General features: G+C 40.8%; 1 protein-coding gene across 3 annotated transcripts; it reads left to right on the forward strand.

The window, feature by feature from the left end:
* The first annotated feature begins 11702 nt into the window (after positions 1–11702).
* On the forward strand, positions 11703–108523 carry LIFR (LIF receptor subunit alpha). 3 transcript variants are annotated; one of them, XM_069880080.1, is made up of 21 exons: positions 11703–11914; positions 59542–59654; positions 75177–75326; positions 75990–76110; positions 78109–78260; positions 80141–80304; positions 81078–81252; positions 81524–81793; positions 83895–84024; positions 85837–86000; positions 87448–87593; positions 90368–90533; positions 90681–90751; positions 91177–91390; positions 94258–94437; positions 96039–96140; positions 97754–97921; positions 98587–98748; positions 99773–99866; positions 100374–100452; positions 101111–108523. In XM_069880080.1, exons 3-21 carry the CDS (start codon positions 75245–75247, stop codon positions 101747–101749), a joined length of 3279 nt encoding a protein of 1092 aa, XP_069736181.1. In that variant the 5' UTR covers positions 11703–11914; positions 59542–59654; positions 75177–75244; the 3' UTR covers positions 101750–108523. The 3 variants fall into 3 exon arrangements, with proteins under 3 accessions (XP_069736181.1, XP_069736180.1, XP_069736182.1); XM_069880079.1 differs by lacking the exon at positions 11703–11914 and adding an exon at positions 50803–50894; XM_069880081.1 differs by lacking the exons at positions 11703–11914; positions 59542–59654 and adding an exon at positions 50877–50894.
* The last annotated feature ends 1720 nt before the right edge of the window (positions 108524–110243 follow it).

Below are 110243 nucleotides of genomic sequence, written 5' to 3' on the forward strand. Positions count from 1 at the left end.
GGTCCTGATACTTCCTGCAGTTCTTAATGAGACATGGTTCTGTGACCTTGTTGAAGGTTTTCTTAAGCTGCTGACAAGGCTGCACATAGATTTCATGCATTTTATTTCAATAAGAGTATTCAAGAGAAAAAAAAGTCTTTGTTGACAGAACACTGGAATGTAGGAACAACATGACAGGATGAAAAGACATGCACTGACCTTAAAATGTTAATAGCTTGCTTGTGAAACTATGCCCCTGACATGTCCCACTGTGCAACCTTAATACCTTTTAATTTTATGTCCCTTACCAGATGTTGAGGAACACATCATGTGTGTGCATTTTATGCAGAACATAAGGAATTGCAAAGTTTTTTACAAGATATTCTGCATACCTTGCTTTTGAGTGGGCACTTTTTTCCTACATTTTCTGGGGAATTCCAGAAGTACAATTTCAAAATTGTTTCAATCACAAAACAAAGTTGGAAGAAACCTGCAAGTGTTTTCCAGGGAGCAGAATTCTCTGAAATTTGTCCTTTATCTGAGAACCTCAAGCCCTTGAATTTCAAGAGTTTTCTGGCAAGGGCATGACAATGTACTTAAACTGATTTCAGTAAGACATGGAAAAGCTGAAGGAGGCAACATATCTGTGCATGTCAGCATTCCCATGAGAGGGTGTATGGGAAGAAAGTACTTGCAGCAGTAATGCCTGACTGCCCTCAAGGCAAGATTTCTAAGCCTGTCATAGTAACTAATGTGTAGACTCTAGATATGACGTTTCTGCTACTCAGACATCCTACTCTTCCCTGTCTTCACACAAAAGTTTGCAATGCTTTTCTATCTTTTAATAGTATCACGAGGAATCATCTGTTCCTCATGGGTGGGGGAAAGGCTGTGGACACAGTGTACTTGGAGTTTAGCAAAGACTTTGAGACTGTTTCTCACAGTATTCTGCTGGACATGCATACCCTCTCCTGGGTTAAAAACTGTTTGGATGGCCAGGCCCAAAGTATTAAATGGAGTTAAATCCAGTTGGAGGCTGATCACAAGTGGTGTCCCCAGGGCTCAGTGCTGGGTCCAGTTCTGTGCAATGTCTTTATCAATGACCTGGATGAAGGGATTGAATGTACCCTCAGTAAGTCTGTGGATGACTCTAAACTGGGAGGAAGTGTCAACCCGCTTGGGGATAGGGAGGCTCTGCAAAGGGATCTGAACAGGCTGAGGCCAATGAGGTGAGGTTTAACAAGGCCAAGAGCAGAGTCCTGCACTTGGGACACAACAACCCAATGCAGCACTACAGGCTTGGAGAAGAGTGGCTAGGAAGCTGTCTGGCAGAGAAGGACCTGGGGGTGTTGGTTGACAGCCGACTGAACATGAGCCAGCAGTGGCCCAAGTGGCCAAGAAGGCCAATGGCATCTTGGCTTGTATCAGAAACGGCGTGACCAGCAGGTCCAGGGAGGTTATTCTCCCTCTGTACTCAGCACTGGTGAGACTGCTCCTTGAATCCTGTATTCAGTTCTGAGTCCCTCACTACAAGAAAGACATTGAGGTCCTGGAGCGTGTCCAGAGAAGAGTGATGAAGCTGGTGAAGGGGCTGGAGAACAAGTCTTATCGGGAGCAGCTGACGGAACTTGGGTTGTTTAGCCTGGAGAAAAGGAGGCTGAGGGGAGACCTTGTCACTGCCTGCAGCTACATGAAAAGAGGCTGTAGACAGGTCGGTGTTGGTCTCTTCTCCCAAGTGACAGGCAATAGGACGAAGGAAACAGCTTCAAGGTGCACCGGGGAGATCCAGATTAGACATCAGGAAAAAATTCTTCACCAAAAGGGCTAGCAAGCACTGAAACAGGCTGCTCATGGAAGTGGTTGAGTCACCATCCCTGGAGGTATTTAAAAAACATGTAGATTAAGCAGTGGACAGGTAAGGTTGGGCCTGATGATCTCAAAGGTCTTTTCCAACCAAGTGATTCTATGATTCCTTTTGAGTAAATGCTTCACAACATGCCAGTTCAGGGTCTTGGGAAAATGTTAAGGAGTATTGACTTTTATCTCTCCCAAGCAGTAGTAAACTGTTTTGAATGGGCAATAGCAGGTTTTAAAGGCAAAACCTGCCATTTATGTAAACTGATGAAACTTCTGCCACAGTTCAGGATGAAGCCAGCCAGAATCTTAACCTAAAAGAGGAGAAAGCCTTGGACAATATTTGCTCATCTTGCCTGACCCTGACTATGGGAGTGCACTGCAGGCTCCACCTTAGGACTTCACCCCAGGCTGTGAAGTGTCCAGGCATGTTCTTGGTTTTCTCATGGACCTGACATAAAGCAGCTCTATCAAGAAAGTTAAAACAAAGTGAGAGGCCAGAATGGATATACTACTGTTTCAGTTGCACTTCTTTCTGGTTTAGTTTATTTTAATAGGAAAAATATGACATTATAGTAGTGTCCAGGACTTTTGCACCAGATGGAAACTGTGTCCAGCATGCACAACAGACTACGCAAGTTGTCTCTGCATTGCTCTTTCCATGAAATCAAGACAAACTTGTGCCCTGTCTTACATAAATTTCTTCAGAGCAGAGGCAGAGTCCCTTCAGCTCTCTCTAGGCTTTGGAAAATTCATGCAGGAGCAGTACGCACTGTATTTATAGTACTGTCCTTGATCCTCAGGTGAGTCTCAGCTGAAGTACAAGTCCGTCATTAAGAAAAGGCAGTAAATAGGATATTGAGAGCAAACTTCCATGGTTTTCCCTCTCCAGGCCTTTGTACATATGGCTCTTTTTGGTAGGAGCAGAGTTTTAGAGGTCATGTTGTTCTAGCCCTTTGAACCTCAAATGTTCTATACATCCTTTGAAAGGTACTGTTCTTCATTACACACAGCTTCCAACCTATTTCCACAAGCACATTTGGTGTTCTCTGAGTCTCAGTAAATACGACCTATCTGAACCTTTAAGATGAGTAGAAGTTTAATCTCAAATTCGCCAGTGAGCTTTTCTATTCTAAACTTGTTTCTCAGGGGATGAAGTGGAAAATGCAGCAGTTAGTTTTTGTAAGCATCTGGAATTGGTCCGAGGAATTTGGTAAAATCTCGGTGATTTGAAAATAAAGAGTACAGTGTGTTTTCTGCTTTTGATTTTTCTGCCTCTGCATTCATCTATAATTTGTGGAATCACAGTTAAGTCATGTTATGCCACTGACATTTTTATATAGTGTAATCATTCCTGATTGATGTCTGTGCCCTTTGCTAGCTGGTTTCTGTCTGCAGTACAGCACTCTCAAGGGACCATAATAAAAAGAAAAAAAAAAAAGAAGAAAAAAATGAAGAAGGGTACCAGCATGGCACTTTATTTTCATTCCTGAATGTTCAACTAAAACATATCTCCCATGGAAAATGAAGCTAAGTGAAGCCCTCAGATATGTAAATATGCCACCTTGTCATCTTTCTTAATAATTTATTCCAAAGCAACAGAAGCTTGCTCTCATCAACGAGTTTCAAGAAGCTCTGGTTGCTGGAAGGGAAGCAGTCTACATTCTAGTAAGGCATGTGCCTTACCATGAAGAGAAATAAATGCATGATTCACATGAAATCTGTTCTGTTTCTCCATTGTACCATGTGAACCTCCCTTGATCTCCTGGCAGGCTCTGGCAAGCGTGCCTCGCTGTTTCTAGTTATTTTCTGTGTGCCTGGGTGGACAGCTTGTGAAGGAGGCCTGTCCACTCATGCAGACAGAGCATTCTGCCAATTTTGTCCTATGCTGGCCTCAAATAGTGCAACAAGGAAACTGTTCTCTGGACAAACTATTGCTCATAGTGTGAATGAAAGGCAGTGTCGTGGCCTGGCACTGGAAATGCTAATTGAGGCTAGGTATCTGGAAAATGCTGAGAAGCTTCTTCCACTCTTGCCATAAGCCCGAAGCCCGAAATTTTCACTGCATTATACTTCCTGCCTGGATACCTGCATCTTTGGGATGAGGGAAACTGTAGACAATACCATCCCGGACCCAGAAGAGTTTCTTGTTTTGGAGGCATTGCTTAGAACATATGAGAATTGTTGCAGCAGTGTTTTTAGAAAAGCATTGACTCCTGTGTCATTGGCATATTGTCTCAGATAGCATTTAACCCCTAGATGGGTTTTAATCCTTACTATAGCACATCTGGCTCTGAGAGGACAAAACATTGTGCATGAAGGCTTTTTCAGTCAGATTCTACAAAATGGTGAGCTATGTACGAAGTCTTTTAAAATATACTTTTAACAAACTCATTCTGGCCAGTCAAACTGCTAGTACTAACTTAAGCCAAATACCTGCTAGATTTTTCCTGAGGGTAATCATCTCTTCAGCCTCATCTGATTTAACCTGACAAGTCACTAGCTGATGCACCTATGAATCAGGACTGTGAGCAATGATTGGAGAGGATTCACTGACAGTTTATTGTCAGTGGCTTACAAGCATTGGCTATACTCAAGAAGTTTTATAACTTATTAATACAGAAGGAGAGAGCTGAAGGTTTTCATGGAATCATAGAATCACTTGGTTGGAAAAGACCTTTTTGATCATCAAGCCCAACCTCACCTGTCCACTGCTAGACCATATCCCCAAGCTCTGTTTTTTAAACACCTCCAGGGATGATGACTCAACCACTTCCATGAGCAGCCTGTTTCAGTGCTTGCTAACCCTTTTGGTGGAGAAATTTTTCCTGATGTCTAGTCTGAACCTCCCCGGTGCACCTTGAAGCCATTTCCTTCGTCCTATTGCCTGTCACTTGGGAGAAGAGACCAACACCGACCTGTCTACAGCCTCTTTTCATGTAGCTGCAGACAGTGATAAGGTCTCCCCTCAGCCTCCTTTTCTCCAGGGTAAACAACTCCAGTTCCCTCAGCCACTCCTCACAAGACTTGTTCTCCAGCCCCTTCACCAGCTTTGTTGCTCTTCTCTGGACTCGTTCCAGAGCCTCAACATCCTTCTTGTGGTGAGGGGCCCAGAACTGAACACAGGATTCAAGGTGCAGTCTCACCAGTGCTGAGTACAGAGGGAGAATAACCTCCCTGGACCTGCTGGTCACGCCGTTTCTGATACAAGCCAAGATGCCATTGGCCTTCTTGGCCACTTGGGCCACTGCTGGCTCATGGAATTTTGGAGTTCACTATCACAGAGGATTTCTCAGCAGCTTTCTGCATGGGATTCTTATAATTTTAGTACTTCCTATCCTACTTCCTGTGCTATGATTGTGGTCCATAAAACAACCAAAAAAAGTGTATTTTAAAACCATTTGTTTCCAAGCATACCTATTGATACCCACAAGCAAGTAAAACAAAAGAAGTAAAGTAATAAATTTTCAGTAGTTCCTCCCTGTATTCCTTTTGAATCATTTGTTTACTGGAAAAAGTTGAGATGTCTCCTCATGAGCTCATTTCAAAATTATTTGTGTTTTTATTTTATTTGAATGATCTATATTTTTTACGTTTAACATTTTGGACATGTTTATCCACTTTAAGTTCTTGTTGCAACTTACAATATCTTGTATCCCTGCTCAGCTCTACTACCTGTACAATGAGTCAATATGAATTTTTTCAAAGAATTTGTTCTCTAAACTAACCCCATGAAACTTGACTATGCAGTCAACCTTTTGTGTATGCTACTGTCTATGGCGACACACAAATTCCAGGGTTATGCAAAAATTTTATGGGCAAAGTAGACACTCATATCTGAAAATCTGATCTTAAATATCTCTGTGAATTAGTTCCCATTAGTAGAAACTATGAGATCTAATTAGCCTCTTAGATTTTTTTTTGATTAATAGAATTCAAGTCTGGATGGGACCACGGTAATTATTTAATCTGATATTTAACAGAAGGCTGACTGATACATGGAGCTCTCCAAGACCAGTGGGAATTTATTTTTATTCATACTGTTAAGGAAGAAGGACAAATACTCTTCTTTGCAGTTGTAATATACTCTGTCTTTCAGATAACAAATCAACATAAAGATTTGAGAGGTGAAAATTTTTGTACATTATTTCAGGTTTAGTTTTTGGTGTCTGTGTACTTTCCCTCTCCAGTCAACACAGAAAGAGACATTGCAAGCTGGCACATCTAAGAATGATGGGCTCTATCACCTCCAGGAGTCATAGAGGGAACCTAGACAGTTAGTGGGGGACATATTTTTCTAAGTGAAAATGGTAACATATATGCCACCCTAAGTGCTAGTGTGATGTGCCATCAGCCATCCGATAACTAATGCTAAAACATCACATTTTATTTTTAATTTTTCCTAAGTATACCTTGCCCGTATAAACCCTTGCCTGGACACTTGGTAGATTAAATTGCCAGTTAGGTAAATCAGAACACTCCGCCTTGCAGTATATATTATAAGACAGTGACCCCATGGAGTTTCTAATCTTTTATGAACCTAATAGATCAATTCCTTTTTAATCTCCAGTAATAAGCCAGAATTTCCAGGCCATAAATAATTTCTGCTGAAATACAAAGAATCAGAAAACGATACAAACAATACCGCAAGAAGACCCTCAGAGGCTGTTTGGTCCCTTTCCTTTTCCTAGGGTAAGACCATCTCCTTCCTCAAGACAGAACATTCATCATTCCTAACATTCATCATTCCAGTTCTTAAAAGCCTTCAAAGATTGAGATTCCACCTTTGGATTCTGTTACCAAGCCATGCTAGAGCTTTACTATTTTTCTTAGAAGAAAACTTTCCTTAAAACTTGAGCTTCGTTGTTGCAGCTGAAATTTGAAGGCCATTTTATTGCTGCCTTTGTAGTCTTCCCCTTTCTGGGTATGGAACAGCAGTGGTTTTCTCAACAGTATATACAGGAAAAAAACTTCACTTCCCTTCCCCCACCTTGTTTCATAGAAATGCGTAGAAGTGAGACTATTTGATCTCTTTCTAGTTTTATTCCTTTTCTTAACCTTTATGTGGAGTATATGTGTTATCTGACAATCTGTCTCTGTCTCTATGTACCATTAACATAACTCCTTGTTAATTTTATACTTATGAGATGCTGAGGTATATACATAGGTGAAACCATTCTCCTAACTGAAGAATACCAAACACCGACAAAGCATGTCTAAAGATTCTTAATAAGAAAGGGGATACTCAAAATGTAATCACAAGACTAAGTACAGCATTAAAAGGCACATCTGTGGGAAATCATTCTGATGGTGGATTCAAGTTTAATATTTCCAGATTAGAAAACAGTGTCAGACTAGCTGCTGATAGGCTATTGCTCTTTCCAGATGCAGAACCTGCTGAGACAGGAAGGTGAGGAGATGGGTAGCTAAGTTTTAACTTGCAAGCAAAACACTGCCAGAACAAACAAGTTTTCTGGATCATTTGTTACCAAGGAATCAGGCATATCATTTTACTTCGGGGTGTAGTAACAATAGAAGGCTGCTGAACTAATGATCTCTATGTCATACAAAATACCACAAGCTTCAGAGATGAAACCATCCAGTGAAGATGACAGTCTAATTCAGGAGGGAAAATGCTTTACTGTAGTCAACCAGGGTGTGCTTAACACTATTTGACTTATGTTCTGGCAGCTGTGTGTGATGTAAATGGAAACCAATGCTGGCTTTTAGGAATTTAGGTCAGTGTACTTTCCAATGTGCCCCTGCAGAGTGGTATATGAGCTCCAAGTGCATACAAACATATGTATAGCTCCTCAACTCCACCATTTATCTTGTGAAAAAAAAATCTTATAGTTATTAATCTGTAAGTTCTCCCATACATTTAACCTTCCCCCTACATGCATACTGGCATGGCACAGTCTTCTAGACCAATGCCAGACAGTGTGCATATCATAGAAACACTTGGCATAAAGAGGGATGGTGCTTGGTACAATTGGAAGCATCTTAAAGTGTAACTGTATGTCAATAAGTATGGGATCTTTGTAACAATTCTGAAATAGAACTCTACATTCTTGATGCTCCATTTAAATCTGAATGTGAGCCTGAAATAAGAGTTCTGGGTGTAACTGCTAATGTGAAGTATCAGTTTGTCTAATTATTTGGAGACTCAAATCATGTTAGAAAGAACAAGACATGCTAGAAAGAACACAGAATCTAGGGTTATAAAGCTGTACACTCAAAACCAGCTCTCGAATTCTTTGAACTTTAGAGAAAGATAAACTAGTCTTTCATAGGACATTTTTTTCCTTCTGAGCCCTGATTTTCTCCTCTGTTCATGTTGCAGTATTACTTGGGGTACTTCTGTCATGGAGAGTCTGCTTCATTGTCAAGGTCATGGCTGAATACCTTCACAACCTCCTTCTTCAGGGCATGCAGCAAAAGGAGTATGCAATAGCTATGGCCAGTTGTACCATCTCTATGTCTCAGTTTTTGTCCAGAGCCTTCATCTAAATACTCATGGTTGAAAAGCTGTGTGTGAAAGCATGTGATGCATGGCTAATTGACCATGAAAAGCAATACATGAAATAGGATTAATGCACTGAAAAAAATGGTGTGATCTAAGAACAGTGTTACTAGGGCATGGACAAAAAAAGTGTTTTCTTTTACATAAGGAAATTAATTATCTTCCAATAATGTCAGTGTGACATTGAATGAAGGCCAACGAGAAGGCAGAGAGAACAGCAGCAGGTAAAGCTGCAGTACAAAAGTAGTTCAATTAAAAATATATCACATTTTATTATATTAAATTTTCATTTTTTAAATTGTATAACTACTTATGATACACACATTTTAAATATTACATGTTATGTATAAAATGTCATGCTAATAGATGATGGATTTAGGAGGAATCAGCTGCTCATACATGCTAATTCAGGAGTAACAGACTGAATTACTCAGTTAATTTTCAAGACTGTGGCTACTGAGATGGGATGTTGTCAATCCTCTGACTGTACCCATAGGCGTTTTTCACTTTGACCAGCCTCACCTGGGGCCTCCACCCACACCCTGCCCTTGGAACCAGGTGCTTCTTCTAAGCTCATATCAGGGATTTAGTCCCTGTTGGAGGTAAATTGCAGGAATACTGATCTTGGTCTTAACCACAGCCCTGCCTAGCACTGGATCCTATAGATTCTGATCTTTGAAATGACTTCCTTGCTTGTTCTCAGACCTGCATAACTGTTCCATGATCACTGAGCTGTGTCTCACATTGATTTGCTCTCATCAAATCTGATCTTGGTCCTGATTTGTGGATTTACTTCCTAGCTTAATCTCAAACCTGCTGTATCATCATGTTAACCTGGACCCTTCGTGGAAATTGACTACTATCCCTGTACCTTTCCTACTCACCTTCCTTAAGCAGTGTAGGGTCTGGCTGATGAGGCCCCTACCCTGCCATCCATTTATCACACTCAGCTCCTTTCTTTCCTTAGGGGGCAGCTGGTACGCATTGTGACTTAAATGTTAGCACGGCTCTTCTCCAAATGACTCTTCAGGCTACAGGAAAGTTCATAATCCCTGTACTGCATTTCAAATACCCTCTAAAAGTATTTATTTCAATCTGTTTTCTGCATAAAATGCTGTAAAGACTTTATTGTAGAGTATTTTAATGCTTGGTAATATATTAAAATACTCTAATACAGAGTATTTACGTATTCTTATTAGCTTATACGGACCTTAAACAAGCACATCATAATTCTTGGACTGAATATCCTGCTAGGAAATATGCAAATAGAAAATACGATTCCCAAATGGTTTTATGTAGGCTTGATATATCAGGTCAGTAGAACGAGCTTAGGTCTCTAGCACATGTTATGTTGTGCAAACTTGACATCCCAGGATTTCCATATTACTGATGGATGTAGTTGTCAGATCAGTATTTTGGTGTGAAGGTTATGTATACACAGTTAAATTAACTCATATTTATACCAAGACAGTCACAGAGAGGACCTCCTTGCTTTGATGTATGTTCTTTGTTGACAGATCTGATGTAGAGATTTGCACGTGAATGACAGCTTCCTGCAGTGAAGATTAACCTGCATAGGTCTTCATGAAGTGTGGATCATGAGTGAATGATACTAATTATGAAATTTCATTCATTTCTCCAGAAGAATTCAGCTTTAGAGGCCATTATGCCTCTGTTCAAGTTAAATGTTAAATCTATTAATGTTAAAAGATTTCCAAAGCCTCTTACAAGAAAGGGAGGATAAATAGTTGAACCAGAGGCCTAAACAAAAGAAAATCTAATTTAGCATTGTCTTAAGGAATGAATGAAAGAATAAACACAAGCTTAAGTTTTATTTGACCTCAAACAAAATCCAGGACTGCAGAAAGTTTGTAGTGTTTTAGTGTTCTTCAAAAATAAATTAATTACAGTTTATGTTATTCCTCTACCTTGTATGCTTCAAGTTTCATGGAGCTACAATTAGACTGTGGAAGGACCAGAATAAATTAATCTAGTTTGAATATATATACATCCTTTGCCCATTTTTTGCATTATTAAGGAAGTAACCAGTGCCTAAATACCCAAATGCATTGAGAAGTTGGGGCTTGCTTGTAAATTTTGCACAGATTTTTTTTTCCCAAATATAAAATTCTGTGTGTGCCTGTATATATGTAAAGTGACCCCATTCTTATAGTCAGGCTCCTTCGGCTGTAGCCTTTCCTACATGTATGATACTAAGAATTATGTTGGCAGGATGGCACAAGTTGCTTAAATGAGAAGAAGGTGATTAAACTGACAACTGTCTACGGGCAAGTGGTGGAACAAACTACTGTCTACACTTGAAAAAGACATTATGATACAGAAGCTTGACAGCATAGCTAAAAAGGGAGAGCAAAAGCTTGCCTGTTCCCTGAATAGTGTCTAACTATACTGGGAATACTCAGTTGGACTCCGAAAGCTGTGGCCTCAAGGAGCACAAAGTGATCACAAAGCAAATAAACGAGAATACGCACATTCCCACACACATAAGCAGAACAGGAAAGAATAGAGAAGAATAAACACTGTGTTCAGTTTATTTACTGGATTGTGAATGAAAGTTAGTGTCACAGTGAAGAACAACATGGCCTTTTGATTGTTTTTCAAATAGGTGAGGTAGTATTTTGATTAGGACTAGAAGAGAAGTAGTGGTTTGAGGCACAGGGCCTCAAGAGAGGAGCCTGACTTTCAGGGTGCTTGTGTCCCAGTTAAGTCTTACTTAAGCCTGAAACCTTAATTAAGTCCTTATTTTATAAGCATTACTGGAGGCATCTAAATTTAAGTATTTGGGTCTAGTAATTATCTGAAGTCATTTAGGTCAATAATAGTTTAATGGACTTCAGCAAACTTGAGGTCATGTCCTTAATGAAAGTATTCAGTTGCCATGTACACAATGAATATACAATATAAACACATTGACTGTATTTCTGCAGAGTAAACCTATATATTACACACAGCTTTTTCCTGTCTACATTAGTAAAGAGGGTTAAGTATGCCACAACTTTTTTCTTTTTTATTTCTTTCTTTTTTCTTTTTCCTTTTTTTCCTTTTATCTTTTTTTCTTTTTATCTTTTTTTCTCTTTTTCTTAAGGCAACCTGTTTCAGATGAACAATAACATTTTTGAAAGTTAACTATTACACAGTGAGTTATTAACTTTAAACAACCTTGATTCCTGAAAGCTGTGTGGTAGAGACATTTTAGGTTGGGGCAACTCCTCTTACATAAGAGAGTCTGCCAAGTTATTACCTCAGATAGTCTTTATGTTGTAGGTGAATGTTTATACAGAGATTTCTCCTCCTCACACAACAAAGGGCTACTGGAGAGCTCAGATGTCAAGCATATGGGAAAAGCAGGAATAAGGCAGTCTTACACTTGATCAAAGCAAAGAAAAACCTCTCCAAAGCGAATATAGAAGAGGAAACCAAATGCTGAATAGAAATACTGGCTCCTGAGAAGTCCTCCTAACTCCTGCTGCTTCCAGCAAAAGCAGAGATCTCTTGACACCTTGCAGAAGTTCAGAAACACCTGGCTGGCTCTCAAGGGTAAGTCTAAACTTGCCTATAAGTTCAATAGAAAAGCACTAGTGTAGGGGTTTTTCCCATCTGGCTTTTCTTTTGCCTGGAGAGTGTCCGGTCAGCATAGTTTCTGTTTCTCAGAAATTCCACCAAATGCTGATATACTTGGCTTGCAACTTAAAGTGCAAAGTTAAGTTGCTGTCCTGAAGGTCTTGGGCTCCCTTGGGTGCCTGAGGTTTCTGTGTCCTTGCAAAAAATAATAGAGAAGGCAACATAAATACACACTCCTTTATTTTTCTCTTTTGACTGCTTTGCTGCTGTGGGGACAGCATGTACTAGCTAACAAGTTCTGCCCTGAGCTATTGTTATCCTAAATTGGTACCCTTTGGTCAGACAATTAGATTGGGCAATTAGAGGGCTCTGTTGTTAGGCTACTTTTAATGTGTATTTAGATTACGGGCAGCCTAAGAAGGCTACTGTTGGTGTCTAGCTAGATCCCTGCAGAAGAGTTCAGAGCTACTTGGTCAAATTCACATTTTTTCACCCGGGCAGAAAAAAATATTAGGGTGTCTAAGGAAGGAAGGTGAGGGGTTTCTCACTAAGCTGTAGTCAGATTATTGAGGAGTAGCATCTATGAATGAATTTAGGGAAGGCTAAGGATTCTTACAGAAGAAAACTGCTTTGGCTGAAAAAAAATAAGCGTGAGCTGAAAACCTATCTTTGCTTTCCTCTCCCAATAGAGTAGGTGAGAATGCCAGTAATGGATGTCAATTGGAGACAACTAAGCCAGCATTTGCACAGAAAGGCTATTTTTCATATACTTCAATATGTGGGATCAAAGATATGGCGGTTCTGTAGATTATGTAATGGAGTGACCTCCAAGGAAAGGGAAAATTGGCTTCGATCTACACGTGGAAACATTTGTTAATCACTGGATCAGCACTCTAAACATTTCCTGTTTATAACCAGAGTGACACTTCTTTAGATGATATTGCCAGTTCAAATTTGGCATTGATGTCTTATTTTGTAAAAACAAGCTGTTATCAAATTTAGCAGAAATGGAACCGTTTCAGAAAAGTATTCTGAATGGCCTTTATTTCAGATATCTTTTCAGAAAATACTTTCTTCAGAGGTTGTGATATGTCACCTCAGACTGAAAAACTGAGGAGAATCTGGTTGAAAAACAAAAAAGCTTGGAATTGTCCTGAGTTGTCCATTGCATGAGAAAAACAAAAATGAATTATTACAAATTTCCAATTGACTGGCTCAGCTCATTTTAAATGAGCCTCTGATGGATGAGTTTCTAAAGAGAAACTATGGTTGTATTGCTCACACACCCAGAAACATCCGTTCTGATTCTTGCCGTTTGACATTCGTGCTCTTTCAGAATTGCCATGATCAACAGTTCTCTCTCTTCTTTTTTTTTTCCTCCTTTGACCTGAACCTACCCCCTTTTCCTCATTGGGAACGAAATAAAATACAGATTTTAGAATATCTGTGACCACTGCACAAGCATACTGTCAGATTTTGCATCAAGAGAAAGGAATAGAAGGAAATGGGAGGGGGTGGGGGAGGGGGCAGGGAGAATACAGCTGAAAACCAAACCTCTTAATATTCCATTTCTATCAGTTGTCTTCAACATGGCAAGGCCAGTCTTCTCAGGCTTAATGTATACTAGGAAATTGCTGCACTGGGGGGGGAAAACCATTCCTTCACACTGAATTTATCTGGCACAGAATAGCTGTGTCCATGCTGTTAGGCTCTTTTGCACTCCAAAATGAGTTGGCTGTATCCAGACAAGCAGTTGGGACTGATTCCTGGATGCATGCCTGGGAATTCAACTGCTTTAACAGTTAAACAGTGAAGGCAGTTGATTGTCAATGTGCACACAAATTTCCTGGCATTATGTAATTTACTAGTATAAACATAACCTAATTATCCCTTGGACTGTAAATACTATGGACACTATACCAAAAGAAAAAATACAATAACAGTTTAAATCATAAAATATTCTGGGTTCCAGGATCTCTGTGTGGTAATCAGAAACTTTCACCTTAACACTCTACACACATCTAGCCAGGGATGGACCTGTATGGTAGGATGTCAGGGGGGTAATGACAAGCTCTGTGTTCCCTAACATACATATGGGTCATAAAGGAAGAGGGAAAAGCCTTTTTCAGAGAAGATAGTGAAATAATGCATCCAGACTCCAAGTGTTTCCTTTGCCCGTATGTCTCAGACACCACATCAGTACACGAAAACACTGTTTCCAAACGTCAAATTCCCATACCTCTCACCCCTTGTAAAACAGGTGGGTGAGTAATTCACTTAAGACATGGTTGGTTAAAATATAGTGAATACCAGAACACTATGTCTGTTCCTACGCCTTATCTGTTCTGCTGCTTCAGCACAGACTTTGGTGGCATATAAACTGCTGATGGAAGTGAGTCTCTTGTCATATTTTGTGTGAAGCAATTGTGATTCTCAGAGTTTGGTTTGCAAGGTAAAATCTCTTTAGCAGGCTCAGCAGAAAATTATTCTTGATGCTTCAGTGTCTCGGCATTTCTAAATCAAGTCAGAAACATTTGAAGAAAATAGGCTATAGTTTAATCCAAGCAAAATCAGTTCAGTGTAAGAGAAACTTTTGTAACATTCAGCAAGTTGTATCAAAAGGGACTACAAAATAATAATCAACTGTTAAGTGTTTTTTAAATTCAGGTCTCAGGATATGGCCAGCAGTGGCACTGTAAAACTTCAGCTTTCTGTTCAAGCTGTCCTGATACATTACTCACAACAAAGCATTCAGCCTTTGCTTCTACAACATTGTCTTGTTCCATGGCAGGGCCAGGAATGTAGGAATGTGGTTCCCAGCCAAGCTGGTGGGGAGAGAATTCCCTTGACCTGAAGCATCCCAGCTCTCTCCACGTCTGCATCTTTCGTTCGGCACTTTATGCCATTTGTAGTGTGCGCATCTCCACGCTGCCCACAGCTGTTGTTCACCCTCCTGCATCTGCCACTCTCATACTCCCATCCTGGGTGGCCATGCTGTGTTTGTGCATTGTGGGCTAGCCAGGATGTGGCTACTGAAAGGCAAACACGAGGAAGGCAATAGCTTGTCTGTATGTGCATAATATCAAACCAGTCAGTGTTCACAGGCTAAGAATACCACAGTGTTTGAGCTAAGGGAAGCTCTTTGTTTGCTTTTCCTTGCATTAGTGATTGTGTCACTTCAGCCTAATAGATGGCTCTTTATTTTATGCTCTTTGAATCTGACCCATCACAAACCAATTACAAAAAGTCTATAGGTTCTTCACTCTCACTCTTCCCTGGAATGGCAGCTGAAAATAACTCCTGATGAATGAACTCTGTAGTTCCCAGAGGACCGTGATCAGTGGACTTTAAGTGTTTCCTTCTGCTTCAAACTCTTACTAAGGAGAGAAAAGTTTCAGGAGACATAGTAGTAGTAGTAGTAGTAGTAGTAGTAGTAGTCGTAGTAGTAGGGGAACAGACATTTTGCACTTTATCAGTATTCACTAGCAGGTGATTCCTGAGTGCCCCTCTGATATGCTCTGCAACTTCGGGAAGCATCATCATTCACCACCTTCTCAGGAGGTAAAGTCTCTTCTCAGGAGGATGCTCAGTGGAAACTGAGCATCATATGACAGCAAAGCAGCAGGGCTCCAGAATCTTGCTTAATACAGAGGTGGAGATTTACTTCACAATTCTCCCTTTAGTCTGAATGTACCAGTTTCTGGGAAGTTTAGGGTTAAAGAAGTAAGTGGTTTATTCTGTTGTGAACTTATCCTGTGGCTCTGGGTCCAGATGTCAAAGTCAACTGAGGCCCACCTCTCATTCTAAACCCAGTGGTAGCCTACAAAGGAATGAAACTAATCAGCAAGGATTTAAATTACAACTTTTTCCGAAGTCTGTTTATATTCTTTGCTTTAATCATATTTTCATTGGGCCAGCAAATAATAACATTATAATAACATTGTACCAGATAAGCCACTTGAAAAACAGGAAGAAACAGAAATTACAAGCACTGAACTGGCAACGAAGATGACCATTACAGATTACCCAAGCTGTGCCTCAATGTCTGCAGACGTTGCAAAGAGACAATAGGAGACAATACAAGAAGCTAGAAACTGGTTCTGGAGGAAGGGTTATTGTTCAGGGGACAAAAGATTTCAGCTCCCGAGATTTGCATTCTGTGTGCTTTATTTAAGGCAGTGTTTTCAAAGGTATTTAAGTATCTAAAGACTCAGTTTGTTATCTATGGAATTTCAGATGGGAGCTGCGGATGTAGGTGCTTTTGAGAACTTATTTTCTGAGGAAAAGGCTGAGGTTCTGAACACCTTAGAATCATAGAGTCATAGAATAACCAGGTTGGAAGAGACCCACCAGATCATCGAGTCCAACCGTTCCTATCAAACACTAAACCATTCCCCTTAGCACCTCGTCCACCTGTGCCTTAAACACCTCCAGGGAAGGTGAATTAACCACCTCCCTGGGCAGCCTCTGCCAGTGCCCAATGACCCTTTCTGTGAAAATTTTTTTCCTAATGTTCAGCCTAAATCTCCCCTGGTGGAGCTTGAGGCCGTTCCCTCTCGTCCTGTCCCCTGTCACTTGGGAGAAGAGGCCAGCACCCTCCTCTCTACAACCTCCTTTCAGGTAGTTGTAGAGAGCAATGAGGTCTCCTCTCAACCACTCCTCTCAATGCCACTGGCCTTCTTGGCCACCTGGGCACACTGCTGGCTCATGTTCAGTCGCTGTCAACCAACACCCCCAGGTCCCTCTCCTCCAGGCAGCTTTCTAGACAGACTTCTCCTAGTCTGTAGTTGCACAGGGTTGTTGTGCCCCAAGTGCAGGACCCGGCACTTGGCCTTGTTAAACCTCATGCCATTGAACTCTGCCCAGTGGTCCAGCCTGTTCAGATCCCTTTGCAGAGCCTCCCTACCCTCCAGCAGATCAACACTTCCACCCAGCCTAGTGTCATCTGCAAACTTGCTAAGGGTGCACTCGATGCCTTCATCCAGGTCATTGATAAAGACATTGAACAGGGCTGGACCCAGCACTGAGCCCTGGGGAACCCCACTTGTCACTGGCCTCCAGCTGGATTTCACACCATTTCCCACCACTCTCTGGGCCCGGCCAGCCAACCAGTTTTCCACCCAGGAGAGTGTGCGCCTGTCCAGGCCAGAGGCTGACAGTTTCTCAAGCAGAACGCTGTGAGAAACTGTGTCAAAGGCTTTACTGAAGTCCAGGAAGATCCACAGCCTTTCCCTCATCCAGCAGCCGAGTCACTTTGTCATAGCAGGCGATCATGTTATTTTGGCAGGACCTGCCTTACATGAACCCATGTTGACTGGGCCTGATCACCCAGTTCTCTTGCATGTGCTTCATGACAGCACTCAAGATCACCTGTTCCATGACTTTCCCTGGCACTGAGGTCAGACTGACAGGCCTGTAGTTCCCTGGATCCTCCCTATGACCCTTCTTGTAGATGGGCAAAGAATGGCTGGAAAGCTGCCTAGTGGAAAACAACCTGGGGTGCTGATCTACAGCCAGCTGAACATGAGCCAGCAGTGTGCCCAGGTAGCTGAGAAGGCAAATAGCATCTTGGCTTGTATCAGAAATGGTGAAGCCAGGAGTGGGGAAGTGATTGTCCGCCTGGACTTCACACTGGTGAGGCCACACCTTGAATTCTGTGTTCAGTTTTGGATTCCTCACTACAGGAAAGGCATTGAGGTCCTGAAGTGTGTCTAAAGAAGAGCTATGAAGCTGGTGAAGGGTCTGGAGCAGAAGTCTTATGAGGAGTGGCTGAGGGAACTGGGGCTGTTTAGCCTGGAGAAGAGGGAAGAACTTATCCCTCTCTTGCACCTACCTGGATGGAAGTTGTGGTGGATGGGTGTTGGAGTCTTCTCCCAAGTAACAAAACAAGAGCAAATGGCCTCAAGTTGTGCCAGGGAAGGTTTGGGTTGGATATTAGGAAGTATTACTTCACTGAAAGGGAAGCATTGGAACAGACTGCCCAGGGAAGCGGTGGAGTCACCATCCCTGGACATGTAGATGTGGTGCTTAGAAATATAGTGTAGTGATGGACTTGGCAGTGTTAGGTTCACAGTTGGACTTGGTGATCTTAAAGGTCTTTTCCAACCTCAATGATCCTGTGATTCTATGATTTATCACCATTCTGCAGCTTTAAATTCTTGTAAGAGTCTAGCTTTTTGACACTGGTTTCTCAAAAAACATTTGGCTTTAGTAAGGGATGAGACAATAAAACCCGAGGGATGCCCAAGATAGTGTATGCATTAAGTAGCTTCCTTTCCCATTCACACTGGTGGGATTATGGAGATCCTATCCTCTGCCTCAGTGTTCTGCAACCTGTTACTTAAAATCCCTAGGTCCAAAGGTAAGCTTTGACCTACATGAGACTGCTCCAACGAGTGATGGTTTGTTGCCAGCTTTTTAATTTCCCTTCCACTTTGGAAGAGCGTTGTGATACATAATTTGAATTTGCAAATTGTTCTGGCAGGAAAGCGCTGTGACAAGCAATATGTTGTGTGCTGCAGAGTTTGATTTTAGTCCAAAGAGACAGAAAAGCAGCAGGAAGGAGGCCAGGATTTTATTTAATCCTCTGTATTTATGAATCCATGTAGAATGTAGATAGATAGACCCAGAAATCTCCAGATGTTGGACAACCTGTGAATATGCTTAGTTGCTGTTTCTGAAATTCTATTGGACTTCTTCTTCTGCCATTGACTCTTGCTGGTCCAACATGTTTATTGTCTGCAAGCTGAAAGAGAAGAAAGCAAAGTTCAGGCTGAATAATGCAGATTGAAGAGATGCCTCTAGGTATCAAGAGTGTCTAAGTCCTAGCACTTTCACCTCTTTAGATATATGTGACTGCATCAAGTGGATTAATTTACAAGGTTTAGGAAAGGATATTTAGTTCACTGTAGTGCTTATAGCAGAGGAGGTGTAACTGTCTGTGCAAGGAGAATACACAGCAAACAGTGTCCACTGCAAACAACCTCTGACTCATTATAAAGTTATTAGCTAACTTATTTAACTTGAAATTTCCTCTTAGTTAGAGGGAGAACATTGGAAGTTTGGAGTTTGTACATTCTCATGCTATTTAATGGGACTTAGAAGGAGATAGACTGAAACTACCTATGGAACACAGATATCCAAGGACTGGCTGGTTTTTGTGCTAATTCAGACACTTGCTGCTGCTTTGTTCTTGTGCTTAGCCAGTCCCAACTATTAAGTCCGAGGAAAGAACTGCTGCTAGCACTTGGATCTTCTGCTGTTTACAAGCTGGCAGGATGATGGAGGGCTTGGGCCAAAGAAGGAAGCCTGATTTGTTTCTCTTCTCAGCACTGAAAAGCCCACATGATTTGAGGCACATTTCATGGTCACTTTATAATGAGAAATCTCATTTGGCAGGAAGATCAGAGGGGAATGGGTTTATGCATGAGGAGTAACATATACAGGCATGTCTGTTATCTTGGAATTTAATTGGGTGTGTGTTTCTCTGTGTACGTATACACATGTGCGTGTGTGTGTATATGCGCACACACACAAACAAGAGTATGACAATGTCTCTGCAAGGAAAAGCAGGTCAGAATTCATAGCTATCTGCAATACAGATGTCCACAGCTCAGCTAGTCGCTCTGAACTTCCTTACAGCCCTGGTGGGAAACAGACACTTAGCAGAGCACAATTCATCTTACCACCTGAAATTAATCACATTGTATAGGGCTGTTTCTTTCCATTATCTGTAAAGGAGCATAGAGCATCCTCGTGGGCTACTGAAATCCATGTTGCAGAGGTGTAACATGAAGTGAGAGGAATCCCACCTTTCCTGTCTGAGCTCTCCCATTTACATACAGTAAGTATACAATTTAGAGTTCACAGTAAACATACCATCTTATGTGTTGCTTACAACGCTTTTTGTGTGACCTGAGTGTTCATTTGCCAAAAGCCAATGAGTAAATCTGAAGCTGAGGGTTATAACAGTTTTCTCCCACAACAACCCCAGTATTTATTACAGTGGATAGTGCTTTCTGAAAACCAGTCTTTGGTCTAGAACATCTTCAGTCTTTTGAGCCTTCTTTTTCAAATTAAGTTTGCTTATTGATCTAGATTATAACATAATTGCACAGACAGTAGTGTTAGCACAATAAAGAGAGCTCTGCGGCATGCTGTGGGGCAAGGAACAGGAACATCTTAGGTCAGTATTTCTGCTAAAATTTGTTTTAGGAGGGAAATTGTGAAAGACTAGTTTGGCATACAGTTGTTACAAACTGAATGAGTTTACTTAATCAGTAAAGTAAGCAGAGTAGATACCTGTCTCCTGCATCCATGTATGGCTAGAATGTTAGAGGGAATTCTCCAGGAGTTAAATAGACTGTATAATGTAAATGTTCACATTTCAGCGCAATCTACACTTACCATAGTTTTGCATGACATAAGGTGCATCTCTGAGATGCTTAGGACAGTTCAAATTATGCAAAGAAAATATCAGATGAGGCCAGCCTGGTTATATGTCTTTTTTCTTATTCATACATGGAGACAGGGTCATACGTGAAAGACAGGGATTTCCTGAGATATAGCAAAATTCACCCTACCTAGCTTCAGATCCTCAGGTCAAAAATCTAGCCATCTTACCTCACTGTGGAGTTAGTGGAGAAAGGCACTCCCAGAGACTGATTCAGATTCAGATTTAAATTGCTCTGTGTAAGTGCCTCTCTTCACTGACTATAGAAGGATCCTAGAATAACTAAGAACTAAATGTGGGTGCTCTGGTTGAGTGGTTGAATGTCGATGCCACTCCCGTCAGTTTCTTAGCAGTCACTGCATGGCATTCACAGGGCCCACAGCAAGTCTAGGTTCAGATCTGCATTTTGTGTGACAAGGGAAGAGCATGTTTTTCCCTAGATACTCAAGCACAGATTTATCAGTCAGCAGCATGTTGCTGTGTTTGCTGATATTCTGAAGATCGCTTTCCTGTGAGTGCTGACAGAAGGGTATGTGGTGTAGATTTTCAGACTGTCCTAGCTAGAGGGAACAGCACTTAAAACCAGTTCATTAACTCCACTTGCATTCGGTACTTACACAGTGGATATTTACTGGCTGCCTTGGTTGGAATTGCAATAGCAAGCGGTTGCTAGGAAGCAGGAATGGATTAATCCTAAACAAAAAGGGAGGAAGGAGAATCAACTTTTGGAAGGGAAAAGCTTTTGTCCCTTTAAAAAGAAAAGTGTGACACGCAAATACTCTGTCCACTGAAAAAAAAGCCCATGACATCCAGCTAACCAGACCAATCCTACTGCAGATGCAAGGGAAAATTTGGATATGTAGCACTGAGAATGGGTAGATCAAACCTGCCTGATCCTAGTTTCCTGCCTCCAGATTTGATGGTGCAGTGCAAGAAAAGAAAAAAGTTGCCTTGGCTAATGTTGCGAAGAATAAATGGAGATTCGGTCACATCTAATAGACTGAGTAGTCAAACAATGGTATGTTGGCAGGAATTAATGCATTGGTCTAAGAACCACGTTTATTCCTTTTGACAAATCCTATAACCAGTTTCAATCAAAGGGTAAGGTATCCCGGTATCGCACATTCGAACTTTCACCATGTTTTCTCTGTTATTCTTGAAGACTGCGTAAGGAACATTTACAATAAATAAGTAGGTGAACTTCCTGCAAACAGTCTTTTCAAAGCAAGAATATTCTCAAGAGGTTTTGAGAGGGTCTTTTGTTGTGTTGTTGGGGGAGTTTTGTTGGTTGGTTAGTTTTTCAAAGAGGTTCTGTAGTGCTGAAGAGTAGACTGCTCCATTGGGGGCTGGAAGATATTTTAACCCTCCCTTCCACCATGGCAATGAATTAAGACAGAGGTCTAGAAACGTTTTTGGTATGTTTGTGATGGGGAACAGGATTTCACTGTGCATCAGGTGCTCTTTGCTGTTGTTGAAAATAAAAAGAAGCCTTATGCAATAGCTGGTAGAACCTGCATGGACCTATTAGAGAGAGTTCAGAGAAGGACCACTAAGGTGATTAAGGGATCAGAGCTTGTCTGCTATGAAGAAAGGCTGAGAGAGCTGAGGCTGTTCAGCCTTGAGAAGGCTCGGGGCTCTGTCTCGTCAATGTATGTATCTGAATGAAGGCCATAAAGAAGATGAAGCTGGGCTATTTCCAGAGTTGTCCAGTGACAGGACCAGAGGCAATGGGCACAAATGCAAGCACAGGAGGTTCCACCCAAACATCAGCAAACTGAGGGTGACTGAGCACGGAAACAGGTTACCCAGAGAAGTAGTGGAGCCTCCAGACTTGGAGACTTAGCCATATGGACATGGTCCTGAGCAACTGGTGACCTGCTTGAGCAGGGATGTTGGACCAGATAACCTCCAGAGGTCCCTCCCAATCTTGACCATTCTGAGGTTCTGTATCTGTGGGCCTGGAGAGCATCTATGGATTTGTGGTTGTCAAAGCTTAAGGGAAGGAAGCTGCCTTTGCATGTGTAAGAAGATGTCAGTGGCAAAGACATCACTCCCAGCTTATCCTTGGATGTGATTGTCCTTGCAGATTGTTGAGGAATTAACACACAGGGTAGCACAACACCTGCAGGAGATGAGGTCTAAGGACCAAGCCGAGTCACACGTCCTTGGGGCAATTGAACTACTTGAGAAACATCGTTTCATTGTCACTGATACTTGTTTGCACATCCATGAGCCAATTTGCTTTGGTTTCTTTCCAACTTTGGAACCTATTGCCAGCAACCTCCTTTGGGTTCAGCTGATCTCCTGTTTACATTTTATTTTAAATATAATAGACCCATAGGTTAATAAGGCAAAGGAGAAAACAAATTTAATAGCAAGGATGGATAGAAGTACATTTTCTTTCACGTGTGGGATGTTCATAACCAAGTATGTTTGGTAAACACCTGGCCTATATCCTTCTACTACTTCATGCTTGAGAGAAATCCTGTGCAAGTAGGTTGTCCCTCTTTCTCCAAAGCGGCAGCCTATGATCCAGAACACATAGCACTGAGGAGTCCCACTGGCTTTTGCAAGTGACCTTAGATCCTTTCCATTGCCTTTCCTTTTCCAAATTCATCAGATAAATAATAAGCCTCTGCCTTTTTGTTAGGAAAAACATAGTTTTCATAAAACTTTCAAGAAAGTTGACATTCTATTTGTTCACACTCAACAGGAGAAAAGAGCTCATGTGAAAATTACCAAGGGCTAAATGATTTATGGAGCATTGGTATGAGGGTGTAACAATCTTCTTCCTAACTACCAGAAGCAGAATAAATGTGGTGGAAGATTCTAGGTGTATAAGGGTGAAATAATTCTGCAAGTGTTGTACCCAAACAGACCAAGCACAACACCACTCTGCTTTCACAGCCAGTTGCTCTTAGAAGTTACAGGTTTTTTCTACTTCTCAATCATATCTACATCTCCTGTAACAACAAGATCTTTCTAGTGTGATACACATGCCATATCCCAAGTTGTATTCAAAGACCTTCCCAAGCAGTTGTGGCAAGGTTACCTAATATGGAAAGTGTGTTTCAAGAGTGGGCAGAAAAAAGAAAATGCTATGTGGTCTAGAATCCTCTGTTTTCAAACCTAATCCTGTATATAAACACATATAATGTGCCAAATTTGGTCTCTTTGTATGAACTGAGAACTGAAAAGTTGCTGTGATTTCTGTAGGCTAAATACTTCCTGTTGGTATTCTAAAGAATACGGAGGCAGTCTTAAAATAATCTACCAGCCCAAGAAGTCCTTTAAATAGCACAGGAAATATGATGAACTCTGAGTCCACCGGTGACAACACAGGAAGAGGGAAGCCTGAGATTTGATAAGACTTTGGTAAAGGGAATGACAGTGGGATAATTTATTCCTTCAGAGGTTATCACATGCTTGACCCTGGCACAGGTAGATTTTCACTAATAAAAAGGAAATTCTACTGTTACAGGGTATAGTCTCCTAAGTATGGAACTGTTTCTGTGGTGACAGATAGAAACCGCATTAACCTTGGTTTTGATGGCTTTCTGCATGTATAATAATACACTTTCAGAGAAATAAGCAGAAAGTGAAGAGTGATTTGTAGAAAAGGGATAACATGGGAATATTGTCCTGCTGTCTTGCTTAAACACACTGACAAAATACAAGTTTGCAAAACAATAATTATGGCTACTTTTAAAAGAAATTTCCCTTATAAATTCAGAGCTTCCAGGTCCAATGTGCTTCATATGCTGGACAGAAATACTCTTGCTATCAGACATCACATTTAATTATAATTTCTACTGTAGTCCTACAACTAGAACAGTATTCTGTATTGGGGGGAAACCTTATTCTTATTACTGATAGGATGTTGTTGTTAACTACCACTGCAGAGTCCAGCTCCCTACCCTTTGTCTGTTGATTTATGTGGGTGTTGCCTCACAGAATTAGATGATAATCTCATTATAGCTAATCCTGTTTTCTCCTTGTACAAAACAATCTTGTCATGTCTGGCAGACCTCCTCTTTTTTCCTACTTCACTTATCCCTTAATATTTTCAGAGATATTCTTTAGAAAGCATGGACTCTCAGAGGGAATGCTCATCCTGTTTACTGGCTATAATTCCAGCAAATTCAGCTCCCTGCCTTATCCCTTTCAGTAAATATTTTCTTTGAATCAAACAGCATACATATTACCATAACCACATCTACCTATTTACATTGTTAAGTACCAACTGTATGAAACAATAGCATACCTGACTCATTGAGAGTTTGCATAGACATGCTTCATACTTTTTGTTTTCCTTATGAAAAGTGCCAAGGCAAATGAAGACTTTATGAATATTTATATGACCTAGCCAGTGAATAAACCCATTTTCTGAGTTTGTTTTAATCTGATAATCCTATTCTGAAGTGATGACGTTCAAAAGCACTTCAGTACACTATTTAGCACAATAGATCTTGGAAGTAATGAAAGCTCATGTATTTCCTAAAGATTCCTCTTATACAATTCCAAAAGCTACAATATAGTTAGTTATACTGTAGTTTTTCATCACTAGTTGTCATAGAATTTCCACACTAAATGGGGCAAGAGTTGTAGGAGAAAGTAATGATTCAACCTGGAAAAATCAGATAACCTTATTGGGCGTGTAACAAGATATGTTCACTCAAAAATCTTACTTTCAAAATTTGAACCAAGAAGTACATAATAAGACTATATACAACCTTAACACTACATATGTCTTAGTTATATAGTACACAAGAAAACAATTTCAGCAGTTACACAAGCTGCATTTAAATTATCATCTAGTATCTCATGACTGCCTGTCAGAACTGCTGCATTGAAAAATGAGTGTTCATTCCCAGTGATTATTTTGCATTCAGCAACACCTTGAGACTTTGGTCAGGATCCACTGAACGGACAATCCCTGTCAGGAAAATTTTCAGCCTAAATAGGACAGATCACTCCATGTGACAATGCAGAATCTCACTAGGGGAGAAAGGAAAAGGTCTCAGCACAGCGTCTAACATCACAGCATCTAAATTTATGAGGACAATTAAATGACTCTGTATTAGGGCACATACTTCAGTACCATGTTGCCCTTAAGAACTTGTACAGCAGAGTCCATTGCCATGTGGCTGCCTAGCTGCTTAAAAAAATTTGTGTTTGACTTCTTGCATTTATCATATCTGAAATTTCTACCACTAGATATTAGCCCACTGCATTGGGATTCTCTCAGAAGTCAGATGGCAAGAGGTCCTTATAAATGGAAAGATTTGCTTTAAATCTCTACTACAATTTATTTCAAGAAGAAAGAGTTTAAATCCTGTTCTACTATCTCTCATTTAAACACTCTAATCACTGCTTTGTAAAGTGGATAATTTATACTGATAGATATTATAAGCTGTATAAGTTTTCCCACTTCTTGTAAAATGCTGAAATACTTCTTGGAGCAGGGACAGGAATCCAAGTGCTACAGAATAGTGTCTTAAGCATCAAGAGAAAAAAAACCCAAAGAGTTCAGTTCTATTTTTCTTGCCCAAAGACTATTTCAGTAATTCATATGGAGAGGGATAACTCCTACAGGAGAAATGGAAGAAAAGGAGATCCCAGGTCATAGCCTGGATTCTTTAACTAACAGGCTATTAAGTTATTAATGGAAACTATTTTTTTTATGAGAACAACTGATCTAGCCACCAGTGGATCCAACTAAGAAGCTGATGAGCAGAAATATGAGGTACATATACACAGAATGCCCCATCATGTGATACGAAGCATGTCTCACTAAGTGGCACCAGCATAGCGGAAAGGGATGCTGTGACCAACACAGTAAATACACATCCTCTTGTTGCATCCTCTTGGTTAGATCTAAGCAGCTCAAGTACTCCTGGCTCTGTGCATTGGTGTCCAGCTCTTAGGTCTGTCATAGGCAAAAGATGTTGGGTGTTCAACTAAAGGCTTCTACATTCTCAATGATGAGTGCTGTAATATTCACTGTCAGTGATGTTTTCAGAGATCAACAGCTGTGGAAGTATGTAAAACTGAGGCCAGACCTGATTTCCATGTTAGAATCTTTCTCTTTACAAGGACTCTTTTTCTCTACTCATCAGTTGCCCTATGGAAATGATTCTTAAACCAGAGGGGCCAGATTTGCAATCAAGTATATCCTGTGGTTGAATTAATGTATAATATTTTACAATAAGAATCCATTAGCAATGCATCTATTAAAATGGCATAGGAAGCATCCCAAGTACATACCCATTTCAGAATGTTCCTCAGTTTCACTGACTTCTTTCCTTTAAAATCTGAGAGCTTTTGTAGCACAGACTGTTAGCAAAGCATATTCCCAGGGTACTTCAGGAATGGCATTAAGGTGAAGGCTTTTTCAGACAGCTGCTTTTCTTCTTACTTTCCCTGTTGATAACACCAGTCTGTTTACCTCACGTCTCCTTACTTTTACCTGTAGAAATCTTGCAACACTCTGCATAGTAAGCCATTTGGGAGGCTACAGCCAAGGAAATGCACAAATACCCTTTTCAATTCAATTCAAGCTGTGTATAACTTTGGGGTATAGCCTCTGGACTGGGCAGGCACACACTCTCCTGGGTGGAAAACTAGTTGGATGGCTGGGCCCAGAGAGTAGTGGTAAATGGAGTTAACTCCAGCTGGAGGCCAGTGACAAGTGGAGTTCCCCAGGGCTCAGTGCTGGGTCCAGCCCTGTTCAATGTCTTTATCAATGACCTGGATGAAGGCATCGGGTGCACCCTGAGCAAGTTTGCAGATGACACTAAGCTGGGTGGAAGTGTTGATCTGCTGGAGAGTAGGGAGGCTCTGCAAAGGGATCTGAACAGGCTGGACCGCTGGGCTGAGACCAATGGCATGAGGTTTAACAAGGCCAAATGCCGGGTCCTGCACTTGGGGCACAACAACCCTGTGTAGCTACAGACTAGCGGAAGAGTGGCTGGAAAGCTGCCTGGAGGAGAGGGACCTGGGGGTGTTGGTTGACAGTGACTGAACATGAGCCAGCAGTGTGCCCAGGTGGCCAAGAAGGCCAGTGGCATCTTGGCTTGTGTCAGAAACGGCGTGACCAGTAGGTCCAGGGAGTTTGTTCTCCCTCTGTACTCGGCACTGGTGAGACCACATCTCAAATCCTGTGTTCAGTTCTGGGCCCCTCCCCACAAGAAGGATGTTGAGGCTCTGGAGTGAGTCCAGAGAAGAGCAACAAAGCTGGTGAGGGAGCTGGAGAACAAGTTTTATGAGGAGTGGCTGAGAGGGCTGGGATTGTTTAGCCTTGAGGAGAGGAGGCTGAGAGGAGACCTTATTGCTCTCTACAACTACCTGAAAGTAGGTTGTGTAGAGGAGGATGATGGCCTCTTCTCCCAAGTGTCAAGTGATGGGACAAGAGGGAATGGCCTCAAGCTCTGCCATGGGAGGTTCAGGCTTGACATCAGGAAAAAATTTTTCATGGAAAGGGTCATTAGACACTGGCAGAGGCTGCCCAGGGAGGTGGTTATGTCACCTTCCCTGGAGGTGTTTAAAAGATGCGTGGATGAGGTGATGAAGGTTTAGTGACTGATGGGAATGGTTGGACTCGATGATCCAGTGGGTCCTTTCCAACCTAGTGATTCTATGATTCTATTCTATAGTTTGGTTCAGATTACTGTGTGCTCTGAAGGAGGACATTGTAACATCTTCTGTATCCCACAGAACCATTACCAGTTTTAAGACAATGACTCAACAGAGCATTACACAATAAAGCTGTATTTTAATTCCATTCTTATATCTATCTCTGTTCAATAAAGAAACTAAATCTCCACGTGAACTAAAACTTGCTGAATCAATCCTTTACAGGTGGCCTGCTTTTTCTTCACAGGGTTTTACTGTCTTCTTCCTTGTGGCTGTGATTGTGGCATCTCAACAGCAAGAAATAATAAACCTGAGGCTGTGCCCTAGCATTACAAACAATGGAATTTGAGATTCTAAGTCACAGTTTCCTTTTAATAGTTAAATTAGACCCTGCTGACATACATAGTCAGGCAAAGATACGTAGATAACTACCCAGAGAAATGGCATTCATGCTGTTTTTACTGCAAAGGACACAGGGTTTTTTGCTTTACAGGAATTCCCACAGAATTCTAGACACGACATTGATGAGAACAGGCTGTCTCTTGCCTAAACAATTTTAATTGATTTCATTAAGAAAAAATGATCTTGGAATAACATCTGCTTTAGAAGACAGTATCCCTCATACTATGACATAATAAGTGCTGACAGAAAAGTCCACAGAACTATATCTTCTGTAAGATACTTCAAAGTCTCTGACAGCTCCATTCATTGTTGCATTTGCACTGGAATTTTCAAAGGAGTACAAAGACATAGGTGCTCAAATTCTGTGTGAGTTCAGGCCTTTGTTCTTTAGGAATCTTTGACTCTCAGACTTAGTGTTTGCAGCAAGAAATACTGTTTACTGCATGGTAATCCTTACCAGATGTAGAGGGAACATCGCTACCCAGGCCAGGAGAACTCCAAACTATAGTACAGCAAACACAGAATAATACACACCTCATGGCCTTGCTAGTAAAGTTTATGAAACCCACGCTGATTTACTCAGACAAGACAACCAACAGTTTAAAGGAAATAAACTTCGTGGTGATTGGTGCCATGGTGATGGAAAGAGACGCATCAGTCCCAGTTTGTCCTTAAGGGCTATACCAAATGAAGGGAAAGATATCCAAAACTACTTCTGCTTCTTAGGGAGGATTATCATTGTTTATTGTAGCAACAAGGGTGCTGGAAGAAGGTCAAGGAGGAGGAGATTATGTCTCTGTATATCTCCACTGACATAATATCAACCCACTGAAATTATATTCTCAACCTTCATAAGCTTTGAAAGCAAGAATAAGCAAACTGGCTGTATCTGAAACTGGTGGAACATCTAGTACATCAAGAATAAATAAATACACTCCTGGCAAAGAAATAAGTAACAATGTAAAACATTAATTCTGTGCTGATTGTGAGAAATTCTTCAAGAATCTTGCAAGGTATGGCACCAAAACAGTGGTGAATTTCCACAAGACCAAAGTAGAAAAGGAACATGTGGAGGACAATGAGAGGGATCTAATTGTCACATTGTAACAAGTAACAATGACATGAGATTAATTGTCATAGTTAAGGATACAGCTGAATGGCACAGGAAGTTTCTTAATAAAAACGTTCTTTGGCATATCCATTTATCTACAGAGGTGGTTCTCTGTAATATGGTTACATATTTTGTCTCAAGATGCAAGCCAAAGATTGGAAGCATGGGAGTTGATCATAGAGTGATAGTGTAAAAAGTGACAAGAAAAGTCAGTAGACAAGTTCCAAATAAAACACAACATCCTGGAGATATCTGAAAGACAGGCTGCAATAGTTAGCAATATAAAACAAGCTTCAGGAGATTTCATGACAGACTGAACCAAAGAAGATAATTTAGGAAAATTCAAGTATAAGGAACAAGGGATCACTGAGCAACTTATTGGAAAGGAACTGGACACAGACATGAATCGATAAGAAAGGAACTTCTAAGGTGGTTTCATGCTGAGTGTGATAAGGCAAGAAAATCCCTTTAAAGTACTGCAGAACTGTGCAGGGTTTGCAGGATTTTGTGGACCAAATGAAGCAAGAGGAAAACGCATACAATGTGGGAATATTTTATGACAGCTACAACACAGGGAGATAAGTTCTGGGCCTCTCACCACAAGAAGGATATCGAGACTCTGGAGCGAGTCCAGAGAAGAGCAACAAAGCTGGTGAGAGGGCTGGAGAACAGGCCTTACGAGGAACAGCTGAGAGAGCTGGGGTTGTTTAGCCTGGAGAAGAGGAGGCTGAGGGGAGACCTCATTGCTCTCTACAACTACCTAGAAGGAAGTTGTAGAGAGGAGGGTGCTGGCCTCTTTTCCCAAGTGACAGGGAACAGGATGAGAGGGAATGGCCTCAAGCTCCACCAGGAGAGGTTTAGGCTGAACATTAGGAAAAAAAAATTTCACTGAAAGGGTCATTGGGCACTGGAACAGGCTGCCCAAGGAGATGGTTGATTCACCTTCCCTGGAGGTGTTTAAGGGACAGGTGGACAAGGTGCTAAGGGGCATGGTTTAGTGTTTGATAGGAACGGTTGGACTCAATGATCCAGTGGGTCTTTTCCAACCTGGTGATTCTATGTTTCTATGATTCTATGAATTTGAGTGTGGTAAAGGGCAGAATGCAAGAATGCAGTTGGGTATAGAGGGAAGAAGCTCATAATTGCTTTGTTAGTATAGACGTATCACAGATAGCTGAGCTGGTTGTAGAATGTAAATTTATAGGAGATTTTAGAGATAGTTTGAAGTCTCAGCAACAAGAAAGAACAACATTTTGGAAATTTTAGAACTTAATTATTGAAACGAGAGAGATGGTGGAAAGAACTTTTTGGAATAGTGGGATAAGATAGTTTAAAGACTAGACAAACCAACTTTGTTTGACTGAGAATAGTGTTTCTCCAGCATTTTTTAAAGAGTGTTGAAATAGGGCGTCATAAGTATCATAAAATCTCTAGCTCATCACTTTATAAATTGCCATTTGTGGTATTTTATAGAACCATTCATTACACAGAAGAGATAATAGCTGAATAGCAGTGTAGTTTCTGGAAAATAAGAGTGGGAATAGACAGAAAGATTGGCTTCTTCATGTCTTCTTAAGATGTCCTCAGAGTCATAGCACAATTACAAAATTTGCTGGAGCGACTGAAATTAAATGATCATCCCCAGCCCTTCTGGTGCTGCTAAGAATCTTGGTGCCTACAGAAGAAAGGAGATATGATACAAAGGATAATTTTGAGACCTCAATGAAGTAGAAAGAAAAATGACACTTGAGACAGGTAAAGACAAAACCAACTACCAACTTTTATCTGACAAGAGGATTTTAGACAAGCTTCTCTAGCAGCTGATAACTGTAACAAAACTTCCCTAACTGAGGTGCTCCTGTACACTGGATCACAGTTTGACCCTGGCCTGGCCAATTTTGGCAGCTAAAACTGAGCAGTTGGATTCCCAGATCCCTCCCCTTCACCCCCAGGGAAAGGGGAAAGGAAGATGAGAGGAAAAAGGGAAAAAGACTTACAGGTTGGAAACTAGAGACTACAACTTTAATGAAATAACAGCAACAACAACAATAATAGAAAATAATAAAAAATATATACATATCTGACATAATGCCCCTCACCTCACCCCTTGATGTCTCCATGTCACCGCAAATACTGTAGAACAGATGCGAGGGGAAGGGTCTGTGACTAGGAGGGAGCTAGACTCAGGAACTGCATTCAGGAATGCACGGGTCTGGGGTCAGGAGCAACCAGACAGACAAGGTACTCACTGGACAGTGGCTATCACAGAAGAAAGCAAGATCCTCATGATCTCTCATTTTTAGAATAAGTATGATGTATATGGGATGGAATGCTCTGTTGGTCAGTTTTGGGTCACCTGTCCTGTCCACTTCTCCCTGCAGGTGAGGCTTTTTTCTTTTCACCGGTTCAGGGGGGGCCTTGGTTACTGTACAAGTAAGTGTAAGCATTGGCCTTTTTCCATGCCAGTGCCCTGAGTTATCACTTCTAGAGAGAAATTGTCTGAAAAACTTGCAGAAAATTACTTAATCAAGGCTTAGTTAGAGTCAGAAAACTGACTTTAATTTATCTCAAACCACAACACCCTGACAATCAGAGTATAAGACAGAACACTGCTATTACTGCCAATCTGAGGAGGTAAATGGAGTAGAAATGCGTGTTCTGTAATTTTTAAATCTGAAGACCAGAGTTTAGGATATACCAGACCATTTTGAATTACTTTGTTTTACATAGAACCGACATTTTGTCATTTACTAAAAAGACAAAGAAAGAAACTAAATAACTTCAGAAATAAAATACTGCTTAGGGATGTGTGGGTAAGATTTAATTTAATTAGGAATGATGGGAGGTCAATAAAGAACATGAATAGTGATTTAATTCCCAAAGATTCAGTGGGCAAAGTGTGTGGTTAGAATAACACGAGGCAGACCAAGAAACATCTGGGGAAAGCCCTTTTACTACCGCTTGAGGCCAAACGAAGAGAAGTGGAAACAATAAATTGAAACAGTGTTCTTGATAGGGGTGACCAGCTGCATAAAAAAAATGCCTTAACAGAAGGTGTTCAGAGCAAACTGAGGAGCCATAAGTCATTATAATCTCTAAAATCATGAAGGAGAGAAGGAAGCAAGTACATGGAAATGGAATGGACCATCAGCAGAGGCTTGTGCTTTGCAGGCATAGCCACATGCAGTAAGAGGCAGTCGTGTAACAGAGAAGTACATTGCTATTATGGTCTGCCAAATGGCAATCAAACCAGATCATAAGCCGTATAACCATTTACACTGTTCCTGAGTTTATTCATCTAGATCTCAAAATAAACAAAAGATGAACATATTTTAAGAGGTAGTATTTCAGCTTGAACAGAAGTTCGAGCATACTCATTAAGTCAAAAAAGACGTGGGGAATGTCTGGCTGCCACTGATGGCAACGCCTCTGAGGTGAAAGGGAGCCACGATGTAGGTGCTTATACTGCATACTGTACTACAGGGCTGGCTACACACAATATCGAAAGTAACAAAAACTGAAATGCACCTTGCTGCTTATTTCATAATATGCTGCAGAAACTTTGTGAGGAGCTAATCTGCCCAGAATAATCAAGCATGCTGTGGATTTCAAGGCAGGTTTAATCGTCATTATGAAAGAAAAATCTTTCCCACTAATTTTCTGGAGACTCTGTCTTTTTGCCTAAGTATTTGAAGACGCACCTACTGCTGCCTTGAAATACACCATAGTGAATAATAGTATTTCTGGTTCTTGCATTTAAAACATTATCCCTGGAGCCAAATTATGCCTCTGTAGCAAACTGTTAGAAAAGAAATTACAGTGTAGTTTTCCTAATAGGACACCACAGAATTCCTGAAATCAAGACAAAAATTTTTTTTCCTTGAAGAGTGTATTTAAGTTTTGGATGCTAATTCTTGAGGATGCTTTCCAATGTATCTAAAGCAGGTGTGCCTAACCTGTCCTTGTTCATACCAGTGCAGCAGACCATTAGTGGTTTCCAAACTCTTTATTCTGTGTGACCTCATGGAATCATGAAGAAAGCATCATCTTATGGCTTGGAAGTGGAAAGAAGGATATTTCCCTCCACTAAGTGATGGTATAACAGAAATATCTTTAGCTAACAGTTTTCTTTTAAGTTCTATCTGCAATTGAAAACAGAGATAAAAGATAATGTACACTAGTGCCTTCTGGGAAGAGTTGGTGTCAAAGAGAGAAGACAAATTATTTTGCAAATATCTTCCAGATCTGAAGGCAACAAACGTGACCATACAAGACGAACTGAATTTTAAGTTAGATCTATATTTTAAGAATACAAAAACAACTAAGGGTGAGTCACCAGAGAGGCAAATGTAACCACAAAGTTTGTGCACAGTCTATACAGTGAGCTTGACGTGGTTTCCAAAACCTTTAATTGATACTGGTTTAGGGGAACTAAACACATCCTTTAAACAAAATGCTGTATTTTTGCAAAGTTTGTGCTTTGTAAAAATGAAAAAGTTACTGGAGACGTTAACTCTTCAGTGCTGTAATCATAACAAATGTGGGACTACTGAAAAGTTTGCACACATCAACCTGGAAATGGGTGTCTGAAATACTAACCTGGCCTGCGAAGTATTAGTTGAAGAGAAGGAATATTTTTCAGTACAGTTGGTTTTATAGTTCAGAGTTTCTCTTCTGGATGGATTTCAAGATACAGCATGATGGAAGAGACACAATTTTTACTCATTTCATAAAAATTATGTGCCTAGTTTTTGCCAGACTGAGCTCTGGTGTGGCCACAGACTAGTTACCTACACTGTTATCATCAGTAAATCACTGAAATTTCTCATTGTGCAACTTTTCTCACCTACTGAGAACAAATCGTGCCTAGTTTGCTGGTACTTATCAAAACTAATGAATTCATGTTGCTGGAGAAAGATTTCTGGCTTCAGAGTCCAAGCAGCTTATCCAAAGCTCTCTGAATTCAAATGGGAGCTTTTCCATGATGAAGGTTTGAACAAAGCCTTTAGAGCTAACATGCAATCCTGATCTGTTGCTATTCTTAAAGATATATTCTATCAGTATCAATGTGACATCAATGCAAAGACTTGCATTGCCTTCTGTGAAAGCAGATAAGAAAGAAAGCCATTATAAACATTAATTATTTTCTGAGTTTCTCTGCATGAAATGAAGAAAGCAAAGAAACTATCACAATAACCTAAACTATCAAAATCTTCTAAAAATACAATTAAATTTAAGCAGGCTTTGCTTAAAATGATATGAACAGAAGATTATAACAATGACAGAAATGAAAATGAATAAGCTGTGTCATAAAAAATGTGATGCCCCTAAAATATCAGTGGAAATTCTAATCATATTCTCATCTATTTGCTTGGGCCATGAGTGCAATATATCCTCTCCTCACAACTGAAATTAAAACCTTCCAAAGATATTACTTCATAAGTGGAAGCCTGCATAAATTTTTCTCCACAACTCACCAAGACACTGTAAACCAAAACTTACGTTTCAGCATTTTTATTAGGATTATTCAGAGTATATATTATATTTTCAATGTCATAAGTACTTAAAAGTAGAAATGCATCTCTCTCGTGAATAGGCTGAAAAAGAAATAGTTACTTGAAGCATTCTACACATCTTGCTCAAGGAAACTGCATACACAAGGCAGGTAAATCTTTAAGCAGTGTTTGTGAATGGGCAATCAATGTCTCTTTCACCCATTCTATCAAAGCCAAGTCTCATTAAGCAAGTAAAAGACAGAAGGAGCCTGAATCCTTAATGCGTAATTAAGGCACTTTCCTAGACTAATGGAAATCTGGATTCTGGTTCTGCTTAAAGAGTTATTTATGTGAAATAGTAACTGGATTCAGTGCACATGCAGTCCTTGGAGCAGGGGTTAGAATTCAGATCTCCCCTTCTCTTGAGAAATACCCAAATTAACACACGTAATTCCTAAAATGTCATAGTCATCATCTCCCCTTGTTTTAATAGGAATCTGGATAGATCTGTGTCATTCATATTTTGTATTGGCTCTTGTTAGGCATCTTTTGCAATAACATTAACCTAAAGCAGTTCCTTGAATTTACAGCTCAGATAAACAGTTATGAAAGCCAAATGCTCAAGGGCAAGGTGATGTGTGACTTTGAAGTGCCCAAGAAAGAAGCAGATAGTGGAAGCCAAGCTTTCCAAAAACATGTTCAAAGCCTCTTCTAGCCTCAGGTCTGTTTATCTCAGTAGGCATGGGAAAATAGCTCACAGCATTTGGAATAGAGTAATTCCCTGCAAACTAATTCAAAACTGTGAAGCTACACTCATGTAATGTTACTACATAGAATCACAGAATCATAGAATAGTTTGGGTTGGGAGGGACCTTAAAGATTACCTAGTTCCAAACCCTGCCATGGGCAGCGACACCTCCCACTCGACCAGGCTGCCCAAAGACCTGTCCAACCTGGCCTTGAACACTTCCAGGGAGGGGGCAACCACAACTTCTCTGGACAACCTCTTCCAGAGCTTCACTACCCTCATTCCTAATGTCTAATCTACATGTTCCCCCCTCTAATTCAAAGCCATTTCCCTTCATCCTTTCACTTCATGCCCTTGTAAAAAGTTCCTCCCCAGTGTTCTTGTAGGCCCTCTCCAGGTACTGGAAGCTGCTGTAAGTTCTCTCCAGAGTCTTCTCTTCTCCAGGCTGAACGATCCCAACTCTCTCAGCCTGTCCTTGCATGGGAGGTGCTCCAGATTTCTGATCAACTTTGTGGCTCTCCTCTGGACTTGTTCCAACAGTTCCATATCCTTTTAATGTTGGGGATTCCAGAACTGGACACAATATATGTATGACCTTCTTGCTTACAAAGTACTGTCAGTTAAAAATAAGACTGATGGAAAATTATACAGATGCTGTTTACAATACAGGAGGAAATATGCTGAAATAGGTCATTATTTGGCTATTTTCTATGTAATGCAGGTCCAAAAATGTTGAAAACAGACTATTTCTCCCTCTGTATTTTGAGGAAGAAAAGGTTACCCAAGGTTTCCTATGCATTTGGCTCAAGAATTCTGCAATACGAGAACATGTGATTTGTTAGGGAAATCCTATGTGACTCTTCTACAGCAGCTAACCAAGTAAACAAGAAGTGAGCTGGAACTTTCTGTACAAGGATTTTACTGGAATCATTCGGAAGCCTTTTAATATACTCAGGCTTCCTCAGGAGGTTCTCTCAGTGTTAAATCTGTTGTTATAGGCATCATCTCTCAAACTGATGAACTTTGAATAACTTAAGATTTTGGACTTTAGAAAAGGTTTTTCACCCTTTAGGAGTTCAGGGTCATTTCATAGTGATTTCTATGTGAGTTCATAGGCTTTTACAAAGCCTACACTTCTGTCTGCTTTATAAAGGAAAGAAATAGCATAAACATAATTTAACAAACCTTTGATCATAACAATCTTTTTTGATAATATTATTGTATACTTTGAGTATCTTTATAAGGCCACAATTCATCCTTTTGCATAACTCCACAAGCTGGCATCTCTGTGTGCCATTAAATCTAAAATGTTTCAAAACTTTCTATCTTATTCTAAGCATTCATCTACGAAAACCACCAGTGTTATTCTTTTCTTGACTCCAATGAAAAGCACATGGGCATCACTGAATGATGAAAGCTCAATCAAATTATGTGTCTCAGGAGAAGTTCTTAAAAATTCACAAGCAGAAGACACTAAGAGTATGATTGTTGCTGCAAAAGTTTTAAATGACCAAATAACCTCGGCTCATTTTTACATTTTATTTTCAACCCTCATTCTGATATGGCATTTCCAGTGGTTCCTGAAGATCTGCATAGTTTCTGTAACAAATACTGACATTATTTTTTTGAAAGAAAAAATAAATTTAAATCTACAGTTCCCTGATTCTAATACAAAAGTGGTTGTATTAAGAAGTTGGTGACAGGGGTATTTAGCTATATTTGCCCCTTTTTTGTTCCCTATCTGTTTCTTCTCACTTGGTTTCCTTGTGCAGGCATTTCCACATTATTTCAGAAGGATAATCTCAACTGAGAACTCTTGGTCTGTGTTTACAGAAACAAAGATGGATGGTGGGTGCCCATCACCTTTAAAATTAGTCTCCTTGTCTTTACAGTGACTATGCCTGTTGGGCTATGCTTAGTAGCAAAAGCACAGCAATATTTTATTGGAACTACTGGGTTTACAAAGCCCTATCCATAGCTGTCAGTATACCCCCACCACCCCCTCCATTTCTGCCTTAACCACTAAAGCCTCATGATTTCCCTTAGTTTCCAATAAGAAATCGCCTGGGAAAACTATTTCTTAGCCATATACACTGACACATCTAAATTGTTTGAGTGCAGAATGAAAAAAAAAACCACAAAAAAGTACAACCCAAACATCTTCAAATCTGCATACTTATACAAGACTTATTTGTAGATGACGACTGGACACCATTTGTGCATCAAAATTTTCAGGTTGGTTACCTGCTCTTTATGCTGTAGTCGTAAACATTCAGGATAAAATCAAAACACTACTTTGGACACTGAGCAGCTGTTCAATATTCAGTAGTTATACGTTGTATCTAGGAAATGTCTAAGATGCCTATGTCATGTCATTTTGGGTAGCCTTATATGAGCCTTCCAAGCCATACTGCCTCTCTTACCCTCCTCACATCCAAGCAATTAGCAAAATGCAGGCTGTTGTAGATGATTCCCATTCGGAGAAGCAGGCAATAACAGACTCAGACCTTTTGCGATACATTCTAATTTACTTACAAAGAACCTAGTAAGGTCCCTTAGGTACAAGGGACTTTAAGAGCTGGGATCCCTTCCTTTGCTCATAATTCCCTGCTTCTTTCAGCCAGCACTCACAGGAGCTCTCATATAACTTTCTCAGGTGGTTATGGTAAGTGCTTCTGCAGTGATACCTGGGATTGCCATGCCACTTCCCCTTCCTGCTCATTTCTTTCGCTGTTGGCTATACCGACGTTCACAAATACATATCAGAAAAAGTCCTCTTTACAAATCTTTCAGGCAGGGAATTTATTTATTTATTTATTTATTTATTTATTTATTTATTTATTAAAAAAATAACAGCAGTCTCATACTTTCATTTCAGTTTTGCTATTCTGAACTGATGAGAAACTGGATAAATGTATTAGGTATGCTGGAACACTCCAAGACAGTTCTGTGACTTCACCTGGAACATAGAACACAGCCTTTTGTATGTCATTTACAAACCTTTCAGATCAGTGCCAGAAGATATGCTTTGTAGAGATTCCAAGCTCTTGTCATCAAAATCATGTCAGTAGGATCATACTCCAACAAGCACTGAAGATGCAGAAATTGCTGATACCTAAAGTAGCTCTACATGCTTTCTTTTTTCTAGGTCTGGATCTGCACATTCTTGCTTTTCACAACCATCAACACCCCAGATTTTTCTGGATCATACAAAATACACAAAAATATAAAAATATTTGCTTAAGTCTTACAAAACCAGTGTAACAGAGGTCCTATTCTGCATTACAGATTCTTCATTATCCAAGTAATTTTGGATAACCTTGTATACTATAAATTCATTCTTCTGAACTGGTCAGGCTCAAATACGAGATTCTAAAGGTGACAAAAACACAGAATGAAAAGGTAATATTTTGTGGAATATATCATTTTGACAGAGTTAATTGTTGTCTTTATGAATTTTGTAAAGATAAAGTAGTACTTTAATAAAAATAAAGCAAAAGAATAAAAAAAAAAGTAATAGCCTCAAACTAAAGAAAAGTTAGCTTTTGTAATTAAAGAAATATGTGCAGTTAAGATAGTGATTGTACACACAGTGGTCAACAACGAATACTAACGTTTTAAGGTTTTTCAGGAGTTTCCCAATGTTGTTTCTCTTCTGCCTAAGAAGAGGACTTCATGCATAAAATCCTTCCTCAAGGAAAAGTAAAATTCATTGATCTTGAAACTTGTAAAGATTATTCATTGTTGCATTAATTTCAAAAGTAAAATTGCAAAATCACATATTACGTGTTAATTACACCTGTTTGCAAGAGCAGGCATTAACACACATCTTTTAACCATCATTAATTACCTTTTAGGAAGAAAATTATGGGGGAAGAATGAGTCACAGTGGTAAAGTATCAATCTTTCTAATAGTAATGTGACTAAAATCATCTTCTTTGCTCCTTGCATTTTTTTCAAGAAAAGCTTTGTGAGGGCACAGGTCATAGGGTAGAGAGTTCAATTCTTTTCTCACTAAAACTGACAGAAAAGGTTTTCATAGACTTGATCTGCTCCTGCATACATCAAACCCAAGGGATTCATACTCACTCTGCCTAGCCAGGTTTGGTATTAAACATTCATGCCAATAAATATGGAGCTGGTTTATGTCCCTTAATAAAATTTAACAGTTACATAACTTTATCTTTCCAAACTGCCGGAAGCTAAAAATTACTAGCTAAACACAAAGATAATCTTTCCTGTCTAATCTTTAGAGTCCCATGCTTCTCATTTGTCTCCAGGACAGAGAATTCCTATGAAAGTAATTTCACTGTACAGTGCTGCTATTAGAGGAGAGGCATCTCTGGGAGAATATTTAATGGGTTTGTTCTGCAGATTGTGGTTTATTTCAAAAGGTAAAAACAGAATCACATTTAGTCAATAACTGCGGCAGTGTGAAACAAGGACTATCACTGTGGAAATTTATGTGACCCTTGAGGACATAGACGGTACCTCTCCGTAAGAAATAGCAGAAGTAGCCCTTTAACCACCTTCACAGTACTAAAAGCAAAGAGCAATAGGAGAGTGAAGGGAGAACAATCTGGAGGAAGGGGTTGGGGAGGGAACAGTGGGACACACACCTGAAAACAAAACAACCAAAACAAGTAGAGAAAGAGATAAGAACATTTGCAGAGCTTCAGCAAGATATTTTTCAATGTTTCAGGTAGCACTGTCCCCAGACTTCCTCTTCTTGAACCAAAATGCTTGTTTCTGCATTGGCCTGAGGCTGTGCTGTTGGAAGTAGACCTTTTACCAGTTGTGGGGAACCCATCCCACAGGTGAACTGGTATAAATCCTCCATGAAGCCTTTGGTATTTTCTCTCTCTTCTCGAGCCAGAGCCAGAACCAGCTGCACCATCAGGACAGACTTCATACCCATGTGCAACAAAAACAGCCAGACTGCAGTCTCTCTAACAACCACATCTTGCAAAAAAAACAATGATTTATGCAACCACTGTCATTTGTGCAGCATATAAGCTTGTCTCCTAATTCTGGAGGCTCACCGTGGAGTTGTGGGCAAGTAGTGAGGTGCCAACTTTGGTATTATTGCAGGACAATGCCGCTCTGTACTCCTAGCTCAAAACAGTATAATCAGCCTTTACTTCCTGAGAGTCACCTTTTCTCACTGCTGCTTAGCTTTGGTTGGCACATACCAATGGCTACTGTAGCTTCTGCCTCCTTCAGAAGTGGGAAGTTTGGGGGAAGTTTTTACCACTTGGACCCTAAGGAAAAGCCTGTTACTGGCACAGCTTACTTTAAACTGTTGAAGGACTGGAAACTTCAACAAGTCTTTCTGTCAGGGCTCTCTTGTGCGGGTTTCTCTGTGGGAAGACTCAGGCCATTCTGGAATAGATCAGCACAAAGAGTTTTGTTCCTCTAAAGTCCGGGAAAGTGGTAGGATTGCACAAGATGGGTCAAGGTCGCTGCCTGTAATAAGGGACAGGGTGAATCATAGTGTGACTTTCATGGGTAAATACACGTTTCTTCTCAACTTCTTCAGCAAGCCTGACAGCTCTGTGTGAAAAATACAGGGCTGAATGCACCTGAATGCATAAAAAATGCATGCCCGGGAGCAGGGACTAGAAGTTTCACTTCCCTCTCCCTAACCAGGCACTACCTATTGAACAATCACCTTCACTTCTGTTCCAGCCTTTTCTTGCTTTTATAGCTTCACTTTCGTTTTTCAAGGGACATCCATGCTTCAAAACCAGAGTGGACAGTGCCCTCTAGCCTAATTAGGTGGTCAGAGCACACTGTGGACATGGGAAACATCCTCTGGCACCCTTGTCCATCACAGCCAAGCTCTTCTCAAACAAGCCTTTAGCCACCTTTGTAGATGGAGGTGATGTTTTCACCGACATCTCTTGTTTCTCCTATGTGACTTCAGAGGGAGAAAATTCTCTGGTGGTTACATCGAAGAGAGGGTTTCAGGCCACAAATGCCCATTGGGGAGGCCTAAGGATTGTGAGTAAGTAGCAAAAGATGTAACACAAAAAAATTAATGTTAGTGCCACCATCTCCTAAGATCATGAGAGATGCCATCTAAATGTGATTTCACACAGCGCATATATTCTACATCTTAAAGGTCAAGACTTTCAGAAAGTCTCCATTGGCATCAGTCTTGCTAATTATAGGCATGAAAAGGAAGACTACATGTAAGGGATCTGGAACAAGGCATGGTGGAATTGCTGCCTGTTGGTTTATATCAAAAGAGGGAAGACAACAAAACCTCAGCTTACAAAACTGTGTAGGAAAGCAAGACTGAGAAAATAAATGAAACAACAGGAATTTCCTTTTGGCTAGAACAAGTGCCTTGTGCTCAGAGGGCTTCTGTGAACTTTTTTCTCCATTCACTAGACAGATTTGTAATTCTATATTTTAGATTTAGCAAAGAGCATGCAAAGTCTTTAATTTTTTGAGTTCTCAACTTTACTTTAAATGAAGGAGATGTTAAAATGCTGAGTGCTGTAGTGTCCATAACTTATGCATGTTCAGCTCTAGGCTGCATTTCACAGCAGCGTCATGCAGAAAACAGAGGACGTACAGGCTAAGGAGGCATTCATCACTTGTATCTTGCAACAGCCATCATGCTGAAACCAAACAACTTTACTGGGCCTTCACTGAAGTACCTCTAAAACTGGAATAAACAGCCTAATAAAGGCTTCCTGGATATATGTTCTTCTGAAAGCCAGCTAATCCTGCCAGGCGAGGTAGAGTCTGTATTCTAATGTGTACTTGAATGACTTGGTTATAGAGTTTTGTGCAGGATGAGATGCTGAGATGTGGGCTCACCAGGAGCAGGGTCCATACGATCTTTGCAGTTAGGAACTCAGCTCTGTTCTCTCAACTGTCACTACGCTGCTCCAGACAATGGACAAAAAGTAAGGTACCCGTTTTCCTCAGTTTCCTACTGTCAGCCCACCCTGGCTATTGAAAGCGAGCTTGGGTCTCTGGCCATGCCTTAAATACTCCAGTCCAGTGGCTAGGGCACATAGCTGAAGGCTGAATTCAACACCTCTCCCAGACTAAGGACAGCCCTGAGTCCAGGACTGTGGCTTGACACATGGCAGGAGTGTTCCTTCAACTTTTGCCCTTGGCTGTTTATTCCAGTCCTACAGCCCTTCATTCTTTGCCCTTGCCTGTATATTCCTGTTTACTCCTACCTTCTACCAGCCTGGCAGTGGACTGATGTTTGTGTTCAGTGTGTTTCACTGAAAGAGAACTACTGAGTTAAAAATAAATAATATTGTTTCCATCATCCGTCTTACTGTGTGGATATGTGGACACTCAGAAAGATTTATGCTAATACCATGAAGTAGAGGATCATAGAAGCTAACACAACAGATGCTCATGTTCATACTACTGACAGAAAAAGTACCTGGCAAATCCTAATCTAGGCAAATACATGTTTTTTTGTTGGACTTGATGATCCAAGAGGTCTTTTACAACCTGGTGATCCTATGATTCTATGCGTTGATTCAGCCTCTGCCTCACACACTCACAGCATCTTCAAGAACACAATTTGTAGCCTTCCTGGTGAGTTATGCTCGTAAGCAGGAAGGACAGACCAGAGTGAAGTGTTAATTTAAATTAGTTTTAGCTCAATGCTGACAAATGGGGATCTATGACAAAGGGATGGTTGCCCTCTACATCTCAGGTGACCCAAATGAGGAAGGAAGTTGTCTACACATCCAGCTTGGCAAAGATAGGAAATTAGACAAACCATGCTCAGTTGCATAATTTTCAGCATGTATGTACATTTCTGGTGCCTCCAGTGCTGTCCACACATGTTCTAAGAAGAGTTTTACAGAAAATACTTTTCTGCCTGAAGAAGCTTAATCTTACAACAATCTGGGTGTTACGACAAATCATTCCCTGGGTGGGCAACTCCTTTGGCTCTACTAGGGATGTGGAGAGGCAGATTGAGATTGATGTCAATCTGCAAACTAGTGAAAGCAAAGGTGCTTGCTACACCAGAATGGAGGTTGTGAGGATATATGCAGATATGTAATTAAGTGGGTACTAGGTTAGGATTGTACGTCATTGCTTGAGATGTTTTTGTATAAAAATAAAAACACAACAAAGGATAAAAATATGTCCACCTTGATGGAAACTCCTGGAACGGATACAGAACTTGCTGCCATATTTAACCTAATGCAAACAATTGCCTGCTTTTATGAAAGCATATTTCAACCTGACTTTCAAATATTCCGGGATTACCTTCTTTAGCAGAGTTAGAATTTCTGTTTATGTACAAATACAGACTTTTTATTAGTCTGCATAAGAGCTGTGGTTAACCAGGGTGACAGAGGCACACCAAACAATAATATTTCTAAAGTCAAGCCCTGAAAGGATAAAGTTGCTCTAACAAATGGATTTTGTCCTTGTATCCTCCAAGAACCCATTTCAAGGCATTTTATTTGCACATTATTTAATACCATAATATTCCAAGCTTCAATACACTGTGATAAGCAGTATTGAAACTCAAATCTTAAAAATTACTTGGAAAGACTGGCAGGAGGAATGCCATGAACCGTGTAAATATAGAATATCATATGCTGCTGAAAACCATTTATATGCGTCTACCTTCTCTCTGGCTGAGCTGTCTTTGCCTCGCTACTTTTATGCTGATGCATAGAAATTTAGTTCCAAGCAGTAAGTGGGCTTGCAGCTCAGTCCAAGGATAGTATGGGAGAAGGCATATTTCTTTCCCTGGTTATGGTTCAATGCAGGGAGAGGGTGTTGCTACCTGGAAACTTTGTGCAGGGAGAATTTTGAAAATTATAGCCACTTATTTGGGATTCACTGAAGCTGGCAGCTCAGCTAAGTTACATGAATTCTAGTTGAATGGCTCGTGTTGATGTAGAGATCATCTCTGGAGGGCATATGAAGTTCAACAATTTAGGGCATTTTAAATTCATCCAACATTCATCAGACATGTTCAGGCCATGGACTGAAGCACAGAAAATTGGAAGCATCAGCTTACTAAGCTTTGTAGTACAGGGGATGTTTCTTTGTAGTATATCATAGAAGTAAAGAAGGCATGGCAATATCTAGCTGATAAATTGGTGAGCAGAACGGTATGACTGATGGTAACAGCACTGCATTGGAAACAGAGTCAACATCACTGTGAGAAGAATTGCTAAACAAGGAGCATAGCTGAAAGTTGCACAGGGCAAGGCAGTATGTTTGAATTTGATACACTGATATTGGGGAGCCAATGGAGGGCTTTGCAATATTAAGAGTATATGAATGTCTGAGATGTTCTTAAGTATCTTTTGTTTGCAGATTTCTGTGCTTCTCTGGCTATTACTAATCTAAATTAGCTTCTGACTCTCATAAATCCTCTTTTTCATGATGTAATAGCCTTTCCACTACTGTGCAAAGCAAGCCTCTTTATATCCATAAATCAGACTTAGTTCTAGGACTGTTTCCACCATCCCTTCCACAGTTAGTAAGATTGTTACCATTTGTTAGTGTTTCTTCTGAAATTTATATTTAGCTTAATTTCTTTCCAAGAACTATGCTGTATCTTATTTCACTGACCTAAAGACTGACCTCTCAGGCTACTGTATGGGACTCAGTAATGGGACACATCCAACATGATGATTAAGCATGTGCTGCATTATACACTGCGAGGACCATCAATTGCAGGATGGCACAGATGCTTTGATTGGGAAGCAGGCCTACAACTGTTAATCAGTTTACAGGACGCTGGCTGTTTTAGCAGAACAACTTCAGCAGAAGGTTCCTTCTCAGGCACTACTGTGGCCACTGTAGACATTTGTAACTGAAGTCACATGAATGAAGCATGAATGGAAATGCCAGTGTGTGGAACCATAAGAAGACACACTAGAGCAAGGGTGGAAACAATGAGCATTAATGGACACAAAGGGTGTGAAAGACAACAGTCAAATCAAGGAATGGTGAGGAGTGTGTCATCTACATCAAGATTGCAATGCAAGACCAAAATTTAATTCCCCTTGCTCTGATAAAGTCATAGAATAGGCAACTTATCACCCCAAACCCCATACTTTAATAATACACGGACTTTCCCAAAAAAGAAGACAGGCAGTAGCCATAAAGATGGGAAATGAGGTGATAAGGCAATGAGGGAATAACAGAATCACAGAATCACAGAATAACCAGGTTGGAAGAGACCCACTGGATCATCGAGTCCAACCGTTCCTATCAAACACTAAACCATTCCCCTTAGCACCTCATCCACCCATCCCTTAAACACCTCCAGGGAAGGTGAATCAACCACCTCCCTGGGCAGCCTGTTCCAGTGCCCAATGACCCTTTCTGTGAAAAATTTTTTCCTAATGTCCAGCCTAAACCTCCCCTGGTGGAGCTTGAGGCCATTCCCTCTTGTCCTGTCCCCATCACTTGGGAGAAGAGGCCAGCACCCTCCTCTCTACAACCTCCTTTCAGGTAGTTGTAGAGAGCAATGAGGTCACCCCTCAGCCTCCTCTTCTCCAGGCTAAACAACCCCAGCTCTCTCAGCCGCTCCTCATAAGGCCTGTTCTCCAGCCCCTTCACCAGCTTTGTTGCTCTTCTCTGGACTCGCTCCAGAGCCTCAACATCCTTCTTGTGGGGAGGGGCCCAGAACTGAACACAGGATTCGAGGAGCAGTCTCACCAGTGCCGAGTACAGAGGGAGAATAACCTCCCTGGACCTGCTGGTCACGCCGTTTCTGATACAAGCCAAGATGCCATTGGCCTTCTTGGCCACCTGGGCACACTGCTGGCTCATGTTCAGTCGGTTGTCAACCAACACCCCCAGGTCCCTCTCCTCCAGGAAGCTTTCTAGACAGACTTCTCCTAGTCTGTAGCTGCACAGGGTTGTTGTGCCCCAAGTGCAGGACCCGGCATTTGGCCTTGTTAAACCTCATGCCATTTGACTCTGCCCAGCGGTCCAGCCTGTCCAGATCCCTTTGCAATAACGCAATGGGCAGAAACTTTTCCAGGGGTTCACAGAGGACAAGGCAAGCAAGAGTCTGAGGTAAAATCGTTGCATAACAACAGCTTGCCTCAGGAAGACACAAAAGATAGTTCAAAAAAGGTTTGTTGTTGCCAGTGGAGACAGACCCAATGTACAGTGAGGACTAAGCTGTCAGCTCCCCTTGTTCTCTGTCTTACGCACAAATGACCCTTGTCAGACCACTTGGACACAAAGACCTTGACATTTGGCAGTGTGTGCCAATGAGATCCACCTGCTAGTATCCCTGTTCTGCATAAGAGAAGCTTTGCCTTTGGTGCCAAACATAAGGGTCTACTACTGGTAGTGAATCCAGTATTTCCACACCATGCATTTTTCAAGCATCTGAGGCAGATTTTTTTCCAATGTAAGGAATGCAAGTGCCTTCAACTTCCCCTGTTTTGGGCAAGTAGTGTTTTTATTTCCATTTCTTTTTAAATTTATGTTACTATCTAAGTTGCACACATCAGTAGGTCCAAACACAAAACCTGCAATAGACCATATGATTTTTCTGCAGACAGGGGAGACCAGAGAACATTTTAAGCAATACATTGCCAACATGTCACTGGGTTTACAGGCATAGGTCCCCAGTGATGACAATTCTCTGTATTTGAAAAGATATTATTTGCAAAGAGATTATTTTTCTGGGGTCAGTGCACTCATTTCCAAGAACAGCTCTGTGCCAGTTTGACAACACAGGGATGCTTCCACTGAGACCTCATAGGAAAGAGCTGTTGCTTTGTGAGTGCACCAAAACAGATGCACTATCCACAGCTCTCGAGGTTATTCTTGGCATGAACAGAGGCTATTCCTGCTCTTATCATAGCCAGTGTGAGTTTGTAATTGGCTTTCCTGAACACATTCTATCAGATCCAAATTTGGCTTGTTAGTTGTATTATACAATTATTTTTTAAGAAAACAGGAATAGATAGCCCATAAAAAAAGAATCATTGGCAGACCTTTGCTAGAAATATTATATATCACAATCTCTGGTGTTTGTAAATGCTGGTAGAAGTACTCTCTCTCACACTTCTGGTTAAACTGTATGGTTTGTAAAATGTGCACACAACTTCTCAGCAAAGGAAGTTCTTTAATATTCTTTATTGGCTGGAGGAAAGTAGGTGCCAAATACAACTGTGAAATGGGAAACAATGCACAAAGGAAAAGTTCCAGAACATCAACACATCCGTTCCTTTTCTCTGCCATAAATAACCAACACACCCTTAAATACAAGACTAAATGGCTCCAGGAAACTCTCATTAATGAAAATGTCCTAGCTGGGCTTCTCACTTTCATTTGGAATTTATATGCCCCGAGAAGTTTTTTTCTGACCTAGACAGCAGATATGTTGTTCTCTAAGTAATGCTAAGCATCGAGATAAACTGATGTAAACTAAAACTAGCCCACTATCCAGAGAGATTTAAACCTTCCTCTCTCACTGTCCAAAATATTAATGTTGAAATGCACAGCCCTGCTGCTGTTAAAATCAATGACATAATCCTACACTGAGTTTGTAAAGACACAGTGCGCATTCCAGCATCTGTCCTTCAGTTTTCTGGAAACCAGAGATAAGGCAGGAAACAAAATAAACGGTCTGTATACATGTAATACACGCAGATAAAGTTAATTAGAAAAATAGAGTAACTATCATATTTTACAGGGAAGGTCTCAGGTTGAGACAGGATGCATAGGTAGCATATTTTGTGCAGATCAGAAATAGTAGGGTAATTGGACCAGTCATTTTTCTAGGGGATATTTATATTAAAATTAGCATATTTCATTGTGTAGAAAAAGAGATAACATACCACCAACTGTATCATTATGATTTTAAAACTTGTACTATCCTGACATCTTAACAGGCATCAGATCGAGAAAGTTTCTTAACTTTCAACTGAGTCATTACAAATCGAGTCATTAATACAATATCAAAACCTTAAAATAACTTCAAGAACTACCCTTACCTTTGATTTCTCCTGGCAGCTTCTTCCAATTCCACAATCACATTTTTCTGCTTAGGAGAAAAGTTCCCACACTTCTTCACCCAGTTCCTGTGTGGAATGCTTGTGAATTACACGGAAACTGCCTTGCTAATTAAGAAAAGAAAATATTAAAAATTACTATTGCTTGATTTCATTATATATAAAATGAGCCAAATCTTCCACAATTGCCCATGGTACACGATACCATGTACATGGTACAGGGCTTCCTGACAACTGAGATGCCTGTGAGCCTTTACTAAATGTTAAATAACACGAGCAGCAGGAAAAAAAGGTGGTGAAATTTCATTTAACATTTTCAATGTCTTTGAAAGAAATTTCTTGTGTTCCTTTCATGGATGGAAACCTGCATTTGTGAATCAGTCACTGATGGCAAAGGCGTAAACTGCACTCTTCTGAACCTTGGATGCTGACTCTAGGGAGTGTACCAGTCTCCAACTAATGGGATCTAGAAACAAGAGAGAGGCAGATGCAGCCAGTCGTCCCTTGGATGGATCATGTAAAGTGAAGTGTCCACATTCTCTCCAAGACCTCTGATGCTACGGATGTTCCCAGCTTCACTGTGATTTGATTGCTGTTGCACGTGGAAAGATGACAGGAGGCCTGAGAACAGGGAACTAAATGCAAAACCAACATACCAAACCTTTTGGTGCCTGGAATGAAGTCTAGACCACAGAATTAGCCATTCAGCAGACCTTCCATTTAGGGAGAGATTTGGGATTGTGAAAAGTTGACTGATACGTTGGAAAGATAACTGCTTAAATCTACTACGCAGAAAACCTCTAAAAGAATTCTCTTAAAGTCTGTCCATCCTTGGAGTTTTGAATGTGTCGAAGTGCATCAGGGGCAGACACCATCTGCTTGGTATTCACAGCCCAGGGCATTCCTCGAAATCCTGTCTAAAAAGAAACCCTTTCTCCCAAGAATGGTGTGTTTATGAGGAGACTCAATCCTTCTTCTTGAGAAGGTGACACAGGACAACCGATAGACAACTGTCTTATGATACACGGCCTGAAGTCAAGTGTGCTCTTCAGCTATAAGAGATCTGAACTCATGGTAAGATTCATAACCTAACTACAAGGACCACGGATCTCTTGTTGGCATACTGAATCTTCAATTCTCTTTGCACAAGTGAAAACACTGAAAAGGGGAAGAAATGTAAGATTTCTTTTCTACAAAATAGTCTGTACCCAGGAAAACTGAGCAGTTGCTCGTTTCTCCCTGTTCTGTTGTAGTTTACTGGGAAACAAGAGAGGAGCCACAGGCTTGCCAGCCCTTCTGATTTTATGGGCCTCGCGGTACATATTTTAATTGCCTGACTCTTGAGACTGCGGGACTGTGAAGATATCATGTTTAATTTAAGAGGGAGGCTGGCATGTAGCTGTTGTGGCTTGAAAGAAATGTTGGAGGTCAAGCCCGAGACCTCAAACGAAGGGGCAAGTTCAAAGATAAAACGAACCCACACGATTCCCTCTTGGGTCAGGAGGGCCGGGCCCACCGCTCCAGATCCCGGCGGGCCGGCAGCGCTGCGGATACTCGAGATGCTTTTCTAAGAAGGGTAATTAGCCCGCGACCACGGCCACAGCTCGGCCTGCCCCCCAGTCCCGCAGGAGGCTCCGCCGCCGCGCAGGCTCCTCCCGCGGGCCACCCGCCAGCCCCCTCTCTCCCTCCCCGCTTCCCTGCCTCCCGCCCCGGCTCCATCCCTCCCTCCCTCCCTCCCCTCCTCCTTCCTGCCGGCGCCACCGCCCGCTCCCCCCCCCCCCCCGCCTCCCGCCACACGCGGCCGCCGCAGGGCGCGGCGAGGCGGCGCCGGGTGAGTGCGGGCCGGCCGCGGTCCCCCCTCCCTCCGCCCGCCCCGGGGAGGCGCCGCCGGCGGGGAGGGGCGAGGCGGGGGGCGGCGGGGGCGGTGCGGAGCCCCCCGCCGCGGTCCCGGCGCTGCGGAGCCGAGCGGGTCGGGGCTGGGCTGGGCTGGGCTGGGCGGCTGCCGGGGACCCGCGGCCCCGCTGCCCGGCGCCTGCGGCTTCAATAAGAGGCTGTTTTGTCAACAGCTCATTCTGCTGGCCGGCAGGTTGGTTGGCTTCGAGGACTGAACAGCGGGTAAACAATATTTATGCCTCTTTTTCCTTTCTCCTTTTTTTTTTTCTTTTATTTATTTAATTTTAATTAAGCAGCCCCCTTTCCAAGGTAAAAACGGGAGCCTGGGAGGGCGAATCCGGAGCCCCTTCTGCCTTTGGGGAGCATCCAGACACGCTGCGCGCCTCGTCACAGGGACATGGGCGAGAGGGCAGCTTGCCGTGGCTATTTTGAGGGTTTGAATTTCTAATGTGTTTAGAGGTTGTGTTTAAAAAAGACCTCTCTAAGCCTCTGAAGTAGTTCTGAGAAGGACGTCTCGTTCCCTGGTTAAAATTCAGTGCGTGTAAGTAAATTCGAACTGGGCGTATTTTGCCGGTGTGTCGTGTGTTGCTTCCATAGGAATTCGTGATATAGATGGTTTCTTTTGGTTTTTAATTGTAATTGGTCGTGAATGCCTGGGAACTTTGCTATACATGGGAGTGAAGCTCTGGATAGACATAACCCTCTAGTGCCAGGGAAAGTTAGGCTGGGAGCTGTTTTGTGGGAATTTTCAACTTTGATTCTTTCCCAAAGACTTTCACACTTAAAACCCCCGTGGCAATAACAGCCAAATGTTAAATTAAGCTGTCCGTGTCTTGTCACGTTCCTTTCAGGGAAGAATGAGTATTGGGTAGCTTTCTGCTGTATTTGAAACCCAGCTTGTTGCTTGAGTAAAGCAACTTGACTTGCCTTTGACATCCCACCTGGAAGTCCATTCTGCCATTTTTCCCTGCCATAAAGGAATTCTTTAAATTCTGACATCCCTTAGCTCTATGCCACAGCTTGAATCCAGAATGTTAATCAGACTTAGCAGGTTTAGTAGCTGTGGGAAAGATTAAGGTCCATATTGTGCCATATTTCCTCTCAAATCAGCTGAGGTGGTATGTTGATCAATGTAAATCCATCAGTGCACGTGTGCTTGTCTGTAAAGCTTTGCACATCCTGTAGGGAAGAATGTATCAAAACTGTTGAAGGGGCTGGAGAACAGATCTTAGGAGGAGCGGCTGCGGGAGCTGGGGTTGTTTAGCCTTGAGAAGAGGAGGCTGAGGGGAGACCTTATCGCTCTCTGCAACTACCGGAGTGGAGGTTGTAGAGAGGAGGGTGCTGACTTCTGCTCCCAAGTGACAGGGGAAAGGAAAAGGGGGAATGGCCTCAAGCTCTGCCAGGGGAGGTTCCGACTAGATATCAGGACAAAATTTTTGACAGAAAGGGTCCTTGGGCATTGGCAGAGGCTGCCCAGGGAGGTGGTTTGGTCGCTGTCCTTGGAGGTCACCATCCTTGGAGGTATTTGAAAGATGGGTGGATGAGGTGCTCAAGGACATGGCTTAGTGGCAGATAGGAATGGTTGGACTTGATGATCCAAGAGGTCTTTTCTAACCTAGTGATTCTATGATTCTATGAAAGCCTTGATCTGCAAATAGTCTGTACTTAGAATCATAGAATCATAGAATAATCAGGTTGGAAGAGACCCACCGGATCATCGAGTCCAACCGTTCCTATCAAACCCTAAACCATGCCCCTTAGCACCTCGTCCACCCATCCCTTAAACACCTCCAGGGAAGGTGAATCAACCCCCTCCCTGGGCAGCCTGTTCCAGTGCCCAATGACCCTTTCTGTGAAAAATTTTTTCCTAATGTCCAGCCTAAATCTCCCCTGGTGGAGCTTGAGGCCATTCCCTCTTGTCCTGTCCCCTGTCACTTGGGAGAAGAGGCCATCACCCTCCTCTCTACAACCTCCTTTCAGGTAGTTATAGAGAGCAATGAGGTCTCCCCTCAGCCTCCTCCTCTCCAGGCTAAACTTGTCCTTCACTTCTCAACCATTGTATGCTGTATGGTTTTGGTGGTAAAGATAAACTTTGATTTGTGTTTGGTTTTGGTGATAAAGGTAAGCATACACGTAGAAGTCTCCTGAATTTGTCCCCGGTATGAATCATGTTGAAAACAAAAATTATGTTTGGTGAGGGGAAGGATTAGGATGTAGGAGAGACAGAAGCAAATGTGGGGAGTGGATCCACAGAAGAAGTAGTGGCATATCAGCAGTTGCTTGGTATTGCTTGGCATGGGTTGCCTGCCGTTAGCTTGATAGTGGTCTGCAAGTTACGTCCAAGAGGTCTGCTCAGGCTACTGAGAAAATACAGCGTAGTATACAGGCTGCAGGTCTATGCATCTAAATTGGAAAATGTTGCAGAACTTCACAGAGGGAAAGATTACAAATCACTAACTTGGAGTTGGATTGGAGTATAGCTTTTAGGCAGTCAGTAGATCACCTGATTTTGTTTGATTTTGCTTTGTTTACTTAGTCTTCACATCCTTTCATCTTATCACTGTTTTACCTATTCAAACTTCTATCAGCATTATTAACTGTGATAACAGTTTCCATTGTGCACTCTCCAAACATATTGCTTTAGTCACTTAGAGCAACCAGTGGCAGGCACTATCTGTGAGTTAGATTGCGCAAAATCCCTTTACAGGTGTGCTGAGGAAAGGGAGAGACTTAACCTTTAGGTGAGGGCGTTCTGGTAGACTTGCTGGAGGCAAGCTGGGAGTACATGGGAACAGCCATTTGGGTGGAGATGCCCTCCAAGAAGAAACATTTTCAGAAGTGGCAAACCTGCTTCTGCTACTTCAGCAGTGAATTTGTGGGGCTTTAATTTTCAAGTGGTTGAGGAGTTACAATCTCATCAAGGTCACATCTGTAAGGTTATAAGGGCACATCTGTTTCAGCATTGCACAGCTCAGGGTTTTATTAAACATTCAAAAGAAATCTGATTTATTAATATCCCTAGGCAATGCTAGAACAGAGTTTGTGAATCTGTTCAAAACAGCACTCTTGGACCATGACTATAAGATTATTTAATCCAGTGGGTGACTGAGAGCAAGTTTTGTGCCTTATGGGAAGGTGTATTTAAACTCAATATGTTAGTAAGAATTCCACCTGAAAGATGAAATGGTACCTCAAGAAGAAAGTGTCTGGCAGTCTTAGAACAATCTAGATGTTTATAAATACTGACTCTATCTTGCAGAGTGCAATGCATCACAAGGCTGACAGATTATGTTTTTCTGCAAATGACCCAATAGATGATGAGACCAAGTGAATGAAGTTCTTTTCCACTTATGTGCTAATGCTGATAGGAATGCAGAGGATGCTAAATTCAGGAGTTCCTGTTCTGTTGACGTATTTGATGGATAATAGCAAAAATTGTCTGATACAGTTTTAAACAGTAGGTTATGTTATCTTGTATTGAGCTTATTTGATCTGTTGAAAGACAGCTTTAGGGTAATTGAAGGGAAAAAGAGAAAAAGGAAATCAGGAAACTTCTTGAAGTTAGTTTTGTTCCACTTTCAATAATATGTATTAGTCTAGGACATAGAAACACAGGAATCTTAGATTCAAACTGCTCTTGAAATACAGGGGTGATTCAAGTGAAGGGATATTAGTTAGCAGTAGATAAAACAAGTCTGTTAAGAGAGATTTAAAGATACTTACATTGGTGGAAGAATTGAGAACTCAAACAAGATACTGGTGGCTCTTTGAAAGACGATGCTGTTACTCTGAGTTAGACATTGATTCCTGCAGGAAATCAGGGAGAGCAGGTGTGAAAGTCAGTTTTACTCCTGTTGCCGTAATTAGCTAGAATTAGTTGAAATTATTCACATTTTAGTGTGTGTTTCCTCCAGAGATTTAGTTATGACTCCTTTATAACTGTTAGACATCAAATTTCTGTCTGAAAATAAATAAATTGCTGCTAGAAGACTTGATAGGTGATTGTGTTCTATGCCCCAAAGCTAGTTGATGTGTTTCATTCCATAAACAGTTTAAAGATTAACTTAAAGATATAAATAATCCTTGGGACCAGGACCTGGAGCCCATGGTCCCTTGCTTCCAATGTGCTCTCTTACAAGGACACGGAGTCCTTCTGTGGTTACTTAAGCTGCAGAGAGAAATGCTGTCTACAGAAAGGTAGGAGAAGTCTCCATCTTGACTTGTCTGTTGCTTCAGGTAGTCCCTGAGGTGGTCTGAGGCGTTTCCCTTACCCCAGCGAGTGCAGTAGTAGCTGGGTTGCTGTAGCACCACTGCTGCTTTGTTTTTCTGATAATGTCTATGAACAAAAGTGATGGCTTCTGTTTTTTCTAGGGAGACCGATTCTGTGGTTCTGCACATATTTTACTGGAAAACACAAGCAGGGAATAATTGCTTTCTGAAACTTGAGCGTCTAAGTGTTGTGACCCTGTCGAATATGCACCATGCATCTCTGCATGCTGATTTAAGTTTTGTCATCACCTCTTTCTTCTTCCCTCCACCCCTGATAGTAGACTGTGGCTAAATGGGATTTTGGAACATTTTTTTTTAGATTTAAGCATTAAAAGTTTGGGGTTTATAGATGCTTAAATGTCTTCAGGAATCATCTTCCAGAATTTTACGGAACTCTTCCAGAACCATTAGCATGGCAATGATGAGGGCCATATAAATTCCTAGAGGGCCAACGCTGTTTTCTTAGGGGGATGAAGGGGCAGATGTGTTACCCATCACCAGCAAAAGCAGAGGTTCCTATGTTCGTTGTCTGACCTTCTGATGTATAAACTAGCAGATGGTAATTAGAATTAATGATATCTGGAGGTTCTGATCTGACACTGGCAATATCCAGTGACTGTTTTTCATATACATCATCCATTTTATGCAGATCTGTCCCTGGAAAATTTGCAATCCTTAAATTTGCAGACTGTGGGAGCCCTCTTACTGTGCATCTGTATGGTCCTTGCACTTCTGCAAGCAGCAGAAACTCTCAGCATCGGCTTTTGCCACTTTGTTGCCATCTGCCTCTCTTGGAATCACTCCTTGTAGCAGGTTTCACTGCAAGCAGAAAGTGCTTAGGCTAAAAATAACTTCTAACCCATTGGTATGAATGTTGGTCAGGGTATAATGTTTTGAAGGGCATATGTCTCCCCTTCTTTCCATGAGCGGTCTGGAGCTAGCTTCATAGTGAGGTCAAAGACTGTTGCTACAACAGAAGCAGCTTTCCCTTATCCCACAGGCAGAGAACTGCTGAGTTGTCAGCTGTTGAGTCCAAATTATGCCTTCTACCTCAGGGAGTATAAGTTATAAAAGCACGTGTCACAGAAACAAGGATGGCATTGTACCAGTTCCCTGCTCTTTCTGCCTGACTTCCTACCGTGCCAAGAATGAGACCCACAGCACAACCCACGGCAGAGGGTGGGCAGCCTGTGTTGCCAGCTCTATGTTAGGGGCACAATTAGGAGCAGAATGGCTTCCCCCTCTCCTGAGCTGTGTGTTGTTGGGGAGCAGAGTCTCCTTTCTCACCTGTAAGCCCAGAAATTTAGGGGTGGCTTCCTACCAAACTAAAAAGCCTTTCAGTCAGCCTCGGCACCTCAAATTTCCTGAAGTCTTAATTAGATAAAGTAGCTTTTTCTCTGAGTTACTTTTGTGCTGCAGCGTTTTCCTTGCCAGCTAAATAGTTTCACTGATAGAGTAACATTGGCTAGAGAATTACTGTGGGGTTTTGATTTTTCTGGGGAGATGCTTCTTTAGGTAAGCAACATTATACCAGTGTTCTCTGCCAGTTCAGCTTAATGCATTTTGATCATCAGTCCTGATCACTCTTACTTGGAATATACGTACATTCCTAAAATAGATGTATATATTTGTGCTTGCTGTATACCTATAGCTATGCTGGTATTAGTTTTGTAGTACTGACTGAACCATGACTGCTTCGTATCAAGGTAGCATGGTAGTTTGTAGTGCATAATGATGCAATTTAAATAAAACAATGTATTTGTATGATTTCTTTGGGTGATAAACACTGTCTGGAATGCTTCTTATGCTCATCGGATTCTGTTATTATTGCACGAGTTGCTGAAAGGTATAATAAAAATATAAATAACAGGGGTGTTTAGAGGTGGGGGTTTATACTGTCAATCTGGCCCTGAAATACCCTGTGTTTTACTTCTGGGCCTCAGTCATCCATCTAAACTAATTTTGCTCCCTGAATTACTTCCTCCCAAGAGGAAATGTTGACTAGATGGCATGGTTAAACATTTATTCTGCATGGTGTGGATGTGTCCTGTGGCAAGCTTGGCTAGTGTGGTAAACAGAGCAAGACAGCTCAATCACAGCTGGCTTTATGCCCTCAAGTGTCCCACACAGGTTGCCCTTGGGCATGCTGCACGTATCAGCCTAAAGTTTTAAAAACTACTTTCTCTTCATTTCAGGCACTTTGAATATAAAGGCACAGAAAAAAAAATGGTTTGGAGCCAGCTGATGACCTGGACCACTTGCTGCAAAGTGGTCTAGTCCACAGTTGGACATGTTGGTCCCAAACAATGCAAAGACAAGCCTGTCTGCAGCATTTAGGCTGTGGGGTGAAGGTATCTCCACATTGCATGCCGTAAACCAGGGTAGTTGGAGCACTTCTGTAACTTTACAAGCTGCATTTCAGATTACTCGCATGTTTGAGAGTTGCACAGCACATCCCACATAACTTAGAGAGAGTGAGGGAGATTTAGTCAAGTGGGAAATGAGGCATAGTTCTGCTCAGTGTGAGTCTGGCGTGGGCAGGCTTTTGCCTTTTGGGGCTGTCTCGTAGTTTCTGCCTTAGCCTGACAGCCCTTCTCCCTTCCAAACAGGACTTAATGTTGGTCACCCAGAAACTCTTGTGCCAAGACAGCAATGCTGCTCATTATGTAATGTAACCCTGTTTGTATGGCTGACCACCAAGAATTTGCCCTTCTTGAACTGGGTGATCTAATGGTCTCTCTTAACTATAAAATCAGTGAGCTTCAAAATATCTTTCTGAAATAATTGATATTAATATTACAGCAGGGCAAAAGTGATGCTTAAATCAAATGAACTTAAGAAGAAACTTAGGGTGGTCAGTATTACAGGCGGGGCTTCTGCAGACGGAAGCCCAAAGGTGAATCTAAGTTAAAAGTATTCCAACTACAACCAATTTTCACAATTTTCCATGTTTTGGATGGAGTTCAGCACTTGCAGCAGAAGAGATGTTTGACCTCTGAGGTTTTACAGCTACTCTGGAGCTAAAACCAAAGATATAAGCTCTAATATTTAATCGTAGACGGAGAAAGAGAGGAAGAGAGAGAGGAAAAACAAACAAACAAACAAAACCCCTAAAACAATAATGTAATTTATTTATATTGCAGATTTTGGTGTTATCTTGAGTTATGTTCAACAAGCACTCACGTGCTGTGTGTTTGAGGTAGACATAAACGTCAAACCTCTTTACTTCTGCCAGGGTTTCTGCTGGTTCTAAGGATAATAATATCTGTTCCCTAGAGTCTACCTGTTCCTCTTCCTTTTCCCCTTCTTCCCCCACCCCCACTCCATACTTTTCCAGAGGTCATGGCTATGAGAAGTATTTAGTGTACAGGTCTCCAGGCACGTAACTCATAATTCATCTGTTAGGACAGCATTGCCACAATTCCCAATACAGAACGCCTTTCTCCAAATTAAATGCAATTGGCCTGTTTCTTTTTCAAAATGCTAGGAAATTTTTAAAAGAATATTTTTTGGACCAGTGTTGCCTCTGGTTTCAAATGACAAGATCAATCTGGATGGAATTTGTTTTAAATTGCACTTCAAAATCTTGTTTGTCCCCTGTGTCATATATCTTCTTTCTCCATTAAAATTCTTATTAATGTGAGATCTATGTAAGATTTATGCTAATTTCGTCTGATGTTGGTGTAATGTGAATGAAAGACTTTGACCTGTGGAGAAGTGCATTGAGCCCATGTTTAGAATTTTTTTAGGAATGCATCCCGTCTTCTTTATTTCAGTCAGTTCACCCCATCCTTGAAGAGCTTTGGCAATGCTTAATCGGCTTTACTGTTCACAATATGCACTTTTCGGTGGAGGTTTACTACATGGCATTGACTCTCCTATCTCATATGTTGTGGGCTATGTTTAAATCGTTTCTCTGTGTAAGTATTTGAGAACTGTAATCGAATAACCTCGTTGAACTGAATAGTTGAATTGTTTTAGGCTTTGCAACAACAGACGATCTCACAGACCTGAACTACTCAAAGTAATCATTTGATCCTGTGTATAAATAGACTTTGTACTAGCTTAAACCATCTCCCTTGCTAATGAATGGCCAGTTCTTCTCCTGTGCTGTTGGATCAAGTAGGTGGCTAGATATGTAAAGAATAAGTGTGAGGACTTTTTTTTTTCAGTGGTGTTTATGGATTTATTTGCTTGAGCTTTGATAACTGATACTTCGAAAACTGAATGTTTTCCAGTTGCTTCTGCATATTTCAGCTAATAAGTGGTGCAGCTGGTGTTAATATGCAAAGAATATGTCCTTGAAAATGTTAGATTCTTGTCTGTTATCCTTTTGCCCTGCTGTGTGCATGCTTGCTAATCAGTAGGTAACTGTGGGTTGGAGTTGGGACAGTGATTATTGCAGGCAGAAATGGGAACAATCACTCAGCATTACAATAGCTGCCCGAAGAATTAGGTCACTAACAGGCTTTCAGCAGAATAGTGTTAATTTTCATCTCTACGCTTTTAGGCGCAGAATATATATTTATAATTCCACGTCTTTTCTGAATGATCCTTTTGTGTAGTATTCTTCCAGATTGATTATATATAAATCTTCCAGCTTCTGGTACCTAATGTGACTGCCCAGCTCAGCATTTGGCTCTCCCATGCTGAAAACTAAGGGCCAAGCCTGACACAGGTTCCTGCAGCTGTGCTTCTGCCAACAGTGCAAATGTAAGTTTATGCATACCTTTATTGACAAGATAGAATTAATCATATACTTACGTGTTTGCAAATTCATGACCAATATGTGTATATATGTGGTTACTGAGCCTTACTATCTTGCATAAATCAGCTATTAGTCACGAGCAGCCCTTCATGGCTTTGAAATGCTTTCTCATCTGAGGGCACAGGTGATCTCTGATCGCATTTAGTTGCTTGTTTCATGAGACTTGAGAATTAATATTAAAAAGGTGCTGCAATCCAGACTCAGCTATTTGATGAACTGGTTGCTTTAACAAGAATTTAACAGGTATTAGTAATAATTGCCTCCAGCTGATCTCTTCTAACATGCATTGATTTTTACCATCTTTAATGACAGTCGATTTTAAAAAAAGAACTCATTTAGAAAAAAACCCACTTTTCACTTGCATTCCTAATATGTACATTTACCTCTGATCTTTTTAATCTCCTCTGCTGTAGTTCACAAAGACTTTCTCTGTATATTATTCTGAGTCAAATGTTTATATCCCTGAGGCATATGTGTTGTCATTTAAATATGTTTTCTGAATATGATCCTTGTACAGATCCACTCTATGGCTGTTTAATATGGAAAACTGCAGAAATGGGAAAAGCAGAGTACTCTCCAAAGATATTTCAGGTGGTATTATTTTTAAATTTTGTGAGGGTTCTAATGACTTGCTTTGTGGCGAGAAGGGCAAAAGCTTTTGTAGCAGATTTCACAGAAGAAAGAAAAAGTGAAACATTGGTGTTTCATACCATCAAATTGATGCTAGAGGTTTTGCTGGTCTCTGCATTTAGACAGGTAAGCTTATAAGAACATGCTTGGCCTTGTAAGTCATGCACTGTTTATCTGGATGGACCTGGTGAGATGCATAAAGAGCAGAAATTTTCCTAAGGAATGAAATACTGGAATAGAAACTAAAAGTAGGCTGAAGCAGAACGTGTAATTCATATAACTATAGCAAAAGGTTCATTGCCCAATTAACTCTCTTCTCTGCAGTTAAGTTTCCCCTCACTCCCTTCTTCTCTCCCCCTGAGCCTGGGCACCTCAATCTGCAGCCACAAGAGACACCATTGAGAATTGTCGCACGTCTCTCGTTCCCACAGTCAGACTTGCTCAGCACTTTGGAAACAATAGCTGCTTCATTGCTGGGTTGTGAAACAAAAAAGTTAAACATATCGGCAACAATGCATGAAAAATGTGATGAACAGTCTTCCACAGGAAGAGATTTTTCCATGTCAGTTTGTAGGTATTCAGGATTTATTTGTGACAGAAGCTAATAAGTAAGGAATCCTTCTTTTGTACATCATCTGCCAGCTCAATACTGAGAGAAGTAAACCATGAGATTTACTAATAATAGCAGGAAGGAAGAACCCTGTTAAAGAGATAGCAAAGTTGGAATGACTTATGTGCGTAAAATCCAAGGTTGTTTTTCCCTTTCTACAGCCCTTTTTTGTAGTCACCCTTGGCAAATGAAAGAAAAAAAAAGATCTTTAGGAGAATTTTGGTTCCAGGGGAGAATTGAGAGAGAAGAGGCAGATGCAAGTTACAAATGATGTAGTGATGGTCATGTGAAAATGATGTGAAGGTGTGAGACGAAGTGCAGTTGTGGCTTTGAAAATTCTGTTTTGTATTCTTATTCCAAGTGTGAATCAGGTCAGGGGAGACTTGTGGCACTGACTCACTGTATGTCCTATTAGTAGCAGTCTCAATTTTCTATGAGCTGCTTTGAGTTTTAAATTAGGTGCGGCATCATTAGCCTTGCAGACACTGCTGTCTCAGCACTTGCTGGTGGGTTATTTACAGGGATACAGTTCACTGCTTTTGCAAAGTTCTGAAAGGAAAGACAGAAAAGCATTACTTTGTCTTACAGCCCTAAAAACTGTATATGTAGATCTTAGCCATCTAGCATATTATTTTAAAATTATCAGTTCTTTATTGCTTTGTTCCTTTTGCTAACAATTATTTTAATGATGCAGAGTTTGCTTAAGAGTAGTATCCCCCTGAAAAGTACTTTATTGCAGTATTTTCTATTCCAAGATGCACAAAACACCTAATGAGCTGCTAGTTTATTTACATCTAGCAAACTCAAGAAACTTTCTAAGATAGCTCAATCCAACAAACTGGACAAGGTGTAAACATCTCATTTGGAGTATTCTGAATAAACTTAAGAATTTTTTAGCATCTTTTTCACTCTTGCGAACTGAATGTTCTCAGTTTGGATTGGACAGCTGGAGGCCAGTGACAAGTGGGGTTCCCCAGGGCTCAGTGCTGGGTCCAGCCCTGTTCAATGTCTTCATCAATGACCTGGATGAAGGCATCGAGTGCACCCTTAGCAAGTTTGCGGACGACACTAAGCTGGGTGGAAGTGTCGATCTGCTGGAGGGTAGGGAGGCTCTGCAAAGGGATCTGAACAGGCTGGACCGCTGGGCAGAGTCCAATGGCATGAGGTTTAACAAGGCCAGATGCCGGGTCCTGCACTTGGGGCACAACAACCCTATGCAGTGCTACAGACCAGGAGAAGCCTGTCTAGAAAGCCGCCTGGAGGAGAGGGACCTGGGGGTGTTGGTTGACAGCCGACTGAATATGAGCCAGCAGTGTGCCCAGGTGGCCAAGAAGGCCAATGGCATCTTGGCTTGTATCAGAAACGGCGTGGCCAGTAGGTCCAGGGAGGTTATTCTCCCTCTGTACTCGGCACTGGTGAGACTGCTCCTCGAATCCTGTGTTCATTTCTGGGCCCCTCACCACAAGAAGGATGTTGAGGCTCTGGAGCGAGTCCAGAGAAGAGCAACAAAGCTGGTGAAAGGGCTGGAGAACAGGCCTTATGAGGAGCGGCTGAGAGAGCTGGGGTTGTTTAGCCTGGAGAAGAGGAGGCTGAGGGGAGACCTCATTGCTCTCTACAACTACCTGAAAGGACGTTGTAGAGAGGAGGGTGCTGGCCTCTTTTCCCAAGTGACAGGGGACAGGACGAGAGGGAATGGCCTCAAGCTCTGCCAGGGGAGGTTTAGGCTGGACATTAGGAAAAAATTCTTCACTGAAAGGGTCATTGGGCACTGGAACAGGCTGCCCAGAGAGGTGGTTAATTCACTTTCCCTGGAGGTGTTTAAGGCACGGGTGGACGAGGTGCTAAGGGGAATGGTTTAGTGTTTGATAGGAACGGTTGGACTCGATGATCCAGTGGGTCTCTTCCAACCTGGTTATTCTATGAGTCTATGGTTCTATGATTCTAATCTATCAGAAATTGAAAACAAAATTTGAACTTTCTTTTATACATGTGTTTTAAACAGTGTTCTGCCAGAACTGAATGTTCAGCCTAAATTATTTGTAATTTTAATTGCAAAAGGACCACATTGTGCGCCTTTGGCATTGCAATAAGTGATTTATTTTAGTTAAGGCAATACAGTTAAGGAAAACATGTTTGTAGAGCTGGAAATAATGTGGAAGGGTGCACCAAAACTGAGCTGACCCTGTCTGTATTTTGGAGGTGTCAAAGTGGGGTAGAAAGGACAACATGAATGAGTCACTTCATATTGAAACACTGAATTGCTAGCTAAGCTGCTATAAGAACTGATCCACAAGTGGACCAGAAGTCCTTTGCAGGGACCTGGAGACCTTTGTGAGAGGAGCAGAGTGGATGAAGAGGTGTAGTGTTTGCTTCAGACAGCTGGATAAGGTGTGCCTACATGTCTCCTGTGTCCATGGCTCCAGTGAAGGCTGTGAACAGCCAGAGAGTGAAAGGCTAGCAGTGCCATGAGCAGATGTGCTCGTGGGAGAGAGAGAAGCTCAGTAGCTGTGCCCACGTACATGCATGCACAAGTGCATGAGTTAGTATTTATTCTTGATAGTCTTTCTTAGGTCTATGAAAGTTATTTAGGAAGGAGATGAGCTCTGATGCATATCAACTGTAGAAGTCAATATTTGTACTTCTGTGTGTTTAATTTCTACACTTTGCTGCCTTGAAAGAAGAATATGCATATATATGCATAAATAAAAAGCTGGAGGTGAATAAATTGCAACTAAAATGTATGTGAAATAAATAAATGTTAAATGCTGTATAATTACACATGAACAGTTTTGTTCTGATAATGTCATATATTGTAGACCTACCTTCTCTGGAGAGGTTGGAAGGGCAACAGAAGCACTTGAATGGCCACTTGGGAGCAGAGCAGAGAGGAAAGCATTTTCTTACCCCAGTCGAAGGGTAGCCTGCACATGAACACATGCTGCAGCATGTCTGGTACTTACTAAGACTAGAAATACAGCAGGGCATGAGAGCTTTTAACGTCTCAGGGAAGATTAATGTAATCGAAATGTGTCAGAAAATATAGATCTGTAGTTTCAGGAATTGCTCATTCCCTCGATTACTAAAACATCAATTTATTTCTCGTAAGTGATTCTTATTCGTTACGTTCACTCTAAAAGAATACTGCGTAACTGTTGCTCATTATTCTCAATGTATTATTTAATGTGAAAGCTGCATTTCAGCATTTGATCTATTTATATGCTGTTTGTACACATGAAGACAGACTTTCTTTGGATTTGGTTCATTGTACCTTAAAAATAATTTGAATACCATGGGTTTCTTTGTAAACAATAAAGGATTCCAACCCGCAGGTCATTGCCGATTGTTTAAAAAAAGCACACTTGGAATTGCTTCAGTAATTATCAGTGTTCTCTTATAAAACTAAATAGGCTTTTCCTGTGATGGAAAGCAGATTAAAGGTCATATAGTTCAAAATAAGTTTTGGACATTGCAAAATTAAGGAAAATAAACTTTCATTAATAAGGTCAACTTCTGTAATGTTTTTTAGTTCATAAGGACATGTGAGCTGAAGAGAACTGGCAGGGACAGAAGTATGTAGATAGCACGATTCTTCTAAAGAACAGCAGTTTTTTCTGAAGCCCTCTCTGTAAAGTCTGAGTGACAGTGGTCTGGCCCTTGAACCTCACGCTGAGTAAAGCACAAATGACAGTGTGGGCAAATGATGTTTTCCTCTGAAGATAATACTGTCTTGAGAACTACACAGACACTAACATTACCCCCCCCCCCAAATTGAAATGTGCTTTGGACTGTATGGTTTGCATTTTATTTCAGTTATGTATAAGTAAAATGCAGCAAGCACTGGAGCACTGGAAAACCTTCCCTGCGTATTTGCATTTGATTCTAGGCTTATGCACTAAAAAAAAAAGTGGGTACATTCGTTTCTATGATTTGTACGTGTATTAAATATTGAAAAGGCATAGTGAATAGCCTTAGCATTAATGTAAGACATGGTTTTTATATACGCAAAGTAATTGGACACGCTCCGTGTACTTGTTCCATGCTGTGTTGTGAAATGCAAGAATTCAAGGAAGTGTGTCGACCATGAGGTCACCAAATTCAAACATATCAGGAAATGTGTGTAGCTGTATCAGATTTACACATATACCTAAGTTGAATCATTCACCATACTGCAGTGTTAATTTGGCAGTTGTAGTAACTATCAAGAAAAAATTTTGAATGGGTTAAAATACAAGTGTGTAAATGACTCAGAGCTTTTTTGTTCTCCTGCATAACACAATAGCCTAGGAGATAAAAATTTCACTTTTGGCCAGAAGTGTCCCTTAACCTTTGCCCCTTTGCTTTGTTCTTTGTTCAGATGATTAGGTGTTTTCCATCTGCACTTCTATGGGCAAAGAATCTGTGCTTGTTAATTCAGGCTGACTTCCTAAGGAAGTCAGGCTTATTTGATAATGCTTTGCCTGTCCTCTTACCCCTGCAGTAACCTTTGAACACACTGCCCAGGTACAGTTCACTCAGAACAAGAAGGTGAAGTCTCAGCATACTATGTCCTTATAAGCCTGATGAAACTGAGGCTGGAGAGACCCCGGTGAGGAAATAGCTGCAGACTGAAGTCAACTTTTACTCAGTTGCAGTCCAGGCCTCTGTAACATGCCTTCTCTGATGTCTAGTAGGGCTTGGGTTGTAATCTGCAATAACATTTGCCTAATATGTAACAACAATAAATTGTGAACAGGCTTGCAGATATCCCAAAACATGTTTAGTCTATTTTTGGTAGGATTAAGATTCACTATGTTTCTCAGAAGAGTTTGTTTTCTATCGTTACCATCTAGAAAGCAGTACAGTGTTCCTAGTAGTGATGGATGTGCTTGTATTTAACCACGTGCGTGGCGGCTAACTGATATGGGCAAGGACTTCCAAACTCAGGAATCAGACACTCAGTTTTTTGGAAGTGCCTGTGTTGTTCTGAAAATTTTACACTGGGGATATTAAATGCAACGTGTGGCTTGAGGACCACTCTTGCATGGTGTACAATGGGCAATGCATGGCAAATGACTCCAGTAGGACTAACAGTTTCCAAATTAGCATACAGATTAATTGAAAATGGGCATAATTCAGTAAGAACAAAAGGCAAAGTGTGCAAAATGTATATTTAGCTTGAAAAACCAAAACCAGTCATCCAATACATTAAATTTTATTTGGAGTAAAAATATATCATCGATTCCTACAGTGTCTCTTTGCTTTGTTCTACCCTTTCAGTCTGCTGCTCTGCGTGACTACGCTGCCTTTTTAGTATCACTGTGCTACTTTTTTCTCTCAGGCCTGGCTGTCCCAGCAGGGATATTCTTTTCAATTCTCTCTATAAACCACCTGTTTTTTTCTTGTTTGATGGGGTCTTTGTGGTTGACATAAGTAACCTGAAGGCATCTTCCATTGTACTTTGTAGATCTTTCTCAAGATGGTATCCATTGCTATGATTAAACTATTTGACATCTGCTTCTGTGGTATATTTTCCTGTCCTTCTAAAGGCAAGTCCTTAGGGTCTCAGTTTCTGTGCATGTATTTCTGCATATTGTGCTGTCCAGCCAGTACTAAATGCTTTCACAAAATCACTCTTGAATTGTAATTGCAAATTACTTCAAACCTTTCTGATCCCTGTCCTGTATGTTGTATTTCTGCATCAACCCCTCAAATCCAGGAAATCCCTTGCAGAGAGTTTTCTCTCATCTCCTTGCCAGGTGTAGGGGTTTCATAGAATCATTAAGGGTGGAAAAGACCTCTAGGATCAAGTCCAACCATCAACTCAGTATCGCTGTGTCTAATAAACCATGTCATGAAGTGAACTTCTCAATGAGCTTTTCATGCTCATTGCTTCCTGGAAGTACCCACTAGCTCTCTCAATCTGCAGCTTGATTATTTGTGTTTGTGTAGAGTTTAGCAGCCCTGAAATCAGAAGAAGGGAAGAACTGGAAATACTGGAAAGCAGGTGCAGCTGTGCATTCAGCTTAGACTCTGAGCCAAGTGAAATATTTGCTCTAGATGGGGTGCACCTCTGCTGTGTTGGTAAAATTTCTTGCCCAAATACTTGCCTTTGTAGATGGTGCTTTTAACCAGGAGCTTGGAAAATGAATTGTTGAAGTATCTGTCCTTGTGTTGAGCTTGTGTATTGGATCCTGACATCTCACCTCACCTGGCACAGCAGAAGCAGACTGAGATGGCTGCATGGTGACTGTGGTGGCTTCCCAGCATCTCAGAGGTGATGCTGCTGTTTGGCAGCTAGAGGAAGCAGTGAGGAGGGAAATTTTCTCCTCGCACTTGACAGGAAAGAACCCAGCAAAACAAAGTTTGTCTCAAAGGACTGAAAATTTGGCCTTGTGCACTCCTGCACATTTACTGTATCGTATTTTAACACCCTGTCTTTGTTTCCTTTTCCTCCGCATTTGGTGCAGATAGGCAACTTGAATTATTTTATGTGCTTTCGGAAAGAGAAATAGTAGATTCTTAAATTAATTCCTCAGAACTGGGGAAAGCCAGATTCCCAAATGGCATTCAGCCTTCATTTATAAACGAGTTTTAGTGATTCATGTCCTGCGAATCTTTTATAACATGGAATGTTGCCATGTTATAAAACAGAGGGAAAGCCTGCATTTAGATTACTAAAGAGATTTTTGTCTCAACTTTGGGAATTTTTTTAAGTAGGTGGAAGAATGTACTCTGTTGAAAACCAGCCAAATCCCCTTGTATAAATCTTATTAATTCTACTTCCATTTTTTTTTATTACTCAGCTAGCTCTAAAGTCAAAGGCTGAGGGCTGTGGGATCAGCAGAGCTGTTCCAAAGAAAGCCAGTTAGTCTTCTGTTTCTGTGTTCATTGTCTTTACTGTCAGCTGTATTGGCAATTTGCTTGGTTTCCCAGAAATGTGTACTTCTGGCTTGCTCTTTCAGATAAGGGAATTTTTTTGGAAACTTTCTTTTGGCAATACTAGGATGTGTAATTTGATATATGCGTTTTTATCTGGACATAGGTGGTTTTTATTTCACTTTGAAGGTCAAATTAATATCTTTGGGCAGAGACAAGTAAAATGAGTGTTCTTTGCCTGCTAAGCAGAATAATTTTAATTCTGTTGCTAAGGTTTTGATCTAGGCACATACGTAGCACCTGCATTTCTGCCTGGCTGTATTTGGGATGACTGCTGTCAGTATTGCCAGAAATGTAGCCTGCCATCAGTCTCTACAATTTTTTGGTTGTGTACTATATAAACATTTTCCATAAGGGTTTTTAATTTTCCATTTAGTGGTAAATTATTATGGTGATACCTTTAACTGTAGAGAAAATACGAATTTATATGAGAAAATTTATCAACAGATTTTTTTTGTATCATTTTTAATACATATGTTTTAACTGGTTTCATGTTTTCATCTAGTATTCTTCAATTACAGTTTCTCTAAACCTTTGTATAAACTGACTTTCTCTTTAGGTATCAGCTTGTGGAGCACAAAAATAGCTATAAAAAGTGTGGCTGTTGATCCCAAATTCACAGGTTTTTTTTAAAACCAAATCTGGAGGGTTGTGTGACTGGCAGATGAAACTGCTGGCAGAAAGCGGGCTAGAAATATATTTGATTTTTTAATCTGTTTTGTTTGTTTATTTTCAAAGTGGTTTCCAAGCACTTGACAATTAAATACGTTCAGATACCAGAGAACTCAAAAGTAGAGCAAAGCTTTGTAGAACTTCTGTACTTAGAGAACTGATCTATCGCAGCTGACTAAGAAAATATTTATTCCTTCTAAAGAGAATCGAGCGTTTGGTCAGCTATGCTTTAGAGAGCCATATACAGAACCAGTTAAGAAATACATAATACAAAGCACAGTCAGTAGAAGAGATATCTATTATCTTCTTGTTTTCCCTTTGACAGGTAAAGTCTAAAAAGGCTGGTAAAGTCTTAGCATGTCACTGTCACACTGTTATACAGCTGGCGCTGCCCTCATTTTCTCGTGTCATAGAACCTTTAACCTTCTTTAAAGTGGTCAAGGTGTTGAAGGAAAGCTGTCCACAGGTATTTTCCCAGGTGTACATTATTGACTGAGTACTTTCCTTCTCATATTTATCAGATCACTAGTAGGTGCACTATATGCATCAAAACATCTTTAAAAGTAATTTAAACGTTCATGGTTGGTGTTGAGGTGTTTTAAATAAGGACCACAATCCATTTGCTTTAGTGATTGAATCTAACAGTTCCTTTGTTAGCTTATTGGCATAAAAAGCAATTTAAAATTGTGTCTTTCTGGCCACAGTCACAAGGTTAGTTCCTATGCATACATAAAGCCCTGAGCATGAGTCAGGACAACTCCATGTACTGTAGCTTCCAACAGTTATTGAGGGATCCTGCTTTTAGTAGCTGCTCTTGATTATGGAGAGTTACATACTAAAGCCTGCCATGCCTTTGCTGTTTATACGGCATAAATTTGCATGCCAGTACTTTTTGGCTACGCATACAATTTTGTTCCTCAGCATGGATTTATGGAAGGCTTTTTCCTTATTTTAAAATTTCGAAAGTGAGAGACCTTTTCAGGCAAAGCTGTTAAGATGAATTTGCTGTGCAAATATACTTATGCTAAGTCAGGAGGTTTGCAGTTCATTTGAGGATGAGATTGGATTCTGAAGTACTAGATAAACAGCTGCATGGCAGCTTTATACAGTAGTATCCACGGCTGGATCACACGCTGAAATTAAGTCAACAAGGTCTAAATGTTGAGAGAATAGCAAATACGACATGAGCTGTGTAAACACGTGTTACGCATAGGTTTGCCTTAGAAAAGTTCCTTCATTGCACTTGATAATGCTCAGGCCCTAGGGAACAGAAATCTCACAGCATTCTGCTTAGGAAACTGCCTGCCTTTGGCCTGGATAGGCACACACTCTCCTGGGTGGAAAACTGGTTGGCTGGCCGGGCCCAGAGAGTGGTGGGAAATGGAGTTAAATCCAGCTGGAGGCCAGTGACAAGTGGGGTTCCCCAGGGCTCAGTGCTGGGTCCAGCCCTATTCAATGTCTTTATCAATGACCTGGATGAGGGGATCGAATGCACCCTAAGTAAGTTTGCAGACAACACTAAGTTGGGTGGAAATGTCATTCCCTCTTCAGGGATCTGAACAGGCTGGATCACTGATTTGAAACCAATGGCATGAGATTTAACAAGGCCAAATGCTGGGTCCTGCACTTGAGGCACAGCAACCCTGTGCTGTGCTACAGACCAGGAGAAGTCTGGCTAGAAAGCTGCCTGGAGGAGAGGGACCTGGGGGTGTTGGTTGACAGTGACTGAACATGGGCTGGCAGTGGCCCAGGTGGCCAAGAAGGCCAATGGCATCTTGGCTTGTATCAGAAACGGTGTGACCAGCAGGTCCAGGGAGGTTATTCTCCCTCTGTACACGACACTGGTGAGACCACATCTCAAATCCTGTGTTCAGCTCTGAGCCCCTCACCACAAGAAGAATGTTGAGGTTCTGAAGCGTGTCCAGAGAAGAGCAACGAAGCTGGTGAGGGGGCTGGAGAACAAGTTTTATGAGGAGCGGCTGAGAGAGCTGGGGTTGTTTAGCCGTGAGGAGAGGAGGCTGAGGGGAGACCTTATTGCTCTCTACAACTACTTGAAAGGAGGTTGTGTAGAGGAGAGTGCTGGCCTCTTTTCCCGAGTGACAGGGAACAGGACGAGAGGGAATGGCCTCAACCTATACCATGGGAGGTTCAGGCTGGACATCAGAAAAAAAAATGTCATGGAAGGGATCGTTGGGCACTGGCAGAGGCTGCCCAGGGATGTGGTGGAGTCACCATCCCTGGAGGTGTTTAAAAGACAGGTGGATGATGTGCTCAGGGACATAGTTTGGTGGCAGATAGGAATGGTTGGACTTGATGATCCAAGAGGTCTTTTCCAACCTGGTGATTCTGTGAAATATTTCAAAGCTGAGCATACAGCTGAATTAGTCCACAGAGAAATATTTGTTTCAGGAATGATCAGAAATCTAGAAACTGAGAGTGTAAAATGTTGAGAAAAGTTGGTAGTTTTTAAAGGAGGAGCTAGTAGAGACCTATTGTCAGTCATCTACGTAAGAGGTTGCTGCAAGGCGGAGGATAAACTGTTCTTTGTCTGCTGGAGACAGGACAAAATAGTGTTCTTAAAATGGAGCAAGAAGTAGTTGTGCAGCACAGTGGGAGTACTAATGATAATGCCAGTGAAATGACACGAATAGATTAGGAAATGGGATGTGCTATGGCTGATGGGTTTTAAGATGGACATCTTTTAGAAGTGGTTTAGTTGCTGTTGCTCTTCCTGGTGGAGAGAATGGGCTGACCCCACCTTAGTTTCATTTTCTAAAAATAAAGATTTAAAATGTAAAGATGTATACGCTTAGCAGCAACTGTTTCCATTGCACTCCAGCCAGCCCTTGTCAAGTTTTTGACTTTCTCTGGTAGGACTGAGCTTTCGTGTCCTAATTAATCATAGAATCATAGAATCATAGAATGGTTTGGGTTGGAAGGGACCTTAAAGACCATCTAGTTCCAAACCCCTGCCGTGGGCGGCGGCACCTCCCACTAGACCAGGCTGCTCAAGGTCCCATCCAAACTGGCCTTGAACACTTCCAGGGATGGGGCAACCATAACTTCTCTGGACAACCTCTTCCAGAGCTGCACCACCCTCATTGTGAAGAATTTCTTCCTAATGTCTGATCTACATCTTCCCCCTTCCAATTTAAAGCCATTCTGCCTCGTCCTGTCACTACAGGCCCTTGTAAAAAGTTCCTCCTCAGCTTTCTTGTAGACCCCCTTCAGATACTGTAAGGCTGCTGTGAGGTCTCCCTGTAGCTTCTCTTCTGCAGGCTGAACAACCACAACTCTCCCAGCCTGTTGTCGTATGGGAGGTGCTCCAGCCCTCTAACTTCCTCTAGGTACATTCTAACTGTTCCATATCCTCTTTATGTTGGGGATTCCAGAACTGGACACAATATTCCAGGTAGGGTCTTACAAAGTGGATTTTTATTTCTGTCTCACAAAGTGGAGTAGAGATTCACCTCCCTTGACCTGCTGGCCACATGTCTTTTGATGCAGCCCAGGATGCAGTTGGTCTTCTGGGCTGTGGGTGCACGTTGCCGGCTTGTGTTGGTTTTCTTATCAGTCAGCACCCCCAAGTTCTTCTCCGCAGGGCTGCTCTCAATCACATCATCCCCCAGCCCATATTGAAACTGCAGATTGACCCAACCCAGGTGTAGGGCCTTGCACTTGGTCTTGTGGAACCTCATGAGGTTCACACTGGCTCACTTCTCTGGCTTTCCAGGTCCCTTTGGATGACAGCCCTTCCTGCTGGTGTGACAACTGCACCACTTAGCTTGGTATCATCTGCAAACTTGCTGAAGGTGTACTCGATCTTGCTGTCTATATCGTTGATGGAAATCCTGAACAGCTCTGGTCCCAGTATGGAACCTCAAGGGACACCAGTTGTCACAGCTCTTGAGCTGTTGACCACTCCTCTCTGGATATGACCATCCAACCAGTTCCTTATCCACAACAGTCCACTCATCAAATCCGTATCTCTCCAAATTTGAGAGAAGGATGTTGTGAGAGACCATGTCAAAAGCTTCATGGAAATCCAGATAGATTACATCTATTGCTTTTCGCATGTCCACTGATATGGTCACACCGTTGTAGAAAGGCATTAAGTTGGTAAGGGAGGACTTGCCCTTGGTGAAGTAACTATCTCTGACTCTTATATTATCCTGTCCATCCTAAGAGTACATCTGCCTAGAGGGCAATGTGCTTTCCATATCTTCCCATGGCAAGGAAAAAAACTCTATACCTTGTTTGAATTAGTGTTGAACTGATGGAAGGCAGGTTTCATCCAAGGAAAGTGAACTTCCTATTTTAAAATTACTTCAATTATTTTGTAACTTATAATTAAAACAAGCCTAAAAATGGGGATTTTTTTCTTTTGACTAACGGCATTTAATTATGTGACATGAGGCTTCAAATCACCAACTTTTCAGGAAACTATAAAATGTGTATGAGAAGACGAGAGCCAGGGAGTTCATGCTTCTTAGGAAGTACAGTAGTTTGCAAGACATTTATCATGCTCTGCATGAAAGTAAAAAGGTTCCCTTCAGTGCAGAATGCTGAAACAGAAATTAAAACTGGGCTTGAGTGAGGAGAACTTGGTATGACTCAAATTTCTTGTAATTTACCACTATGATTGTACTCTTAAAACTTCTGCAGTGGGACAACTACTCAGTAAGCTATGTACCAAATGTGTGTGCAGAAAATCAGAAGACTTTGTTGAACCACATGTAGTTGCTGAGTCCATCTTGTAAACCTGACATGACCAAAGAGGTTTTGCACAAATCTGAACCGATATTGTGTTTAGAATGTGAGAGGCTTGGGATTTAATTAACTTCAAAATGCAGTTTTCTTTCCTTCAAGTATTATCAGTGCTTTCCCTTATTTTTATTCTTCCACCCCTCACAGGGGACTGTCACCTAATTTCAATGTAAAACTTGAAGTTTCATTGTGGGCTTTTCTACAAACCAGAAACTACCTTTGAAGAGGTACTCACAATCAAAAAGGTATCTTTACCTGAACATGGGTTTATCAAAGTTCACTCTTGATTTGGTCTTTAACAAGTTATGTGGCATGGATATTATGGTTTAGGAATACAGTAAATGAACAACTGATAGGAGGGGGCATGGGTAGTGTAGCTTAAATTAGTATGTTTTTAGCAAGGTCCAGGTGGCTTAAGAATATGGTGAGAATAAAGTAATGGTTAAGTTTTAAGGTTGTTTCTCCTCTCCAGATGTTATGCAGACCTTTACTGTAGCATCTTTCAGCTGCTATGCTCTGTAGGCCTTTCCCTCAGTCTGTTTCTGCAGACCAAGAGAAATAAGTGGCCCCTTGTGAATAGCTCTGGATTATTTGACATAATGCTCCTTGCACAGTGCAGATTGGTGTGGGGCAGAAAAGCATTTCAAGCGTTCCTAGCTGTCTCCTGAGGGAGAAATCCTTAAAACCAAATAAAAAAAATATTCAGTTGTGCTGCAGAGACAGGGAACATACTCCTGGTGGCACAGATGACTTCAGTGATGAGAGATTTCTTTAGAAATTACAGAGACTTCCAGGCAAATTCTGTTATTCTGAGAATTGTGTACGTCTGTCTTTGGAAAAGACTTCTAAGACAGGGTGAGGAGCTTTTCTACTTGAGACTTTTAAAAAAGGTAGCATGGATAAAATACAAGTTTTACAAAACTGCTCTGTAGGAGAGGGTGGCTCAGCTCTGTTCTTATGTGAAAATGTACCAGCTCCTGCTGTTGGTTACTGAGAGACGGCACCTTGTTATATGGGAGTTGTGGTCTCTTGGAGGGTGCTGAAGTCTTCAGAGCTTTCAGGTGGCAGGGAAACAAGGCACCAGGGATTGTTTGGACTTCAGGATAACTTTTCTTGCATTTTGTGTTTTGAGAACAAAAAATGATCATGGCTGATGTGTGGGTGGAACACAGCTCCCCAGATCTCGCTGAACAGTTGAACGTCATTTTGGAAAACATGCAACCCATTAATCTTCAAAGAACACATTAAATGCAATTTCCTAGATAACTTTTACCTTAAGGTCAAAATTTACAGCAACAAGTATTTTTTTTGGTAGAGAAGTACATATTTTTTTTTTCCTTTCAGACATTGTTACTTAGCACTGGATTAAAACAGATCCTGGGCCTGGGCAATGAAATCTGGTTCCGCAGTGTTTTGCACATGCCATAGCTTTGAATAGCAACAGTATGAAAATTGAGCAGATGGGAGAGGAAAACAGATGTGGTCTTCTGTCCCCTTAAGCCCATAGCCAAAGCAGAGGATATTTCCATTCACGGTATAGAAGATGGTTTGTGTATGTGACTTGTCATCTAAGTTGAGAAGACCTCCACTAGGAGAATACCTTACCATGTCTGTTCTGGCCTGGGATATTCCTGAAGGAGACCTTTGATTAGTTGAGTTTTACTGTGATTCTTGAGGTTGTCTTTGAAATGTCTCAGTGAAAACATGTATCAGGGAGTGGCTGGGACAGTGAAAAGTTTTGCCTACCAGACGAGAAAAGAGTTGCTGTGCCTGGGAGCAGTGCTGGAGAAGAAAGGTAGATGTAAGAAATGGCATTTGTAGAGTACCAGCTCTGGAATTTCAGAGATCTTTTTGGTTTTGTTTTTAATTTTAGAACTGACCAGCTTGTGATGATGTTTATTACTGCTTGAAGCTGCTGTACTGAAAACAAACAGTAGAAGAATGTGGAAGAATTCAAGCCTCTGCTGCCTTTTAGCACTAGCTATTTTATGCTCAAGAAGCTTAATGTATAGCCAAGAGATAGGTGAGTTTATTGCAATGTAATTCGCTAATTACTTTTTCTCTGTGGCTTCTGAACTGATACCATTTAATTACATAGCTTTCCTATTATGTGTATGTTCAAAACCTATCACCTTTGTGGTCCTAGTGGCACTTGTAAATCAGTGCAAAGTTGGGTGTTAAATTTTCTGCAGTGTAACTGTGATAGTTTTCACATATGGTTGTTGTAAATGTCTCCTTTGAGACCTTCTTGCTGTATATGTCATCTGTCTGTGACAATTTGACACTTTGTAATTCGTTGCCCTTCTGTCATTAATTGTCCTTCATGTGGGACAATGGAGAAGAGTGAAAAACCCATAAAGTTTATCATCATAGCTTGTGGTTTTGCCATTGAGCCGAAGCTTGCTATTAGGCTGGGCTAGGAATCGTTGTAGTGGAAAGAGGCAGCTGCCTATGTCATTGCACGTAAGTATAAACCCATATTTTATTATAAGTACTTCTAGAAATCTGGCAGTCTGTGGCTGCCTGTTATCAGTCACACAAATAATTTAACAGCTTTAAAATACTGGCCAGACATGTGCAATAAAAAATGTACAAAGAATGGCTGTAGATGTGAACAACAGCAGTTGTTTTACAGTTAGTAATTTTCTACCTGCATTTTTTGATTATTTTTCTTACATGATTTCAGGTTCTCTTGGGCACCCTCAGAATTTGAAATGTGTAACACATAATTTACGTAAAATGATATGTACTTGGGATGTCTCTTCTAGAGAAAGACATGGACAAACTGACTTCTGCTACACTACTAAGTAAGTCCCCTGTATACCTGGTTGAAAACCACCAAGTAGTTATGAAAGTATAGTTATTCTTCCATGACTGCTCATGGAATTTGTGATACAGTTGTTTCCCAGCATCTCCACATCAATATTCCTAGGGTGGTGCTCCCTCCAGGCACTGTTAACTTAGGCAATGGCGGGGTTTCTGGCAAAGTCTCGTTTCATGCTAACAATTCTCCTGCCAAAATCTCCTGCTTTCTGTCTTCAAAGGACTGGAAGATGCTCTCGTTTACTCAAACTTTTCTGTGTGTCTGCCTAGCCCTTGCTCAGGGTTTTCATAAGGGACATCTTCGTACTGGTTTCAGTCCAAAAGGAAATGATAGTTGGAAGAAGCGAATCCTTATGTTATGGGCCAAAGCAGTAGAATATATGACATAAGAGATTCACATGTGGAAATTCACATGTGGAAAAACATGAAGAATCTCTTGGTGGCTGTCTTATAGCCTTTATAAATTCTAAGCTGTCTAGAGAGCATTGTTAAAGGAAATGTAAAAATTATTCCACAATTACAATAGCTTTTCCAAAGTGAATGCAACTTGAAAATTTTGAGAAACAGTAACAAATATTCAATGTGTTTTTCACTAATGAGAACTACATGTGCAATTCCCCATGCTGTGGGTCTGCCAAATACTTATCATGTGCTAGGGATGAGTTCAAATCCATTTTGCATTTTGATCCTGCCCCCAAACGAGATATTTGTACTGTCTTTTTTCCTGTAAATTCTGCAGGCAGCCCAGACTTGTCCTTGGGGTCCAAGTGCTTGGCTGCACTTCTTCCACCTACATGTTTGATTTTCTGTATCTGGTTATTTCTCCTGCATTGCCAGCTATCATTTCTGTACAAAACAATACGTATATGTGACAGAGTTCAGAAGTGCAGAGTTCATGAGGTACTGCTTTCTAAACAAGAACAGTCGTGTAACTGCTGCTGTTTCTCCTTAGCAAAACAGAACAGGCTTGGGTCCCTGAAGTAAAGAGGCTAAGGGCTGAGCTTAATGCAGACCTCCCTAAGGGAAGGAGGTTTTGGGTTTCAGTTGCCTGAACATCCTCTAATAATATCTCAATACAGAAGAGGAATAGCTTTTCTGAGTGCTCTAGTCTCAGCTGGCCTTCACTAGTCTACAGTCTTGCGTGACTCTTAAAAGTTCAACCCAAGCTCTTGACTCCAGCTGATGGGAGCTCCAGGGTCCTGTTCCTGTTCATAAGTGAGTAAAAATCCCTCAGCAGGAAGTCTGGTATTGTTCTCTTTGCTTTCCTTCCTTCCATCCATGCCTCAAGAGGAAGGTCTGGATTTTTCCAAATTTTCTGCCTCTCTGGTTGCATATCAATGATAATAAGCAAAGGATTATTATTTCCTGTGTGTATCTATGGCCTCCAGACAAAGGCCACATCACATTGTGCTGAGCACTGCACAAACATGTGCAGACTGTATTTCCATATGGGATCTTAACAGTTCTATTCCCTGCCCTTTGCACTTTCCTTGTGAGTTGGAACAGCAGAAGGAAGCTGAAAGATTTGTTCTGAGATGGGGGCACAGATGCATGAACCTGCTCTTTGCACCCATTTTCCACCAGTGTGAGAATAAATAGAGGAAAAGGGAGAAGCTGTTGTGTTTTAGAAGGTTTATTATGCTTATTTTGAAGTATTGATTCATGGTGACTCAAGGTTTCAGAAATGTGTCTCTTGGATAAAAAGTCAATTTTTCATTTTGTGGTATTCTTTTAACAACTAGGTAGCTGCATTATACAAATGGTGTCTATCACTATGATACAAGTGACCTAAAAGATAAGGGAATGCCTGTTAATCTGGTAACAACCCAAGACCCTGCAAGTCTTACTCCTTCACAGACTTCATATGGAGCTTTATTTTACGTTACAAAGAATTTGTGTTTTATTTGTGTCCTAGGAATATTACTTAACTTGTCTTAGCTTCCTATCAGCTGAATCCTGCTTAATCCTCTCTGTGTTTTCAGTGACTTCCCTCCTCCAGTGTGTTTTAAAACTAAGGAGAAAAGGGTTGAGATTCCAGTCCCAGAGAGGTCCACCACAGTGACAATAACCACAAGCAGCATTTCTGGGACTACTTTTGCTACCAAAGATTTTGAAATTCATGAGAAAGACATCTGTAAGTATCAAGCTTTATGTGTGTACATAAGGCCTTTTTACTGTGATTAACAATGGTCCAGAACCAACATGCTTCCAGATTTTTTTAGTAGTGTTCTTGTGTATAAAATCTCATTGTGCTGAGTCCATATGCGTATACCGTACGTAATAGGTTGCTTTCTCTTCTTCTTAAGTGGAAAGAATAACACTCTGTCACTCTGACAGAATCATATTTTCTTAATATATTCCCATTTTACCCATTTTGTTCAAATGTATATGAAACTGAGCAAATTCATTTATACCTGGGGAGGTGGGCTGAGGGAAGACGATGGCAACAAAGCTGGTGAAGAGTCTAGAGCACAAGTCTTAATGAGGAGCAGCTGAGCAAATTGGGATTGTTTTCATCTGGAGAAAAGGAGGATAAGGGGGGGATTTTATCGTTGTCTGTGACTATCTGAATGGAGGCTGAAGTGAGGTGGGTGTTGGTCTCTTGGGAGAAGTAACCAACTTAACAAGTGACAGGATGAGAGGAAATGGTCTTAAGTTGCACAAGGAGAGGTTTAGATTGGATATTAGTTAAAAAATAGGGTTGTCAAACATCGAAGAAGCCTGCCCAGGGAAGTGGTAGAGTCGCCATCCCTGGAAGTTTTTGAAAGATGAGTTGGTGTGACACTTAGGGACATGGTTTTGTGGTGGACTTGGAAGTGTTAGGTTTATGGTTGGACTTGATGATCTTGACGTTCTTTTCCAAGCTGAACGATTCTGTGGTTCTGTATTGAGTTATAGATGAATTAGACTTTTCCCTCACTTCCTTCCTCCCACAGAATGAAGTTATAAGCTGAAGATGGCATTGATACCATCTGCCCCACTTGCTTATAATTTAGTCTTTGTTTTTGTTTTCCCTGCTTTTTCCAAATGCAATTAAAATCTAAAGTCAGTAGCACTTCTTACCCATGGCTCAGTTTTCTCTTCAGTTGATAGCAGCTCAAGAACATTTAACTACACACAACTCAAAAATATATGGGCCATACACTGGGTTCTCCAGCATCTTGCTGATTCCAGGCAGGATGAGTCTCAGATTCATCACAGGTTATCCCAGGTACCACACTGACTGTACTGAACACTTTGCAGGCTCTGAGAGCCCTTTCCGGGTCCAGAGTTGGATAAATCACACATTTTAAAAACAGGACTTATCTCACTAGGTGAGATAAACTGACATAACACTTGTACTACCATAACACTTGTCTGCTTCTCAGCCTCTTGCTTCACCACCACCAGTTTACAGAACAAATACTTCTGTTTAATCTCCCTGTTATGTGCCCATCATCATGGCACACCTTTATATTTCTTGTAGCTTAAAATCACATTCCCCATGATCCTCTTCAGAGCCTCATGGGAACTTCTTCCACCTGTGCTTCTACTGTCCTTTATCCCTACTCTAGCTTTTGTTGCAAGTCGCCTATTCCCTGCTGGTCTCCAAAACCCACTTCATCCTTTGGGAGATTTTCCATTGTCTTCTCTAGATGCATTCCTGTGTACTCTTCAGAGACTTGTCACTATGTTTCCTTTTTCTCCATGTTATTGAATGAAGGTTGTGAATGTTGTCTTCCTTACTGTGCATTATGAAGAGTCATATATGTGATCAGTTAGTCACACATCTGCATGTTGAGATGTTAGAAGAAAATGCTACCTGGTGACTCATCAGCACCTGTGCTTGCCTGGGAACTTTCATGCTCAAGTAATGACAGAACTCATCTTGTTCTAATTACAGGGGTTGTGTTAATGTTTGTATGGCTACTAGCCAGCTGAGAGCAGACAGATGTGGCTGTTAAAACACCTGTAGGGCCGGTGTTGCTGACTAATGACTAGAATATGGCTTTTATCCCCTCTTTCTTTTTCAAGCATTTGTTCCTCTCACTCCACGTATTCTTAGTTTAACACCTGACTTTTCAACATCCACATTAAATGTGAAATGGAGTGATAATGGATCACTTTTCCCATATGGACTGGATGCCTTATGGCAGATTCAGATACTCCGTGGAGAAGCAATAGAAAAAGTCATACAAGTAAGTTCTTTACTTCCTTTATGAAAATATATATACTTTTTCTTCCTTGGTAATATTCTGGAAGGTCACTTGAAGAAAGCTGAGATGGCAGAGCTTTGCAGAACCTGAATGTAGTTATACTTCTGGTAGGTAACTTCTTATTAAATTTGAGGACACTGGCTACTATACTGTCAGCACTTATTCACAATCATAGCTTTTTTTTTAGTCTAGACAAGTTTTTTTTAATACAGCCTGCTTATGAATTTGTCATCTATTTTAGACCATTATCTCTGCTTTACTTCTCCAACAGTGACTTGAGTCTTGGTGGTCTTTGAATGTTCAGCTTGCCTTTTCTTTGCAACCACTTTATAGCTTCATTCTGTAAAGTTTAGGAATAGAGAAAATATAAAATGTGCAGCCTGGGACTAATATTAGAAGAGTTTCATTTTGGAAAACTTGGAACTTTTCCCTGCCTGGGAGAGGCCCAGGATACTAGGATGCAGTATATATGTTTTGAAATGCTTGGCAAGCTTCCTGCTCTCCCTCAAATGTCTGCCCTCTGGTATTTCTGGCTGGCAGTCTACCTGGCTGGTGGGCTGTTTAGCATCTTAGGCTTTTGTCCAAGTAAATTCACAATACAACTAAAAGTTAAGTGGGACAATCCAACCATCTATCAGGATTTTATTTATTTGACTTAGTTTGGCATTATGTTGACACCCACGAGTTTATATGTCGTTGCTAAAAGGTGCTCTTAAACTCTCTTTTGATTGTTTTTCTGGGGGAAAACTTTGTAGGTAATGTACTATTCAAAGCTGACTCACGAAGACATCATTCATTCTTGGAACTGGACGTCAGATATGCCTTTGGAGTGTACATCACATTATGTGAAGATTCGGTGTTATATTAATGTAGCACAGTTTGTTGGACCCAAGGACTGGAGTGACTGGAGCCCAGTAGAAGAGATCCCTGGTACGTTTGTTCCCTTTCCACCACATGGACGTTTATTGGTTTTTAAGAAGTAAGCCAAAGTCAGAGGAAAAATATTAGGCAGTGATGGGCTACTGCTTTTGGCAATGTTTTGGTGAGGTGCAATCATTACTAATGAAAGGTAGCAAGCATTGATTTGTATGCATTGCAGTGCCTCTCCACAAATTTCTCTGTTCAGTGTTGTGTCTATAGCAGATTATTCATGGGACGGTCTTTTGTTTGATTTTGTTTTCTGTTTTTCCTTCTCTGCTAGGAAAAGATACTGAGCCCAATGGGAATGGGGTGTTTCCTCAGGACACTGTGGTGGCAGTAGGTTCAGATGTGACAATTTGTTGTGTCCATGAAGAAGGACAGCAGATACAACGGATGACTTATGGACCAGACATATACCCGATGATAAATCTGAGCCGTCGAAGCAGTGCCATCAGAGTGCTAAATGCCAGTGCTTCAGACACCAGTGGGACCAATGTAGTGTGTATACTGTCTGAAGATGAGATGGAGGGAACTGTCTTGTTCGTAGGATGTATGTACCATTATGTTTACTAGCCTTAGGAAAATCAAAATAATTTTGAGGGTCTTAGGAATCTGCTAGGTATTGTGGCTTTTTTTTCCCTGGCCTTTGGTTTCTGAGGATGAGCCCATGGAGAAGATGCCAAGCCTGGGAGGATGAGGAGGTACCCATGTAAACCCTCTTCTCTCAGAACCTGGCTCAGTGCTTCTCTCCTTTATGTCTTTTTCTAACCTTCTCTGCGGTCTGGGATACTTAGTAGCCATACGGAGATTTGTCCTCAGTCTCTATCACTTAAGGTTTACATCTGTTCTGGTTTGGTGACAAGAGTAAGACCAATAATTGTAAGTGAAAACATTCGTTTATCAGCCAGTGAAATTAAGACAATAAGACAGTTAGACTTGCAACAACAACGCATGTGCCATGACAGTCGCTCCCTGGGAACTAATTACAGCAAAGGAACCCAGCTGACAGTTCCTCTTTCCTGGAGAATCTTCTAAACATTCTTTTAGTATTTTCTTTAAAGATACTGAGTCACTTGGTATCTTCTCTGTGTAACCATGCGGGCAGCAGCTGTATCTCTTCCAGATACAAACAACTCTTAAAACAAGTACCTGATTATTCTTTCCCATAATTGGTCACTTTAGAGCTTTATATATTTTCTCCAGGTTTGAGAGTTGCCGTCTTCCAGTAGGTGCCCATTAAAAGCCTGTTCCCCGTTACAAATGCCTGCCTTTGAACACAGGGTCCTTGGGGTTGAGGGAAGGGGGAGGAGAGACTGGACATTTTTGGTTTTTTGCTCGGGGATATGGTTTAGTAGTGGACAGGTGCAGTTAGACTTGATGATCTCACAGGTCTTTTCCAACCAAGCAACTCTGTGATTCTATGATTCTTACTGAAAGCGTGCACTGAGCTCCAAGCAGTGCCTCCCATCATTGACTATGTGTATTAAGTGTGTGGTAGCAAATGCAAAACAGAGTCCAGCCTTTTAAGACTTCTCAGTGGGATGCCATTTTTACATTATTTGTGCAATATTTAGTTTTGTGGGAGAATCTTTTCGGTAAATAATTCAGTGGTTTGTGATTGAAGGCTGTGATAATCCCACAGATTTCTCACATACAGTGTTTTTTGAAGAACTGGGATGTGGTGAAGTGTGTTTCTTGCCAGTGTTTCATCTTGTGATACCCACTTAATGGGAAGGGGGAGGACTTGTCACAATGCTCTTGCTGATGAGAGACATTTAGAGAAGAAAAGACAGAAAAAGTAAATGTGCACACACATCACCTTGTATAAGCCTAGGTCTGGCAAAATAAATGTTTGTTTTGGCCCACTGCTCATGATCTGAACCGAGCCTGCCACTGTTGCCTCTTGCATTACTGCCCCTTCTCTAGGGCAACTACATGTATATTATTGTGCTAACTTTTGGAGAAAAGTGTATGAGACTTGAAGTGCTTTGCTTAATCTTACATTAGTGTGGTCTCTATGTTGGGAGCATTGCTCTTCTTCTCCTGGTAGGCACTCAACACTGCTCTAGTATGGAAGCAGAGAACTAGCTTTAACATCAAAGGATGGGCACTTTCAAAGCAACGGTGAAGAGGGCAAGCCATTCAGGGCTTGCTTTAACTTTCTTATTCAGTGGAATTCATGCTAAAGGCAACATCTTGAGATGACTTTCTTAGAGAATTCAAACAGTGGTGGGCTGGCATGTAAGAAAATGTGATGCACAGCTGACAGCATTCCTGCATTGCTTAGTGGCTAAACTGATGCTCAGAATTTTGGAAAAGACTTGGCAGAGTTTCACTGAAACACTTCCAGGTCAGAGCCTGGAGCTTGTGAACATATTTGCGTGTGATTTACCAGATTATCCACCCACTTAGAAGCCTAGAGTCAAGTGTTAGTCAGATGGGGCTGGTAGTAATTACCCATCTGCTCTGTCGGGATTTTGTAAAGTGTATTATTTGTGTCGTTGGAGCGTAATTATTACCATGTATTTGGGGACGTGCAATTTAGACCCAGCAAAAACAAATGGTGATGCTTTCAGGAAGCTATCATCCCAACTGTCACACAAGGATGGCGAAACATTCGCTAACTATTATCATTTCTTTTCATGCTACAGATGCCCCTGATATTCCCCAAAACCTCAGCTGTGAAACATCCAACTTCCTGACAATAAAGTGTACCTGGAAACCAGGCAGACCCAGTGGACTATATGGAAATCGAAAAACAAATTACAGTTTATTTGAAAGGTAAATCAGTTAAGCTTTAAAAGGAGTAAAAGGGTGGAACTGGAGTGTGTCCATCGCTGCCTGTGACAGACTTCACCATGCCTATTTAAATGAGATATTCTCCATTTTTCAGAGCCTAAAACACTTTTCAGGAATTTGTGGAAGCTGAAACTAAACTAAACTTGGAGAACCCTCGTCTCACTCTGCAAAATCCCAATGGGAATTAAGGATGCCTGTTCCCAGAAACTAGTGAACTCCTGAGAAAATAAGGCCTTAGTGTATCAGGCTGTTGCCAACGTATAGACTAAGGCCAATATGAAAATACAGCAAAATATCAGGAGTCATTTGCTAATTTAATTATTTTTTTTTAATACACAACCTGTATTAGATCACATGTTAGACATTTACTTAGCTTCTGGCGTGCAGGATGACAGAAACTGACTGGGGAACAACTGTAAGACAGGCCATGTGGCATTTCCCAAGTGCTACTAGGCAAAATAGCAATAAGCCTACAGCTGTTCTCCTCCCAGTATTAAGAACTAGAAAGTGTAGAGCAGGCAAAGTGCATATTACCTGGCAGACACTGACAGGGTCAAATAACACTGGCATCATCCACAGAAAGAAATGAAGACTGATGTCCTGCTAGTTAGTCTTAGATCATAAGCCATGTGAAAGCCTTTAAAAGTGAAGAATCATTGTTTTGGAACATCACTTGCAAATGGCATTCTTTGGTGATGGTGATTAGAATCAGTGAGGAGTCAACAAAATTCTGGTGTCAAGGAGGCTCCCACATAATGACTGAGGAGCGCTCAGCGAGCTGAGCCAGAAGAGGCCAGAGTCACACAGGCTGATGGAAATCAGGTCTCATGATGGCTTTGAAGCAAGTCAGAAGCACTGAGGATTGAATTAATGGTTACAGATGTCATTCAAGAGGCTAATGCTAAAAAAGTCATTGGGTAGGGTGCAAAGAGATGGACAAAACAGAGAAGGTATTCAAAGGAAAGGAGCTCCAGTCACTGGCTGCCCATACTCGGCTCATAAACAGGGATATAGTTCAGACTTGTTTCACTCAGCCCAAAGCAGTGAGATTAATGTCATGCACTTCAGGGTAAATATTCTCGTCTTTGTTCTCAGCCCACACTGAGCTATTGAAACAGAGAGTAAGGTGTGGAAAGAGCTCAGAGCTCAGCTACAACACAGTAAAAATGGTCAGAGGAAGGCACTTTAACTTGTGCTAACGATTGATTGTAATTGAAGAATCTATTATATATGTATGTACATTCAGACGCACACTTTAGATTTTTCTCTTGAAGGTACAACTGTGGTCTTGGCTGTTACTAGGCTGCCTTTCCTGCTTCTGATTAAAACATGTCAGGGGCTAGTATCCCAGGATAACAAAGCTTAGTTTAGATTTGGCAGGACTGATAGAAAGATGTATTGTGTCCATCTCCCTAGCTCAGAAAGCTATTAAGAACATTCTTTAAATGCAAATGTATGCTGATCTGAACAAAGATACTTTAAATCAGAATCTTAGTTGTGACTTGTGAGGTGGTTTTACAGGACCTACCTGTTTTCCAGGCTTTTGAAAAGTGAGAGGATGGAAATGTTATGCTAGTGGAAAAGAAGAGTTTCACATAAGAGCAGGGCAAGTCGTGACTGCAGCCACTTTAACCTGCGTTGTGGTGTTAGATATGCCTTTGCAATCAAATTCTATAAGCCATTTGTCAGTGAGCCCATCATTTAATCTGTTTTCAAGTCTAGACTTCTGACTGTTGCTAGAAATTATCTTGCTCAAAAATTTAATTGTGTTTCTCCCCTCTTTTTATTTTGTAGAATATCTGGTAAAAATGTTTCATGCAAAGTCGATGAAATGAACAGAGAGCGTGTCTGTGGCTTTCCAGTGTTGGGTGATCAAAACATCTACGATTTTGTATTAGGTGTCTCCAATCCTATTGGGCAAACAGAGTCATCGCTTTTGGTTGATTTAACTAAAAGAGGTAACACTTAAGAATTACAAAGGCAAAAATGTATGTTTACTGTATGCTAATCATGTATTTGGTTTGGGTTTGAAGAACTCTGACATGATATACTGGCCATTATTTTGCTTTATTGTCACCAGCGTCTCAGTGTGTTTGACAATTTGAACTTGGAAAGAAAAAAGTGTAGGACATATCATGAGGCAATGATTAAGTGTATAGTGAGAAGCCAGCTCTTAACTGCAGTGCTACCATATTGGATACATTACTTAGTGGATAAATACTGCTTGTGATCTAATAATTAGTCAGCTGCTGCTTCATATTCTATTACACAGTAATAATTAAAATTTAGGTGTAACTTCATGAACTGTATATGAATCTGTTTTTCAGTGTGTGCTTATCAGGCAAAGTATTACGCAGTTTTAAAACAGCAGGATTTGGAACATTAAAACTGTGGTACTAAAAGATAACAGATAATAGCATAAGAATTACCTGTTATTGGTAATAGCCATGATCACTTGCTGCCATGCCTTGTAGAAAAAATAACTTCTTTGATTAGACCCTCAATTTAAACAAGGAAAGGGAGAAGATGACCACCTTTCTAGCAGTATTTTCTCCATCCTTTTTTCTTTTGCCTCCATAATCACAGCTGAGGATTATGGACTTCTTAATGGTTACAGCATTCTGCTATTTTCTCAGAAAAACTGAATTTAAACATGAAAGTGGTGCACGTTTTTTTGTCAATGACCCAGTTCAAGCCCGAGATAAGAATTTGCAGGGTACGTTTGCAGGTCTTACAAAAGCATAACTTGTTTCTGTTAATTATAAAGTCAGTGATTTTGCTCCCAGTCAATATGACTGCTAGTTCCTATTTGTTTCCTTTCTTTCCTTCACTGTCCACTTTATTTCCAATATAAAGTACCTATTTTCTTAAGAGTAACTGGACCAATTCCAACAATAGAGATTTTTTTTTTTTGTCTCATAGCTTCATATAGTAGTGCTGAATATTATTGAAAAATTCTGTGAAGGAAGTTTTGGGGAGAGAGAGGTAACTCAGGACCCCTTCCCTGTCCTAGTGTGCAGATTTTAATTTCTAGCTTAGAAAGTTCTCAGAAGGTTAATAAAGTTGAGTGAATTTAATCTGTCACTGTAGTCATCTGAAGTAGCTTGTGTTTACCTTTTTTTGGTAACGTCAGTAGGAGGAAAAATATTTTTCAGTGTCTCAAACTCCTTATCACATATTCCAGTATACTCAGCCTCAAGTAAATCTCTTTCCATGTTTGGTAGCTGAGAAGAGCGTCAGGAATGAGATTGCTTGTAGTTGCCTTCCTGGTACCAGCTGTTCTAGTTGTTGATCAGATCACTTATTTATCCTTCTGATTATCACTGATCTTTTAAAATCAGAGTTTTCTGAAATAAGGTGAATGTTTTTTTTCTGAGAACTGAAGGTTTTTTCTTTATTTTTAAGTTCATCCAAAATCTCCAGAAAAATTAACTGTTTCTGGAAACAGCTCTACAAGTGTCCGTCTGCATTGGTTTATAAATGGCAGCTTTGCTGAGGTCAGGCTTCTGTGTCAAATTGAAATTAGCAGTGGTCACTATGAGCGAAAACTGGTAAGTGTTGCTTTTAACGGATTTCTTGTTTTGGCTCCAATGTTATCATTTTCTCTTGAACTAATCATATTTCAAATTCTTTTCTCTCTTAAGTGCTTCATTCTTATCATCTTACTGAGTGATGAATGTAATAAAGAGTAGAAGTTCATCTAAAATCAGAGAAAGTTCTATTCATCTCTGTTATTGCCTGCTTTCTCTTTTTTTTTTTTTTGATTGATTTTAAACAGTTTAGAGAAGGTCAAGTTACTCACCATGTTATTTGGTGCTCAGAGGGTGCATAGTGCTTTATACTGACCCTTTAGGTAACAGCCCTCATGCTCTGTCCTTTCTGGTGCAAACTGTATTAACACACACTTGTTCCAGGATGCACTGATGCCTTGCAGACTTCCACAGTGCTTGTTTTGGATTACCTCTTGCAGTCAGTCATTTAATTCCTTTTTTTTTTCACCCTCAGAGAACAGTTCATTTGTTTTCTGTCAGCAATTGACGTGCATGTGGCTGTTATAGGGAGCTGCTAAACGTGCTTGTATACCAGCAATGCAGAGGCAGGAGAGGGAAGGATTCTCCCACTGGGCGTGCCAGTAGGTAATCCCCAGTGAAGACGTCTGCAGCTGGAGAGAAGATGGTATTTCTGGGTGGGGTTCAGATTTCTCAGCACTGAGGCTTCCAGCAACTGCCCAGCTTTGGTACTGTGCATCACTGACTGGAGCCACAGATTTACTCTGCAAACTGTCAGAGAAGCTTGGGATACTAATTTAGACACCAGCATCAAATACTGAGTGTAGGTGCTGAGAATATACCCTCTTCTTCCATGTTGCCTAACTTAGTGTGGGGTGTGAACTGTGTCATTTGGGAAGCCTAGTGGCAGAACTACATGTTCAGTTGGCCTGAGGCTTACCCCGGATTCCATGTTTGTGTGTTCAGATGGGGTATCTCTGGTCAGCTTCAGTAGGCACGTGCAGACAGCCTGAATTTGTAATTTAAGAACATGAACCTCAGCGGCTGGTTTTTACAACACTTGTTTGATTTTTTTTTTTTTAGCTGGAGTGTTTTATTACCCACCGCACTTAGTTGCTGGTTGGGCACAGCTGTTGGGCACAACCTTGGATAAAGTCACTCTAGCCACAGAAGTGTTGCAGCTAAGACTAAAGATAATCATTATCTACATTGCCTCTAAAATAATAGGGTGATAGCTAATGCATTATCTATAAGAGTATTTTTAAAATACTTTCAGAACACTTAATGAGCGTGGAGGACTTAAGATTTTTTTTTTTATATTTTGTCTATAACATGATAAATAGCACCCAGAGAGCAGATACCACAAAGAAAATCGGATATATCTTTGGAATTAGCAGTAGAAGGAACTGGCTTTTAGATGTACCTAACAGCTCTGACAGATGAGCTCTGCTGGATTTTCATGTATGGTCTGATATAGTATCACACGCAGTTGTCTGCATTTCTATGCTCTCAATAGTTACTGTCTCTGAAGCAGTCAGCAGGGGAAGCAAACACCTGAATATCACCTACCTCCAGCTCAGTTAGCTTCACTGCTAAAAAAGTAGGCTTACACAGTTCTGCTCAGCCAGAGTTAAGCTGCTCAAATTCTGGGACACAAATTTGCTTGTAAACTGTGCTACCAGGTCAGTCATCTGGGGTGGTGGGAGATGCCATGGTCTTATGCTGCCACAGCAGTTTGTTTCGCTGCACCTGTATCAGAACCCTAAGCTACAGATATTTTTAAACACAGCAACCAGCTCAGCAGAAACTTTTACAGCCTTATTATGCTGTCTATGGTTGCTTAATAAAAAACCTCCAAGAGTTCCCTGTAACAACCAAAAGTAGCTGTGAAATTGTTATAGGGTTTTACATGGCATTTTGAAGATGTTTTCAGAAGCTTTTCCATCCATCTGAGTAATTGTTGCCTTTTTTTTGTATTTTTCAAGTTGTCATTTGGCCTTAGAAATACACAACTAGTTGCAGCCTAAAGTCACTTGGAGTCCAGTTTTTGGCAGGTGTGATGCACATGTGTTATAATTAGATTCAGTCAAAAATATTCCCAGGCTGAGTGTTTCTTTATGTAATCATGAAACTGAAACAGTCCCTGAACTTGCACCATTTTAAGAATAACAACAGACTGTTCCTGTCAGAAGAGCTGTGAACAGAGGTCACCTGGGTAAGACTTGAATGCTATCTGTTAAAGGAAAAAAGACCGCATAGGAAGAAGACTGCATGGTAAGACTCTTGCTCAGATAGGCTGTTTTTAGCGTGCTTCTGTGTCTGATGTACATATGCACCTAATCTGATGTACATATGCACAGTGGAAGCGCAGGTTCTGAATACCAGAGAGAAAATCCTGATCTGCTTCATGTGAGCAGAAGTTTTGCTGCATATGAGAGAGAGGAGGACTGGGCAGGATAGATGGGAAGCAAAATCCTGCAAGTGTGTACAGAGCTTGTCCTGTTGAAGGCTCATCAGTGCTATCTCTCCTTTTCACATCTCACATCTGAAAGGTGCACCTACTATGGTACTTCAATGTCTGTGCTATATATGACATCATTTTGGCAGACTTATGAAAAAGCTTCCTTTGTTTAGGCTGCCTGCATAGGAAATATTTTTCTTTTTCATTAACTTCTTTGTAGGGATTGACAACAGCTCTTTTTCACATTGTTGGTGTTCTTGGGGAAAAAACCCACCTTTTTAGGCGTTGACTTTCAGCATAATGTAGGAGCAAAAAATAGGTATGTATCATGTCAATTTCTGTAATTTTTTAACAGCACAATGTCACCATGCCTGGTGGAAACTTCTCAGCTTACACAGCTCAGCTGAATGCATTGCACCCATATACCAAATACTGGTTCAGTGTGCGCTGTTCAGCTGCTGACCACTTCTGGAGGTGGAGTGACTGGAGCAGAGTAGAGGAGCACACAACACTGGAAGCCCGTGAGTTTATCATTCTTTGACGATAAAATGTTGAACTTTTGAAGCCATATATTTTAAAACGAGCCGTCTAAAAAGCTAACTTTTTGGTAGGTGGTAAATTGTCTTGTATGCAACTTGGGAAAAAAAATCTCTTTTTTTTATCCTTAGCTCCATCACAAGGACCAGATATCTGGAGAGAGAGAAGTCCTTCTGGAAAAAGTCTAAAAATCTTCTGGAAGGTACATAGGACACTTATGTTTTAAAACAATACGTAATATATCTATGAAAAACTTATTTCCTTACACATTTACATGAGTGAAGTTGATAGTCAATATACTGGACTGCATTTCTTAACTTTTAATAGAATCATCCATTGAGATGAATATTATTCACTAAATGAGAAAATTATTAAAATTTTGTAATTTAAGTGTTACACTGAGAAGCACTTTATATAAAGGATTAGATTTCTAGTATACTTCTGCTGAAAATTAAAAGGTTATGAACTTACGTCTGAATTTTCAAAGTCAGGCTTGAGTAACATTCTTTTCTGCCTCATACTCCTATGCAGTCATGAGACTAGATCAGCACATTAGATTTGCATTATGACCATGACTTCTTTTGTTTATTGCATTTTCATTTTAATGCACTCTTTGTCTGTTCATAGCCTTTATCCCTTTCTGAAGCTAATGGAAAAATTGTGTCTCATGAAGTATCCTGCTACCAGCTAGAGACACCACTGGAGTTTAAAGAAGTCACTGAACCCTCAAACAGTACTGAGATAAGACTTGGAAAAAATGACTGTGTCATTAGCGTTGTAGCCAAAAACCATGCAGGCTCATCTCCTCCTTCGAGAATAACGAGCGTAGAACTTCCAAATGGTGAGTGGTCCCATCAGAGAAATAAACATGTTCAAAGCTTGGGGGATACCTGGGCTAGATTGTTTACTGAAAAATAAGATGATATGTGCTTTGTTTGTGTTTCGTTTCTGGTTTATTTCCCTATCCAAATCTGTTGGGTAGAGGAAAAAAAAATTGCTGTTTTGCTTTTAGAGTAACATCTCACTTATTAATTGTGCTCTCTGCATAATAGAGGGGTGATAGTATGCAGTCTCTGCAACTATGTTGCTCTTTTCTGGAGATCTCACAGGGACAGCAAGAATAATGCTTTGAACATTAGTTCAGTCTCTGCTGTTTAGAGAGATAGATTAATTTCTGTGTGCTCTTGTTGAGATGCTGAGAAGTGTTATATACTTAAGAGAATCAGAATATTTTAGGGATATTCTATGGCTTTTTCAGAGGAGAATTGTCAGTTCAGTGCTTGTGATCTCTAGAATATTAATTGGGCTTGTTGGTTTGAAATGTTGGCATCCTTGTGCTAGGAGCTGGGGCTTGAAAAGGAGGTAGGATTTTAGCTTCCCAATTAAAGCATTACCACTCTCGCTGTGGGCTTTTGTAAATGAAAATAGCTGAGCCAGAAAATGATTTTCTGCTCCTACCACTGAGCTTGGGGAGGAGATAATGATTGCATGTGGCTTTTGAGAGTCTGTGCTTCCCTGCATGCCAGGAGGAGCGCAGTCTTCTAAAGTCCAAGCCTTTAGCTCTAGATCTGCCTGATGCTTTGCAAGGAAAATAGATTTACACAGCAGGGCCTCTCTCTATTTGCCGGGAGCATGTATGGTGCTGTTTCTCCTTCTCCATTCCGAGAACAGGCATCATGGTCACTTTCTTGCAGCTCACATTCTGATAAGACAGTGCTGTCTCTTGCAGGATAAAACGTGCTTTGACTGAGATTAACAGTGAAAGAAAAAATGAGTTTATTTCTATACAAAGGAAACCATTATTCTAAATGTTTCTTGTGCTTCTCTTAAACACTAGTACCTAAAATATATTCTTAGTCAGTATCTAAAATATATTCTTTCCCTTGGAGGGAAAAGTAATTGTATGGGACAGTTGAATGAATGAAAATGCTTTTATAGCTCTCCATCAGCAGTGAAAGAACAAGACTCTTAGAGTCAGGGAGGTCTCTGTAATATGTGTGTGATGTGGGACAGCTGATGGCAGCTGGAGCTTTGCATTCATTTGTAGCTTTCTCTCAGATGTCTGAGGTTCCCTTTGGTGTTACCCAACTTGTACTCGTTGAAGATTTGCTCCCAAGTTGGTATAGGAATTATCTGAGTCACTGACTGGAGTCATGAAAGATGACTCATTCACTGAACTGGATGACATTTCTGCCCAAACATCTTTTCTGGCTGCTTCCTGTGTACAGTCTGTAAGTGCTTTTAATGTCCGTAAAAGAGCGGCGGCTCTGAAGCTTTGAAATCTGCTGAGGTTTTGTGAAAACTGAAAGCACAAGCAATGGATACTCTGCCTTAATTTGTCAATTGTTTCTGAACAGCGCTCTGTAGAGAGTCAGTGCATATAATCTGGCTGTTACAGGCTCCCCTACCACAGTAGTACTGTAGTGCTAGTAGTTATTTCTGCTAGTCTACCTTGCTGCTATAAATACACCAAAATTAACAGTACTGCCCTGGGTAAATTTGTAGTCATGTGGTTCAGGAAATAAAATTGAGTGTGTTGTATTTAAGCATTTTTTAGAGAGTATGTGCTCACTGTCAGTAAAAAGTCTTTCCTGTAAATAGGAAGGTTAAAGCAGTCTAATGAGAAATATGCCTTGTTCCAGCGTCATAGAAGTGTGGTTTCACTGGATACATAGTAGTGGTTTAGGTAAAAGTATTGAAAGGCTTCTGGAGTTGACTTTTTACTTTTTAATCATGTGTGTCTTTCTTGACATGAGCAAGCTAGGAAAGGATTGTAGACTTAGCTGTATGTTAAGATTATTTGGAAATGATCGTAAAACATTCACAGCATGTCTGTGAGAGCAAAGTTTTCACAGCAGTGCTTCTTAAAAACTGACCTTGCCCTTCAGCCTTCGATAGTTTATGGCTTTAATAACATGAAATAATAGACTCAATAGGGAGCGTAAATGAGAACACTGAAAAAGGAAAAACTAAAACCCTGAGATTGTTTTGCAGATCTGTCATGGGGCCTCAGCTGTTGTGGTGGCCTTTGGAAAACATCCCTTAGCTCAGCGGGGTCCCATCTGATGGACAGCCGTGGAGAGAAGCTGCGGGAATCAGGAGTTGTTCCCAGATCTGATCACTTCAAGGGCAGCTAAACCTTTGATAGTCAGAAACAAGAAAAACAGACTAAAGGCAAAGATTTTTATTATTTTTTTTTTCATTTACCCTTGGTAAACTGGAGCCTCCATAAAGCTCATGAGGGACCTGTCTTTGCTGTTGATTCTCTGTGAAGAATGGTGCCTGTGGTCAGGCGAGTGACAGCAAGACACCTCGAAAGAAAGACAAAGCAAAATGTTTGATGAAATGACAGCAGGAATTTATAGCTGGAGGCTCTAGCCAAATAGGTGTCGAGTCAGATTTGAACCTGACATCTACTGTAAATCCTTACCTTGAAAACGTGTTTTTTTAAGCCAGTTCTGAGTTGTGCATTTCTCGTCATCATACTTAAGGCTGGCTGAGGGATTTGCTGCAGGCTATGTCTGATTTCCAGCACTTTAGAAAGCATAGCTGAGTGCACTGCTTCAAATTTCACAGTACCAGAAGCTCATTCTTAGAAATGACTGCAGTTTATAAAACCTTTGTTCTGTGGCTGGAAAGCTTTCTTCCACCTTGGAGTACAGATAAGTATCTGGTCTCTGATGGCTTTTTGTGCCGTCTTTGTTGCAGACAATGTCAAAACAGATCGGGCTATGGCAATGGGGAATGGAATTTATATTTCTTGGAATTCTTACCCCAACGTGACCTGTGGCTACATAGTAAAGTGGTGTCATTCATCTGGGTCTGAACTGTGTAGTGTGGACTGGCAGAAATTTCCTTCAAATACAACAGATGCAGTGATAAAGTCTGGTAAGTCAGAAATAATTTTTTGTTTCTTTCTGATTGAGAGCCTGAGCAGCATCTGGAATGAAAGCAACACCAGTGCTATGGTTGAAGATTGTTGCATTGATGTGTGCTTGTGTGTATAAATGAACCCCTTCTTGGTACTGTGTTTATCTTCATTTCATACACACCCTGGCCAAATCCAAATATCAGTCTTGACTTAACTGTTGTCATCCTGTGTTTATTAACTGTTTTGGAATTACGTCTTCTAGCTACACTTAGCAGCTTCCTAACTCAGCCTAATGCATAATGGTTATTCTAGGATTTGGGGGTTTTATGTCCTAAACATAAACAGAACTGCTTGGGATGAGGGGAAAACTAATCCTTTTTTTATGTTTTTATATGAGTCAGATTTTTTTAAGTGTGACCTCCATGTGTTGGCTTGTTGTCAGAAATTGAAATTCCTGGAACAGGGCACATTCCAGGTCTCTGGATGCTGGTGGGCAGTTCAGGGAAATGAAACTCAGCTGTGGTGCGACTAGTAGGAGCAGAAGAGGAAAGAAAGGACTCCAGTAAGATGTAGGATTTTTCTCTGCTGTCTAAAAGGGTATATGTTTGCTTTTTAGAAGAGTTTCATATGTAAAGTCTCCATTAATAAAAACAGCTTGGAGGTCTGTACATAGGAAAGTTGTGGGGAAGTGGGACCTAGGAGCAGGGGCAATACCTTTTCTGCTGGTAATTGCAGCACTGTGTCAGGTTGATTTTGTTAGTGCTAGGTTCAGCTTGGTTTTTCTAAGCAGATAATACAATGTCTGTCCAAGGATGCGCTGCTGTACACTTGAGCTTACCTAGGATGCTTATTGCAGCTCATTTATGGGAGTTAGAATGCTGCTAGGAATGGGCTCAACCTGGCAAATCCACCTCTGTGCTGAGTCCAGCCAAGAGAATCTCCCAGGCTAAACCTGAAGTCTTGTAAAACCCACTTGATTTCTGTTGAGTTTCACAGTGGCATCCTGCTTAGAAAAAGTCTTGAAAGTAATGTATAATCCTAGCTCGAGAAAATCTCATGAAGTAGTAAATTATTTACATGTTGTAGTGTCAAACACCTGTGCCTCTAATAAAATATGTAAAGTGGAAAGTTGATGATTATCTGTGCTTTGTAGAGTCCGTTGGGGCCTGGAATTCATTGCTGAGGTGCTTCACTTTCACTTTCAAGAGTTCTCTGAATTTCTTTTGGACTGTTGCTGTAATAAGTCTGGGTATTTCAAAATGCGTTTGTGTTTATGAGGAGGAGGCAGGATCTACATGACTGCTGTGGGAGGAAAGGAGGAGGACTATTTCTGGTAACTGAAGTTTGTGTTTCCCAATGGAAAGAGCAATTTATGCACTTTGAGTAGCTTATTTAGAAACAAAATTTCTCCAGGAGCTAGATTTGCTTACTGCTTCTAAACCACATCTGATGCCTTAGCTTTTATAGGAATTACAAGTAGGGATAGTATTTATACTTAATACTGCGGTCTAAGACTTTGTCATTTTTTAGTATTTATTTAAATACAGTCTGAATTATGTGAAAGCTAAAAGCATCACTCTTGTAACTGAAATATTCTTACAACAAATTTCTCTTGCAGCTCTGTTTAGACCTGGCGTGAGATACAACTTTTCACTATATGGCTGCAAATCCAGTGGATATCAGTTATTGAAAAACATAACTGGGTATATGAAAGAGCTGCGTAAGTGCAATTTATCATTGAGGATCTTTATAAGGCAAATTTAGGCTGTGTCTGGTTTTAGCTTGTGTTGGCAGGAGAAGATTGGGACCAGATTCCCCATGCCGTGCTACCTACCTCTGCTTGCTCTTTGTATATAATTATAATACATTTCTCCATCCACTTTAGATTCCCAGCATGCAGTAACCCTGTGTTCTTCAGCCTCTGTAGAGATACAGGATGTCACAAAATTTTGTGCTTTAGACAGTGACACAGGCATAATTTGAACCATAGGGCTGGTCTTACTTCTGCAGGAGAGGAGACAACTTTCTTCCATTTATGCAATCAAACTAAATTTTTAAGTACATTTGGTACAGCTCAGCAAATGTAGAAGAAGTATATTTCTGTTTAAAAGCACCTCTTAGGCCAGAACTAGATCCTCGAGTACAAGCCACTTTGAGAATTGCAGTTGTATTCCCTCCCGTAGCAACCCTGTCTGGGTAACTGTGGTTTGATCCAAGTCTGAGCTTTGCTTGCCTGGAGATGCATTACTGTCCGAATGCTTTCTATTCCCAGGAATCTGAACGTGACTTTACCCTTTAACATCACAACTGTATTGTATTTTAACTACAGCACCCATTTCACTCTGCAGTTTAATGTGTTTTCTGCTAAAATAGTTTGCTTGGAAGAGAGAACTGCTGACGTAATCTGATCCCTTGGAAATGCCATTGTTTATTTCAGTGCTAAAGTCAAAGATGAGGTTAAGACAATTGTACCAGAAACTCAACTTTCAGCCATTTGTATCTCTGTAAAAGTCCTGAACAGTTTCAGAAAGTTTTTCCTTATGTGTTCTCAACAGATTGGAAGTTTTCAAGGTAAAAGGATAAAGTCTTTGAGGGACTAAAAATGCATTGAACATGCAGAAGAAGCTTTTTGGGAGCTGAGAAATGTATTGACTTTGCACAAGACTATAGATTCATTCTAAAACCTCAGATTTGCCTTTGGACACATAACTACCAAGGCAAAAATGGATGTATCCTTAGACACAAGTTCAGTGCTGCCTGCTATATGGTTATAGATCAATGCCAGATATCAGACTAAGTCCTGATGTCTGTTACCTTACAAAGTATCTGCTCTAACACTTAGAGTGGTTTACGGGTATTGGAATGAGAGGTTGTGTTGGCTGCTAATACTAGTTCTTTTAAGCTGAGATAGATGTCCAGGATAGGAATGTGGAGTTTGTTTAGTTAGAAGACAAGCTATGAAGTCACAGAATTAAAGCCTTTAAAAGCTAAATAATTTGGATGTTCTGAATGTTTATGCAATCTGTTGAGGTTTGTTGCATGAAGAATGGTATTTACATGTATGAGTTTGTAAGAAAGCTGCCCATGGAGAGAGTTTTCTTCCAGTTTCTGTTAGGAAATAATACCGCAGTAATTAATAACAATGAGAACCCACAATATTTGTAGTATCATCTGCTAAGTCTTTTCATATATTCTTGAGAATGCAAGTAAAGTGTTGAGGAAAAAGTTGAAAATGTAGCCCTGAAATAAAATTGATGCACCACTTAGATAGATTCAGCACTTAATGATAGGGTTGTTTCTGACTAGCTTTCTCTTCCATAATTCTCCCCACAGCTCCAAAACGTGCACCAAATTTTACTGTAGAAGAAACTTCCTCGGATTCTATCTTGGTAAAATGGGAAGACATTCCTATTGAAGATTGTCAGGGATTTTTAGAGGGATACCGGCTTTCCTTTGCAAAAGGTGAAAAAGATGCTTTAAAGCCTAGGCTTTCAGAATCAGGTAAATGAAATCTATAGATTGCCACTTCCTTGCTCAGGCATTTTTTTTCTCTTTTTTTTTTTATTTTGTCTTTTAAATAGTTTAACTTCACCTTAAAAAAAGATGCTCTTATTATAATTTAGTTGCATTATTCACTGGCATAATTGTCCCCTGATATGTGACAAAGACATTTGTAATAATCAGCTCCTTATGTGGTTAGCATAGCTGTTATTTAATATAAGGCAAAAGTTGGAGAAAACCCTGGCTCACTGAGGCCGTAAAGCTATGCAGTGACTAAGTGTCAGTGTGACCCGTTGCCCTGTGTACAGATACTCTGGGTAGATGAGACATGTGGGAGGTATGTGGCTATATTTGATTGGATACTTCTAGTACTCATCTTGTAAGGACATCTTTATACAGAACTGAAGCTGAGCTCACATCAGGATAAGCGGACAGCCAGGAGTGTAAGAAATTAACATCAATCTGCAGGAACAACATACTCCTGTGCTGTTTGGTGCTGTGTGAGGAAGCAGCATAGCCAGGATTCTTCATTTTTGTTTTCCTTTACACAGACTGTTCTTCAGGCTTTATAGGCTGATTTCAAGAAAGTCTTGCTGAAACTGAGGCTGTCTTTGTGAATGCTTTCTTATAAAGTTATGCTTTTCTTACTGCGTCTGAACAAACAGGGAATCCAGAACTTAAAGTTAAGAATATCACTGACTTAACAAAGAAGTCTTTGAAAATACTTGATCTTCAAGGCAAAACGAGTTACCAACTGGACCTACAAGCCTATACCGCTGGTGGGTTGAGCCCTCCAAACAGCCTCTATGTGGTGACAAAGGAAGACTGTAAGTTGAATATCCTTGTTCATTACGGCCTTCAGCACGGGGGGTGTTCAATGTATATAAAGCTGAGCTTGTACTGAGCTTTTTGTGGTCCCCTTAGGTAGTTTGTGCCTACAGTTTAGTGTTTAATTTAATTAGTTGGTTAATTTTTAATACAAAAATTGGTACAATTCAGGTCGAAGGAAAAATCCTTTCCTCTTACAGCTGCATTGTAGTTCATGTTAATGTATGCAAGAAAAATAACTTCTAAACTACTACTAAATATGTTGGAGTCTGAACTTAGCCTCCTTAGGCAGCTTGTTTTTGTCATGTTTCCCATGATGAGTATCTGCTAATACATGGTGAGAAGAAAGACATTGTGGAAATATTTATCAGTTTCAGAATTATAAACAGATGCGTCTCTGCTTTCGATTCAATTTTATCCATCCACTGGCAGAAACAAACCCAGAAACACAGTTAAAAAAGAAGATATTGACTTCAATGAATGATGAAAACAGAAGAGTATTTCGTATGGAAGTCTAAACACTGGGGTGCAACTAAAATGCAGGAGAAATCAAATTTGAGGCATTTAACATTATTGGAGGAAGGCAGTGGGTGGGAATGTATCAGAGCTAAACCATGGGGATTAGCAGCACGGTAAAGTGTATAGAGGGTGGTGTAGTTTGTGCAATGCATTGTTGGCCTTTAAGAGCCATTACCAGAGATTTGGCCAGCTCAAGTAACCTGCTTTCTGAGAACAGAATAACAGTGGCAGTCATCAGTGACACATGAAGCCCTGTGCAGCTAGTCAGAGAGAAATACCTGCTGATTCCAGAAGTTATCACAGAATTAGTTCTGTTTTTGGATGGCCTTTTGCCCTTCCAGCAGAAGGGAAGTGTATGGTATACATACACTTTACTGCCATTGCTTGCAGACCTCTGTTAGGTGACTTTGAAACACTCTCTAATCTGTGGGAACGTAAGAATAGGCATAAAACTTATTGGTAACTTTGGATATGTTTACTGACTTTTCTTTTTTTGTCCCCTAGCCATAGGATTAATCATTGCAATTCTCATCCCCATGGCAGTGGTTGTGCTGCTTGGAGTGGTGGCCAGCATCTTCTGTTACCGAAAGAGGGAATGGTAAATGCCTGTGTTCAGTTCTGCTGTTTTCCTGGATGTGTTTGCTTCCATGTTAGAGTTTTCCATTACTTTGATTATTCTTTGTTTTCTCCAAGTACCTAAAGATGTTTAAACAAAGCCCTATTTATTATTTAAAGGTGGGTGGCAAAAATACATTGCAGAAGGTGGGGGAGAAATTTAGTAGGAGAGAGTAATGAGGAGTATAAGGAGTGCAATAAAGGTTTTGTAGGAGCCCTTCTCTGCTTACAAATACTTCCCAAGTGGAAATAAGCTGGCAACATACTATCATTTGTGAGTCATCCGCAAACACTCAGGTAGGCATCCCATCTTCAACTTTTTTGTAAACGTGGCATATCATGTTCCCCAGTTTAAAAAAAAAAAAAAAAGTTTTGCTGTTTTTTCCATTAAATACTCAGTGAAAGTGTGCCACTAAATTTTTGTGCCAGATGTCTTCTGAATTAAAGGGAAACATACTTACTCCTTGTGTGTGTTTGTAATCTGTTTCAGGATTAAAGAAACATTCTACCCAGAGATCCCGAATCCTGAGAACAGTAAGGCACTGCAGTTTCAGAAGAATATCTGTGAGGTAACCCTCATTTTAAATCTAGTCTTTAAAACTTCTGAAGAGAATTGCGAGTAGAGTTCTTTTGCAAACTGAGTCTTCTGCTCCAGTTGTAGAAAAAACTTTGTGCCTGGCTGGAACAGCACAAAGTACTGAGTGACTTTTATCAGGTACTTGTTGCCACTTCAGTTGGTTGCAAAGTTTGGCTAGGAAAGGTCTGCTGCATTTCTCTCTTCCTGCACTAATGGGAAGTGTCATTATATGATAATGATGTGGGAGTAGTGTACCCATCTCAGTTGGAGTGTTAGGAGAAGTAAAAAGTGTCAAGAAGTGACTATGCTGTATGCCCAAACTCCTGGTAGACATAGTAGCTGGAAGTGGACGCAGCACTTAAATAACCATCTGGAATTTAATATACAAAGCCAGGATTGGGGAGAGAGTTCTCAACACATGCTGCAAGATCTTGAGTCTCTTTAAGTCGGTTAAAACACTTTTAACCTAAACAGGAGTATATGATGAGCCAGAAAATGAGAACTAAACCACTTTTTTACATTGTACTAATGGCAGTGGGATGAGTACAAACCACAAGCCAACATACTGGTTTAATTTAAGCAGGTTGTTGCTTTCAGGATTTCCACGTCTTTGGCTTAGTCTCTCCCCTTTCTCCTCTTTCTTGCTTTAGGGGAATAAGACACTTAAAACACTGGAAATGAATCCCTGTACACCCAATAGTGTCGAAGTGGTGGAAACGCAGTCTGCAGCTCCCAAGATTGAAGACACAGAGATGATGTCCCCAGCAGCAGACACCACTGTGCCTGAAGATGGCTCTGACTCAGAAATGGAGAACCATGTTGTTGTGTCCTACTGCCCCCCTATAATTGAAGAGGAGATCTCAAATTCCCCTATGGACGAACCTGTGGGGTCTTCTCAGGTTGTTTACATTGACATCCAGTCAATGTATCAGCCTCAAATTAAACCAGAGGAGGAGCCAGAAATAGACTTAGTGACTACAGCAGGCTATAAGCCACAAATGCAGCTGCCTATCAGTGCTCTGAAGATTGAGAGTCACTCACCTGCAGAGGAAGAGTTAGATAAAACTGCAGGTTACAGACCTCAAGCAAACACTAATACCTGGAACATGGACACTCCAGACTCTCCTGGATCAGTTGAAAGCAACAATGAAAATGCATCTTTTGGGAGCCCATGCTCCATTAATTCCCGACAGTTTCTGCTTCCCCCAAAAGATGATGAAAACTCCCACAAATCTAGTAACCTAGGGTGGTCCTTCACACACTTTTTTCAGAACAAGCCAAATGATTAATACTGAGTCCTTGTTGCACCTGAATCTGCCTTCTAAATAAGCTCTTACTCCTGATGTTGTAAAGAAAGGAGGAAGAAAAGTGCAAAAGGCATGAATTATTCTTGGAGACAGTCAGCAGAGGTTCTAGTGGGCTGTATGTTATGTTTAAGTTAGCGGAAGCATTAATGCTTCATTTTAATAGAGGCCAAGAAGCCAAAGTTATTGCAATTTAGTTATTACTCTAGTAAAATATATTGGATATTAGGGGTATTGAGTTTAGGGCTCCTGATAATCATAATCAAAGAACTCTGCCTGCCTTCACATAGTGCTCCAAGATTAATATGGTCTCATGCAACTTGTAACTTGGAACGATTGCTTTGCTCTGTTGTAGTTGTTCTCAAACATACATACTCAAATGACACAGCTCCAACAAGTTTCCTTACTGAAGGTTTCATTTATCAAAAACCTCATGGAAACATGGAAACAACATGGCTGGAAAGTTGAGATCTTTTACTTACTTAGAAACTGAGAAGAAGTGCGTGTGCTATTTTTTTTTCTCACATACAAAAGGGGATTGTCACTGTGTAACACTTATAAAGCAATGGCCATTCAAATCTGTTGCTTTTTAACTAGACACTAGTTTCTGTACCTACTGTACAATGTATATTCAATGTTTTACTCAGGGGTACAAACTTGGGGAAAAAAAGTGTAACACTGATTTAAACCTCAACAAGAACTGCATAAAGTTTAAAACTTTTTTTTTTTAAATACTTAGAATGCTCTATATTTTTTCTATCCTTTCATTAAGGAGTCAATCTTTCCTAATGTATTGCACTAATGTATTTTGTATTTCATAGCTTCAGCTCCAGATCTCCTGCTTCAAAGTGGTACAGTACTCCGTTCGCCCCTACCATTCAGCAGTCTTTGCACTACATACAGTAATGTAATCCATGGGGAAATGTCTGTCTACTAACATTAGCTATCCAAGCAGTTTGGCACATGAAATTAGAGGTAGTAGTACTTGGTCCTTGAGAACTAAATGCTCTTTGGATACTCTTTGCCACCTGCTGACTGGCTGTTCTCCAGTGTCTACCCAACAAGAGCTTCTGTCTGGAAGTACAAGGTGGGATTTCTGTAGTGGCAGGGAGAAACCCAAGGAGGTTTTAGTTTCACTAATTCTACCTCTCCTTCACCAGATGTGTGACGCAAAGAAAGGTTAAATGGTGTGCATTTGTGTGCTTAAAGGAGTGTTAAAAACAATCATCTTTGAAAGTGCTTGTTTCACATACACATCTTTAGGCAGCTGTAGTTGTAACATTTCACTGTATAAACTTCAGACTGTGGCACACGTGAATTTCACTAGCTTACATGAGAAAGTGCTTTCTAATTTAAGCGTTCTTTACTGTAAGACACAGTGGTGAGAGGTCACATGTTAAAGGTCTTGATTAAAAAGGGCCTCCATCAAGTCCTAACTAAATCTTTTTTATTATTATTTTCAATTTCCTTAGCTAGTTTGTGATTTGGGTTTTTTTAATAAATAAGATGGGGGAATGGTTTTCTAAATAAGATACCAGAACAGATAAGGAGGCTGAGTTGGCTAAGCTGATAGTTGTAAAGGTGTGAGAGTAAATGGCTAGCTTGGCAGACATTTGGTCTCCAAAACGTGATCTGTCTATCAAAATAAACCCAAGCATTAGATTACATCTAATCACAGCAGCGGATGGTGCAGATGTTGGTACGTCTCTGCCTTCTCTGTAGAAAAAGTACAGATAGCTTTCAAAACTGTCAAAAAGGCAAAACACTAAATAGCATCCAAATCACCATCAATAACAATTGCCTGTGTGCCTCCTGGAAGAATGAAATGTGAAGACAGTAAAAATGGATCTGTCTGCAGACCTGACAGAGTGCAAGGTGTGTCTGGAAGAAGAGAAAGTGCAGAGAAGTTTCTGCTTTTGAGGTGGAATCTTGGAATTAGCAGAGCTGCATGTGAAAAGACAGACAGGCAGTACAAAGAGCTGGTGTGTATCTGTCACCAGACATTGCCTCAGGAGAAAGTTTTATGCCTGATCTATTACTGCCTCTTACTCAAAACACTAAATTAATGCATAAAATGAAGCAGTTCTGCTCTTTGTGCTTGATAGCTGGAAGATGGCTAAATCCTAATAGTAACAACCCTTTCCCACAATATTTCTTTTAGAGCAAATATTTTCCACTAGTGCAGATTTGGCTTAATGTGTTTATCTCCTAGGATGAATTTTAGATTGTACTGCCATATGCTTTTAATTGAAAGCAGAAGATGTCAGGGACAGAGTGTATGGATAAGCAGTTTCTCAGTGCAGAGGAGCAATCAGTATTGTATGGTGATTCAAACAAAAAAACCCCTCTGCAGCAGCATAGCTGACCATGAAGAATAAATGTGCTTTCACATGGCTGTGTATTGCAGGAAAGAAAACCAAACTGAAGTTTGAAAGTACTAGCAATTTTTAATTTGGCAGACTTTGAGCCAGGGCAGCTGCAGAGAGCACAGAGATCACAGGCAGCAGCCTAGTACCCTTTGCAGCGCTTCCGTAAACACAACCATCACATACTCAGGTTTTCCTTTGTGCTGCTCCTCCTGTTTGATAAAGACATTTGAAGTTGCCGTGTTATTAGGTAAAGGTTATTAGGGGAAAGGTCCACAAATACAGTGCCTTGATGTTATCAAAGCACTCTCATATAATTATCCATCACTTTTTTAAAAAAGCAACAACTTTGACTATATATTTTGTTTGACTGGTGTTCTCACTTCCAGGATGTAGAACAGAAGAGCCTGTTAACAGCAATGGTTCACTGTATGCATCATCTTGTATCTGTAGCAGAAGTATGGGGTGAATGGACAAGAAAAACAGGCTTGTGCAGCATGTTTAGCATCATTTACTGTTGCTTAATGGTTATGAACCAGTAAGCAGTTCATTCTAGCACTTGCTAGCTCAGCTGCTTCACCTCTGTGGTTTCCTTTGAGCCTCTTCAGTGCTGCCAGTGAGGACTCCTTTCAAATGTCTATCTTAACGCCAAATGCCATATGGGTAGTGAGACAGTGTGTGCTAATTTAGTAACCATGTGAAGACACCCCTCAGTGCGTGGAGCAGTAAGAATGAGTGGCAAGGAGTGTCAGGGAACAGACTTGATTTTGAGTCTAAGTGCCCTGTTAAACCAGCGAAGCATCTTTAGGAATGTCTTCTTACCAAACTTGCTTTCAAAGCACAGGACCGTTCAGCTTCTAAATGCATTGGTAACTAATGTAAGACTTTGGGCTTCAGAAGGGGTCATACTCCTTGTACTAGTGCCTTTGGGCTTCCTGGTGAGCCTCTTCAGTCAAATGGTTTCTGAAAAATGTCGTAGGAAACTTAAAAGACTGCATTTCCTAACCATAATTTTCTGAAAGATCTTATTCCTTTATTGAAAGTCTGCTTTGCTTTAGTTTATTTGGTGGCTTGCTTTTTTTTCTGGAAGAATAGAAAGTTCAGCTTTTTTTATAAAACAGAACAAAAAAAAACCAGCTTACTGAAGGGATATGACCAGAAGGGATTGTGTCTGAAATATTGTTACTCCTAACTCAGTGCTTCAGTCCTCAAGTTAGATCACTGTTCAGAGATATAAGGTGTTAATGCCAGGCAATTTCTTTCTGAAGCAAGTCATCGGTGCTGCTGCTTGTTATTTTTGAGCCATGCCTGCCATATGTGACAATTTGGGGTTTGTAATGGGTTTTCGTACCATTCACTATATGTGTGGAACAGCAGTCACGTTTGATGTGCACTCTCCTATTTGACACGTTCATTGCTTTGGTTGATCTGACATGTGGGAGGATCTGGGATCTTGGTTTTGTGTTAAATTTTGGGATGGTAGATCGTCATGTGATATACCTCACAGAAGTACTAGTTAATATGTCAACAAAATAGTAAGCTAATATTACAGGCAGGCTAGTGAATTACCTCCCCTGCTATGCAGGGCTGCATAGGCAAACTTAGGACCTAATGACTGATATTTGCTGTGGTAGCTGTCTTTATTATCTCTAGTTGCTGCTTTCAGGAGTAAACCATTTCCAAAGGGAACCAGTAGCCATATTATCTGTCATAGAACACTTGGCAAATGTGGCATCTTTGGGTTATGTTGGGACCAGAGTTTTCCCCTGCTGGGAACACAGAAGCAGCAAGCTCCTGCTGATCTTGAGTTTGAGGCTGCTCTGAAGAGACATGTTCAAACTGCCTTTTTTTTTTTTTTTTCCCTGGTAGGGTTAGCTGGGTAAAGCTTAGGGGTGTGTTCTTTACTGTGATGTTGTCCTCCAGGACACTCAGTTGAATATGAATAGTAGCAAAAATGAAGGCAATTGGATGCATTGGAGGGAGAAGGTGTTTAGACATCACTCTGAAAAGGCAATGAGAAACCATGTGCTCTATTTTTACACAAACATTGCTTTGTAAATAGAATATACGTATTGCCTGCAAGTGGATAGAAATAAAGTGAAAGAATTTGAAATACATAAGAAAAATGTAACAATTAAAGAACCAGAGTACTAACAAGACACCACATACCATAAACCTATCAAGAGCTTCCCATGTAAATAGCCTCTTCTGTTCTGACACAGACTTAGACAAAGACTTCAATGCAAATGGCATTAATATTTTAACAATAAGAAAAGTTATAACTCCTTATGCACATATGTGCTTACATCATTATGCACCTATGTGCATATTGCAGAGGAAGATGGCTTGCAATTCCCAAAGTGATTTTCTTGGATTCTTGTACTTAAATGTATGGCCTCAGAGGTGCAGTTTTGTTCAGAGGAAAGAGCTGCTGTTTGCACTTGTCTGGACACACTGCTGAAGAGTTTGTACTGCTGTGCAGTATGCAGTGTCCTGTGTGGCCGATGCTGAGAGATGCTGCAGGGAGTTCACAAGATTTGTTGCTTGCTTTTTCTTTGCCTTTTCCTTAGCGAGCCTGGGAATGCAGTCCCAGACCCCAGATGCCAGATACAGATTCAGAAATGTTGGAGCGTTTAAAAACTAATTTCCTTATGCTTAGGTCTGTCTTAAATTTTTAAATATCTCCTTAGAAGCTTCAAAGCAGTTTCTTTCATAAGAATTTTCTTTCTCCTCCTCCCCCATTTACATAACTCTGGATTTTCCCCAGTGTTTCTAAGATAGTCAGTGTTTGTTTCCTCTTTTGCATGTTATGCAAACAAACCTCAGATGATGTTGGCAAGGGTTTCTGTAATTTTACAAGTTGTCCCATTTACAATGTCCCATTTTTCCCTGCAAAAATGTCTATTAATTCCTTCTGCTTTTACAACCAAAAAGTCTCCAAAGAACTTCTGCATTTTAGAGGGCAGGGGCTCAGCATCCCTATTCAGGTGACCTGGTCTAATGGTAGGGTGCTGCATGAGAGGATGTGGTTAATTTCTCTCCAGTCTCACCCTCTCCTTGAGCCAGCTCCCCAGGAGATCTTGTGGTGCAGCAGAGCCAATGGCATCCTTATTTTTTAACGTAATACTCAGCAGAATCTCTAGTGGGTTTTTGGACAGCCCCAAATCTGCATTTCAACTGTTGTTACATGAAAACTGGCTCTAGTGGAAGCATATGCAAGACTTCCATGAGAAGGTTAATACCTTTGTAACTCATTTGGTCACATGTGCAAAATGTAGTAAGTAAAATTTACCCTGGGACAAAGCAAAAAATTAAATGTTCTCATTTTCATTATTTGGGTTGAGAAAAATGCAGAAAAGACATTGCTCAAGCAGGGCAAAGCAAAATAGAAATTGGTAAGGTCTCACACTTTTTGGTAGTAATACAATAATGAAAGAATCCTTGAACATCACTTTGTCAATGTTTCCTTAATGTGATTCAAGAGTGGCCTAGGATGAACATTTTAGACTTCATATCGTGTCCAAAAAGTTCACAAAGCAGGGGATAGTAAAAAAAAAAGAGAAGATAACTGAAACAACTCATGTCTCAAATCCTACCCAAGTAATTTGAACTTTGATCCTGTTGTGGCGTGCAAAAGAGTGGAGCTGGTGGAGTCATGCAGGTCACCTGGAAAAAAAACCCCAACATTGTACTATAATGCTGTAACTTTTAAAATGTATACTGTGAACAGGTTTAATGTTTTTTTAGCTTTTTTGTACCATATTTTTTTACAGCTGAAGTGATGTTTAGAGATGTTTTTATGTTCTGTTTTCACAAAGATTTTAATGGATTTCTGTTTAATACTGGTGAAAATATTGTTTGCCAAGTTGAAATAGTCATCTGTAGAAATTAATTCTGAGAATAAATCAATAAATCAAGCTGACAAAGTAGTCTTCCTAACACACTAAATCTAATCAGTCATTTAACATATTTCTGTCACCAGGTGATCAACTGAAGTTTTCCAGCTTCCAAATCTACTATTGAAAAAATATTTCTTTCATAATTTAAAGAAAATCATCATGAGGCACTTTAATAGTGTTGTAGCATACCAAGTAAAGTACTGATTCAGCAAAGTGTTATCAATGTGAAAATTTAGTAGCTAAGCAACTAAACAAATGCATGCTTGAAAAAGAAAGTGTGGGATCATAATGGGGAGATAATATTCCAGTGTGGCAGATGACATTTAAGACTAACCTAACACTACGATACCAACTTTGCATACATTTTAAACCTTGTTTGCTTGTCTGTTGTAACTCCTATTGTATTGCTTGGTTGTCTAAAAATACGCATGTATTTAACAATTTTACCATACTATTGCCATGGAATTTAATAAATATATTTTCTTACACTCTTACATGTTTTGATATTCTTTGCTTGCATGTTATTTTTAAGTAAGAGTTAAATTCTGCTCATGCTCCAGTATAAACAGAGTTATTTTAGGTTTGTGCCAGAGTAAATAACCACAGGATCTGGCAAGCATAGCCTTGGCTTCTTGATTGGCAGAGTGGGCAGTAACGTGAGTATTCTCTGAGCAGCTTCTCCTAAGCACAGCATGCTGTAGCGCATATATACATAATTCATTGAAGCCTCTCTGTTCCTGCCATATGATGTGATGATAGGAAGAAGGACAGTTCACTCACCCATGTCCTCCTTGTCTTATGGCTCTGGCACTGCTAGAGTTTTGAGATGTCATTTCCAGGCAGGCTTGGGCTGAGGGCATGCGAAGATGAGCAGCCAGAGGCTCTCCGTGGTGGACAGGTCTGTGGGGTGAACGTTCCTATTCCAGGATGAAGAATGTAGCAGCAGGAAGAAAGGGCCCAGCCTGTACACCATGGGGTCTATTTGGGTGATGCAGGATGCTCTTAGTATGTTTTAGTGGAATACAGCTTCTGTGGTGGCTATAACGTAGGTCTTTTTTTGAGGCCATTTATGTCACAGCACTTACTTTGTGTCCAAATGAGTTTTATGGCTCATCTAACCATGGTGTCTGAACTAGGGAGTGGCACATGGACTTAGCAGTAAATGGACAGACAAGGTGCCACATCACAGCATGTCACGGGAAGCCACCATTGTATGGCAGCACTGAGCTCTCTCCACCTCTCTGGAGGCAGTCTTGAAAGTGAGAGCATCAATTCCTTGTCTTGTAATAGCGGATTGGTGCAGTTTATTGGTACAAAAGCAACTAGGCAGGATGTGTAACCTCCACTGGTTGCTGAGGAGCTGCAGGATCAAGGGTATTAAGTCCTTTAAACAGGACTGAAGAGTACTGCTCTGAAAAGACTGAAACACATATTGCTGTGGAAATGAGGAAAGGCTTCAGTTGTTCCAAAGGTGAAATCCCACACCTGTGCTCTGAAGCTCTGCAACTGCTTTGTCCAGCGCAAGAACACGAGGGATGAGTTCAAGACAGGTTTCACACTATTGTTTTGGCCTCAGATCTAGAAGAAGGTAAAGGACGATGGGTTTGCAGTATCTTCTGAAGATACTGTGAGCTGTTCAGATATACCTCATCCAAAACTTGCTAAAATCAGACTAATCTTGTTGGGCTTGGTATTTAATACAGCTCAGGGACAGCTGGGGCTCCTCATCCATTGGTATGGAGGTACTTCTGCAGTGGCAACACCACAGGAACATGGAAGTAGTGGGTTTCTTGATCCCAGGGATGGAGCTGTGTCACCTCCAGAGTGGACGCAGACCAGTTATGCCAGGCTGTGCTCTGCCACTGCTAAGAGAATGCATGAGAGCAGCTGAAAGCTCTGGTCCTGGGAGAGGCAAGGCAGCTCTGACCCCTTTGAGGACACCACCATCCTTGCCCTAGCAGAGCTTGCTTGGCTGCAGTGAATGGCCCCACTGTATCCCCTCCATATGCATAGGGTTTGCCTCTGGGACGGACAGGCCTGTGGCCCCGGGGGTAAAGCAGGGTGCAGTCTGGTCACCCAGCCAGCGCAGAATTCACTTACTGGTAGTATTCTGCCCTGTTGCATATCCAGAACACAGTCAATATAGTTGGAATACCCAGAGTCAGTTGTGAGTTGGAGCTTTTAAATTTCGGTACATTTATAAGGTATGTAGGA

Source organism: Phaenicophaeus curvirostris, chromosome Z (assembly GCF_032191515.1).
Source record: "Phaenicophaeus curvirostris isolate KB17595 chromosome Z, BPBGC_Pcur_1.0, whole genome shotgun sequence".
In the NCBI taxonomy this organism is placed as follows: Eukaryota; Metazoa; Chordata; class Aves; order Cuculiformes; family Cuculidae; genus Phaenicophaeus; species Phaenicophaeus curvirostris.

What these genes read in the sequence shown, in the direction of transcription:
- LIFR (XM_069880080.1), top strand. Translation starts at nt 75,245, where the DNA reads ATGTGGAAGAATTCAAGCCTCTGCTGCCTTTTAGCACTAGCTATTTTA. An exon ending in TGTGGTGACAAAGGAAGACT is followed by an intron (nt 98,749 to 99,772) that starts GTAAGTTGAATA and finishes TTTGTCCCCTAG; the next exon opens with CCATAGGATTAATCATTGCA. An exon ending in TTCAGAAGAATATCTGTGAG is followed by an intron (nt 100,453 to 101,110) that starts GTAACCCTCATT and finishes TTCTTGCTTTAG; the next exon opens with GGGAATAAGACACTTAAAAC.